At 42.0% G+C, this 144,179-nt stretch overlaps 6 protein-coding genes across 9 annotated transcripts in view; 3 read left to right on the top strand and 3 right to left on the bottom strand.

Moving 5' to 3' along the window:
* Window positions 1–7,048: 7,048 nt before the first annotated feature.
* On the top strand, window positions 7,049–38,962 carry LOC106649411 (neuromodulin). Its single transcript, XM_023460494.1, has 3 exons — window positions 7,049–7,475; window positions 7,570–7,694; window positions 37,352–38,962. Exons 1-3 carry the CDS (start codon window positions 7,049–7,051, stop codon window positions 37,490–37,492), a joined length of 693 nt encoding a protein of 230 aa, XP_023316262.1. The 3' UTR covers window positions 37,493–38,962.
* On the bottom strand, window positions 8,940–11,437 carry LOC106649408 (zinc finger protein OZF-like). 2 transcript variants are annotated; one of them, XM_014366794.2, is made up of 5 exons: window positions 11,194–11,437; window positions 10,798–10,947; window positions 10,417–10,730; window positions 10,229–10,346; window positions 8,940–10,158 (listed from the first exon to the last, which is right to left on the bottom strand). In XM_014366794.2, the coding sequence occupies exons 3-5, from the start codon at window positions 10,440–10,442 to the stop codon at window positions 9,061–9,063; spliced, it is 1,242 nt and encodes a 413-aa protein (XP_014222280.1). In that variant the 5' UTR covers window positions 10,443–10,730; window positions 10,798–10,947; window positions 11,194–11,437; the 3' UTR covers window positions 8,940–9,060. The 2 variants fall into 2 exon arrangements, with proteins under 2 accessions (XP_014222280.1, XP_014222279.1); XM_014366793.2 differs by having other exon boundaries at window positions 10,417–10,947.
* A 2,934-nt stretch (window positions 38,963–41,896) lies between the features above and the next one.
* LOC106649413 (zinc finger matrin-type protein 5) lies at window positions 41,897–43,308 on the top strand. Of its 2 annotated transcripts, none has more exons than XM_014366802.2 (4): window positions 41,897–42,051; window positions 42,488–42,643; window positions 42,712–42,849; window positions 42,930–43,308. In XM_014366802.2, the coding sequence occupies exons 2-4, from the start codon at window positions 42,514–42,516 to the stop codon at window positions 43,193–43,195; spliced, it is 534 nt and encodes a 177-aa protein (XP_014222288.1). In that variant the 5' UTR covers window positions 41,897–42,051; window positions 42,488–42,513; the 3' UTR covers window positions 43,196–43,308. The 2 variants fall into 2 exon arrangements, with proteins under 2 accessions (XP_014222288.1, XP_014222289.1); XM_014366803.2 differs by lacking the exon at window positions 41,897–42,051 and adding an exon at window positions 42,116–42,139.
* Window positions 43,309–44,420: 1,112 nt separating this feature from the next.
* Window positions 44,421–90,223, top strand: LOC106649361 (pleckstrin homology-like domain family B member 1). The gene is made up of 15 exons (XM_014366725.2): window positions 44,421–45,471; window positions 71,667–71,825; window positions 79,269–79,442; window positions 79,762–80,234; window positions 80,906–81,504; window positions 81,581–82,000; window positions 82,734–83,224; window positions 83,315–83,997; window positions 84,078–84,608; window positions 84,806–85,040; window positions 85,116–85,281; window positions 88,200–88,335; window positions 88,504–88,668; window positions 88,771–89,028; window positions 89,124–90,223. The coding sequence occupies exons 2-15, from the start codon at window positions 71,678–71,680 to the stop codon at window positions 89,310–89,312; spliced, it is 4,668 nt and encodes a 1,555-aa protein (XP_014222211.1). The 5' UTR covers window positions 44,421–45,471; window positions 71,667–71,677; the 3' UTR covers window positions 89,313–90,223.
* Window positions 90,224–91,651: 1,428 nt separating this feature from the next.
* LOC106649419 (DNA polymerase delta small subunit-like) lies at window positions 91,652–93,464 on the bottom strand. Its single transcript, XM_014366814.2, has 5 exons — window positions 93,183–93,464; window positions 92,816–93,120; window positions 92,309–92,751; window positions 91,939–92,231; window positions 91,652–91,870 (listed from the first exon to the last, which is right to left on the bottom strand). The coding sequence occupies exons 1-5, from the start codon at window positions 93,367–93,369 to the stop codon at window positions 91,746–91,748; spliced, it is 1,353 nt and encodes a 450-aa protein (XP_014222300.1). The 5' UTR covers window positions 93,370–93,464; the 3' UTR covers window positions 91,652–91,745.
* Window positions 93,465–98,164: 4,700 nt separating this feature from the next.
* LOC106649420 (protein couch potato-like) overlaps window positions 98,165–144,179 on the bottom strand; it is a 78,039-nt gene continuing 32,024 nt past the window's right edge. The window contains exons 2-9 of one of the 2 annotated variants that reach the window (XM_023460396.1): window positions 125,752–125,829; window positions 124,684–124,737; window positions 122,798–122,860; window positions 120,828–120,969; window positions 115,799–115,932; window positions 113,057–113,271; window positions 106,890–107,094; window positions 98,165–105,600 (exon numbers count right to left, since the gene is read on the bottom strand). In XM_023460396.1, the coding sequence (XP_023316164.1) occupies window positions 105,568–105,600; window positions 106,890–107,094; window positions 113,057–113,271; window positions 115,799–115,932; window positions 120,828–120,969; window positions 122,798–122,860; window positions 124,684–124,737; window positions 125,752–125,829 (924 nt within the window). In that variant the 3' untranslated portion in view covers window positions 98,165–105,567. The remainder of the gene's footprint in view (window positions 105,601–106,889; window positions 107,095–113,056; window positions 113,272–115,798; window positions 115,933–120,827; window positions 120,970–122,797; window positions 122,861–124,683; window positions 124,738–125,751; window positions 125,830–144,179) is intronic. The other variant, XM_023460394.1, reaches the window with a different exon arrangement.

Below are 144,179 nucleotides of genomic sequence, written 5' to 3' on the forward strand. Positions count from 1 at the left end.
AAAAATCCTCGCGGATATTAGACCGTACATAGCGTTTTGACGTTATTTCCCGCTGCAAACGTACGGATTTATCGTATATTATTCATGCAATTAGTCGCGGATTTTCGCTCTGTAACTTGTTTTACTCTAGTTTGTGTATCTACTTTTACAGCCAATATGTGTACTCGTAGTAGTTGGCTTTATTTTGCATGCGCCGAGCTTACACTGCACACACATATATACGCAGCAGCATCTCGAGTAATTTGACTGCACCTCTCGCAGCTAGGCAACAATATCAAATTAGATGGGCTCGAAAAAAAGCTCTCTCGAGCCGAAAAACAAGCCTGCGCGTCTATTCAATTATTTATTTACGGAACGTTAATTCGAGCATCGCTTCTCGTTCGCGCTGGCAGTGGCAGCGGCGGCGGCGGTGGTGAAGCAAAAAGGTTCATTTCAGTATGTTTTTCATACTCTATCCCGCGCGCAGCCGAAGTTTTAGCTGCCCCGATCCGTATGATAATGGCATCGATCGCGGCAGTTTTTGCGAGCTGCTCTATAGCTTCTGTTACACGTATAAACGCGCGCGGCAGCGCAGGAGCGAGCGACTTACGAGCCGAGATGTTTCACACGCGTCTTATCGCGCTCGCCTCGTTATAATATGCAGCCCCCCTCTACCCCCCTACCCCCCCTACTCCCCCTTTTTCTATCCACCTTTAGTGGAACGGCTTAAATAAGTGGAGAGAGTATTATGCAAAGGCTGCGGGTTAATGGCTTTTCGGCTTTACCCTCCCTCTCCGCGCCTCGCGTCCGATTGATTTAATTTTTCGCTCTGATTTTTTTTTTTCGCAGCTGCACTCCCACTTTTTTTTCGCGCGCCGATGAAACGATGCATATTCAAGATCTTCGGATGCAGATATGTATATATGTACGTGTATGCTGCTGTAGTTTGGAAACTCGTTGAGAAGAGAGGGAGGAAAAGAGAGCGAGAGGAAGAGAAAGATAGAGTAACGAGGAGTGTGTGGTACATGCTATATAACGCGCAAAAATGCATGCATATGTTTTTGGCTGACCTATATATTCTGGAGCATATTGCACTCGTAGACAGCAAAGATAAAACTGAACATTTCTTCAGCTACTCCTTTTTTTTAAGAAAGCGTACACCATACATACATCCGAGTAATTTTTCAAATTTAAAATTGAGATCCTTCGCTGTATCAGCGAAAAAAGAAGAAAAATATTAAAAGTCTCGAGGAAAATGAAGCCGAGGAGCCGAATAATGTGCGCCGGGAGTAAAAAATTCAATAATATATCTGCCCCGGCAAACCGGTTACGAATTAATTTCTTTTCTACGTAACTTTACACACTGCATCTTCTTCCGCGATCTCGGGATGTTGTTATATAATATATTCTCATAACTTTCGCTCGAACGACGTAAAAGATAATTAGAGCTTGTAAATTTTAGTGATTAAATTTAACTAATTTACGCGAAGCCAAGAAGACTAATTTTAAGTCATTAAAAAACACTTGAACCTGCGTTAGTTCTATGTATACAGCCATATCACTTTGCGATTGACACAAGATACAGAAAAATAATGGACGGAAAATCTGATACGAACATGTCAAGAACGAAAAGCAACGCGCATCTCTTACGTTAAAAAAAGCACAAACATGCATAGTTGAGCGCTTTGATTCGCAAAGGATATTATTTTTTCCATTTATCTTTCCTTTGTCCTCGCTTCTTTCCATCTCTCTCTCTACGATAGCTTAGCAGCTGATAAATTTTCAATCGTCTCTTTGATCTTTTATAATCGTAAATATAATAGAGCGATCCACCTCGTGAGCCCAAAAATATTCAAAGAGATCAGCAAAATTCTAAACAACAATCAATGTTTATAGATATGCTAAAATATTTATTTAAGCTAATAATATAAAATTTATAGGATATCACTCGCATAGATACATGATAAATATAAAAATGAAAGCTTGTATTGTTTTTTATAAACTAAATCATATCAGTTTACCTATACTATCGTGTGTATTGTGTGTATTTGTACCATTATCTTAAATTTACCACTTTCAGATTTACAAATTGAGGTACTCGCCATCTAGCGGCGAATACTGGCATTAACTTCGATTAAATTTTCATACATTTTAAAACAACCAATCTTTATCTCCCCGGTGTCGTATCTAACCGTGTCAATACAAAAATTAATTTGACTTATTGTTGAAAAAATTTTTCCAACAATTTAATCCGTGGGCTAACCGTCTACATTTTTATTTTTAAAAACCTTTATATTCATCCTAGACAATAATTCTGATTGCCTAAACGGCCACACCGACTTATCTAGGGCAAATATAACCCTTAAACGGTTCTCTTTTCTCCTCTGCATCGCATCCCAGCGCTTATGTTCTTGCACATTATATCGGGAGCAAATCTCCGACTATCGTGCGAGGGACGAGGATAATTGGGTTTCGGGCCCACCTACGGTGATCGTAATGCGATACAATACGAGCTCATTAACGTCGACGCGAATCAGATTTTCATTATACGCCTTCTCGTCCGTTAGGATGCCTGGCGGTGGTATAAATATCGAGAGGACCGAGCGAGCGAAAGAATCTAATAATAATATATATTCTCTCGTCGGGGCTCGATCTCTACTGAGCGCGCGCGAGCAGACGCGTCGCGGCAGCTTCAACAAGAACGATTCATAATGAAAGTCAACTCGATCATTATAATATAATTTGCGGATGGGGGAGTGAAAATTATTCGCCCGAACAAAGCTTGAGTTTGAGCTTCGCGTTGGATCATATACACGGCACGCGAGAGATGCGCAATTTTTAGTCGTCCAAATTGAATTACATGAGCGGCCCACGGGTCACTCGCATACTGTTTGATTTTCAACTTTGCTTGAGCACACATAGCTTGGGTATACCTGGCAACGTTTAAGGCAGCTTCATCAGTCTGCATTCATTATGACGTGAAAATTTTTGAACAAACTGTCGAGGGAATTTCGTAGAAAACTATCCGTTCTGTCGGAGTAAACACACGGTAAAATTCACAAAATTAAAAGATCCAAATTGAATCGTTTGTTAACTATTTTGTATTCGAAAAACAAGAGTAAAACAAATTAAAAGCTCTCAGCCATCATCTTTCCAAATCTCATTCTCCCTAACTTTCGTAAAATATAAATTCATACACTTTTCGATCGTTGATCATCAACTAAACTATTATTCGCGTCAATCAGAATATTACACGGTAATTCACTCTCCTCTTCGACGTCAGCTCACCCACGCCCTCACCCTCACTCTCTCTCTCTCTCTCTTTATGCAACTTCTCCCTCCGAACTACTCGCCATTTCCATTTAAATTCAAACTTTCGTCGCGATAAAGCATATGTCCGATTCGACGAGAGTCAACTTTTCAGTGCGACTCGGCTTTTTTCACCCGTCTCTCTCTCTTTCACTCTTTTCGCAAACCAGTGGCTCCCACTCTTGGAAAACTCGATCTCTCTCTCTCTCTCCTTTTACCCCAGAGCCCCCAACCTTACTCTCGCGCAGCTCTAAGCTTGTACGCCATGCTACGTATAAAATTTGAAACCCATTCGAAATGAGCGCTCGATTCAGCCATCTAGGCAAATGCACAAAGTCCGCTTATATCTACGTCTACCTGTGTGTACGTGTGCTTGTGTGTGCGGGTGGCACACGCGTGGGATATACGTACACATATATACGAGTAATATTTCCCAGGTGGCTGGGAAAAGCTTCGGGTGCTGTACGGTCGCGCGCGAGCGCTCGATTGCACACGGAAGACACCCACACACGTATACACGATGTACGTACAAACGAGAGAGTGTGAGAGAGAGAGAGAGACTTTGCATATAAGCGTCGAAGCCTCCTGCGCTGTACACATTATACGTATAGCAACTATATAGCGGACGTTCCATTATTTCCGTTAATCCTCTTGTGTAGCTCGCTCAAACGTCCTCTCTCCTCTTGCGACTCTGTCTTCCTCTCGTTTTACTTATACATACGTTATATATCTCTCTGTGTATGTATACGTGCGCTATATACGTAGTTTATATGCAATATATATACGACGCATAGACCACATCAAGAGGACGCGTCTTAAACCTCCTTCTCTTTCTCCTGCCCCCTCGTACGTCCTCTTGTATTATATACCGCATCCAGCTAATGGTACGTGTTGGTCCTCGGGGATTTCGCATCCAGTCCGAGACGCGCACGAAGAACAGAGAGTGAGAGAGGGACGCGTATTAGTCCGTCTTCTCTCTGGCAGGTGTGCGCGCATTTCTCGTCGCAAGTGTCACCGCGTCCGCTGTTATATACGTATCATCGTATATATCGTGTGAGTTGCAACGAGAAGCCGCACGCGCGCGCGCACAGTCGTCTTATTTAATATAAAAAATGACTCGCGTCGTCGTCGTCGCGCGCAATTGTCCCGAGCTATATAGCAGCTGCTGCTGCGAAAGGCAATGAAAATACGCAATTGAATATCTCGCGCGAGCTTTATGCGTACGAGTATATCGTGAAAAGCGAAAGATGAAAAAATAGAATTTTCAGCTCCGCGATTCATGATGTTGGAAACATTATTTTGTTTTTGCTTTTTCGCAACGGTAATTGTATATTTTATGCGCGCGAAGATGCAATTAACGCGCTAGCAGCTGCTGCTGCTGCTGCTAGCTGCGCCTCATGAAATTCAAATGTGACGTGCTCTCGAAATGTATATTATGTATCTTGGATTACGTCATCTACGCGTCAAGGCCCGGCCGGGCGCAACGTTATGTTATCGTTCGCAACGATGACGATCGCGTGGTTATGCAAAAATGAAAAATATTTCAGACGCTACGGAGAGAGAGGCAATATAGAGGCTTTTCTTCTTGGCGCACGGCTCGTTGAATTATCAATCGCGATCATCCCTTTGGGCCTCGGAGCTGCGTCGGCTTTGGCGGCGCGTTAAAACTTTAATACGACGCTCAAGCAGTCTGCGCTTTGCGCGGCACCCACTAAGTAGCGCGTGGATCCGCCTGCGTATAAAAGTAAAATTCGCGAACGCGCGAACAGCTCGAGTGAGGAACGTACGCATATATGCACCACATTTAACGCGCACTGCAGGCACGGAGAATTAAAATATTGACATTATTTCACGGGGCGTAATATTAGTCGTAGGTAATTAAAAATTCAACGCAGAGAAGCGCATACTGAGAGAATAACGAATTCTCGGTTAAATGTAAAATCTAATTATATACCAAGGTAAACGCACACAGAGAATATGGAATACATTGTATAAATTGTACATAGCGTACAATGCGTGCATACATAATCTGAAATTTCATCAATATTTTCTCAAACATCGTGGCTTTCGAGGAGTTAATTCATTTCCGACACAATGCGTTTCTGTACGAGTTGCTCGGTCAGTACGCGGTATAACGATTAGAAAGCGAAATAGTGGCGTTGACTATTTGTAGCCATGTGCTATTGTCATTACCGCACACGTGTTATACATGCGAGAGTTCCCAAATACTCTATTCATATCTAGAACTATTTCTTTTCTCGTTTCATTCAAAGCTCGTGATTTCGATTTTCATGTTTGCAGTATTTTTCAAAGTCAAAATTGAAATAAAAAAATTTGTCAAAATTTAATGAAATAAATTCAAAAATGAGTTTCAATCGTTTATTTAATTCAAATAATCGAAAAACTTGAGTATTCCAAAATTAGATTCCGAGTTCTTTTCTCAATGTATATACTCTCTGGAAAAAATGTTGCAAGTTATATTTCACCTCGATACCCATAACCAAAACTTTCGTGAAAAAGAATAACTAATTACAAGTACGTTAATGTGAGCCACTCAATTCGCGCGTGTACACAAGCTGAGACGCACACGCAATAAACTCGAGCTTTAACAAAAAAAACCCCCCCGAAGAACAATCATACACGATTCGAAACGCGTTGAAACAAAAAGATTCTTATAGCTGCAGTTGTTTTCGTTTTCTTTGTACGCGCGATAAAGTAACACGAGACAGAGTGTCTCTAGGCGTTGGACGCAAGAAAAAATCTGGAAAGCTAATTACACGGTTAATGATAAAAAATGCTTTGCTTCTCGGGAGAGAGAAAAAATTTTTCAACACCCTCTTTGCAAGGGCAGCAGCTGCAGCAGCAGTGAGAAAGAGGGAAAGAAATCTCATAAGAGAAATGTCGTATTAAGCTGGTGTCTTGATTAAAGCCTCCTTTTCTCCCGCTTCTGCTTCTTTCTTTCTCATTTAAAGAGCGGTAGAAAAAAAATTTTCCTCGCACCCCGTCTTCGGTTGTTTCATTCGTTTTCTACGTATTTATGCGTACGCGCGTGTTTACACACTGCGAATGCGTTTCTTTTACTTTCTCCTACTTCTTTTTTCTATTTAACGGAAACGTACGTTGAGAATTGAAAGGCAAATCGCGGAGATATTTTTTTTTCTCGTTGTTGCGCAAGACTAGCTACTGTACCAGAAGCGCCAAAAGGAAAACGAAGCTTTTTGCTCGAGAGCTTTTAAAATTCACTCACCCTATGCTGCTACTACTGCAGCTGCTCGTTCTCTCTCTCTCTCTCTCTCCCTCTCTATATATCTCTTTCTCTTTTCCTGCAACTGTGCACAGTGTCTTTTATTGTTTCGAAATATCTACGTGTGTATGTGTGTGTGTGTGTGTGTGTGTATGTACGCGTATAGGTAGTGGTAACAAGCCCAATCAAGCGTTGACAATAGGCGAACAAACGCGCCGACAGAGGTACAAAAAGACACAGCAAAAAAAAAAGGAGAAAAAAAAAAGAATCGGAAACCTTTGCTCTTTCGGAGCAGCGAGTTAAACTGCGGAATTAAACGTAAAAATGAAGCCGTCGATCCGAGGCTTGTGATTAGATCACGCGGTTGGAGTGAACGACAAAAAAATTGAACGGAAACAACGTGACGTCTCGTAGCTATTTTTATACCCAACGTATAACTAATAATGCAATGCATATAACTCTATATGTATAAAAACAGCTGCAACTCGAGGACAGCATCATAACGCATACTCGGCCATGAGAAACGTGTATACATTTTCGTTCTTCTTCGTTAACGTTGCAGAAGTTCCAAAGTCCGCGGAAACCGCGACAGTCGGTGGCGACAGCAGCACTCAGCATTCGGCCGCCAGTACGACCGAGGCAGCCGAGGCAGAAGAAGGGAGCCACGATCGCACGGCCAAGGATCGCGCCGAGCAGAACGCAGCCGAGCGCGACGAGGAAGACGACGACGAGGAGGACGAGGACGATAAGGGCAAAGCGGAGGAAGCCGCGATAAGGATACAGGCGGCCTTTCGCGGTCATCAGACGCGCAAGACCATCCAGGTTCAGAAACGCGACGACGACTGCAATAATTTGCAGCATATCACGAGAGACGTGGAGTCGTCAAGCAACACGGAACCGACGAGAGAAGAGCTCGAGGCCGAGTTCCGCGAGGACGACAAGGGTAAGATCGAAGCCGCGCAGCAACGAAATTAATTGCTACTATAATTGTAAAATATTCGTTAATTTTTTTTCCTCCCCTGTCGCTCGTATTCTAGATCTGCTGAAAGCAGCGACTAAGATCCAAGCGACTTTCCGCGGACAGATGTCGAGAAAAATCGATCAGGCGGCCGGCGCGGCCAAGGAGCTCGTCGGCAGCGCGGCTAGCAAAGTCGAGGAAAAGGTAAGACGCGAAAAATAATTATTACGGTATCGTTACGTAACGACGAAAAATTTATGATAGGCGATCAGCCAAAAGTTAACGATCTCGTCCGCGTGGAATCGTGAATTATAATAATAATAACCGTATATAATGGATAAGGCAGTGACATTAGCCAGATGATGCTCGCCCCCCTTCTCCATACCCAACCACCAGCCGAGTAAAGAGTCGGGTTTTATAACGCTAGATAAGAACTGATGCTGCTGCCGCTGCGCTACTCAAGAGCGCTGTCAGCACGAGAGCGAGGGTTGAGCGGCGACGATCGGGGTATTTTAAAGCCTTGTCGCAGGCGGATGGCACGCGGAGATTCGTAAGGCACGTTCATTTTCTGAGTTTTTTTCCCTCCTTTTTCTCCTGCATATCGTACGAGGGAGATGACTGCAATTATTCAACGAGTATCTTTCGTCGTGTAACTTGATAATCCGGAAAAAAATTTAGGATCGCGAAGAGTCGAGCTTGCGAGCTTCCTAAAAACCAGACATATTTTTCAATTACAAACGAAAAATGTACGCGATATAGCGAATCGTACTGTATCCGAAAGAGAAATTAGGTCGAACGAGCATTAGAAAACGGACCCTATCTCTTTCTCTCTCACATGTAGGATCATCGTACGCACGTAAAGCATTTCTATTCGCATCGGGCGTACTCCCGCACGGACGATAATCGGAGTTAAATTCTGACCGAATATTAGTGCCCCGTGGTGTTTGTGTGTGTATGTGCGTGTGTACGGCGCGTACATTACGCGCGCGAATGCGCCTCGACTGCAGCAGCAACAGCACATAACTTCGTTATAGGGAGCCGTTGCCATTAACGAAGCGGATTGACGCGCGCTTGGCTGGGCCTTAACGCGCATTGATCGTATTGCTTTTGTTTATCGTTTATCCTTATTCACTCTCTTAAAAAAATGTATGGCCTGATCGAGTCATCGAAATAAACCTGTTGTGATTCGTCGACATGCACGATACATTAGGTGTGAGTTTTTAAATTTGTAATAACTTGATGATCTTTGTGCGCACGAATTTCGTCCAGTGGTTGCTATGTTATAGATACGTCCAATTCGTAAAATTTTTATTTTGTTTATTATTAAAAGAAAGTTTCAATCACGCAATGCGTATTCAACAGCTAAATTTCGATATATTTGAATTTTGTAAAAAAGGTGAGTAAAGGATTTTTGAGTGACGAAAAAATTAATAACAGTTTCAAATAATTTATTGTTTTTCACATAATTGAGGGATATTTATAAGAATGATTTTCTACAACTTCGTAGAGTACTCGTGTGATTGCAAATGTCTTCTTTGCTTTCAAATATCTACCAAAAAATCTTACACTTCTAGCGATCATGTACTGTATTTACATGGCTTTTAAGGATACATTTTCGCCCAAATGACTTGTGACAAATATCACATTCGAAGGGTTTGCTGCGATTGTGTACTGCACTTATGTGTCTTATGAGGTCACTCTTGTTTCCAAATGATTTTTGACAATTTTCACATTCAAAGGGTTTGCTCCGATTATGTATGGCGTTTATGTGTTTCGTGAGGTAATTGCTATATCCAAATGATTTATGACAAATATCACATTCAAAGAGTTTAAGTCGGTCGTGTACTGCAATTAGGTGTTTTTTGAGGTTTCCTTTTTCTCCAAACGATTTCTTGCAAATTTCACACTCGAAGGGTTTGCTTCGATCATGTACTTTATTCACGTGATATTTGAGGTTATATTTTCGTCCAAATAATTTGTGACAAATCTCACACTCAAAGGGTTTCATATGATCATGTACTAGATTCACGTGAGATTTAAGGTAACTTTGGCATCCAAATGACTTGTGACAGATCTCACATTCGAAGGATTTGCTGTGATTATGTATTGCTTCTATGTGTTTATTGAGATTACTTTTTTGTCCAAATGATTTGTGACAAATTTCACATTCGAAGGGTTTGCTACGAACATGTATTGTAGTTATGTGAGATTTGAGATTACTATTTTTTCCAAATGATTTATGACAAATTTCACACTCGAAGGTTTGGCTAGGATCACATATTGTGTTTTGAGCTTTGAGGCTACGTTTGTATGTACGTATCTTATGGCCAATATCAGATTTATATGATCCAATGTCCTTATGAGTCGAGTTAATATGCGCATTTAAATTCGCTTTTTTTGTATACGTTTTTGGACGTATTTTGTTCTCGTATGATAATTTGCTTCGAGTATTTTTTCTAAATATTTCAACCTCCTCACATCGATTCATATAATTGGTCTGAATTTGGTTTTCTACTTTCACATTAAATGGATAATCTTGATACTCAGTTTTGCAGATGTTTGGTGATAACGACTTCAGTTCAAGTTTAACATTTTTGCACTCAAATTCAATGAGTATTTTTACATCTAATTTTTCCTGTACTTCTATAACCTCATTCATATGATTGGTCTGAAATTAAAATCGTATAATAGTTTTTGGTGGTGAAAAATTAGAAGATAATTCAAATCATTAAACTTACTGATGATTTACAAAGCGGGAATGCTTCAAAGTTTTTGACTTCACAAGAATCCACCGAATCTAATATATAATCTACGCCTGAATGATGTGGGTTAGCATCTTTCGGTTCTTCCTTCACCCTAAAAATGATCAAATTTGATGAAGCGATTGCTCCAAAAATTACTATGTCATGCACAAACCAAGTTATACCTAATTATATCTCCGCTGCTTTCCATCTTTCGCTTAATTATACGTAATCACTGTGAATTTTCACGATACATACTCAAAAAATATTGGAGGTTATATGCCTCGAGTAGTCAACACTGGGCTCGATATTCGATACTCTATTACGGATATTATTTGTAAACACTAGCTTACCGAGGAATTTCGTTCCAAGTTAGCGACTGAACGTAGTACTTGTATATTAGCGAGAAGACGCGGCTATTGTGATATCTTCTTGGCGATACTTTCCCCCTCTACAGTCGACTAGCTCTAAGCAGAAATATCTACGCGATACGTACACACTACACAGAGAAAATGAAATCTCTTTACCAAGGTAATTGCATTAATCCAGGCGTACGATTTACATACATAGACATATTTTTGATGCAATACATGCCAATATTATATAATTGATTATACGATAAATTAGAAATGAAGTTCCATTAGTCATCGTCAGTTGACAGGAAAATAAGTGTGTCAGTCACATCGATAATTTCACATCTCTTTTCTATAAATACTCTGAAAAAATGATGGTTTAAAATTAACTTTTACTAATTCTTGAAAAATTTAGAAAAAAATTTTTGGTTAAAATTAAGTTACTAAATGATTTCCACGTTGGTTTTTTTAGATATAAAATATTGATATTACCGATCAATTCTATCGTAACAGACATAATCAGTCCGTCAGAAAATTTAGATTTGATCAATTTGGGGTTACGTATTTCGTAAGGTTTATCAAAAATCCAGTAGCGAACTAAATGCTCACCTCGTTCACAGCTCCAAACGAGGTGAAAAAATTCTTGTCTCCGTGGTTGCATTATCGAAAAAATAAGCGTAGTAATTGGCAGTCACCTGATTAAAATATAAAGCCTAAACCGCGACAGTGAACAAAAGCCGAAATGGTGGTTGAACGTCCGAGGCTCAAGTAATACACAATCATTTCAGCACAATTTATATTGAAATTTTAGAAAAACTATGAGTATCTATACATATTTACAATTGTCAATCATCATTTTATTTTTTCTCGTATTTATCTCAAGCAAAATCTTTGCGACTTTGGTGTACTGTTTTTTGGTGGTAGAATAAACTCGCTTTTCGTGCAAATTTCTTTTCGCACTTATCGCATGCGTAATCTTTGCGACCCTCGTGAACTGTTTTTAAATGGATGAGCAAAGTCTTTTTTTGTCCAAATTTGTTTTCACACTTTTCGCATGCGAAATCTTTGCGACCTTCGTGGACTGTTTTAAGGTGTTTTATCAAATTGCTTTGAATCCCAAATTTCTTTTCGCATTGGTCACATGCGTAATCTCTCTGACCATCGTGTACTGTCTTTTGATGGACGAGCAATTTCTGTTTATGTCCAAATTTTTTTTCGCACTTGTCACAAGCGTAATCTTTCCGACCTTCGTGTACTGTCCTTTGATGGACAAGCATTTGCTGTTTAAGCCCAAATTTCTTGTCACACTGGTCGCATGTGTAATCTTTCTGACCTTCATGGACTGTCTTTTGGTGTCGAAATAATTTTGATTTTTGTCCAAATTTCTTCATGCACTCGTCGCATGTGAAATCTTTACGGCCTTCGTGTACTATTCTTTGGTGCTTCAACAAATCCGATTTTTGTCCAAACTTCTTCTTGCAATTGTCACACAAGTAATCTTTGAAGACTTTGGAAGTGACATTTTTCTGACCCTCGTGGACTGTTTTTATGTGCAAATGCAAGCTCTGTTTATTTCCGAATCTCTTGGCACACTTTTCACATAAGTAATCTTTGATAAATTCGTGGAATATCTTATTGTGTTTGAGTAAAGTTGATTTATTCTCAAATTTCCTGTTGCACTTGTTACATGTGAAATTTTCTCGATCCTTGTGTGCTAATTTCTGGTGCGTAAACAAACTCGATTTTTTCACAAATTTCTTCTCGCACTTATCTCGCACTTTGTGTAGTGATAATTTGTGTCTACTCAAATGACTTCGAAACTCGAATTTCTCTTCACATTTGTCGGACGCGTAATCCTTTTGTTTATTGTGAATTGTATTTTGGTGTGTTATCATGCTTGATTCGAGTGTAAATGCCTCCTGGCAAATATCGCAAACGTAGTTTTTGTCGCCTGAAATAACAACATCGTGTTCACTCAAATTATTTTCCTTATCAACTTCTTCCAATTTCTTTTCACTTTTATCCATTTTAGGGTCTGAATTAAACGACTACTGTTTCAATTTTGTGCCACGGAAATTGAATGAGTAAAATTTATCTCTTGGTATTTGCCTTGTTTCATTGAAGAAGACAATATTGTGACTAATTTCTTTCTACTATAAACATGATCAGTGCTTCAAGGAACAACGTCAGAATCGTTAATTATCTTATTGTTTACAATTAAGGTGCCGACTTATCTGTTTGTACATTATTCTAATAATATTTGAAATAATTTAAAATTCTAACTTGACGACGGTTCTTTCCAAGATTTTTCTGGTCAACTAAAAGTAAGCGTTAAAAAAAAATCCTGACAGATCGCCTCGAGTTCAAGCAAAAAAAATCGAGTAAATAGTCTCATAACCATTTTTACTAAAAAATTTTTGGTATCCATTCAAAAATTTGCCGTCCTCACTCGATGGTATGATTGGCGTGCTCCATAATCCGCCACTCCACCCCGCGCAGTGTGCTGAAGGATGCTAGTATATTATAATATACGCTTTTGGAAATGAAACAGTAATTCCTCCGTATTTTATCCGGTTTTTCAACTCGCTATAAGACTATACGTCGGCGTTACGTATTTCTTAAGGTTTATCAAAAATCCAGTAGCAAACTAAATGCTCACCTCGTTCACAGCTCCAAACGAGGTGAAAAAATTCTTGTCTCCGTGGTTGCATTATCGAAAAAATAAGCGTAGTAATTGGCAGTCACCTGATTAAAATATAAAGCCTAAACCGCGACAGTGAACAAAAGCCGAAATGGTGGTTGAACGTCCGTGGCTCAAGTAATACACAATCAATTTCAGCACAATTTATATTGAAATTTTAGAAAAACTATGAGTATCTATACATATTTACAATTGTCAATCATCATTTTATTTTTCTCGTATTTATCTCAAGCAAAATCTTTGCGACTTTGGTGTACTGTTTTTTGGTGGACGATCAATTTATGTTTATGTCCAAATTTTTTTTCGCACTTGTCACAAGCGTAATCTTTCTGACCTTCGTGAACTGTCTTTTGGTGCATATGCAAATTCGATATGCGTCCGAATATCTTATCACAACTGTCGCATGTGAAATCTTTCCGACCTTCGTGAACTGTTCTTAGGTGTTTCAACAAATGCGCTTTTTGTCCAAATTTTTTTTCGCACTTGTCACAAGCGTAATCTTTCCGACCTTCGTGAACTGTCTTTTGGTGCATATGCAAATTCGATATGCGTCCGAATTTCTTATCACAACTGTCGCATGTGAAATCTTTCCGACCTTCGTGAACTGTTCTTTGGTGTTTCAACAAATGCGCTTTTTGTCCAAATTTTTTTTTGCATTTGGCACATGCGAAATTTTTACAACCTTCATGAGTTATTTTTTGGTGAACGAGCAAATTCGATATTCGTCCAAATTTCTTGTCGCATTTGTCGCAAGCGAACTCTTTTCGACCTTCATGGACTGTCTTTTGGTGCAAAAGCAAATGCTGTTTATGTCCAAATTTCTTCATGCACTCGTCGCATGTGAAATCTTTACGGCCTTCGTGTACTATTCTTTGGTGCTTCAACAAATCCGATTTTTGTCCAAACTTCTTCTTGCAATTGTCACACAAGTAATCTTTGAAGACTTTGAAAGTGAAACCGTTCTGACCGTCGTGGACTGTTTTTATGTGCAAATACAAACTTTGTTTATTTCCAAATCTCTTCGCACACTTTTCACATAAGTAATCTTTTAACAATTGGTGAAATATTTTTTTGTGTTTGAGTAAAGTTGATTTATTTTCAAATTTTTTCTCGCACTTATTGCATGTAAATTCTTCGTGATTTTTGTGTACTAATTTTTGGGGCACAAACAAACTTGATTTTTTCACAAATTTCTTCTCGCACTTATCTCGCACTTTGTGTAGTGATAATTTGTGTCTACTCAAATGACTTCGGAACTCGAATTTCTCTTCACATTTGTCGCACGCGTAATTTTTTTGTTTATTGTGAATTGTATTTTGGTGCGTTATCATGCTTGATTCGAGTGTAAATGCCTCCTGGCAAATATCACAAACGTAGTTTTTGTCGCCTGAAATAACAACGTCGTGTTCACTCAAATTATTTTCTTTAACAACTTCTTCCAATTTCTTTTCACTTTTATCCATTTTAGGGTCTGAATTAAACGACTAGTGTTTCAATTTTGGGCCACGGAAATTGAATGAGTAAAATTTATCTCTTGGTATTGGCCTTGTTTCATCGCAGAAGACAATATTGTAACTAATTTCTTTCTACTATAAACATGATCAGTGCTTCAAGGAACAATATCAAAATCTTTAATTATCTTATTGTTTACAATTAAGGTGCCGACTTATCTGTTTATACATTATCCTAACAATATTTGAAATAATTTAAAATTCTAACTTGATGATGATTCTTTCGAGGATTTTTCTGGTCAATTAAAAATTAGCTTTAAAAAAAACTCCCGACAGACCGCATCGAGTTCGCGCAAAAAAAATCGAGTAAATAGAGTCTCATACTCATTTATACTAAAAAAATTTTGATATTCATTCAAAAATTTGCCGTCCTCGCGCCATGGTGTGATTGGTGTGCTCCACAATCCACCACTGCACCGCGCGCAGCGTGCCGAAAGATGCTAGTATATTATAATATACGCTTTTGGAAATGAAACTGTAATTCCTCCGTATTTTTTCCGGTTTTTCAACTCGCTATAAGACTATACGTCGGCGAACAGCGAGTTACGGATTTATTGCAGTACTTGCAGTTAACTCAAGGAAAGGGGTATAAATATACGTCTTGTTCGAAGTTGGAGAAAGACGAAGGGAAAAGGGGGACAAGGGAGAGAGACAAGTGAGCGTTAATCAAGCCGATGCTGCTGCTGCTGCTGCTGCTGCTGCTACGGAGCTCGTGCCGTCGCGAGCCCGCGCGCGCGAGTGTACTCTATCCCGGTGTAGAGCTTTTTACAATTTATATACGCAGCGTCCATTAATACTTTTAATTTCAATCCTCGAAAGAGCTATATACGATGCATGAGCGCGCCGCTTTTGAGAGCGCATCCTACAGCAGTATAATATATAAAAGCCCGACATCGCGAGCTGCTCTGTAACTAAATAAAAACGAACGGGTATTATACGTATACGTACACGTGTATTATGCAAAAGCTCGGAGCTGTTTTCCTTTTTTTGAGAAAATGCTCGTTCGTCCGTGTACGCGAATATCGGGAGGGCAGAAGAAGAAGAAGAAAAAAAAAGAGAGAAAAATCCGATGCCCGCCTGCCACGCGCGGCCGCTCGGATAAAATAATTCATACAACTCGAATTATCCGTAGATAGTAGTAGCTAGCTAACATATAGAGAGAGAGAGCTGCAGACAGCTTCGGAGAGGCAATCTTATATCCATTCGGCCTCGGGTGGTTGTTGCCGCATACTATACGTAAACGAGCCTCGGTCGCGCGCCCCCTATATCCCGGCAACCTGATTCTCTTTCTGTTATTTCGCGAGCTTTAGCGAAGAAAAGAAGAACTCGACTTTCAACTTGAAAATTTCAAAGGTTGGCGTACACTTTGTGTGCGAGTGTGTCTCTGTGTCTTCGTGCTCACTTCTATACTCATGTATATATAGGTTCGTCTTGCCAAAGCTCGGCATACAAGCACGAGGCGTACATGCATATACCAGTAAAACTTGAATGACTGACTGATGCTTTTTATGCTCATGGCAACTGCTTCTGCTGCTGTTGCAATTGCATGACTGTGTGTATGCGGCACGTATAGATCAGTGCTGGGCTAAAATTTACGAGTGCTTTTATTCCCCATCTTATGCAACACGCGCTTACATACACAGACGCGTTCGCGAGTGGCCTCGCCCCTTCTATCCTCTGTAGCTGTGCCATGCGTCTATATGCGATATACAATTGTCGGTCCGCACTCGAGTTCGTCCGCAATACGTATATACGTTGGCGGACTTCTTTTTCCATATTTGATGTTATGAGATTTTCGTGAACGCAGCTACGGCCGTGCCTTATTCGACGTTTCATTTTTTCCTTCACTTTTTTTTAATCTCTGCGAGCCATTTCGTTTTTTGTACTATCTCGTATCGCGAAATTTAATGGCTCTGAATTTTCATACACACACACACCGGATCGTCGCAACGCACATAGATATATGCAGTATATGTAGGACTTATGATTGATGAATTGCTTATCGCGTCACACGCGACTAATCTCCCGTAAATCACTCGTTATATTATACATATATGTGTGTCATATAAGCTCGCGAGCTTTCAGCCTTATAGCGGCATCGATCGACGCTAATAATAATCATCGTAATTCGTGATTACGAATGGCTCGAAAAAATATCAAAGTATATTTTCCATTCCGATGGAAAGCGAGAGATAAAAAGCTGAATGTCGATCCGCTCGCAGCAGTGATTATCATCATCTGCGCGCTCTCTGTCGCGCGGAGCGTTCGAGCGCGTTTATAAAATCGAATAATTTTTTTATATCAGTTTCGTAAAGACTTTTCTCTCAATCTGTACGCCCCGCGCCCGTTTATATATCCCATGGATAACCGATATTATCCCCCCGATATAATAATGCGAGCTCATGATCCCTGGGTCAAAAAAAAAATAAAGAAGAAAAAGCTCGATTTAGATCGTATTGTGCGCCTATAAAACATGTATCATAATATCTCTCTGCGTTTTGTCGAACGTACGAAAAATCCGAGTCACGAAAATCCCGATGCATCGTGTTTTTTTTCTCTCGTCTATAAATATGTACGCGCGAAGCGAGACACGTATACGGCACATAGTCGCACACACATTATATAATATCGATCGACGGCTTCTCTCGTGTATTATATATGTATGCATTCGAGTTGACTTATAATTAGGATCTCAAGCTCCAACGACCCCTCATCGGCGCATACACATACACAAGCAAGACAACGCGTGCACACAAACACGTATACACGGACACGAGCTCACCTAAATCGATCGATGCGATAGAAGCGAGAGAGACGCTAATTTCGATTTACGCGAGTTGCACTGCACGTGTATGCACGTATACACACGAGTGTATACAGTCGATGTATTATAATAGCGCTGACTCGGCATCGCAGGCCGCTTCGCTCGATACATACGTATACGTACGTACGTCGTTGACTTCGCGTCGCTGTATCCTATATATATTTATTGTCAGGGCTATATACGCGCGATGGTGCGGCTGCGGCGGATAGTAGAGCAGTAGTGCGCGCACACCACCTGCAGACATTTCGCTCAAACGAGCAGATGCCGCTGTTGCTGTGCGCTACATATATATACCTCTATATACGTAGGTGTGTATACGCAGAGTGGATTGCAAGAGCTTTTCGGTATTGCTTTTTCGATGGGAGAGGCAGAGACTTCCACTCGACGCGAGACACTTCTTATTCTTCTTCTTCTTCTTCTTCTTTTTCTGCTCTAGCCTCGTTGTCTTAGAAAAATCCGTAGAATACGTTTGACATCCGTTCGATGGGAGGGATTTTTTTTCTTCGTCTTGTTGGGTCGCGCGCCGTCGAGCGATATATGTATATTGGGTGTGGGTACGTACCGTACTGCCATTGTATACAGGGGAACTAAGGCAATTTCATTGGATATTTTGTCGCTGCATCCCGAAAACCCATTAAAAGTTCAATATCTATGAGTACACTCGGTTTATCGAGAATAACCGAGGTGTACGTAATGCGCGGGTCACGACAGCCGGAAACTAGAGTAATGGTTAATTTTTGAAAGAAAAATAATGATAAAAGAAACGCTGAAAACACAATTTTTGTTTTGCTTTTATTTTAATCTTCGCCGTTCACCTTTCACCTCGAAAACTCGAGCGACCTTTCGTCGAGAGCGACGAGATACGTTTTGCACTTCGATCGAAAGTTTCTTTCGGGAAACACGAACGTCGGGTAGCAACGTTGCATGCTGCAGTCGATCGTTGTTTGTTTAATAACACACCGGAGAGAGTTACGTTATGATTCTCGACTCGCACTCCAAAGTCGTCTTTTTTTCTCAACCCACACTTGTTGGAGCTTAATAGATTTACACGAGTTTGTTATTGTTTACGAGAAATGCACACTTTCGAGCGCGCGCGGCTTTCGAGAGGAGAGAAAAAACCCAGCAGTGATGTGGAAAAAATCGAGTCAGACGTCCCGCGTGAATTTAAATTATCGACGAATAAAGCTAAAATCTCGGTGGACGGAAAACACGAGTTGCTCAATTTTTCAATGCAAAATACATTTTTGAGGATGAAAAAAAAAAAGAAGAAAAATCTATGCCACGCGCATCGCTGGATCGTGGAAGTCTGAAATTTACTGTGACGGTGATTCGAATGCATCGCATTGAATTTATCCCTTATATATCTCCGTCGATGCATCATCGGATTTTTTTCAATATATATCCGGTTTTTTTACACACACGCGCGCGCGCGCACGCATACGCAATCGTATTTTACCTCAACCTAAATTTTGCATTCAGCGAACCGATATGCGCGTAATTTGAATAAAATGACAGATATATCGGAGAAAAAAAAATTAAAATAAATTAGTGAAACTTCGCTCGATTCCTTGACATTTAAATGAATAGAAGTAAAAAATACTCTACTTTTTCAACCCTTATACAAAGCAACACTCGCGAAAACGAATATAATTTTAGTCCGAAAGTAGTCTTGAAATTTTAAAAGCTCGAAAGCTTTAAACGACGAACGTTTATGCAGCCTATATCTCTCTCTCGCACTTCGTCGTTTTTCCGCATGCAAAACGACGCGGAGCGAGCGCCCGTATAATCGTAATGACCGATGAACGTCGGCAGCGGGGGCCATATTCGTTCAAAATTGTTTACGGCGATTGCTCATTTGCTCTCTTTGTTGCGCGTAACGTGAATTTTCCATGCGATACATTTCGAGTTATTTTAAGCAGGTATACTCGTTATTCCAAAAATTTTCCATTCTCTCTCTCTCGGCGCATACATACGTAATCGCGTATACCTTACGTAGTCGTGTGCCACAAACGTAACTATCGCTCGAATCGATCAAGCACGTCCTTTTTTTACAGCCTTGACGTGGAAAAAAACAGAAGAAATGTTAACGTAACGCATTCTACATCCAGGATAATGACATACGCGAGTTGTAAAAAATAAAAATAAAAAAAAATAAATAAAACGGAACAACAAGTAAAAGAACATTAGCGTTGTCGCGGCGGAGCGCGCGTAGCGAGAAAAGTTCGCGAGCTGCCGATGAATAATGAAAAACAAAATGAAAATAAAACTGCAACCGCTGCCGCACTCGCGGTTGCTCTCTCTCTCTCTATCTCTCTCTCTCTCTCTTTCTCATACATACAATAATACGCAAAAAGCGATTGCGAGAAGATTTTTATCGCGCTCGACCTTAACCGCTCGCGCGCTCCACGCGTCAAAAAGTGCAAAATAATAATACATCGAGTCTGCCGACGCGAGCGACGAGCAAATATAATTTTTTTGCGCTCGAGTACGATTTTTTTTTCGTAGCACTTATACGAGGTAAATTCGAAATTGCCTTGCACACGGGATTTGTTATGTACATTTAAGTCGGGCATTCATTCAGAGAGGAGAAAAAAAGAGACCCTCGCTCATTACGAGCAATTTGCGATCGCTGCTGCTCTGCTTCTGCTACTGGAAAATGCAAAGATTTTTATATTCTCTCGCAATCTATTTTAACACGAGCTCGTGCGACGATCGATGAATCCTCCCTGTTCTCTCTCAAGAGAGAGAGAGAGAGAGAGAGAGAGAGAGAGAGAGAGAGCTAGGCAGCGCGTAAAATAACAAATCAACGCAATCTACACGACAATGGCTTATCTCTCTCTCTCTCTTACTCTCATAGTCCAAGAATTTAACGTTGCATTCGCACGAGCTTAACAGCTCACGAAATGCGACGCGGCGCGATTTTCCCTCTGCGTGTGCGCTTGCGCGTGGGGTGCAATTACACGCGGGGAAATTCTGAGCATTAATTAGTGATAATTTGTCTCGCGCGCACTGCGCAGCGACCTATCGTAACTTCCACCCTCAATTCACTCCGGAGGTATCTCCTTGGCGTATAACCATTTAATTATACCGCTATATACGGCGAGATAATTGTACACGAGCCTCACGCGCGAGGCATATACGTTGTTTCGTGTGACAGTCCCTTTGTACAAGTATCATCGTCATCCGCGAATAATGAAAATAATGAAAAAAACGCGATTACTCGAAATTAATATTCGCAAAACGTCGTGCATGAGACAAAAAATAATAAAAATAAATAGTGACACTAGAAGAAAATTAATAAACGGTATAAGGGGGCGCGCGCGCGCGAGCGTCAATCTCAGCGCATGTAATAATATTCAAAAGGCTATGAGGAGGCGACACATTCATTTCGTTCGAGCGCGCATATACACCGCTACTGCAGCGCTGCAGGGAGAGAAATCAAATAAAGCGAGAGGAAAGCCTGGAGAGACCTCGAAGAGAGAGATCGCGTTTATGTATATACGAAACGCACGTTATATAACGAGTATATCCCGCGCGCGAGAGAGTCAGGAGCTTTCAAATTATATTTCGGTATACAAATTAGAATCGTCATCGTGGAGAGCTCGCGACTCTCGAGCCTTCCATTCGCCTCTGCTGCTGCGACGTATAGTAATAAATATATTATATATAGATCCCGTATCGCCACGCGCGATATACATAGAGTATATAGAGTTGAATATGCATTGGCCATTATCCGCCCGAGCCGATGATTCATTACTGACGTGGCATTTGTGCATGCGTCGCGTCGGGGCGCGCGCGCGCGTGCATGCATTAACCGGAAACTCAAACACGAAAAGTAATTAATAAAATAATTAAGCCCGGCGTATTGCCCTGTGCCAGTTACATGCGCGAATAATATATGTAGAAACTAATTAAATATCGGGTTGCAGTGGCATGAATCGAGTCATTGTTATGTTGTGCCAATTTTCGATGCCTTCGCAAATGGATGTATACGCTGTTAGAAATATTTTACATTAAAATTAATGTTAAAACAGGAGGGAGTTTTTTTCCACTATATACGTGGGTTTAAAACAATTTCGTGTTTAATCAATAAAATTAATATGATTTCAATTAAATTCAAATATTTTTCATGAATAGTGGAAATTTTTACATCAAATTTTACAACAAATCAAATTCAATGCGTACGTATTTAAAACTTTTCGGATCAGCTAGCTTATATTCATCAAAACGGTGCTTTGACTTATACTATTATTTTAGCTTTACTACTTGAAGATTTTTCATATAAAGTACTCGCCATCTAGTGGTGGAAGCTGGCTTTAATTACATAATTTCAGGAATTTTTAGAGCAATTTCAATGTTTTATATTTGAATCATGAAATTGAATCCCTGTCATGCATTTTTGCTTTAATAATATTTCATGTGACTGTATTTCATGCATTTATTGTACAGTTTATAGATAAAAAAATCTTATTTTACATAAAATTTGCATTAAATTTGAGGTTTTTTTTTTAAATCTACGTATAACAACATACGAACAGTTTTATTCGCAAAAAAAATAATATGATTCTTTTGTACCTTTGATTCAATAAAAAAAATAATAAATAAGAATAAATAAATTTCGATAAATACAGTTTTCTTCGCACTCGCAGCGCAGCACTCCTTGCGTAATTCTTTTGTGCTCGACTGCAGCGCGCGCTGTATCTTTCGCAAAGTTTGAACGATCATCTTATAAATACGAAACGAATGAACGGGATAGAAGAGAGAGAGAAAGGGGAGGGGATAGAAAGGTAAAAAAAACTTTTAATTGGTAATTAAAAGCTTTGACGCTTTTGTACAATTTGCGCGAGAGCAGCGCCCAACAAACAACAGACGCCAGCTTTTTTCCCCCGCTAAATATATAAGTTATTTTTCTTCCTACTTGTTGTATATACAGCGTAGATGCAGCGAAACTCTAGCTAAACGAGAGATCGAGTCGTTCGGTAATTTTTCAAGAAAATTCATTGGCTAAATTAATGGTTTTTTTTCTTTCCCTGCACTCTCTTTCGCGGCTCATGTTTTCATGGTAAAGTTTCACAAGAACTCGCGATTTTTGCCGCTATATATACACAAATACCCGAGAGGCGTGTATATATACTGAAAAAGGTATATAATCCAATAAGGCACACGAGTGCGGGTCAGAAGCGCACTCAAGCAACGAGCCGCAAGCTTTTGGAATTAACGCTCGCCTCTTGCAATCTCAAAGCCTGCCTGCCTGCTATATTTGCTGCTACGAGCTATCTTCTCGCTCTGAGCAGGCAGTGCTCACTGCCGCGCCGATATATATACCAGCAGTATAGTACGGCATATTTCCGGCCTGCCTGGATGACGCTGTATCATGCGGGGTTGAGCCGAGCGGTCATCGGTTCATTAGAGCGAGCACATAGCTCTGTCTGTGCAGTACGTCGACATTCGACGTGTACAAACGTATATATATATACCGGTGAGACGAAAGACCGAAAGCCACTTACGGGCAGGGCGTGTAATTACATTCGTCAGTTGCCGCGCGCCACCAAGTTTACGGATCGCCCTGTAAATCTTCGTTAAAGTAGCGAGAAATTATAATTTAACTTTATCTCGGGCCCGTTGGTCCTTTATCTATATATATATACGCGCTAGAGCGGCCGGTACAAATGAAATACGATTGGTTTAATCTGGCTGACCAAAGCCACACCTATACTACTTATCTTGCGAATAAATGCGTCGGCGAGCGTATATATATATACGAGCCCCGGCTTGTGTCAGCTCGGCCGATTCGCTTGGCTTTCAGAAAATTACTTCCCTCTCTTTCTCGTTTGCTATTTCTCTTAGATTTGAAAAGCTGCAGGAAAAGAGAAAGAGAGAGAGCGAAGGAAATACGTACATCGAAAGCGGTTAAAAATTGAAAAAGTTTCACGAGACGCGAGCGCGTATACTTTTGCTCCGAGTTTGTTTCTGAATTTTATAATAGCTTATGACTCGAGTATAAGTGCACTTCGAAGCTCGACACTTATTATATATTTTTCAGAATCTTTGAACGATTTTTTTTTTTTTAATTTTATTTTCACACAGCTTGTACCTCCAGTAGACGTTATATACCGGGTGCTGCTGCTACCCAGCTGCAGCAGTCGCGCCAATAAAAAAAGAGCCACCAAAGCACAAAGTCTACGGACCACCACCAGCACCACGCCTAAGAGAGAAACTGCTTTTCCCATTAGAGGTCCGTTGCAGGGAGAAATGGCTGTGGTTAATTTTGCCGAGTTATACACTTTCGGTACGCCCCCGTCCCCGCCATACCGCGCGCGCGCGTCTCGTTTCATTTATCAAATGATCCTGCGAGCGCGCGTGAAAAATAATCTTTTATTCGTGGGGATTGTTAAAACTGATTTGATTGGTTTCCTTTTTTCTTGACTCCCTCTGACAAAATCATTAGGAGCAAATTAAAGATATATAATTTCTACGTTTGTCGTGCGGTTGAGGATATAAAAACACCAATAAAACTTTTGCCAGAGAGAAGCGTTAAAGCTCGAGAGTAAAACTGTACTTAAGATTAGTTATATAAACCGAGTAAAAATCCTGTTTGTAAATGGAATTGCTAATTGAACTTTCAGAAGAGATAAACGTAAATTCTTTAGCGAGATGGAAAAAATCCAAGTTTCAAAAAAAGAAAAAAACAACTATCGGAGAGAGATGTATACGAGAAAATTGGCGATCGCATTTCATTGCATTATTAAAACTCGATTAATCGTCTCTGCGTTCGGCACAATAACGAACAGCAGCGCAGCGTCGAAGTCCCTTCGAATCTATAATATGGCTCTCGCGACGCAAAAAATAGTAATAAAATAAAAGTGGAGTCGTCGAAAGAAATAAAGATCACGGTATATAATAGCGAACTCGGCGGATTGGAAGCAATCGCGAAAAATTAATTTTTCAACCTCTCGGGCGCGCGCAAGCTCGAGCAGTGGCTGCAGCAACGCGATTATTGGAAGCGTACCAAAACTGTGCGCGACTCGCTCGATTTCATCCTTCCGCGTACGCCCTTTAACGATAATATACATTCGTGCGTGTGGGAGTGTGTGTACGTATATAGCCTCCATTAATCGTTTTCTAGTCTTCTGCAAAGATTACAATCATTTTCCATGCATATGTACGCGCGAGGGCCGTATCTACTCGTTCAGCGAGGAAATCACGCACACACACGTACTCGTATATATTGTACGTATATGTACGCTCGAGCGGCCTATATCGAGGACTCGTCGTCGTCGTCGTCATAACGTAGAAAGATAATATAACCGATAATGACAGGATTTGGCTTACGGAGTGGACTATTCGTGCCAGATTTTCTCTTTGTGTGTATGTGTCTAGTGTACGTATACGCGTTACAGTGTAGAAGTCCTCGGGTCAAGGAAAAGCCATTCGCTATATATTTTCTCCGTTAGCTGCTTGCTGTTTTCTTCCTCGGCGACGAGAAAAGCCGATTTTTTTTGCCGGATTTTAAATCAAAGTATATATAGAGCCCAGATAGAGACGTGTTGAAATTTTTACTCAGACTGGGAATTTTCCCTCCACTCGTTTTCTTTTTTTTCTTCTTCTTTTTTTTTGAAATTTCATCTCTCTGCAGCCGCGAGTTAATGAACTCCGAGGTTGACGAATGCACGTACGTGTACGAACGCGCGCACGAGTCAAATGAAGCGTTAATTGCAGGAAATTAGTATGACCGCCAGATATTAAGAGATTATATTATGCAACGCCAATGGGATTATGCTTTTTTAGGTCGGCTAATTTCTCTTTTATTAATAGATTTTCGTAGTAATCTCCGCGACCTTTAATCGTCGAGCCGCATCCATACTTCTTTTATCCCTGCGCGCAATTTGGTCAAGCGTTGGCGCATGGACGAACATTAATATTACTTTATTCGTGAAAAAGGCTCCGTTTTCTAAAAAAAAGGGGATGGATGGAAAATAAGAAAAGGATACCTTCTTCGATGATAAATTAGCTTCGAGACGCTCAGAGACGCCTCATAAAGACGCCGCACGCGCGAGCTGCGCAGGCAAGCCATAACAAACGTAAATGGCAAAAATAGACAACAGAACGCGCCGCCGCCGCCACCCCCGCCTCGCGACGTTGATCTAATATTTTCAAGTCGAAATAGCAGCGATAAATAAGAGCTGCACAAGAGAGAGAAATAGAGATCCATTCGTTCACGTCGCCGATGAAAGAAATCGATTTTTCCACGCCAACACGTGCCAGCGAGGCGGCCCGCGCCCCAAAGCCGTCATCGTTATTTATCCGCGCGGCTTTTGCGCTCAGCGTCGCGACTCTACACATAATGATATCCTCCAGTAGGGTTACACAGTGCGGTGCGGCACGCGCTCGCGACCGAGACTGAAGTTTCTTCTTCATCTCTGGTAACTGGTTATAAGGCAGGCGGGAAGTTTATATATATCCTAAAAACACCGACTGAATTCATTAACCAAGTTTATAATTCAACAAAACGTTATACTACGGAGTGCACAAAATTCCTTTAACCCCTCTCTCTCTTCGTGGCTCCTTTGTTCGCGCATTTTAGTGTACGTTATGCGCTGTAACAGGGCACACACATAGATACACACGCTGAGCCGTAAGCACGCGTATAACTCGTTGAATAGACCTCCTAATGTATTACGAGCGAGATTTTACAATTCTCGGCGCACAAAGTTCCGTAATTTACCTCTCGGATTGAAACGTCGTGGCGCGTGCGGAGGCGCAGTGGGACTATACGATGGTAATATGCAAGATGCGTCGCGCTCCAAAAATGTGCTTTTTGCACTCGCGTCGATCGTAAAAAAGAAAGACGTCGTGGTGGAGGATAAGAGAGAGAGAAAAACAAGAGAGTTGAAAAAAAAGGAAATAAGAAAAAGGGAAAAGTTTTGCCACTCAGCCTTTGGTCATTAACGCGGGTCTGGACAAACTTCGTCGCGTATTATATGTACAGGCCTACGGGCGTTCGAGACTTTTGTTCGCGAGGCATGCAGCGCGCGAGTGATGTCTGACGTTAAATAGCCACCGACGTTCCCTCGACTTTTCCGGCTTAAAGCACAAAGCGAGTTTTAATGCTTTCTCATTCTTATTTTTTAGTGCAGTCGGGTTTTATCTTCGAATTATTAACGAAACGTGAAAAATAAAGGTTAAAAAGTTTATCCACGCTACCTCGACGTAAAAAATATGTATGCCATGAGGTATGTATAGGTGTATTGTGTTTATAGCGAGCGCGCGCGCGCCTGTGCATATACTATATCCACGTGCTCTCTGCGGAGGTCAGACTTTTCACGTATACACGTCATGTATAGCAACGGCGGCAGCAGCACAAGACTCAACCTTCCGCAAAAATAATGAGACGTCGTTGTCGAGACGGGGCAACTCGAAATTTTGCAACGCGCGCGAGTTTAAGTCAAAATGTATACACACACACACACAATACCCCCGGCATCTCACGTCGCGGTGTATACACGTTGTTGTTATGTGCGGCGTATAATGCATATATATACACGTATACAGCGGGTAAAGTAAAAGTTGTTCTCAATAGCGTTCCCGAGGGCAGAGAGAGAGAGAGAGAATTCCAAATTTCATACATACCGTGCGAAACTGCAGCACACGCATACGTTGGCTGCGCAGCAGCAGCCAACGCAGCACGGCAGCCGTTAATACCTGCTGCTTCTGCTTCTGCCGCTGGACACTGGCGAAAAAAGGGCTGAATAAATTCTAAAAAAGTTTTTACATTCCGCCGGGCGAGGATACGGGTGAAAAAAAGGAAGGAAAAAAACGGGGCGTGGAGAAAAAATTTCTCGAGCCCTATATAGCCTGTGCTGCACACGCTCGGCACCGCTGCAGCTTGATTTGATTTCGAAATTAACGCGCGCAAGCTTCGAGCTTGCAAAGCTGCTGCTTGCGGGAACCAAAATTCCAGTGCAGCTCGCTCGCTTCGAGTTCGAGACGAGCTAACAAGTTTTATTGTTGTATGGTGTTTCGCTTGCCGCGCGCGCGCGCGTGTAATAACATTACATCTCCGCGAACTATTTCGTGTCGTTCGTAATACGCGTTCGGCGCGCGCCAAAGCGGAGAAACTATGCCGCGATTCCGTAGTAATGCAGTTCAACTTCGGCAACAATAGCCGCATATCTTTATTATTACAAGAAACCAGCCAATTAAACTTTACATATCAATTTTGCTCGGCTATATTACTATACCACGTAAAATACTGGCCGCGTTCGCGCAGTTGTACGAGAACTGCGAACCGAGAAGTTGTACCATGCATACGCACGGGGCGTTTGCCGAGCGCTGCAAGAAGAGAAAGAGAGAGAAATCCTCGAGTTCGCGAGGCCTTGCGGGATCGACTTCAAAGAATTTCCCGAGCGCTAAACTCGACTTTTTTATCTCATAAATTTCAAAGGGCGCCCCAACTGTGTATATAGCTATACACACACAAACGCACATACATACATTTATTCCGTAAAATCATTCGTCTACGTAAGAGCGAAGAGAGCAAGAGGTAGGAAGGCAAAAAAATTCTCCCTCAAGATCCCACGAGTCCTATACGTATATAGCATACCAGCAACGTACACATACGTGCAAGAACACACGCGCGCGCGGTACTTCGCTACTTATCTCTATCTTTCTTTCTTTTTCTCTCTCTCACTCTCTCTTGAGTATTTAACTTGATATGCTAAGCGTTTCGCTTTTCGACTCGAAGATTGGTAGTGTCAGCCTGTGCTCGGTATATATATAGCCGCAAGCTCGTCGACGATATATATAACACGTATAAAAGGTTAAACTTGCAAGCTCGCATGACAATTGCTTAAAAGTTTTACCGCCAAGACTGTAGTTTCTTTTAATTCGACGTTTCACTTTTTTGCGGTCTCTTCGCTTTACAGCTAGATTAAAAGTGTGTTAAAAATTCAAGAGTGCACTAGAAAATTCATTATAAATGTTGAAATTTCGACGAGCCAATAACTCTCCTCGATCGAGTACTACAGCACACGCGCAATATCTGCTCGACTTATGAATTCCGCGTCCACGAATCAAATCCGAGCTATCGCCGATGGGACATTTATGCGTGCGTACATATTTGCATGTATACGTGTTGCACGTGTGTGCGTACGAGATTATACAAGCGCCTGTTTTCTGCATTGTACGTTGCGGCGTAAAACGCGGCCGTGTTAAGCTCGGCCGCAAGCTAACCGAGAGCGAGCCATGCGCGCTCGCTCGGGTCATGTACGCGCGAGCACAAAGCTATAAATTTAATCTATTCCTTTTGTATCATACAAAGCGTATACGTGCAGGTAATTTCTTGTTTGTTTTTTTTTTGTTCTTTTTTATTTCATTATTATTATTACTCTTTAATCCCGGATATATTGTGTTATACGCTGCGGGTAATAACGACGAACACGACTGGACGTGCGCCTTTATAGTTTCATTTATTTATATTTATTTTGTTTCTAAAAGAGTGAAATCAGCCGAATAAAGCCGTATACTCTTTTTTTTTTTGCGTCAAACGAGAGAGAAAACAGAGGAAAGATAGCGAACAATGAATCGGGGATGCCAGGTATACGCGCCAAGGTATACGCCGTATTCATCGGCGCATCGTCCGTTCTAGCCTTGTTCTTATCTTTTGTCGTCGCTCGAGCGATACGATTCAGAAAAGTTTCGCAAGCTCTGGCGCACCCCGTGGCAATAATGATGTACTTGTATCGGTGATGAGCGAAGTGTGACGCGCATCGCACTGATTTTCACGTATTTATACAATGACGCGCGTAGAAAATATACCCAAAGCACGACGATGATGAATAATTGCGACGAAGGGAGAGAGAAAATCTCAGTTTTGTGTGTGATTCGGATTGTCTGATTAGACTCCGTCGCTGTCACCGCCGCTGCTACCGCTGCTGCTGCTGCTGCTGGGGCTCGGGTGATCTTTCACTCGAGTGCAATTTTCTTTTGTCAACTTCTTGCTCTGTCTCTCTGTCTCTTTCTACTAGTCTCCCGTGGCGAGATTGACTAATTTTTTTTTTTTACCTCTCGCTGAAATCATAACATCCATCTTACTTTTTTTATACCAAAATTAAGAGCTGAAATTGAAGAGCCTCGATTGTTCAACTATGGTATAAAAGCTGATACGTATGTGAAAAACAATGAGCTTGCACATTATGAGAACCAACAATGCATCGGTGCACGTGAGCGGTACAATAATACGATGAACGCGTCAGAGATGATGACACGTTTTGATGAAAATATACACACGCGTATTTGTATACAAATCCTTCTGCAGACTGTATAAGAATACATCATACACACCCACACGCAAATTTTATATACGCGAGCCTCGTGACGTATATTACGGCGTATGGAGAGAGAATTTTACATAAAGCTTTTTGGCATATGCTTTCGACCTACATTCGAGCACGCTCTCTCTCTCACACACTTTCGGGGCGATACTTGAACGAGTTTTCGCGCTTGGCGCTTGGATTTTCCCTGATTGTGATAGTTTGTTTCATTTTTGTCGCGAACAGATGCACACACACGCGCACTCACCAATCGCGTGTGTTATATATAGCTCATTCCGCGCGGGCAATATCTTTTCAGCTTTATAAATTTCATTGTTGATGCGTTTTGCGCACCCACTACTCTCGTTCTCTCGCCGCGCGCGCGCACTCGGTTATTTGCGAGTTTGCGTATATATGAACGGAAGTTTATATACACACTGCCGAGAGAGAGAGAGAAACTCGTATATATATGCGCGCGAGCTGCGAATTCATTTCATCGATGATTGAAAACGCCTCGAATATCTTTTACGTTAATATTAAATGAAAACGCGAGGGAGAAAGACAGAGATAGATAATTCGATTATGCAGACGTATACGCAGGAATTATACCGCGACACCCATACCTACCCCGACATAACGCGAGTCATACATAAATGCCGAGAGCGAAACGAGCGAGCCAAGATATTTCCAAGAGTGTTTGCGTGTTTGTGTGTGCGTATACGTACGAAATAATATATATAACTTGAAGCGCGCGCGAGAGAAACTTTCACGGCATGATACTTCCCCGCCAACGTCGTCGTCGTCGTCGGAATGCCAAAGTGCCTTCGCACGCGAGCGCCGAGAGGAGCAAAACTTTTGGCGCGACACACAGGCGCGTGAGCCGTTGCGCCCGCGCTCGAGCTTATATATATATTTTCTCGAGTACGTGTACCATTATGGGCCATTCTGCCGTCGAAAATATCTCGTGGGTGGGTGTGTACGAGCGCGTTGCGTGTTTTCCTTTATGTATGTAAACACCAAAAAACAACGGCCCGGGCGAATGAACGATAATATGCAGCAAGATCGTGTTTACACATGGCGCGATTTTTCTTCCCTCTCTTCTCTTCTCTCTTTTTTTTGTCAAGTCGTATACACCCCGCGTATCCACATTGAACGAGAAAAATATGTATGCATCATTTATGTATACATACGCGCTCGAGCTGCGATCGATCGGTCCACGCCGCCGCTCTGTGTGGGGCGCGCAAGTACACCAGCACTACATTGTGTTCATATAAACTTGAAGCACATGGAGCAGCAGCACGAAGACTACGACGACGTCAATGAGCGCGCCGAGATTTTGCCTGTTATAGCGGTAGTACTTCATCCGCTCGAACGCAGCGCGCGGCCCGAGATTGATTATAACTTTCTCGGGGCACCTTAGCGCGAAGTTTATATATCCTTACGCTCACCGCACGATCGCGTGTATAGTGTATGTGTACGTGTTTGTGTGTGTGTACGTGGAAACCAACTTTTATGGGCTATCTTACTCCGGTCTCGTGCTCCATCGTACACACTTTGCGAAGTTATAGTTTCTTCGCGAGTAGTTTTTTCTGCGGTTTGTGGCGCGCGCGCGCGGCTGTAATGAAATTGATTTTTCTTTTTCGCGCCTCGTCCCTTCCTGTAATCGCGACGGCTCTATACCGACGCTACTTTTTGCTACATCCAATCGCTCAGATGAATAATATATGATATCGTTACTGCCACTTAGAGGTATACAATACAAATCGTGCGCGGCAACAACCATGCCTCTCTAAACGCGAATCGTTTCAGTCATCTGGGTCAACATTTTAATTTTCGCGCATCCACGCAGCAGGTGGGGTATTTGCCGTACGCGATTCTCCGACTCGAATTGCTTTATCACGTATACGTGCGTGTAGTTTGCTGCTGTTGCTGTGGTTCAAAAACGATTCCGAGAGGTATAGCTCGGTTATTGTGTGTGTGTGTATGCGTCCGTGTGTGTGTGCGCGCATCACGGCGAATCCCGGCTGGACAATGCTCGCAAATCATTGCCACGCGCTACTACGTGTATGAACAGACGCATCGTATAGCCTCTGGGCTCTCAAGTGCAATTTTCCCTTACGGAAAGTTTCCCGAAAATATATGCAATGTGTGCGTGTGTGTATGCGTACCTTGCAGATGAGCACCTGTATCAAACTTCCGGTATCCAGGCTATTTCTGTATAGCGAAATAGCTCCCTATTTCGAAATAATCCAGTCGAGAATTATAAGCTCGAGAACGAAATTACTGGCCGAATCGTTGCTTGCATGATAGCAGCGTATTAGTACTGCTAAAAATATTTACATCAAAGTTAACCTAAAAGTTAAGGAAGTTTTTTTCCTCTACGAAGATGAATTCAATTTCATTTATATTTTCACTTTCGCCCTTATAAAAGACTTTATTTGGGAATACTTGATTTTTAAATTCCAGTAATCGTGCAATAACTTGGAAAAATTCAGTCATAATTAAAATCAATCTCCACCGCTAGATGGCGAGTATCTTTATTTGAAAATCTGCAAGTGGTAAAGCTAAAATAATAGTATAAGCCAAAGCGCGGTCAAACACTTAAACTACATTTTTATTTGGAGCGAGTTTTATTTCACCCACATTTACACACACGAAATGGAGATCGATTCGCACGCGATGAAATTAGATCTAGTACGAGCTAAGCATAGTACTTGGCGATCAGTGGCAATGAAAAATGACTACGGTACAAATTTGGACCAGTCACGGCGGCCCCATGTGGTACACGAGCTCACAAACGAGCCCAAACACCTGTATATAATACGCTACATATAACGCCACCTCCTCCCCCCCCCCCCCCCCCCCCCCCNCCCCCCCCCCCCCCCCTGCACAACCGAATGAAAAATGAGCGATGATCATTATTATTTATGATATATATCTCGGAGGATAAGAAAAAGAGAGAGAGACGGAGGGAAGAAAATATGTACGCGCCGCGGCGCCCACGCACGCAAACGAGCTTCGCTATATATACCCGTGTTATACTCCGCGCGGTGGATGGATGGCACGGCATTATTATAAGCGCGCGGCATTCACCCGCCCGCCCGCGCCGAAGTACACAGAAGAGAAAAGTAAGACGTGTTGTTTCGTGGCGGAGCGAAGGAAAGAAGCACAAAAAAAAGCACCAGGGAGAAAAGAGAAGAAAAACAACAACAACAACAACAACGAGGAGAGAGATGCGCCCTGTGTGCAATATGCTCTCTCTCGAGCTGTGCTACTGCTTCTACCGAATGTATATATAACGCGGGCGCGCGCGCGCGCAAAGTGAAGAGGAAAAAATTGCCTCGGAGTTCGCTCGCAGATGCATAATACGCGCGCGCGAGGGAATGAGACATGATAATTGAGGACGCGCGTGTATGTGTGTTGTACGTAGAGAGCTATATTACATGCATTTTTAACAAAGATGACCCAGAAGCGCAAAAATAGGGTGTAAAAAAGGAAACACACACACACACACTTGTGTACACGCGGGTGAGCTCTTACAATGTAAACGGGCATTGGTACGTATATAATTTGTACACGTCGTGTTGCATTAAAGCGCGAGATTTTTCCGATGAGCGAGAACGAGGAGCGGCGGAAAAAAACTACACAGCCCCGCCGTACCCCCCCGCGCGGTGCGTGACAATCAATTTGTTTCGCGAAAATTGAGTGCGAACGAGGAATTCCGGCACGCGCGGGTGCGCACACATACACACACTTACGCGCATATCCCGGAGAGAAAGTGTTAAATGGACATATTGATTGATTGTCCCTTCCGAGCTCGACGCGCGTGTACATCACCCTTGAAAAGCCCCCGTCCTTCCGTAGTAATACTGCTGCTAGAGCTACTGCTGCTGCTGCGTTACCGACAGTTTTGACAAATTTCCCAGTAATATCGCAGACGCCCGGGCGTGTGTGTACCGATTATATCCGTTTTACGAACAACTTGCCTCTTTCTCTCTTATAACCCAACTCGAGTCCAGGGATAAAAATGAAGCTTACTTTACTTTATGGGCAGGCATTAAACTACATCGTATCCGCTTCTCCCGCGAGCAGGTTAAAAGTACGTAAGGAGGAGCAAAAAAAAGCCTGAAAATTCGCCCATACGCTCGTCGTTGGATTCGCTCGCTCGCTTTCTCATTCTTGATTTTACTTTTTGGCTCACTTCCAAGTGAATATACTTTATTTCAACCGTCTACGTGTGCGTGAATGTGTGCGTTGGTGGCAAACGGACTCCTTTTTCTTCCGTCGTTGTTGTTGTTGTCATTGTTTTTTTTTTGTAGGATACTTTTGCGCGCTCGACGATTCAAAAAAGTGTCAAAAATATGCGCGAGGGGCTTGGACGAGCCAACAACAAAGATCGGTCGCGTCTAACAGCGAAATACGGTCGGCGTCGTCTCTTTCGATTTCGCGAGATTTTTCACAAGGTCTCCGCCGCTACACGCGGATGATGTGCATCAAGCCATCTTTCTCTCTCATCTTTTTTTTTTTTTTGCTTCTTTTCAAACATATCGCTTGGCTGAGTTTGCTACGAGCTTGCGCGCGCCCCATACTCTTGGAACCCTTTGTTTCTTATATATTCGTTTCCGTCGTTTTCTGCAAAAACTTGCTTTTGTTCGTTTCGTATTCTTTGCTACTCTTTTTTTTCACACTTTTCTTTTGCTCTCGCTGTACTTTCGTTTTTCTTCTTTTTTTTTAATCATTATATGAATAGTCAAGTATTAAAAATGAATTCCGAGCCGAGGCTTTTGCTCGCGTTTATACTTGTTAATATATATGTCGAGGCGCGGGACGAGAAAAAAAAAGAGAAGTAAAACGGGAATCCGACCGACATATTTATTCGACCTCTCGTCCATATTTATAAAGTTCAATTCGATTTTTCGAGGCTCCTTTGTGTCTTGGTCTGGCTCAAAGCGCAACAACAGACGCGACGCTGTGCACCTATACGTATACAACTGCTCGGTCAGCGCAAATAAAAATGTCCTCCCGAAAAAATAAGGAGTAAAACGTCAACCTAGTTCTAGTTCCGCGCGCGCACACACACACACACGATTTCTGCGACTGTTGCAGGTGCGAGCACACCGTAAAAATCTCTCCAAACGAAAACGAATGAAAAAACAAAACAAAATAATTCATGTCCCCGTCGCGATAAACGCGATAAATCATCAAGAAGCCGCTATATAACAAACACACGCATAGAGAAACGAAACGAGAAAAAATCACGAGTGCGAGTGCACACATACGTACGGCGCGTTATGTGCATACGATCGTTCCTCTGCTCGCATATACGGGGCAATTTATAAACGCGTGTGCGATTTCTAAAACTCGCTGTACACTGTATGTGTACGGTAACGAAGATAAAAAAAAAGATTTTCTGTCGATATTTCACAATTGCTACACAGACGCTCGCACACATACACCTATGTGTATGCATATAATATACGCGCAGAGAGCTCGAAGCGTCCATATTACAGCTTGTAAGCTTTATGCGTGTATATATGTATGTCTGTATTCGCACGCGCGCGAGCGAGGCGGTTATTATTATAATCCCTTGACACATGCAGCAGTCGCACCAGCAGCGGTAGTACCAGGTACCTAGTCGGGGCGATGCAGCGATCGATTTGACACTTTTCGTATATAAAGCTCAACCTCTCTCTCTCTCGCTCTCCTCGAGTGCTGCTGCTGCTACTGGCAAATGTTCTTCGGAAGCATTTGTCATTGTCAATTTCCGCGCTTTATAGGTGAAAAATTCACGGAGAAAATCTTCCGATCCAAGCAGCAGCAGCTCTCTCTCTTGACACTCTTGTAGTGGTATATATAGTACATCTGCACACGCTTCGCTCGCGTCTGTATATCTATGTGTTCGCGTGTACGTGAGTGAGTGTGTATACTCAGCCGATGGCTTTCTCGCTGCTGCTGCTGCTGCTGCTGCTGCCACTGGCAGCATTATAAGCTTCGGCGTACGACTTGAGCTTGCAGGTGCAAAAGAGGATAGATGTATAATACGAGCTTTACTCTGTACATATAGACGCACTACTTAGCTCATGTATATATGTATAGATACCGTGGACGTATAACGCAGCTTTCTATGGCGTGGCTTCCATATATATTTATAATAGCCCCAAAGAGCCCCTCGAGGGAAAGCAGCAGCAGCAGTAACAGCAGAAGCGAGACGGACAGGCGTATATCAGCTGAGCTGAGCACCTAGAGCTTTTACGCTAATAATGATTTTTGAGCTCTTTCGAGCGCGAGGAGTGCGAACGACACACGGGGTCGCGTGTATTATGCGCGCCTGTAATATAGCAGCTATGTTTAAAGCAATCATTGCGTAGCACCTCGTCGTAATATTACGCATTGAAAAAGTCAGACGGCGCTCTCCATAATAATCGCGAGGCATCGATTTTACTCGCACTTTTGTACCGATGCATTAGGACGAAGTAAAAAAAGAAATACACGATGGAAAAAGAGAGTGAGAGAGAGAGAAAGAGAAAGAGTCAGGCAAAGGTGAAAAGGGCAAACGAGTTCGATCGCGCGTGCACAGCAGCGGTGTGCCGTTCAGCCCCGAGAGTTAAACAGCGCGACGTTTAATCAATTTTGGCTGGGGCATCGATAATACATACACACTGCGCGTCTATCGTCGGGGCGCAGCAACGATCCCCCGAAAGTTTATTCAGCGTATAGGTATGCAGTCGACAGAAAAAAAGAAGGAAAATAAAAAAGAACACGACGATCGGAGAAAAATTTTTGGATCTCCGCGTATATCGTCGCATCGGCGCTGTTGTTTGCTTTGTCAATGTGCTGCGGGTCCGGCACGGGAATTGGACAGGTATAAAAAAAAAAAAAAAACAAATATTAAGTCGAGAGCGGTACGTTGAACTTTTGGGCAGGAAGCGAAATAGCGAACGACGGGAGAGTGAATAAAATATATTTTGTTATATAAATTATTCCTCGGCTTTACCAGCGCGCAAAGGTCTTTCGGCCGTGCGTAGAATGTGTGTGTGCTCGTCAGTCCCCACAGGCTCGAAAAGTTCCAAGCCCCTAAGTATATTCTCCGAAGATTTGAATTCGTCCATGGATATAGTACCGAATGACTTCGATATGCGTAGATAGGGTTTTTTTTGTCGTATACATATAGCGATTCTGCACATACGTTAAGCGGACGCGGGAAAAATAACAAAGTTCGCGAAAATATCGTGAAATAACTTTCCGAGCGCGCCGAATAATATTGCCCGCGTCACAGGATTATATTTTTCTTCTGTCTGGCAAAAAAAAAAAAAATGGAAAAAATTGTTCTTTCTCTCTCTTGTGAAATATGCAGCCTTTTTTTGATCGAGTAATGCCGATTGTTCATTTTTGTTCTTTTTTTCTTGTTTGTCGCACACAGGTCACGGATACGGTGAACGAGCTCGAGGGCATAGATCTGTCGGATCCGGATCTTCACAAAGCCGCGACGAAGATCCAGGCGAGTTTCCGGGGTCACAAGGTACGCCAGGAGGTCGTACCAAATCCGGATGAAAAAAAATAAAGGAACGATGCCCGACAACAACAGCAACAGCAGCAACAACAGCAACAGCAACTACAACAACAACAACAACAGTAACCAGCAGCAACAATAAAAAAAAAATAAGCAGAGGCAGGCAGTGAATATGTAATACAAAGAATTTGATCATTGAGACGGGATGCTGGCAATATATATATGTCCGCGTAATACTTTATGTGTCCACTCCCTTTTTTTCATTTCTCTCGACGCGTTGACGGTATTCGATCAAATAAAAGCAAAAAGAAACGAGACAATGTTGTCGACAAATATTTTATGCGGCGAGTGTATCACCTTTCAGGCAAATGGAAACATTAATTTTAGATTTTTTGATTTTAAATAACTTATAATCACGAAGAAAAAAAACATGCAAAATTGTCGATACCTCTGTACGTTATCAATTTTTTTTCAAAGAAAAAAATCCATTTGCTCGTATATATATCGCGTGACATCACAGTTACTCGTCTCGCAAAACAACCTCAAATGCAAAAAAAATAATAAAAGCTCTTATTACTACACACGATGCAAATATCTTATATGATTATACATAAAAAAAATATACGATAATAAATTTAACAAAAATCGAAAAAAAAATGAATAAAAAAATAACTATAATGGCGATGTGTCTCGCTTCGATTCCATATACGCCAAATGGGAACAAACTATCCTCCTGCATCTCTCCTGATATTTTTCACGTCGTTGTATGTTCCCTAAATAATATACATTCCACTCGCTGTAGCTCCATTCCTCAAAATATATATTATATGTATGTGTAACTGCGTATTATATACATGGGTCCTTGCTAGGAGAGGTAAAGTCGACAAGAAGAGTGAAATAAGAAAAACGATGAGAAAGTATGCGAGAGAACCAGCGAAACGACAGAGGCATCTTCGCTCTCGCGTCGCGGGGGCGAGGGTCGTGAAACAAAAAATTTGCGAAATGCTTTTATTATGCATATTATACACTCCGAAGTTAGATATCGAATGTGTATACGACACACAACTGTATTTTCGGTTTTAAATGTTACACCCTGTTTATTGAATACATAAGATATACATTTAGATTCAAGATAAATTGTCATGATTTATCACTCGTTCCTATATTACCATTGTGAAACTTATACAAATATTAAATTCTAGTTCGAAATAAACGATGTGAAATTTGCGATATATTATACAAAGTACCGGTAATTGACGCGAGCAGACGTTAAAAATTGAGGCGAAAGTGTAGGAGAAGAACTCAACTGAATTAGATGACGAGGTGAAAAAAATTGTAATGAATCGGCAAATTTTTCAATCAACCATCACGCGTGCGTGGCATCCTCAATTTTTGCATCTGCTCGCGCCAATGGCTTACAATTGTGTGTGAAATTGTCATTGATTTTATAAAATGATTCTACCAATAGTTAATTAAAATCTATTGTTATTTGTCATATATTTTAGGTGATGTATAAAAAAACGAATACTTATTCTTACGTTGCTCGTTTTTGCGATTACTATTATTGTATACATTGCAGAAATGACTAATTTCTATGACGTAAACTTATAGAAATTTGTAATCGCAAGATGATCACAGAAAAACAAACAGAACTCTAACCCTCTATGAGGAATATAAACTTGCGAACGATATTATACATAATAACTTTAGTCAATACATGGCGTTCAGTTTGTGTCTCCTTATTAGTCTCGAATAAAATAATTTTGTGATTCAAATATCCGTTCATTTGACAAATCTCCGAGAACAAAAAAGTAAAACCATAAAATCATACATAAATTGCGCGATCATTTCGACTATTTTTTCTTACAAAACGAAGTGTGTACGAAACGACAAACGAAAAAAGTTGTAAGTAAATGATAAAGCTATATTAGGATAGTCCGACAACGATGGCAAATTTAAACCTTATACATATTATATATTACATGCGAATATAGAGAACAACAAAACAAAAGAAATTTTCAATCGAAAGCAATCTTGCAATTACTTTTTATTCTTATATAAGTATATTGATGACGATAAAAAAAAAGGATGGAAAAATAAACGAAAAATCATAAACTATAGAGTAATAAGTAGGGTATCGAAGCACCAGATAAAATCACGAGAGCAACACCCACAAGAACCGTCTTTCCTTACTTCCTTTTTTCTGTCCTATTTTCCAACTTGTCCGATCCCGGCATTTCACTGTGTCTTTACCCAAAATTCAAATTATTCGAAAGCTTCTTACATGAATTACCGAGTGTACTCCACGCCAGAAATTATGAAAAAGAAAAAAACAAAATTAACCAAACCCTCGGCCGGTTGCCGAAGCGACTGGCACGAAAAAAAATTGGATAAAGTTTCAATCAGCACAAAGCACTCTGCTAAATTAAAAAAAGTAAAAAAATAAAATCCGCACGAGTATTTCATCCCGCAAGCTCACGAGGAGCAAGATAATTTTCAGCTCAGTTCGGAGTCCCTTCTAAAATACGTGTCGGATTCGCTGCTTATCAGGCTTAGCGTTTACGGTTTGTTTTTAGCAGGCCTAAAAACTCGCTCGCGAAATAAGAAATAATAATGATAATGATAATGATAATGATAATGATAATAATAAAAAGGGCAAGAATTCGTTTTTTCTTTCTTATCTCCGACCCCGAAACTTTCATCGCGATTATTTTTCCATTGTTGGCATTTATTACATACTCCAAGCGCTGTAACGCGAGAGGAGAGAGATTGCGGCAAACGAGCTTTGGAGGAATACGACGAGAGCAGAAAAAAATCTTTCTTGCGCGCGAGTATCGGGAGTAATGGAAAAAAAGATATAATGTTAAATTGAAAAGTATGAAATTCGCGCGTCGAGCACGTAAAAAAAGGGGGGAAAATAAATAAAGTAGAAAAGAAAAGGGGCGAAATAAGAAAGTGCAATATAAGCCCCTCCTCGTGCCGTTGCAGCGGTGACGTTACAACGGAAGAGAGTGTAGAGAGAGAGAGAGGGACTAGCCTCGCGGAAGTGCGCGCGAACTTCGACCTTTTGTTATATATATAGAGAGAGAACAGGCTTAGAGTGCAAAGACGGAGAACAACTGCGACGACCAAAGAAAGTGTTTCAACGCGAACTCGACGAGGTACATCTTTTCCCTCCGCTATATATACTCCGCAATCTCTTCCATCTCGTCGTCGTACTCGGACTCTGTGCTGCGTACACGTGTGCGTGTATATATGCGACGGTGTAAAGTCCGTTATTATACGCGCAATTTTTTTTATAGGTGCATCTAGGCCAAATTGATATTGATTTTTTTCTCTCTCGACAGCTCTCGAGAACACCTCCCGTGTGTGTAAGCTCTCTCGACATTTTTTTTTTTTTTTCATTATCCGTACACTTATTGCATTACTGGCGCTTGTGTGTACATACTTGCATTTTTTATTTAAATAACCAAGGATCGAAAGTCAAGTTTTACATATAAATATAATGTATACATCGACCCATCCACGTACACATAGCGGCACGGAAAATTTTGATGTGAAAATTCTTACTTTTAGCTTCGAACAAAAGATAAGGCATCGAACCATGCCCATTATTGAAACGTAATATTACTGTATTATCTGTGTAACCTATTTACGGGGATGTATCAATTTTCATTGCAAAAAAAGCTTAGAGATTACTGTATCGAACGGATGAACGAGATATTCCAGAAATTAGTCAATGCACGTTTTCGCGCGTGGCCCCGTTGGTGCCTAATCGTACATAAATGTAACAAAAATGTATATGATTGTACTATCGATGCAACAGAAAATTACCCAAACGCTGACGAAGCGCCTGTGATTCATTTGAACTTGTAATAATAATCATTATGATATGTATAACAACAAACGATAATAAAAAAATCAGACAAAACTCGCGGCTTACTAACTCCGGGCGGTATACATTGTATTTTTGTGCGTTCGTGCGATCTTTGATTTATTTTGTTAATTATCCTCCTCCGCCTTCTCCTTACGGATCGATTCGCGATACTATCCTGTCAGTGTAACGAACGAAGAAAAGAAATTATGAATTTCGGTGATAATATCGATGCACTAATGCGATACAAAGAGAAAAAAAAAACAAAAAAAAATTAACGATGGATATTATATAATGAAATAAAACAAAAAAATGTATAACCTGTTTGTTTAAAATAAACTAATCACCTACCATTAAAGCAGTCTTGTACTTTAATTATACACCCAATCGATCGATTCATTTACTTATTAGAGAATAAAAAAACGATGATTCGAGCTTGCTCATTTCGCAGCACGATCAGCCACATGAGTGTATCATGTCAAACTGAAATTATAGATGGCGTGAGCATGTTCGATCCGGAGCGGAGTCAACTTAACCTGAGGCCGAGAGTTGTCAGATCAGAGAGAAGAGAGCCACCACGCCGCACGCCGTACAACATAACACAAGCAGTGTACACACAAAAGCTGTCTGCTAGACACAGGCACGAGTTTTGGTAAACAAAATTATAAACACGCAGTGTGTGTGTGCTGCACATCGAAAATTCACCGCTGTCAGGATACATAATTATTATTTCAAGGTAAAGCGCAGTGATATAAGACAGTCGTTTTAGAATTAATCAAGAGTTTTTTGACACGCCGACGCAGGATAGATAATTATTATTTCAGGTCGAGCGAGGAAAATAGCGCTTGTTTGTTGCATCTAATGCTTGCCATGCACTCGCATGTGAAATGTATGATATAAGTGAATTAACGTGTACACAACGCGAGAAGTAGTTGGAAAAGTTTGTTTACGGGACGTTGTTTGTACGCGTTGTGCTCTTATACATGCGCATACACACCATAAGCATAAGCACTGGTGGCGTTTATATATGCTTCAAATTTTCATTGTTATCTCAAGGTTTATGACTGAGAGATGCCTGACATAATTTTCGTAGATAACTAAAATTATTAGGAGCAACGAACGAGTTAGAGCGTAGATGAAAATATTACAAGTTATTTTGATTATTTTTTCAGTTCTTGCCTGACAACTAGGAATAGCCATGGGTGGTAAAAAGTATTATTGCGACTACTGTAAGCGAACCTTCAAGGATGCTCAGAATGCTCGACAGAAGCATCTTACAAGTATTGCTCATGCAAAAAATTACACAGATTATTACAAACCTTTCAAAGGTAAGGTGTATAAACTTCATTTCTTAAATCTTTTATGATTCTTGTTCTAACTGATATACTTATTTCAGCACCTGAAGAAGTTTTGCAAGAAGAAAGCTCTAAAATACCATGCCGTAGATTGGCCACAGAAGGACAATGTCCATTTGGAGCAACTTGCAGATTTTCTCATTACACTAGGGATCAGTTAGAATACTTGCAATACATAGGTAATAAAAATACCATTTGTACCATTTCCTTAACACCTTTATGTAAGAGCCAATACTTAATAATTTCTTGTTGCATTCAGTGGCTTCAAAAAATGCAGATCCAGTTTTCTATTTCCCTGACAAAGAGTGGATAACAAAGGAGTACTTTGAAGATACAGTAGCTCCAGAAGAAATTGAAATAAAAGATTACAATCCGTGGCCCTTACCCAATGGATTACACAACAGTGCAGATCTACCACCTTCGATGAGACCAATGACTTACAAAGACTTCAAAGATTGCACTTTTCCTGAATGGGGACAGTACAATAAAGAGAACGAAAGTACAACGCAAGCTGGCCAAATGTAAAAAGTAAATTTCTTGTTAAACTTTAAATAAGCAGACCTGTGATATAGATTAAAAATAAAGTAGCTATGATTGACACCGTACTACTTTTCGTTATTCAAACTGAAAGTAATTATATCGAGCCTAAGTCATCAAAAAGGTGTAATAAAGATCGAAATAAGTGTTATTGATTCTCATCTGTCGAGGTGAAAAGAAAAGCTGCGAAGACGGTCTCGATTTCAAAAATAAATTAAAACAGATGCCGAAATGATTCGATTTTTCCGCTTTTTACAAATAAACCCGCGACTCAAGTACCCTGAGCAGCGGCAGCAGCTGACGACGGTCGCGTGCGCGGCGGCAGCCTGTCCACGCGAGCACCGCGAGTCGCCTCTTATACATTTTACAAGTCACGGTTTACATGTGCAGATAAATATATCTGTATATAAAGCTGCTGCTGCTGTTACTGCAGCTTTTATCCGAACTTGTGCCGCGCGTTCGGTTTGGATCGACCGGTCTCGGTTTCTCTATGCTGTTCAGTGTACCACGATGCAAAGTACATGTATTATTGTCATGATTATTATAACGTTGGAGCCATAACAGTAAGCACGCGAGACTCTCCCGGAGTCGTGCCATCTGCCTTCTCTCTCTCTCTCGATTCATTTCACCCCACTTCGTGTATAGTGTATAGGCTTCGTGCAGCATCATCGTCCGCGCGAGCAGCATCTGGTCCGCGCCGCGCTCTTCGGCCGCGGCTTACCGCCACCACGACATTCGCATTTTATATATGTGTGTGTGCATACTGTCGGTATATATATATATATGTAACATGGCAATGCAGCCGTCGTGTATGCCTACCCACAAAGAGTCTTTCTCGTTCTCTCTCGCGCGGCAGCGGCGGCACTGCCGTTTCGTACGTTACATATATATTTTGCACACACACTCTCGCTCTCGTCCGCGCGCGCCGGCCGCTGCTCGGCTCGTAGCCGCCGCCACCACCACTGCCGTCCGCCGTTGCCGCCGCGCCGATACACACACTCACGAATACATACTCGTTTACATGTACGCGAATGTGTGTGTGTGTGTGTGTGTGTGTGTGTGCGCGCGTGTGTATCAGGTTTTAGCGTGCGTTGCTGCCTCGACAGAAAGAGAATATTGTATACATAATATATACCTATATACATGTATGTGCAAACACATATACGGATGATGCTTGGAGCTGTGTGGCGCGGCGGGAGAAAAGGCGCATGAAGCAGCAGCAAGCAGACTGTGACTGCCCCGTGGAGGACTGTTTTAGTATCGCATTAACTCGCGTCGTCTGTGCTTCTCTCGTCGATTACAAGTCCGCGTGTGTGTGTATTTATCCATTATATACGATAAGGTATATATAGCAGCATATATATACGCGCACAAAGGTCGCTGCTCGCTGCATTATTTTACTTCTTTTATTTTATTTTTTATCGTTTTCATTTTTCGCGCTTGCGTCCGCTCACGCGTGTGCAGTGTATGTGTGTGTGTGTGTATCAAATACACGAGACGCGTGCAGTGGGATAAGAGAAAAAGATCTTCTGTCTTTTGCAAAAAAAATTATAACATGGTCTATATAGATGCCGCACGACTTATGCGGGCCGACGAACACGATGATGCCGCCAGACGATGATGCAGCCGAGGATTACGCGACGACAACAATGACGAAAATCCGCAATCACTGCTATCGCTCTCGTTACAGCTATGCGTCATCGCGGAGCTTCAATCGAATGAAACTGCGCTAAATAAGCCGCGCAACCTTTGAGAGTCTATGAGATAGCTGTCAAAAAGCTATATACCAATCCGGTTTGTTGTTGTCTTGCAAATCGGCGGCAATACACGCGATGCATCGTTCTTGAGAATTCGAACGTAACTCGCATCGTTGTATAGTTTTGGGCTTGATTCTCTTTATCATCGTCGTCATCGTGTGCAAGTGTGCAAGTGTGCAAGTGCCTCGCATTAAAAGTGTTGTATACGTGTGCGGGCGAGATTCTCCTGCTACACACGCCTTCGTTGTATTTATACCGTGCCTTAATAATATTGTAACCCTACGCGTGTGCGTGCGGAATCGTAAAAACGCCGACTGTACCGCGGAGGAAGCGATAGAGACAGAGACTGTCCTTATATTGTACTGCACACGCCTCGGCACATACGCAACAGGCCGCCCTGTGCAGAGCACCGCCGACGAATATATATAGCCGCGCTGCTACTACTACTACTACTACTACTGTAACGCTGCGCTTCGTATCCGGAGCTGCATCTTCGACACACTTTTGGTAAATATGAAAACTTTTTTATTTTAACGAGAACATCGTTTCTTGGATTCGTTCTTTTTTCGTGTGTTTACTTTGTAAAAAGACGAAGCTGACTTTTGTATGTCAATTTGGCAAAACCCCGCTGGCACGTTTGTTTATATATTAAGTCACTGCTGTATACTATTACTAACTATACACGGTAAACTCCGATTGTATGTTTGCCTGTACATCAGTGTGTGTGCGCGCGCGCGACGATGCCGGTTATTTTAGCGCCGCCGAACCCATCGCTGCAATCCAACCCTTTTCCCTCTTGTAACGACGACGAGCGTGTGCGCGCGCGCGTCACATCCTCGATGGCTTATACGAGCGCGTGAAAGACAAAAAGAGACGCAGAGAGCTTCGAATTTACGGCATCTTTTTCGTCCTCGTCAGATTCTGCAGTGTACATAAGCATACGTACTACTTGTCACGTGTTCGTTTTTTTTATTTTTTATTTTTTTGTTTCTGCGCTTATCTTTTTTTTATGTACCTATTATAACCCGTGAGCAGCGGGATATTTTTGGAGTTGAGGTTTCTTTTTCTTATTTTCTTCTGAAACTGGATATAAATACGGAGACAGTGAGGCGAGCCTCAGCACAGCACACACACGGCGCGCACACGCACATTAAAACGAGATTTATGCCGGCTGTATATTTTTTGACATCGCCGAAATATATGTATATTAAATACAAGGTGCACAAGCAGTATACTATGAGAAACTCGCACGCACGCGATTTGACATCTCGGTTCTTGTTTTGGATTCATTCAGAGAAAGAGATTCCATTCACGACTTTTATCTTATAATTAGACCTATAAGAACGAAGAGCGTCGAGGGCTCGATGTATGAATGTATAGGAGGAAGCGAGAAAGAAGGCCAACTTTTAGCGAAACGTATACGCTATAATGATGATAATAACACGACCTAAAGGGATTCGCTCGAAAAGTTAGGTTAGGTCGCGTCGAATAAAGTACCTTACGGTACTACGCTCGCGATGTGCACGAAAAGTTGTAACGTCCGCATGCGTATAGTATTTTTATTTAAAAATCCGTCATGTGCTCTCGACTTTTACGCGCGCGCGTGTGCGTGTCATTCAGCTCGCGAATGCGTATATGCGAGGCGTCATCGGTAATAAAATAATACGAGAGACGTTATCGTACGGTTCGTAACGTGAACTCTTTTTCTCTTCCTCTCTTTCTTTTTACTTCTTCTTTTTTTTACGAGTTTATAAACAAGCGAGTCGGATTTACGGAGGGCGAGGCCGCGGACGAATAAATAAATACTCGGTCGTCGCGGGCGTACATAATATAACGTAAACATTTTGCATCGCCAATGCTTCCGTGCGAATCTGCTAATGTGCGTACGTGTGCGTATACGCGTGTATCCGTGCCTGCAAAAGTCTAAGATCAAAAGACCCGGTTTATTAAAGACTGAAAATATCTCGTGTGCGGTTTTAGGGCCTAGAAAGAGAGAGAGATAAGATATAAATATAGAAGAAGTTCCACTGCGATGGTCATTATGATTATACACGCACCGACGTTATGCATATTATACGGCATCTTCTTGGCAGATTCGCTTTCGTGCAACTGTGCCTCTCCCTGTTGCTGCTGCTTCTTCTGCGTGTGTGTAAATGCGTATGTGTGTATGTGTGCAGCAGCAGCCGCCTCTGCCTCGCGCGAGCTCGCACGCACACGCACAAACCAACGCAACGCAGCAACAGTAAGACAGAGTATATACCAGCAGAAGTTCGTGTGCTGTTTATGAAAATCAACGCGTCGTTACGAAAATCGTTAAATTTTCCAGTCTGCGCGCCGCTATACGCGTATGTGTGTCGCTCGTGTACATGTGCACGTTTATATATAGTTAAACATCATATACATACATACACACGACTTTATGTACTGCAAATTATGCAATCTTCGTATACGAGCGCGCGTTATGCAGCTCTCGGTAGGCGGATTATTCTCTCTTTTTCTCTCGCTCGCTCTCTATACTCTGTATGAGTGTTTATATTAATTGCGATAACACCACGCACACACGACAAATAAAATGTAAACGTGGTATACGCGCGAGCTTGTTATTGCTACCAATGTACCGGGTTTGATCGATCGATGGACTTGCAACAAAAAAATTATCACACCGTCGGTACGTGATTTGTAAAAAGAAGAACGGTAGCAAAAAAAAAGTAACAACAAACAACTAGTTTTTCGACCGAAGGTCTTGAGGAAAAAAAAAATTAGATATTTTTAGAGACGGACCGAATTAGCGAAGACTCGAACGCGTTCGCTGTATACCTATATACAGCCAGCAGCTCTCACACGTGTGCGTGTATTCGTGTCTCTGTATCTGTATGCGCGCGTACATAACGATGCTAACGATCGCTCACGCACCACCTCTCGTCGGCAATATTTACTTTTTGCCCGTTCGTCGTCGTCGCATCGCAATAGACGACTTGACTGCGACGATGCCGCGTATATATACTGCACAGAGAGAGAGAGAGATATATAGAAACCGATAAAAAAAGTCGCGGCTGCTTAGTAGCTCCGTTTTTTCTCTCTCTGTCTCTGCTCGTTTCAAGGTCCTCCGGCTATAGCTGCCGGTAATAGCGTTAGCAGGATGATAAAAAATGCGATCTGCCAAAGCGCGAAAAAGTATTACAGTCGAGAGAGAGAAAAAAAAAAATTATCGTAGACGAAAAGCTCGTATAAAGATGCTTGTAAGATATACACAAGCGCGTACAAGGATAACGATGCTACTGCTGCTGCTGCTGCTGCTTCTGCTGCGTTACCGTTGATAATGACGATAAGACCTATATATACAACTTTTTTTTATCACTTCAGTCATGTGCTAGTGCGCATGCCGCTTGTGTAAATAATATATATATAGGTACGCGTATATACCGGTGTGTATGTAAGCGCGTTCGTGACATAAATCTCGCTCGCTATGATGTCGATTTTCAAGAGAGCCGTATGCACACATATATGAACAAGCTAATACATAGAAAGAGCAAGAAAAAGAATCGTAAAAAGTCGATCAAGCGCCTGGATTTATGCTCGCAAAATTCCTTGCTCGACTCCTTTTTTTCTCCATTTTTAAAGCTCGCGCGCATATACTTGCGATAAGTTCATAAATTCGTAGAAGTTGAAATATTGTTTTAGACGTATGTAAATTACGAACACAAAAAGAGTGATAGAGACGTAAAAATTTACGTACGTTATGCGCGTGCACAATGAATGAATTACCCCCGTATATACAATTTATATCGGCGAGGACATAATGAGTTCGTAGAATTCGTCTTTCTCAACGAATAATATAATGTATTATGTATTATATCGAGTTTTACTCGTATACGTACGACAAAACTCGGTAGACGTTTGGCACGCCGGGCACGTATGGCACGTATGAATTGATATAATACGCGAAGTAAAATATAAGGATGAAAAAAAAAGGAGCAAGCGCGCGCGTACGTGAAACACAGTTTCGCGAGCCGAGGCCCTCAGGTAAAAAGGCTGCTGCGCAGAGCCGGCGACCGAGTTGCATACGTCGACTGCACGTAAATCGTACTTTTTGAATCTCTCGACTAATTAAATGCGCGTAATATATATTTCAACGCTGCAATGCGAAATCGCTTCGTATTATATACACACGTTAATGCACGAGGGCGGCAGAGAGATAGAGAGACAGAAAAAAAAAAAAATTAAACGTTGCGACACGAAATTCAATTTCAGAAAGAAGCCAGACGAAAATTACTCAACGCGATTCCTCTCTCTTTCTGTCAGCGATGCAGCTCTGCTAAATGCTGCAGTATCATGAGTTTATACGGATGACCGGCGCGCAACAGAGTTTCGCGGATTATTATTACGCGCGTCGCCCGATCGCTGCTCTCGTTATTATTACGTTATATACCATGTGGAATATATAAATATAATGTAATGCGCCCGCGCGCTCGACGCCCACGAAAGAGACAGAAAATTATCCAGCGCGATCGCCCCCGATTTATGTTGTGTATGTATACGGCGTTGCGGCTTTCGAAAAATTTCCTTCGCGAGGCCGTACAACATAATATGCATATGTGGAGGACCGGCTGACGAAGGTCGTTGTTTTTTTTTTTTTTTTTTTGTATTTTTTCGTTGGCGAATCTAAGAGTGAAAGATATGGAGAAAAAAAAGGTTTTATACGAGTTTGAGGAACGAGAAATTCAGCTAAATTTGATGCTCGAGTGAATAAACACGAACTTTGGAGTAAACGTTCGGGTATATAGCTGAAGAGAGTCTTGAGCGGGCAAAAAAAAATTTAAGGTAAAAAAGGAGTCGAAAGAGCAGTCTTTCGAACCAAAAATTAATCCGCCAAACCACTTAATATCAAAAGCGTAATGGGAAAATAGAGTAGGAAATGCAAGTTCATTCGCGTTTCGTATCTACAGAGTCGTAAAAAGGTCCGTCTTTCGTCGAGGAAAAAATGTGATTGCATTGGCTTGCGTTATACTCGTTCCCTTCCCCCCTTTCTCCACTCTCTTTCTCTCTCTCTCTCTCTCCTCTTCCTCACGCACGCATTCTCCTCTCCAACTTCTTTCAATCAATTGAAAAGAACGAACGAAAGGATGGAGAGCGGCATAGCACGATCGTTTTTTTTCTTTCTCCTCTTTCTTTCACTTTTTCACGAGTGTACGAAGCAAAATACGAACACCATCGCGTGTGTGTGTACGGGTTTCTCTCGCTCCCGCGCGAATTTGGTACGCTCTTTGTGCGCGAAACGAAAAAAAAATGCGCGATTAATCAGTTGTCAGGACGCCGTTGTGTATTTGCGCCGATCCGTCTCTCACGGTCAACCGAGACAAATTAATTTTTTATCGCCTAGCTCGAAGAGATAATTACACTTTTCATAAGTTGCACAATCAATGCCTAGTGTACGCTATAAATAGAGAACCAAAAAAATGCAGGTTGTTCAAATAAATATCGATCGCTCGAATTCGGTTAAAATAACATTGAAAATAGATCGAGTCGGCGCGCGCGCAACAACACGCTTTGCTTACGGCAAGGGAAATTTTTGCCGGAACCAAAACAGATACACGTATATAATACGTATATAAAGACACGGTTGCGCGTGTCTGCGGTAGCAAACGGAAAAAGTTTCGTTCGAGATACATATAGCTACAACGTCTGTCGATAGTGATATATAAATACATTATGTACCGCGTGCGCATATACGAGCAACATGCGATTGAGAAATGCAGGAAATGCACTTATATTGAAGCGAAAGATAAGTTCAAAGAATGAATTCGAAGATATTGAGTTGTTACGCGATTTTATGTACGGGTAAAAAGATGCCAGGACACAAAAGCACGCGACAGTAGAGCAGTGAAAGCAGGAATAAAAGCAGGCTGACTATGTAGCTTTTGCGCGAGCATTACCTTTTGTTTTTACCGAGAATAATAAATCCACATGAACAAAAGTAATTCGGCACATATTCGCTGCAAATTTTCGAAATTCGGGTATAACATGAAAAAGGTACATTTAAAAAACGACCTGTCATTACAGGACTATTGTATACGCCAGTCGAGTCTAATTCTCGATGTTTTCTATTCTTTTTTATTGGCAAATCTATAATAATTTGTCATCGCGAGTACGAACTTGTCGAGTTATTTATTACACCTCCAGTCGAGAGAAGTTATAAATATTTATGCGATTCATAAAGTCAGTTCGACGATTAGTAACAAATACCAGGAAACGTGCGCGCCTCCGTATTATACTACAATATACCGTATGTATATGTATCGAAGTTACACGAATCGCGATCGCCTGGATTGAATTCAATACGCGCACAAGATAATCGAAGTTGGCATATTGTACACAAGCCGCCGAACGATCGATCGGAAACGTCAGATAAGCTCGGCGCGCAAAGACAAAAATCGAGCTGTTAATAATCGTCTCCTCGCGGCGTGCGGTGGATTTAAATGCCGCGAAAAATCGAGCAGCCTCGATAATGTACGTGAGTCAATTGTGACGAGAGAGATATGGGTGCGCGAGGAATGCGATAGACGAGGTTAGTTTCGCGGGATTCGTTTGGCAATTGGGAAAAGGCGCAATTATAAATCGATTATGCCATTTTACGATCCGCGCGCGGTACACGCCGTTTCAAGATCTCGAAGTAGATCCGGAATAATCTATGTAATCGAGATTTCGGTTACCGAGCAAATTGTCCGTTCTCAAAAATCTTCGGTTTCATAATGAAAAAAAAAAGAGAAGAAGAATTATAAACTTTCACTTTTCACCGAATCTCTCGCAATCTGGAAAAAAAAATCCAATTACTAATTGTAAAAACCCCTCGCGTACAGCATTTGAACGAACGAACGAATAAATTCGCTTTCTTTCGCGATGAAGATCGAAAGTATATCGTAAAATTGGGTACAATGAAAGAATCCGAACGACGATGATTTGAGTGACTCTGCGGCGAGCAGCAGCAGCAGCAGCAGCAGCAGCAGCAGCGAGCAAACGGCGCGAGTCCCATAATGTGACGTAATTCAAGCGCGCTCACCCCGTTACACATATAAAGGCAATCAAAATAAATGATTCTAAATTACCGAAGTGAAGCGAAGTACATGCACACGATACATGTGATACAGCACGAACCTTATGTTCAAATGTGTGCGTGTGTGTGTGAGTGCGAGCGCGCAGCAAGAAGAGAGCCCGGGCATCATTGGAGCGCGACAAAAAGCCTCGCTCTGCGCTGCCGTCGTCACACTGCAACGAGCATAAAAGGCCAACTGCAAAACTGACTGTGTGCGTGATCACACACACGCGTACAAACACACAGGCTGACTGGAAATATTCCTCCTATATACACGCGCTTTATTCCTGTGTTTTTTAATATTCACAAATACAAATGCCCCGAACAGATTCTCTCGGTCTCTCACTGTCTCTTCTCGTCGTCGTTGGTCGTCTACAACAAAAAAATATCTATATATACGCTCGAGCGCGAACAGAGAGAGAGAGATCATTGCACCAAGATTAAACGAAACTCGTTTAAATTTACGAAGTACCCTCGACTTACAATTCATATGCATATAGCAGCGACGAGCTCGAGAGCGTCTGGTTCGTTTTTTTTCTCTTCAATTTTATCATCATCATTATTATTTTTTTTTTTTTCAACCGCCGCGCGTATACTGCTACAAAAGAGCGTCCCTCGTCGCGTATAACATTTGCGCCAAACGAGACTTTTCCAATTTGATTTTTGTCGGACTGATGATGCTCGCGAGAGACCCCGAGTGAGCGAACACCAGACGCGTTTTAGGTGAATTCGGAATTTTCGGTATAGTGCTATGACGACTTTGAGCGCAGAAAGTTTTCGCTACAAAAGATATGTGCGCGCGGGATTTTCTCTATACTCCCGCTCGCTCGCTCGCAAAGCTTGCTCCATATATCTCGTTTTATATTTTGATAATCGACTTACGTTTGAAATACTGAAAATTAAGTTTTCGAAACTTAACTTCTCGTCTCTGTGTTATAATATTCCGAGGCGAACTCTGAGCGCAGGGAAAATTACACGTTACAAACTCCGCGAGCCGTGTACACGCAGAGCTATAGATGGTCCCGCGTGGTTTTCTTCCCTGTGCGGCACGCGCGCCCGCGCCAGAGAGAGAGAGAGAGAGACTTTCAAAATACCTTTAAAACCATTACATTAAAACGTTACAAGCCGTTTCAGCAAGTTCATCCGTATCATCTTCGCTTTAAAAGGCAGCTATGCGGTATAGAAATCATAATATCACGTAGGAGACTATAAACGCGATTACGTAACTTTGACTTTTTTATTTGGCCAACGGAATTGGCGTGTACAACTTGATGCCTCGATAACGAGCTTTTCATGAGTCATCGAGGAGTTCAGCTCATTAACATGTTATTAACTCGAGAGGGAGAGAGAGAGAGACAACAACAAAAATAGGCATACCTGCCGACTGACCGCACGTATAAATCATACCTTCTTCGAGCACATACCATATAACACCTTAAAGCCGTAAGTATTTTCTACGCGAGTAAGAGATGCCATAGAAAGTCGAAATATTCAATAGGTGCGTACATGTGTGTGTGTGTGTGTAACGTCGCGACGTGCGCAGCCTGTGCATAATAACACACACTGGTTTTGCCCCCGAGACTATACTCGCATGTGTGTACAGAGTCTCAGGCGCCCTTTTATTATGTTATATTCTGTTTCTTCTTCGACCTCGTGCTTAGTGCGAGATATTTCCAAAGTAAACTGGCCAGAGCAAAACGAGTACACGCATACACCGGTGTTATGGGCATGTGTGCGTGCGTCTATGCCTCATACGTAATACACACTTGGGTCAACGCGTATTATGTAGCGGGTATACGGTACAACGAGTACATAGGTATATAGAGGACCCTCGACGACGACGACGACGACGCGAAGTTTTATGAAGAAAAGCAAATATTTGGTACGGCGCGAGCATTGAACGATGTGTGTGTACGCGTGGAGCGTCGAAATTTCACATCGACGGCGCAAACGTGTGGGTTGTGTCTGTGTATTCGTTACGTGTACGCGAATTGTCCGGCGCCGAATCGTAATTTATTATTATCGCTCGCCCCGACACTTCAACGCTGCCGTACATGGGATACGTAGCGCGTACATAAGAGCAGTGCGTGGGCGTGTATCGACGACAGAAATTCGATTTTAAAAAGCTCGCTCTCGTTGACTTTTGTCGCTGTTGTTGTTTTTGTTGTTCCGTGGGATTATATCCTCCTGTCTTAAAAAAAAGTATAACACTTGAAGCATCGCATAGTAAAATATCAATCGATATCGTGAATATTGAAAGATCGGTTCAACAGCAATGATTTAAAAATCGAATTTAAAAGAAAATTGTATTTATATTTAAGTTTATGTGGGAAGGCAAGTAAATTATTTATCACAATCAGGAACTACGGACATATTGAATAAGAGTTTGCAATGTTTTATTTTTCTTTAAAAAATTAAGGCTTATTCGTGTGGATGAATTTTCGAAATTACAAAGGTTTGCGACGATAATGTACTGCATTTATGTGTTTTTTGAGGTTACTTTTTAGCCCAAATGATTTCAGACAAATGTTACATTCAAAGGGTTTGTTTCGATCATGGATTGACATAATATGAAGTTTGACGTAAGTCTTGGTTGAAAATGATTTGTGACAAATTTCACATTCAAAGGGTTTGCTTCGATCATGTACTGCACTTATATGACGTTTGAGGATTTGTTTTTGTCCAAACGATTTATGACAAATCTTACACTCGAAGGGTTTGCTAAGATCATGTATTGTATTTACGTGGCATTTAAGATGACATTTTTGTCCAAATGATTTGTGACACATCCTACACTGGAAGGGTTTGCTCCGATCATGCACCACTGTTATGTGAGCTCTGAGGTTACCTTTAAGTCCAAATGATCTTTGACAAATGTCACATTCGAAGGGTTTACTACGATTATGTACTGCATTTATGTGATATTTGAGGCTAGATTTTTGTCCAAATGATTTGTGACAAATCTCACATTCGAAGGGTTTGATACAATCATGTACTACATTTATATGAATTTGGAGGCTATCTTTTCGCCCAAATGATTTGTGACAAATCTTACACTCGAGGGGTTTTTCAGGATCACGTATTGCGTTCTGAGCTTTCAGGCTACGTTTGTATGCAAATGTCTTGTGGCCAATATCAGATTCATGCAGTCTAACGCTGCCATGTGTCATATTCATAAGTCTCGTTAGAGCTACTTCTTGTTTATTAGTATTTCGACTGTTTTTACTTCCATAAGATAATTTAGTTTGAGATGTTTTTCTTAATATTTTCTCGTTCTTATGTTCTCCCAAATTTAATCGGTACTTCTCTTGAAAATAACAGTTTTCATCATAATTGAATTCTCTTTCAATTAAAATTATCAGCCTTTTTTCATTCATGAAATTTTTCTGAATTTTGTTTTCCGTTTTCACAATAAATTGATAACTTTTATGCTCATTTTTGCAGATATTGGCTGTTACGGACTTAGGCTCAGGCTTCATATATTTACATTCAAGATCAATAAATACTTTATTATTTATGTCATTTGTCGGATTTTCGTATTCTATTTTCACAGTAGAAGGGTAGCTTTGATACTCATATTTTCCTATGATTTTCGGTTGAAGCATCAATTCTGGTTTCATATCTTTGCACTTAATATCGATTAATTTTTTTCCATCCAACTTTTCCGCCATAACCTCATCAACTTGATTCGCCTAAAATTAAAATTGCATGATAGTTTTGGATAGTAGAAACATAATGCAAATCATTATGATAACAGAAGATAATGCAAATCATTGAACTCACATTTAATGTTGTAAAATTTTTGGCTTCGCAAAATTCCACCGAATCGAGTACATAATCATCATCTGCATTCGTCCAGATATCATTTGGTTCTTCCTTGACTCTGATAAATAGTAAAACTTGATGGGACGATTGTTTAAAAAAATATCAAGGCATGCACAAAAATGTTATACCTGACAGTATTCTCTTCGTTTTCCATCACTCTCTTGATTACGTGTAATCGCTGTGAATTTTCACCATATACACCGATATTTGAGGTTATACACCTTGAGCAGCTAACAATACCTAGAATTCACCAATTTGTTAACACTTGCTCACTACTGGAACGTAACTCTTTGCCAGCGACTCAACGCACTACTGCGTATATTAGCGAAGAAACGCTACGATTGTGATAGCTCCTTGGCGTTATTTTCCCCCTCTACCGTCACCTGCCCAATCGCAGTTACGTACTGCGACACATAGAGGCACTCGCATGCCATTAAAATTATTCCAAAATTGCAGTGAAAATGACAATCGTTAATTCTGTCACACATCGTTTCATTGATGCGGAAAAATATACATGCAAATGAGAAACAAATATCTGAACACACACGTATGCAGTACAAAAAGGTATTACGCACGTAATATTAGAAATCAAGTTCAATTAGTCATCAGAGTTTCAGTTAGTGGTAAAATAACTACGACTGTCGTGTCAATAATTTTATGTCTCATTACATATTATACTCTTAAAAATGAATGGCTTGATCGTTCCTTGCAATAAACGTACTATTCGTTTGGCCGTTGGATTCGGATAGATGGCGCGCGATGCATCGAGTTTGAGTTTTTAAATTCCTGACAACACGATCGAGTACTTGTACGATTTTTGCGCGTACAGCGAACTGAAAGGCGTTAGTAAAATATATGCAAAGAGTGTGAGCGCGGCGATGGTTTTCGAAATGCGACAAAAAAGCGAGTGAAAAGAGGCACTCTCCGCGAGTCCAAGTGCATTTATACACGGACACGCGACGGGCATTCGCGTCGATGCATTCGCTCGAGCGCGACCGTAAAATTTGTAAGAGTCGCGGCGACGAACTTTCACGTTGACAGGTACAGCAACCTCGTCGTGTCATCTTCGCATCGTCGCGGGTGACAATCGTCGTCGCGGATTCATCGGGAATATACACGCGTAATTATTATTCATCGATTATACAGCAGGCTCGAGGGACACAGCAGCTTCTTTGCATCACAATAAGCGCACCTTATTACCGGCAGGCATATTATGTACACTCACGCACTATAAGGCGCATCTAGTATAGGGGAGACCGGGGTGTGTTGGCGCTACTTTTAAACAACGGTTATTTTTTAATCGATATTAAGATTTTATCGATGAATTTTTTTCACAGATAAATAGAGCTTGTACAGACCTAACTGTATGTATGTACTTTTATCCCAATCAAAAAATATTTCTTCCCTGTTTAGGCTTTTTTATGTATTGAAGACACAAGTGTCAATTTGCCCCTGCGGGGGGTAAGTTGGCAAAGCTTTGGGGCAAGTTAGCACAATAAAAATGGCGTTTTATTTGGAGTTCATTTTACTCTGAATTATTTTTTATTTAACATTTAATGAATTTTAACGTCATGACCAATAAATTCGAAGCAACTACATTCGATATTGCTAATTTTCGATGTTTTACTCTAACTGCGATAACTCATGCAGGCATAAACAAATCGATCTGAAAATTTTACATAGCATTGTTTGGGTGCTGATGGAGTGCTGTATACTTTTTTAGCAACATCCGTGTATCCTAATATATAATAGAGGCACGCGAATTACGAAAACCTGTGTTCATATATACCTATACTAGTGTACGTGTAGTATCAGACATTAAACGCTAAACATACTCCCTATTTTTGTGTGCTACTGCCGATTATCCCAATAATAATTTAGACGACTCCACAAAAAACTCATTGAAATATAGTTTTATTGCGATACTCATTGAAGCTACTATTATTAATATCATAAGGCTGAAACAAATATTACACTGATGTCATATGTAATTTTGTTATATAAAATTCAGTCCCTCAGCATTTACAAATGTAGAAGCTCGAAACTGCACATATTTTAGCTTTTTCATATCGTATACTTTTTATCGCATGAAGTATGTCTTCTTTTGTCGCACTAGCTCTGTTTGTTTTTCTAATATAATTGCGAACGATTTTGAAAAAAAAATTTTTTCGACAAAAAATATGTGCCAATGTCCCCCAGAATTTTAGTGTCAATATGCCCCGATCACTCCGACATTATAAAAAAACACTTAATAACAAAGGGCATTATTCGAACACTAATTTAACACTTCGGTACATTACTCAAGAGGTATTTTAATATAATAGAAACAAAATTATCACGATTACTTTATTCGATGGAAAAATAATCGAAGTTTTCGTAGAATTTAATATTTTCCTCGGTCTGTGGAAATATTTCGATCGCCCCTGCTTCGGTGCTCAACACTGATTCGAAACTGATTTTCTGTACAAACATCCATCATCATAGATTGTTTAAATTAATGGTAGCGCCATCTCCTTTCAAGTAGCTGATAAGGAGAAATATGCGGTGTGCCAACTTACCTCGTATGCCAACACACCCCGGTCTCCCCTACGGCGTTACAACGTTTTCCCGCATCCTCGCCGAAGTGCTTTATATATTGTTATTATAATACCCTGGAGAGGTTCGAACGCGCGCTGCTGCTGCTGCTGCTGCACCTTTTACGATCTCGGAAGTGCGCATAAATATAATCACGAGAGGAAATTTCGAGTGCGTGTGCGTGTGTGTATGCGCATTATGTATGCCAGTGATGATTCTCGAATGCCCGTCTTTATACGAGTGCAAGAGAGAAACGATAATTATGCAAGTAAATAGTAAACACTACGACTACGGGCGACGATGTGCCGACTTGTGTATGTATGGGAGTACCATATCGTAAAACGCAATTGCCAAGACAGGTACTCGTGTCGTACAGTGGTCGTCGACGTCGTTCTTACGGTAAAATTAACTCATCCTCTTGTTGCCCAGTGTGTGTTCGATATGATCGACGCGCGCGTAAACTCGTTGAATCTCTCGTTGAAAAGCAAGCGGAAAAACAAGCGACACAAAAAACAAGTAGGTGTAAGACCACTCGAACTCAATTAAATCCGCCGATAAACACGGACGCGTCGGTGTGTGTGTGTGTGTATGATTCTGGTTTTTGTGACATCTTCTGCGCGCGCACACACACACACACACACCTCGGAGTGTCGTCGAGAGGAGTATTACGACGACATCGTGGGAGGATTAGAGGAGGATGCCCATTTTAAGTACGCTACACACAACAATGCCCGTTGGCGGTTTTCGAACTTTTAAGAGAGAGAGAGAGAGAAACTTCGATGAGGAGGCGAGAGATCGAACGAGAGATCGTATATAATAATATTGTGTACGTCTCCTGGCGGATTTTCTCAAGGCCGTTTCGCGCGACTTCCCATTCACGTTTTCGCGTCGATCGTACACAGCACACTCACAGCAGTCGCCTTCCATAAGACCTTATAAGAGATTATGTGTCTTATAAGCTGCGTGAAACGCGTCTCTCTCTCTCGCTCCGGCTTTTGCATAAGTTTCACCTACATATAATGTAATAGAGAGACTACTCGCCGCGTGCGATGGCGACGATGACGGCATTCGCACACGCGACGGCGACATTTTATGCTGCATATACATACATATATTGGCATGGACACGCGAGAGCAGCAGCAACAACAACATCCGCACCTTGCGCACCTCCGCGCTCGGAATGCAGTCGACGAGTTTTACATCCAGTTGGATGTGTGTATATGATGTACATGATCGTGATAATGCTGCTGCTGCTGCTGCGAGCTGCTGTGGAGTTTGCCATCAGAGTCTCTCTCTTTCGCGCGTGCGAGATATGTATGTATGTATAATGTAACCGAGGGAAGCCGAGCAGTCGCGGATTCGTTATTATGTGCTCGGCAGCGAAAATGCCCCGAAGTGAAAGTTGGCTTGTGAATTTTGAATTTAATGCGTGTAACCCGCCAGTGGCGGGTGAGGCGGCTGTATAGTGGTCAACTTCGGGCGAGTGAGTTGCTTTATATTGTTATGCACTATATACGCGCGGAAGGGATGCAGTAAGTGAAATTTTGAAGCTATTTATGCATTGAAATACGTGCTCTTTTGATGCAAAAATATGCTCGTTATATATTGTTGCTTCCGAGCACGTATACACACACACTCACACTTACATGGCACAGCATCAAGTTGGATTATAATATAATGAATTAATACGGTAATTTGCCTTGTCCACGGGGCAAGCAACGCAACTCCACTCTACTACGTGCGCAGAGCAAGCTGCCGCAGCGGCGCTCGTTTCTTTTGCTGACGGGCACGCATTATAACGTGAATACACGTGTATATATTTATCATATACGCTCTTCATTACGCGCGCGCGCGCACTTACGGCAGACCTTGCGAGGCGCACAAAATTACCACGAAGGAATTTCGATACTTATACGTATGTATACGCGTGCACGCCGAGTTCTTTGATTACTTTTTACCTCGAATCGAGTGCACGCCGTGTATACAATATTATATATTTTCTGCGCACGAGTGCAGTTGCACGATGCGCGTTTCGTATACTTATCGCGACAATGGCCTGCTCATCGTACGATGCACGCACAGTACATTATATCTCGTCGTCGAGAGTATCGTAGCGAGAAGAGAGACGTCTGTTCAACGTCAGCGTATGTAGGCGCGAGCGGGCGAAATTCGTTGAACTTTAATTCTATAAACGGCGCCCCGTAAACATACGTGCCGGGGCGTCGAGGAAAGCAGGAAACGCAACGCAGCAGCAGCAGAGGTTTCGCGCGCGAGAATATAAGCCGCTTTTCTTCTCTCGGCTGATGCGTGATGCGTACCACGAGCATCGCACAGGCAGGCGTCGTTTTTTGCTGCGCGCTGCGCTTTGAACGCGGCGACGACCATGACGACGATGATGATGGTGTCGCTGACGCGAGGAGAGAAGTGGCCAAAGTCGATATGAGCGACGAGAAGAATTTATTCGTGCATTGTAAAAGAAAGTTGTGAACTTATAAAATTATTTTTACTTATTCACTTGCAGATTTACAGAAATAAAGGTACTCGCCATCTATCGGCGAAGACTTAAACTATTATTATCGTATTGATAGTGGTTGAAAACTAGTCTAAATTTTTTGGAACAATTATATTGTTATTTTCAGATTATTTATAATGTGCCCAATAATTTTAAAATTATTGTGAAAAAAATCGCCAAAAACAAGCCCATTTATTTCTACCAGGGGGTAAAGAAAATCAAAATGGTTCATGTAACGAATATAACGTAAACAACTATATTTAGTGAGATAGTTTTAATGGTAGAATTGAATAAAAACTCATTTCTTAAGCACCGTTTATTTCAGGCGTTATTTAGGCGTTTTTTTTTCTGTTATTCAGATGATCAAAACCTTTGTTTATCTATCAAAGTTGTCCAATTATTCTGGAATCGATAGAATGTCAAGATGCACTTCACATCGAGACATTAGCAGCTTTCATTTTATTTTCTGTTTTCTCTGTCAGGTTCATTATCAACGCAAAACATGCACAAAGCACCCAACACTTGGCGAATGAGGCAGCAGCTGAAAAGCTCTATACGGCTCAAATCCTCCTCGTGCTTTGTGGCTTCGATTTTCGATTGTCCAATATAATGCGCGCGCTAGTCATAAACGTACGAGCCTTTGAGCAATTTATAGTTATTACGAGAATATGCACTGCGGCGGCAGTCGGAAATTACGCTTATACAAACATCCGTTTGTTTTGCGTGCAAGACACGAAATATTACAGCATGTGTGGTATGCGTTTGGGTTCATAGACTTGCGAGATCCAAAAGCTCGCGCTCGGCTCGATGTCTGCTTGTTACATGTATTATTACACATTTCAAACGCGAGAAACAGAAGTTTATCGTTTCTCTCTCTCTCTCTCTCTCTCTCACACACTCGCTCTCTATGGTCTCTGGAGCTTGTTGCGATAAGTTGAGTTAATTTTGATATTTTCCCTTTGGTTTTAAATGAAGTTCTAATTGAATTGGATCCTTTTTCATTTGTACAAGATACATTTTTCTTTTCTATTCATTTTTCTACTGATCTGAATTTTATATCTTTTTGATATATTTCTTTGATTTTGTTTGACAGTTAGTTATTAAATTCTATTCGTTCGTTTGCCTGTGCGTATTTGTTTTAATTTGACTTTCGCTCCACTCGTTTATTGTCAACCGTCTATTTTTTGTTTCTACGATCCATTGGCATTTTTTGTACTCGGATTTCAATTGAAGGAAAAACTTTTAAATTTCACCTTTCGAGATACTTTGATCAAATCGTTATACAATATTGAACAGTATAGACTTGACAATATATTTACTTTTTAGTTTATTTTAATTTCTAATTTATTTTGTTCCGAACAAAATTACTACGCTAACTATCAACTTAAATTTTGATAAAATTTACTTTCAATGAACTGAGCATTTTGATAAAATTTCACCTGTTTCGAAAAATTTTTCTCAAATCAATCGTTCATAGATCAGAAGTAGAAAAAAACGAAACAACACAATGCCAAGTAAGATTGCCACCGACTTGTGACTATTTAAAACAGCTAAAAAAACTCTTCTATCTCAACTTCAGTAGATATACACGTGCAGCAGCAGCAGCTCGAGCTCGCGCGTTAAGAATGAGCTATTTATACGAATGCTTTATGCCGCTCGGCTAATGAATAAACCCGCAAGTACAATGGCCTTAACAGAAGACAGAAGAAATAAATTTGAAATTTGTCGCGCTGGGCATGTATCGGTGTAATGCAGAGTAGCGGAGAGTCCGAACGCGCGACCATACTCTCGGTGTTAAATTTATCGCGCGTCAAAATAATAACTATATACACTACCGAAAGTGAAAGGACGTATAATATACAGCGTAATCGTGCGCGTTAATCGATCGGAACGAAAGTAATTCAATACTTTCCAGATGATTCTTGATTTGTATTTATATTATTAACTGTATCTAGCGGAGATGGGCCGATGAATGAGTTCGATGTATCTCGCAATGACGACGGCGAAATGAAAAAAAAAAAAAAGAAGAAGAAGAAGAAGAGAAGCAACAATAACAAAACAGCAACAATAGAGTCACTGCGCTGCGTTTCTATTTTCGTCGACGATACGTGTGCTGTACAGACAACGCGCAAAACCACTCCCCTTTTTGTGCGTTCGCTTTTGCACAAGTGCGCGCGCGCGCGTTTATAAATATGTTGTACAAAATAATCCTTACACATTGTAATGCATAAATTAGCGCGAGTCTTTCGTCGATCCCCGCCGTCGAGAGGTTAAGAAACTTATTAATTGCCGCTGTGTGGCCGACTTCATCCGCTCTTATACGGTTGTTGTTTTTTTTCCTTTCCTTATATACTCTCTTCTCTGCGTTCTATGTATCTCCATCTCTCTTTCTCTCCGCGTTAGTTGCCAAATGGAGCACCCACGCACTCGTGCATACGTGCGCGCGCTTGTCTTTGTATCGCGCGAAACTATACATATACGACCGACCTACGCCCTTCTTTTTACAATAGAGCGTCGAAAGCAAAAAATTAAATAAAAAAAAAATGGAAAAAAAAAGAACAGCGAAGAGAAGTCGACGTCTCGCGTAGGAGAGCTCGATCGGCAGCATCGACGACTCGCAAGATCGATGCTTCATTTCAGTTGACGTCTCGATCGCGAACGACTACGGCCACGGAATAACCGAGTGTGCGCAAGAGTGCATGTGTGTGTGCATGCGCGGGTGTGAATGTGCGTGTAAATGCGGTACACAGACGAGACCCGAGATAATATTAAAAAACGTGCCAAGAATGAAATTCATTCGCCTGCTCATCTGCCCGATCGGACGAAAAAGTAAGTATACATGAGGGAGAAAAAAGCTTCCGATAGAGAGGAAGAGAGAGGAAGAGAGCGCGGGGGAATTTAGAGCGATGTTTTGTGACACGCGACTTGCGGAAAAGTCCGATTGTCGATTCGATGTATAATACGCCCCCGCACTGGTGCGCGCATCATCATCGACGGGAAGCGGGCATTATATATAACGCATTCGCGTAACGACGCGTCGAGAATCTCGAGTGCCTCAATTCGCGGGAATAAAAATTACAAATCGAACGGAAATAGCCGCGGTATATAGAAAATAACATCGGGACTTGGGTCAAAACTGTCACCTTATGTACATGGAGTTGGCGACAAAATGAATCTCGTTACAATCGATCCGGGCTCTACATAGACTTTTGAGCTTAATTTCATACTCTATACTTCTATACGGAGCTTGACTGGACGCGCAATAAAATCATCGATCGAGCATGAAGAGCGATAAGAGCTCTGCGTCGCATTCATAACAAACGTATAATAACGTCGCTCGTACGTGTACGTATGTATGCGCGCGAGCCAATCCCATCGGGAGGGAATAAAATGACGTACAAACATATATAAACATTATTCGCTCGATCGAAATCGCTTATTGATTCACTCGGCGTTATTATCTTGCAGTGAAAATCTTCGTTCGGAGCTGCGTTTGGGCAGTACAGTGCAGCACATGCGCGGCAGTGGAATTATGCAGCCGCAGTGCACGTATACTCGTCATTTCGACGATCGTAATAATTCTATTCCAAGATTCCGCATTATGTACTCGGTACACTCGGCGTTTAAACTTATGTATACTCGGCTGTATGTGCCGACGGCCAGATACGAGGGCGGGGTGTCGTCTTTCCTCTTTCTCTCTCCTGCTCTCGATGCGCGTTGTATACTCGGAAATGCGCGCGATGCGTGTCGAAATTCCACGAGAGTCACCACGGCTTGCGCTATACGTTGCGGCCTCCTCCCACTGTCCCATAGATGTATATTATATACGCGACTCTTTGCACGCCGTATAGTTGTCTCCTTGTATATCGGCCATTATAATATACCCAACGTCGTGCCTCGTTTATAATGTATACCTGCGTTTAGCTCGCTGCGTGCAAAATGTCTGCGAAGCGTGTACGTAGGCACTCCGGGTGCCTGCACGTCTGCATTTATACACATAACACACATTTAAAGGCACACACACACACACACATACGACAGCGTGGCGTAAAATTGAATTTACCCGTACAGAAAATGGTCTCGAATGCGCGCATAGCGAAGTGGTAGAATAAAGAAGACGAAGAATAAGCGAAAGAAAAGGAAAGTGGAGCGATTCAGCCGCGTGAGCAGCATGAATTACTACTACTATATGGTATTACGCACATTTGCGCGAGCTAACGCGTGAATTCGAGAGTGTCAAATTGTTCACTTGCGCGCACGTACGTGTGCGAATACGAAACGAAAAGAGCGAAAAATTCAACAATGTGAAACTATTAGCCAATCGTACGATACTATAGCTGCGAACAGTCCAAACGCGCTGACACCTGCGAAATTGTAGAAGGCGACAGATAACACCGGAGCTGCAGTTGAAACAGAGAGAATGTACGGTCATAATTCAACACTGCCCTCGCTGCACGTATATTCCCGTGAAAAATGAAAAAAAAATCGAGGGGAGGGAGAGAGGAGACGAGCGAAAAATGCTGCAATCGCAAAGTCGCAGCGAGATTAACGCATACGGAGATAGAGCAAAAAAAAAAGTACCACGTTGGACTACTGAGAAATGGGAAGTTTTATCGATAGTTATAAAAGTACTCATACAATTACGATCGGCGCTACGTCGCGCTGCTTTATTCATTCGCGATCGCCGCGCTTATATATATCCTGCATCACTCTACTACTATGCACGAGAAGAAAAAAAAAGAATGAAAAATACGCTCGGAGCGCGAGTTATTAATAAACTGCACTTTTCATTCGATTATTGCGCATGTTTATTGATGTATAGCGGCGGCGTTAATCAAATTGACCGATGCCATCAATTAGCGCGGCAGCGGCAGCAGCAGCCTTTCAAAGTGGAGCGGAATATAACCTAATTAAATCCAGCGGCGAATCGTACAGTATATATGTTGCTACGTACATGCCGCGCGCGCGCGAAAACAAAATGTCCATTGTATCGGCTGCACATTTATCGATAAATAATAATTGCCGCGATGCATAATTAATGTAATATCATAAAGTTGGCATTAAGCGTGTAGCGATTGCGAGTGAATAATTGTAGACTGGAATCAATTCGGTTCTTTCAGTCGAGCAAAAAAAAACAAAAAACGAAAGACACATCCTCGTCATAATATATCACTTTGAATCGCAGAGAGCAACGAATTTTGGCTTCCAAAGCTCGCGCGATTCCTTCAAACGATATTAGCTGAAAAGCGAGTCAATACCAGAGGTGTACCTTAATTTTGCCTCTTGCGGTGTATATTTATAATATATGTTACATAGCACGCAGAATTTCAACGTACTCAGACAGACGCGTGCACACAGGGAGGGACGTATACCAACGTACACGTACACACATTGTCGTGTGCGCTGCAGTGCGTCGACGACAATCAACGCGCACCTACGGCGTGACAAATATTTACACCCGCTGTACGTCGTCGACATACGACGACTGATATATACTCGGCTCTCTGTCCTCCTCTCCCTCTCTCTATATATCTATGCCGCATTCGGTATATAATCTTCACGGAGTGTGCAGTGCAGCGTGCATACAAGAAGTTTATGTTATACGAAAAAAAGCTCGTCTCGTATCTGCGTTACATCGATAAGGAAACATTTTTTTACGAGAGGTTGAGATAATGAAAATTTGTTGCGCTAATTGCTACGCGGTAAAAGCAAATTTTGACGAATCAGAGTTAAACGTCATTTTAATTATACTTTCGATCGAGCGAAGCAGAAAGTTAAGTAGACAAAGAGTAGTCCGAGTATCTAACGTCTGAAATCTCGCAGTATGCCGGTGCATCGCTGTATACCTGCCACTGCTCGCACATAGTATATATATACCATTCCATGAATTTCTCCTTTATCCGAGCGCGAGACTTTGCCCGAACACGTTCCGGCCCGCCACTCCGTGTTATATAACGATCACGTGTGTATGAACAACGCGGATAATCCTCCGCTGCGCTGCTCGTGCCTTTATAGTTTCTCAACTGCAGCTCGTCTACGAGGGGAGGGTGGTGTATTTATGAACTTCCAAATATTTTAGAAACGCGCCTCTGTAGCAGCAGCTAACTTCGTGCGCGCCCCCGACGAAACTTTGTTCAAACGAAATTTCGCAGACTCTTTCTCTTTATCGCTCGATCCTCTGTCTTGGGCTCGCGAGCGGGCGGGCAGCGGGTAAAAATTACTCGCCATCGTATATGGAGGTAGTAGTCGCACGTTTTCGAGCAACTGGGCGAAATTGAAAATGCAAGCGAGAACGAAGTCGCTGAAAAAGAAGAGAAAGAAATAAACGAGCGAACGAATGAATTTTGATTTCGAACGAGGGTCGATTATCATTGTTCTTGCCTTCTGTTTTCTCTTTCTCCTCCCCTACCGTCAAATTGATATCAAAAAGTTAATGGATCACGTCGTTTATGACAGTCGTTAATGTTTCAATGGCAAATGAGGATGCTGCCACCGTTGTGTACACTTCACTATATACATACGCGAGGAGTTGCGCACAAACTGCATCGGTTCGGGCTCGCATGTATATATGCACGTAAGCTCGCTCGAAACGGAAATGCATATTATATACGATCACGATGTTGCGGCCTGGCAATGACGAGGACGACAACGATGATGATGCATGGTCGTAACTTGTCGGGTAACACAAACACATGTGTACACGTATAATAATAATAATAATAATGCATCCACACATTCACTCACACGTACATACGTATAATTGGGATCACAAAAGCTTGACTCCTTCCTTTCGGGGGGCCCCCGGAACTTTCCCTCAAACATTCGCGCGTGTCTGTGTGTGTGTGTGTGTGCAAGAACGTATAACGGCCGCTTGCTCGCACGTGTGCGCCGCTACATATATATAATACACATATATAATATATGTGCATGACTCCGTGCGTTCTATATGACTTTGATGCATCGCGCCGAGATCATCATCCCCCTCCTTTCTATCTATATATGTGCACGGTGGCTTCGGGCAGTTTAGAAACTATGAGAGTCGATTACATGTACATGCGCGAGAGAGAGAGAGAGAGCCGGTCGTGTGCCTGTAATATCCATGCAGCTCGCCAACTTGTATAATTGCGATGCGACATGTCCCAAAGAGATAACAGTACACGCGGCTGCAGTACGACAAACTCGAGCTCTTGAGCTATATATTCAAATTTTGTCTTCTTCATTGATCGACAGATGAGTCTGGATTCGAGAGCTATTTGTCGAGCCGGTAATTGAAACATTAGTTTTTGAAAATAAACTACGATCGGAAAGTTAGTAGGATACAAACTTACTTACTCATTTTTTATTCGAATTCGTTCATGGGGTGAAGTAACGACGAAAGATTTTTGGTTTTAATTTTTAAAAAATCGTGCTTCATTTATACAATTCTTTTCTCTTTGTCACTTGTGGATTTACCGGTACAGGTACTCGCCATCTAGCGGTTGAGGTTGGCTTCAATTTTCGACAAATATTTCATGTAAAAGTATTTAGAATGAGATTCAATATCAATAACATTCATTTTATTGTTTGATTTTACGTAAAATCTGCAATAAATTTAAGGATCTTTATTTTTTACAGTGATATAAGTAAGTTCAAAAGTTCACGAGGAGTTGAAAAAAAGTAATAAATAAAATAAACAGTTCAAGCCGCTTTGTTCAAGAGCTTTAACGAGTTCGAATGACTTTAACGAGGCTTCGATTCAATGAACTGTAAAGACAATCACAACGAAGAAGAAGCTGCTGCTGCTGCTGCTGCTTCTGTGCGCAGACGAGAGGAGAATCGCGATCCCGGGCGAAACGAAGAATTACTCGCGTCCTCGGAGTGCTCGGGTTTATACAGACAGTACGCGGCTCTGTGTTAATTCTTGCAAATTGCCCGAGTCCCGAAGAGGCCGAGCTGCTGCTGCTGCTGCTGCTGCACCGAACGAGCTTGTTTCAATATCAATGCTCATATAATATTTCGCAAGCCTGGGAGAAATTTACATTTTATGGTCGCTCGGCGCCGAAGCATTAAAAAATATAGATATAATGTATAACTTCGCAGCTCGCTCTATATTATGTTATACTATTAATATGTACGCGTGAGCTCGCAAGCGCTCGTACAGCAGCTCCTATTCCTAAAACTGCATATATTTAATGAGCACGCGCGGCAGAAATTTACATGTTAAATTATTGAATCGGATTTATGCGTGCCCGCGCGACTGCCTCGGCGTTGACGAGAACGTGTGTGACAAATTTTTCGCTCGCTCGAGTTCCGCGAAAAAGTTTCAATTGTTTCGACGGTCGAATCCTCCACGAGTAAAAAATAAAGAAGGACCTGATATTTTTGGAGAGAATTCAGCGTCGTGACGCGAGAGGAGAAAGGAGGGGAGGAAAAAAATTAACGCTTGTCAATGATGCTGCAGGGCTCGAGTAGATGCGCACGAGTCATAAGGGCACATGATCTTTCGCACGCCTTTCAGTTTCTCGAAAGCACTGCAGATAATACAGACGAGAATAGAAATTCGCGTAAATATCGCTTGACGATTCTTTCGGATATATTCGACCTTCATAATCGAGTTAACCGGAACAAGCCACAGGAATCATTACTTTTTAAACTCTGTAGTGTAGTTAAAGTCCAAAAAATGTTTTGCCGCTTGCAAGTTTACAATGCCCCATCTGTTGATGGAATACGAAGCTCACAATCAAATATTTCACCTCATTTTTGCTATGTAGCAATTTTCAGAATCGTTTGTACTGATTTTTGAAATGCAAGGTCATACAAATAAGTAGTGTCATAGGATTATGAAAATAAACATATTAAACTAGGAAAATCCAAATCCTTGAAATTTGTCGAACACGACACTCATCTTTTTTTCAAACAGTTGGATTGTGCAGTTGCACTTTAAGCGCCTGAAGAAGTTTCACTTCGCAAAAAAGACATATTATACTCTATCGAGACCTCCCTCGACCGATGTTTCTTTTGCCTCCTGATATATCGGTGCCTGCACTATGAAACAAAGCTCACCCAGAGCGGCGAATAAGTTCCGCGCAGAGAGAATATATATACAGTATACGCTGCAGCCGCGAGCATACCAAGTCGAGGCATTGTCAGAAGCTCATTCTTCATTCACTTCACGAAAAGCCTCGCACACCCATACGTATACACTTGAGCAATGCGCTCGTCGACGCTGGCGATATACGTACACAAGTAAATCCGTTCGTCGCTTAGAGAGCTCGCGCAGCTACATCACCTGTGAGCCCGGAATCGCCTCGCGCATACGTATGACGATACGCGCCGTCTTTATACGATACCGCGCAGCGACGAAGGTGGAGTCGAAAAATCGTCCTTTGGCGCGAGAGGCTGCAATGGCCGATGTACGCGAGAGAAGATTTCAAATTAAAACAAAATAAATAAAGAGTTGACATTGTAATTGCGATCGCAAGATCGTGGTATGTACCAACGTGTGCGTACGTGCTCGCGTGCACGAGGAAGGGAGTGACGACCGGTTTCCTTCGCTCTCCCTCGTGACACACACGCGCGACGATCCCCACCCATCCTGTATACACACACACATACACCCACACGAGCGCACCACAAAATTTCCATAATATCTCATTGTGCATATCGGAGAGTCGAGACGGGGCTGAAGTAAGAGAGAGAGTATACTATATATTGTAATAAGCATCTTCCATCGAGAGATTTGCTGCAGCTCGAGACGGGCTCGAGAGAGCTCGAGGTCACGGACGCACAAGAGGCTCGCGCGCGACCTTGGCTGCAAAATATAATTTATATAAATATACACGCATTTTTCGATTCGAGCCCACCGACCAATAACGCGTACGCCGCGCGATCAATAACATTGGTTGAGCGAGATTATAAAGGTAAAGACGTGGATAAAAAAGGAGTTTATGCACATGCACCGCATCCCCCTCGGGCAAAGTTGTTGATACGAGCAGCTTCTCTGCGATCTGCGCTTGCTAATTTACAGTCGTACGTACTTCGCGTTTGAATTTTCGTTTGTATTTACCGAGAGATAGAGACGCGGGACCGTATCGCGTTGGACAGCGCGCAAAAAATTTCACCGATTTCAATTAAGATTAGGTGGGGTACAGCGTAGGGACTTTGACGCACGGAAACTATATCGCACACCGGGTCGCCGAAACGATTGGAAATGATATTTCAGCGAGCCGACGCTATCCAGAAATAGAGATAGAGCGCGCAGAGACGCGAGAAAGTTCTCCGGCTCCGATGCGAGGGGGGCGCGCGCAATATATAATGAACATTGGAAAATATTCATCGCCGAGTCATTGTCGCGCGCGCGATTACGCAAAATTCCTCCGAAACGGAGATTAGAGCACTGGTTATGCATCGTGAAAGTGCAGCAGCAGCAGCGCATACATACATTTGGCACGGCCCGAAACCATAATGATCTCGCGGGGCGAAATTTGTTAATTGCGTCTGCGAGCAAAAGCGCGAGCAAAAATTAGCGTAGCGCTGGTAATTGTACCTTTCACTTTTTTTTTTCTTTCTACCCATAAATATTCGAGCTCAAATTGTTTTAATATACTTTTATCTTAATATATACGCGCGCTGACTTGCATACACGATTAAGAATAAAAAAAACACGTTGAAATAAAAAATGTCATCGCTCGATCTCATTGTCGAAATTTTCTCTTGTTGCAGAAGGAAGAAAAATGGCCGTAAGTAGCGCGGCGGCGGCGACCGGCATCGAGGTGCGCGAGTCCGGGCGCGCTCTGAGTTTCCACACGGAAATGCCTCATCTTGTCTCGACCGGAAGTGGAAGGCTGTCTACCACTGTCACGCTTCATCCGCTACCCGAAGGTAATACAATGATCCAATATTCTCTCGTACATATATACGTACGGCGCACATATAAGAGCGCTCGATCGGTCTATATAATGGCACGACACGAACGTCGTCGTCGTCGTCGTCGCATCGACGCATATTATACAGTACACGAACGCGTTACTCATATATATCGTATACGTACGCCAGAGCAGACGTGCACTCATTATACGCCTTGCATTTATGCATATTGGCGTGACGCAAGTAGATAAAAGGCCAATGTTCGTTTATTTTTATTTATTTTTCATTTCATCCCATTTTGTTTTTCTCCTCTCTTATCTTCCTCGTGATTTTTTTTCTGCGGATTCTTCGTCTCGCATAGATTTAACTGCAAATGAAGTCGGCGTTAAACATTTTCATTTTTATTACCTTGTTTTTCTCATTTTTCGATTAGGAAATTAGCATCGAGAAACGAGACGCGTAGCTGCCTGCATCGAAGTTGACTAATTGCAAATGTATAGGCAATTGTTCGCGCGGACGCACAAAAAACTAGAAACTTTTCGAGCTACAAACGCGAAGCCTTATCTGTGCGCGATCTGCATTAATCCGCAAAAAAAAAACAACAACAACGCGATTGTAGATGGAAAAAACAAGAAAACAAAAGAATCAAGGACTCGCGCGACGCGCTCGTATTTTATTTATTCGAATATTACACGCGCGCCGCACGTATCTATACGAAACGGAATCGTACGTTTCCATATGACAATTTAATACCCTTCGTGCCTCGTGCGTGTGCGTATGTCATACATACACGGGTGCGGGACGTGCAAAATGTGAAGCAGCACAAACACGCACACGTGTGCGCGACTGTATGATATGCAGCTACTACCCGTAGACGACGACGACGGCGACGACGACGGAGTAACGCAAAACGCGTATTTACAAGACAACCATAAATTCCGCGCGTACGAGTATTATATACGCACAATATACAGTAGTAGGCGAGGGCCGCCCATACGTATACCCATCGTCGTGTATACGATGGTTTATAATACGACACATATTGCATAGAAGGCAAAAGCAATATGTAAGAATATAAATACATAAATCCGTGTGACGAAGCCTATTCAGTGATACATACACACACGTGTGTGTGCATGTGTACCAGTGCAAGCTCGTAAATGTATAATATTGTATCAGGTAGTATACGTTTTTGTCCTGCGAGTGTAAAATCGATGCGCGCGATTGGAAAATTTGATGCTCCTATACGTATGTACGTAGCTGGCGGTATTACTGTGCAAACACACACACACACACACACCTGACGTCTGCTGCGTACGTATACAAAAGCTGCGAGAGGAGGGAAATCGATCGACGCGCGTATAGAAGCGCACATACCTTCGGCAGTGTGTGTGCGCGTCTCTATACGCGCCGAGGCAAGCTGCAAAGATCGTAATCTACATCGCGTACAGTAGTAGTCCGGTAGCAGCAGCTTGCGATGCACACATACACACGATTTCGCTGTGTAAGTGCTGGGGGATATGTACAGGTATATCGCAACACACGGCACGCAGACAGACAAGATGATACTCTTGGAAAGATATGTAGGTCAGCCGCTAATTATTTGCCTTGATGCGTGTACTGCTGCTGCTGCTGCTGCCAGTGGTGCAGCTATATACAGTATAAGTGACGCGTCGCGTATACGCTCGCACCCCGACGTGCGCACGTATGCACCCGACTACTTGAATATTTATGCGATGTAATATACATTTATTATTATGCAGTGGCAGAAGCTCGTCGATGTTACACTATACGCGACATATATACAATATATAAGAACTCTTAAGCTGCTCGCCTCATTACTTTTATTTAATAAATAATGCCGGGAAGAAGTAAGGGAGAAAAGTAACCGAAACGGGGATGTAAGTAGGGGGCGCGTGAGAGAGACATACGGAGGGACCGAAATAGTAGTAACGGCCATATAGGTATCCCACGCGCACGAATTTTCCCCAACTCGACGAATTATTCACCGCTGCGCGTCACGTTGATGTGTGTGTGTAAAAGCGACGCCGCTGCGTGCGCGCGAGAGCTATACACTCTCGAGCGATTCGGGCCAAGCGCAAATTTCTAAATCGCTCCTCGCGCGCCAAAGCGAGTTTGACGGATAGATGTATATATGTACCTACATCGTGGCACGAGAGCTATATAGGAGGAGGAGAAAAAAAAAGCCAAGCAGTACAAACGACGCGATCCGGCGCTCGGATCGAATTAATTTCTCGCGGCGTATGCTCGGGATCGAGTTTTTGCATGTGCTGCACGCGCGCGGCTGTGCAGCGGCGATCGTCGTCGTCGTCGTGTGCCTCGCATATAATATATATATGGTGGGTCGTGTGCGGCTCGTAGCTCGCGAGTCGCGATCGTGAACTTCCGCGTCTCGCGGAACGTGATCATCGCACGCGAGCCGAGAAAGAGAGAGAGAGAGAGAGAAGAGCCCAGGCCATTATATATCTACTTGACATATGCATATTTATACGTTATAAGACGTATCACGGATGGGCCTAAAGTGAAAACACGACATCGTAACCCATCGATTAGCCATTAAATGCCGGCGGTACGTCTCTCGAGCTTGTACTACACGAGTGCGCACGTATACGTATACACACTTACTTATACGCGGATAAATGTACCGCACGTACCACTGCAAGTACGTGAGCGCACACCGAGTCCACCGGCAAAGTCTACTTCGTGCGTAATATAGTACACGACGTCGACGACGACGACAACACTTGGCGTTTCGAAACCTTGCGGGCCGAAAATATCGTATTATGCACGCGTATGTGTTCGTGTGTGTGTATATTTGTATAAGTGTGTGTGTGCGTGTGTGCCCGTCGTCGTCGAGAAATAGAATAGGACAGTTTTCTCGGGCGCGAGAGGCGTACTCCATATAATAGAGACGGAAAGCTCGGCAGCGCGCCTAGCCTCCGATATATGAGCGAATCCACATAATTTACCGAGCAGATTTTCGACTGAAAAGGGGGTTTGATTTTTTTGCGATAACTCAGAGACAAATTCGATGATTTTTTTTTGTGGGGACGCAAAAATCCGATAGTATCGGATAGCTACGTACTTTCTTTTCCATTATCAACATTTTTAGAATTATACAGCATTATTCATGTATAAAATGTCAAAACATAAACAAATAGACATGTGCCCTAATAGTAATCAATACACACACATACACAAACTTGGCATCGTCTGTGGAAAATGTTTATAGCGGAACGAATGAAACGAATTAGTGTGAATGTTGTCTTTACCAAAGATACAAGGCATAATACCAAAAGATAACTTTACTTATTAATTTCCTGTGGCTCTAAATAGTAGAATCAATCGTTTGATTTAGGCGAGAAAATGAATAATAGTGATAAGTCCGATCCAGTTATCTTGCAAGATAACCTAAGTGAACACAACTTAAGGGTTTCGAGTAGTAAAACACACGTTTGTGATATTTGTCAGAAAGATTTTACGCGTAAATCAAACTTGCTAAGACATCAAAACACAATACACAATAAAAAAAAAGATTACGAGTACAACGCTTGCGAGCAGAAATTCGGACGCGAACATTATTTGCCTTTACACCAAAAGACAGTTGACGAACGTCACAAAGATTTCGCATGCGACAAGTGTGAGAAAAAATATGGACGTAAACATCATTTGCTGGAGCACAAAAAAATAGTACACGAAGGTCAGAAAAATTACGCTTGTGACAAGTGCGAGAAGGAATTTGGTCTAAAATCAACCTTACTTAGGCACCAAAGAATAGTTCACGAAGGTCGTAAGGATTACGCATGCGACAATTGCAAGCAGAAATTTGGACAAAAATCCCATTTGCTCATTCACCAAAAAACTGTTCACGAAGATCGCAGAGATTACCCATGCAAAAACTGTGAGAAGAAATTTGGACATAAATATCATTTGCTGGAGCACAACAAAAAAGTACACGAAGGTCAGAAAGATTACGCTTGCGACAAGTGCAAGTTGAAATTTGGTCGAAAAATCAGCTTACTTAGGCACCAAAGATTAGTTCACGAAGGTTGTAAGGATTACGCATGCGACAAATGCGAGAAGAAATTTGGTCAAAAAATTGGCTTACTTAGGCACCAAAGAACAGTTCACGATGGTCAGAAAAATTACGCTTGCGATAAGTGCGAGAAAAAATTTGGACAAAAACCGACTTTGCTCATCCATTTAAAAACAGTTCACGAGGGTCGCAAAGATTTCGCATGCGATAAGTGCAAGAAAAAATTTGGACATAAACAGCATATGCTCTCACACCAAAGGACAGTACACGAAAAGTTCAACGATTACGCTCGCAAAAATTGCGAGCAGACATTTGGAGAAAAATCGACATTGATTCGACATCAAAAGGTAGTACACGACAGTAGAAAAGATTACGCAAGTGACAAAAATGTTACTCTGTCAAGATTGAGTATATTCCATGAAACAAGCGAGAAAGTTCTCAGTAACAATCTATCGAACATGTGTAATGAGTGGTACACCCAAGTGCCTAATTTCATTCATCTTCCAAAAAATATTTTTGCAGATGAAGACCTATGAAAATGAAGTGTGTGATATATGATGATGATTAAATATGCGATGATAAAATGTTTGCATTCGAGCGCAATTTGATCAATCACGCACTAAACTTTCTCAAGAATGCAAAGTCTTTAATTATGACATGTGCAATAGATGTACAAAAAAAGAATCAGTTTGACCAATTATAAGCGAGTCAGTATAAGTCTCAAACTTACCATTTTAATTGCTTGATTAATTAAAAAAATAAATTACAATTACCACAAATTTGTTATGATTTTTTAAAAATATTTTTTATACTTACCAATTTCAAGTAAACATTAATATCATATAATTACCCATTAACTTTCAAATGAAAGTGTTAAGATTTTTTTTCCTAAAGTTTTATGTAAACTTTTTAAATCGAAACGTAATTATGAACATTTTCAAATAAGTCACGTTATGTACTGTTGAACGTATTAACTTTTATTTTCTTAAACTAATAATTGAAGAAAATATCAAGTGCTTTTTATGTATGAAATAAAAAAACAACAACAAACTGAAAAAAATCATTATTTTTGATATGCGGTACCATTTTAATATTATTTATGCTTGTGCACAAGTAGAGGAGATAGTAAGGACAGTAATTACCAAGCCACGTCGAACACTCAAACATCAAAAAATTCATTTTTCGCTAAAAACGTGATTAAAAAAAAAAAAGAATCATAACAAAAATATACCTATTAAAATGTTGATTATGGATACATTTTTAAAGCTTGCTAGGACCTCCAAGAACAATAACTAATGTTAACGATTAGCGTTTAATGAAAAAAAAAATCAGACCCTTTTGCAGGCAAAAATTTGGCAGGTTAATTGTGGAATTGTTCATATATACAACTGCTGCCGCTGCCGTTGCTTCGGAAATAATTACCCAGAGCTCTGCAAGTATATATGTTAAAGCACGTCGAGCTCGCACGCGTCAGTGTACAGAAAATAAAAGTGACCAGATCTCTGTTTCATTTTCTTGAAATAAAAAAGAAGCAGAAAAATATTCTTAGCGTTCATTTGAACAACATATAGGTACAATATTATGTGACCGAAAGACGAGTAGAATACAGTACAGTAGAGTTACGAGGTGGCCGACTTTTTCTTCATTTTTATTTTTCTACCGAGATTTTCACTGAGGTTTTCATCGTACATAAATATGTATAATAATAAACGACGGTCAACGTGTTCGTGTTTGTATTTGCCAGCGCAGATCGGCTTAAATAATGTTGTTGACGCGTCGATGATCATAATCATCACGAATATTACACACCAGCCGCGACGATGAAGGAAAAAGGGAATCGTTCCGTCTCGCGTCTACTTAAGTGTCAGCATGCGTATCAAGAGAAAGAGAGAACGTTGTGGGGGAGGAGTGACGGCAGACCTGCAGGCGTTTATATATTAGAGAACCAACCGGAGATAGCTCGTATAAGCACTTTTTGATGGAAGATAATGCGAGCTAATTTGTATGTAATCCAACCACACACACACACACACGCACACATATATGAGACTCGAGCGTGCGAGCTTTCCCACTGGCGAAACTCGAGTACAACGTGTCGCCCGCCCTCATAGCTCTCTCGCTCACTGGTTGATTTTCGCGCGCTCTTGATACATCAAGCAAGATAAGATAAGAGAGACGCGCGTTGGATCGGTGGTTCAGCGTAATTAAAAACGTGTCCTTTGATTCACGTATCAATCCGCGTGTTTACACGAAGATTATCTGCGACGAAATTCTCTCGGGTGAAGCGTAAATGCACCGTGCCCGCAGATGCGCGTCATCGATCGAGACCGTGTACATCGTATCGGACGTTCGCATACGCAAATACGAGCCCCGAGCTTGCGAACGAAAATGCAAAACTTCAAAAGCTCGCTGGCAGAAAAACGACGTGCGTGGCGTGAAAGCTCGCGCGGTACGCTCCGATTTGCCTTACGCGAGAAAACAAACGTAAGTTACGAGGGCGATCGCGACCTACATTACGCATATGTGCAAGTTCAAGCTTGTCCGAGCTCTTTCGGTCGTTGTAATGCGTGGTTAACCGAGTCTGCTCTCGGTACCTTTCGAAAAAAATGATATATTTGGACTCGAAGCGAGATTAAAGAACAAAAAAAAAACGCAAACGAAACGTCGCGATGCTCGGGAACAGAGACAAAAAAGTTCGAGAGCTCGTTCGTGAAGATGATTTGTATCAATCGTCGACAGCGAGTGACACCCGTCGCGCACATACATAAAGAAGCGTAAAAAGTACAAAATGTATTATCATTGCCATCGTCGTCGTTATTATTATCATTATGAGACGAGAAATGTCATTCCAGTAAACACGAGCTAACAACGGTAATGCGAAATGCGAGGCGGACGAGGAGGAAGAGGCAGCGAGCGAGAGAGGAAAATAACGAAAAATAATGAAGAATGCCGAGTATGAATACCGCAGGAAACGCGCGAGTATCAAGCGCGTATAGCGACCGCGTTCGTTTCTTCTCGTTCCGTGTGTTTTTTTTTTGTGTCCCGAACCCTCGGAACTCCGATGCATTTGTTTTCCTCTCGCTTTTATAATTCATGCGGCCTGGCCTGGCACGGCAAGCGCGAGAAATCGAACGCAAACAAATGTTGCGAGCGAGCGGCGCTCTATATATATGTACGTACTTGAGAAAGAAAAAAGAGTTATTTATTCGCGCGACGATTGCTCGATTCGAACTTATGATTGCGAGCCGAGGAATATTGTATTTTTTTTTCTTCACCGAGAGAAGATGTACTTTTCATCTCTCGAAATTATGTATTTCATGCAATCGAGTGCGCACTCGATATAATATATAACACGTCTCACTCATTTTTTTCCTCTTTTTTTTGTTTTTGTCGTCGCGCAGGACGCACACTCGTCGGCCAGGCGCGAGGCAGCGACCTACAAATCAGCGGCCAAGGCATCGATCCGAGCCACTGCGTGATCGAGAACGTCGCCGGCAGCGTGACCCTTCATCCGCTCAAAGGCAGCACTTGCGTCGACGGCCGAGCCATCCACGATGCGCACAGACTCAAACAAGGTATATATATTCGGATATAAAGACTACGACGAAAAAACGAATAAAAGAAAAAGATCGCGGTTCTTCTTTTTGTTCGATAATAATGCAACGAATCGCGACGTTTTAACGATCGCGAGACTCGATCGCGCGCCGGAAGTAGTATAGCAGTGTAGTATACACACGGGGGAGGGAAGGATTAACGACTTGCACGATGCGCATAAGCAGTGTCTCCGCTGCAGATGCGACGCGCATCTTTATTTACACGGTCTTATATATTCATACACGAGCGCTGCATTAAACCTCCGAGCTTACGCACTTATTTTTTTTTTTTTTACTACAGGCAGCGTACTGACGCTCGGCAGATCGACCCAATTTCGCTTCAACAATCCAGTCGAGGCGCAGCACTTGAAGTGTCAGCAGCAGCAGCAAGCGAAGGGCAAACCACCCGTGGCACCGCGTAAATCTCCGCGCAGCTCGAGCGCCTCCTGCTCGTCCGACACGGACGAGCCCGTCAATTTTCTCGGCAAGCTCAGCAAGTTCGAGATGCTGGCCCGACAGACCCGTCAGCAGGTCAACAACGTCGTCTCGCCCAAGGTCTTTCCCCCGGGCAGTCTGACGACCAGTGTGCCGGCGGACCAGATACTGCCTACGTCGGTACAACAGCAGCAGCAGCAGCAGCAGCAGCAACAGTATCAGCCTTATTATCATAATAATCACGCGAAATCGGCGAGTTTTTCCACGATGGGTAGGAGCAGTCCACTGCAGAATGTCACGAATTTCGAGAGATGTCGCAACGAAGACGACGCGAGACAGGTAAACATTTTTTTAACGTCCCTGGTAGAAATGCTCAACATTTATTATGCCCTATAAATGACTGAAATACTACTGTATAAAATGCTTTAAGATACAATTGGTATCAATTGGCTTGTTTAAATATTATGAAGCGTGCTTTAACAACGAAAAAAACCATTTAATTAAAAAAATTTAGACCGGTATTAAGTACGACAGTACTAATTCAATTTTCCACCGCCAGATGGCAAGTACCTTTATTTCTGTAAATCTGAAAGTGTCAAAGTAGATATAGTTGTATAAGTGAAGCACCAAAATCGTGACTATTATGATGTTCTGTCAATTTTAACGAAACAGTCAAAAAGTAGACGTCGAACGGTAACAGAGAAAAGTAAATATGTGGAGCATAAAATAGCCTGGAAATGTTGGAAAAAATCTTAAACTTTTTGTCTGTCCATGTTCAGTTCTCATGGCCCTTCCAAGCTCAAAAAATTTTTCATTGACTAAAAATTATAAAATGTTGAGCGTTTATACCAAGAAGGGTTATAATCCTTCAACCCGCGGTGAGAAGATTATCAAAAAGTATCAGATAATATAGTACAGTAAGATCTACGAGAGCTCGTACCTTGTGCAATGAGCTCGTGCACAATTAAAAACGTTTACTCACTCGCTCTCTCTTGTACTCGCATTTTCAGTGCAAACTAACGAACCAATACAATACGAATCACAACAACTCGATATACCAGAACGTCGACGACAGCAACGCGGATCTCATGACTCGGAGCTTGGGTCGCCGATGGCAGGAGCAAATCCAACCGTATCGACCCCAGCAGCAACAGCAACAATACAACAATCATCATCATCATAATCATCATCATCAAAATCATCACCAACGGCGCGCGGCTTCCAGCCAGGAGCTGGAATCGACTTACAACGACGAGAATCACAACGGCAACGGCTACGAGAACGTCGACAACGGTTACGAGAACGGCTACGAGAACGTCTTCACGGGCGGCGGCGGCATGTCCACGGACGACATCATGAGCCGCAGCTTTCACTGTCAAAGGGACGAGGATCTGAATCAGTTCAGTCGGGACTTCGACATGAGTCAGAGCTTGATCGTCGCCAAGACCACGACGCACACGGAATTTCTCAAGTTGGAGCAGTACGGCAGCAATAACGGCTCGAGGTATAATTTACAGTCGCAGCAGCAGCAGCAGCAGCAACCACAGGGTCAGGTGGTTGTGGGTCATCGTAGGGCTGGATCGTGCGATTCTTACAACAATTCTGCACAGTGAGTACTTTGAAGAAATCAATAAACCTCGGCAGAACTGATTCGAAAATTGGCCCTCGACTTCTTTTTCTTACAGAAATATCGGAATACCTCGTCAAAAGTCACCGAAACAGCCATCGCCCGCCTACAATCGCGAGGTCCGCGTGCCCAAACAACAGTCGAAGCATCAGCAGCAGCAGCAGCATCACTATCAGAACTTCTTCACGCTGCCTTCGAACAAACCGAGCGAGCCCCTGTACGGCCGCATAATGCGCCCGCTGAGCCCGGAAAGCGAGCGAGACGCCCAGGAGCGCATGCGACGCGCCTACGAGCAGAGGATGCGCGAGCACGGCGAGAAGGTGAGGCGCGAGAAGGCCCACCTCGAGGAGATGCTGGCCACCTGCACGGATTACGAGCGACAGACGAGCAGTAACGGTAGCAGCAACGGCAGCAATGGCAAACACGTTGAGCAGCAGCAGCAGCAGCCGAGACGCAAACACGAAGAGGAGACGATTTTGTAAGAGCGACGAATTACGAATGCACTTTGACATATACGCCTATATGTGACCATCGTCGTCATTACGTCAACCCCCGCGTGGATTACGCGTTATATTATTCTCCGATTTGGAGCGAGAGTAACGAGCGTAAACTTTTGGTCGCGCTTAGCTATTATTGACCTTATACGCACACGCATTGTATATGGCCGCGTTTGTAACTCAGCTGCGAGCGATCGTAATGTACGTACACGGAGACAATGGGCACAATTATCTCCCGCGTGTCTTATCTTTGCATCGACTGCATCCAGCTGCAGCGGCGGAGCGATGATCCCATTATTATTGTTATTATAATTCTTTTTTTCTTCGTACGTGTGTATATATTTGTAACGTGAATTATATATAATATATACTCGCCCCAAGGCTTTTGTTCCAAATGCGGTCAAATAAAGCCTAGAGTAAAGCCTATGTATGTGTATTATTAACTCGCTCTAAAGTTTGCGTTTTGTCTCGTCATCGTGGCTTTAAAGCGCGTAATTTTTTATTTTCTCTCTCTCTCTTTCTGTGGTTGCGCGACTAGACCGCTAATAATACACACGCAGAAAGAGAGATTTTCCGCGCGACCCGCGCATAGTACAGCAACGATCAATCCGCATTCGCGCATGAATTTATCATCGTCCTTTTTTTATTTCGTTCTTTGCTATCGTATATTCCTCTACATTTTTTTCATTTTTCATTCTTTCCTCTTTGCCACAGGCTCTCGGCGGTGGGATACCAATCGCCGCACCTACCGTACAAAAAGCCCACGGTCGGCTGTCGCAACGGTCCTAGATACAGCGGTCGACCGAAGACACCTCCACCGAGCGAAGAGGAACAGCACCACCAGCACCACCATCAACCACCGCTGCCACCGCCACCGCCACCATTACCAGCGACACCGGAAAGCAGCGACAACTGCGACGATAATAAGTTGTTGGCAGCGACGCCGAACAATAATCGAGCACCTCAATGGCCCGAACAAGAGAACGGCTACGCCGTGGTGATGAAGCCCAGCAAACAGCAGAACAAAGTGGCCGCGTGCTATCCCGCAGATAGCGACAACTACAATCACTTGAATGACGTATCGCCGTCGTCGTCGCAGAAGTTTGCTCCGACGACGAATGAAACGACGACGCACGAGAGAATCATGTATGCCGAGCCTCAGATACCGCAGCAGCAGCAGTCGCAGAAAAAGCAAGAGCGCAACGGTAAGCTTGTATAGATATATGCTATTGTCAATTTATCGATCGAGTATCCAAAGTTTTCAAAATATAACGATCGCGACGATTCGTTCGCAGAAGTAGCAGCTGCTCCGCCTCTTCCGGAAAAAACGATCAAGCTCACCTACCACAACTACGAGAACTTCATGCCCGTGATCAACGGCAACCTGAGCATCTACGAGAACATCGGAGCGTCGCAGCACAGCGTCAACGGCGACGCTACCACAGCTGGTAATAATAACGTCAACAACAACATCAACGAAGCGGTCCAAAGCTCGCAACAACAACTCGTTAGCAACAATAACGGCGGCAAAAGGAGCTTACCGAGGCCACCGAAGAAGCCGGCCAGAACGGCGCCCGAGCGTCACAATAATCTGCTCGAGAGTACGAAGCTCGACGTGTCGAACGACGATCTGCTCGAGGCCATTGAGCAGCTTTCGCAATTGTCCAAGCCGAGAAATTCGTCGGGTTCGACGACGACGCCGATAGCCGACCACTACCAGACGCCGGTAAAGCGGCTTAACGGTGATAATTCCAAGAGGCTGAACGACGAGTACGGCGATCGAGCGGACAACAACAAGGACGACGGCAAAGCCGATGAGTCGGAGAAAGAGCAGCAGCGCGCACAGCTCGAGGATCAGGATCGCGGCAAGTACATGGACTTTCTCGAGAACGAGAAGCAGCACATACTCGCCAACATGGACTCGTTCAAGCGCAGCGTCGCCGAGATCGAGACCCAAGAGGAAGAGATCAGTCGCGAGGTAAGTTCGACTGCGCTATGAACAAATTTTTTTTTTTTTAATTGCAAATGCTAATTATACTTTTTTTCACTCGCACGCAGTTGGAGCTGGAGAAAGCCCTTCTGTCGGCCGAGCACGAGTCCGAGAGCCTGAAGCTTGAGCAGGACGAGGCCGAGCTGAATCGCGTGCAGGAGAAGCTGCGCGAGCTCGAGGCCGAGATGGCCGAGGACAAGGCCGGCCAGACGCAGATCCAGGCGGAGGCGCGTCAGCGCGTGCTGGTGGCCCAGCAGGCCTGCGCCAGCCTCGAGGAGCAACTCGCCGAGGCCGAGGGCAGGGACGACGAGCGCGACAGCGACCTGGCCAATCGACTGGCCGCCCAGACCGACCAGCTCGAGACCGAGCGCAAGGCCTTCGAGGACCTCGAGTTCCATCATCTCGAGGAGGAGGCCAGCAAGCTCGCCAATCGCGAGGAGCTGCAGCGCTACGCCGAGGAGCTGAGGGCCAAGGTGGACGCGAGGAGGCTGCAGCTGGAGCAGCTCGAGAGCCAGCGCAGCGACATCAAGACGACCGTGCTGAAGGAGGCCAAGAGCTTGGAGAGGCAGAAGCTCGCGCATCTACGCAGATTAGAGGAGGTAATAATTTTAATGGCGATTTACGAGCTCTCTCCGGAGAGAGAGGCTCGGCGTCCTTTTTTTCTCTCCCTCTTTTATTCATCCCATCGTAAATCCGATACGCAGGGAGAGTATTGGAAAACCCATTCGGCCTCGAGTGTTCGTAAATATTTAACGTGTGTGCGCATGTGTGTGTGTTTTTTTTTGCCCGTTCACAGGGTCGCAATCGATTACGCACCATCGACGACGAGCTGGAGAGCCTGGTAAAAAACGTCAACGACAATCTCGTGGCCGAGAAGCGCTCGCCGAGCCGCGAGGATTTCGACAGAATATCGAGGGTCACGAGCGAGTCGCCGATCGTCAATAATAACGAGGGCAGCGGCTTGGCCAGAAAAACCATCGAGTCCTTGAAAGAAATCGAACGAAATAGGCAGCTGCACTTAGCGAAACAAGGTACGAAGTCAATGATGATGATGATGATAAACTGGAATATGAAAAAATTGTTTCTCTTTTTTGTACCTCGCGCAGGTAGTCAAGTTATATCGGAAGAGAGACGACGAGTCGAGGAGCTGAAGCGACGGGTCCAGGAAGAGGTGCGCAGCCAGTGGGAGGAGAGAAAGATGAACTGCACGTCGCTGAACAGCGTCGAGTCGGGCGAGGAATCCTCCAGTTATTCGACCGGTCCAACCGAGAGGTAATGATATGTCACGCTCTGTACGCATCGTGAGTGATGTAGAGAGAGAAAGAGAGAGAGAAAAAAAAACAAGAACGCACTACGTCGCTCTCATCCTTAACTGGGAGATTTATTAATTCCTTCCGGCATCGTCGAGTCTTCGCTCGTACCGTGCGCAGGCTACGCATCTAGTCAATCCAGTGGGTCATCGACTGCGGCTGCGAATACGACGAAATTGAAAGCAGCGTTTCTTTTATATGCACAGTGTACACAAGAGAGACACGAATAAACGTAACGAGAAAGTCGCGTTTTGACGAAATTGAAGTAACTCGATCGCCCACGCACGAGCAGTGGTAGTGTCCTCTCGAGGAATTACGCCATGGTTTCTCTCTCTCTCTCTCGATGTGTGTGCGCGCGCGAATAAACACGCGTGCGTGACAGATACAGAAAGTAAAAGGCTGATTGGATCGAGTTAGAAAAAGAGAGAGAGAGATAGACACAGAGAGTGGGGGAATATACGCACGCACACACATGTTTAACATGTAGACAGGTTTTTCTTGCGGCTGGTCACGAGGACGTCGTTGTCGTCGTACCTATATACCAGTCGTGTTCGGAGCTCACGGGCTGTATATACACATCATGGATAAACGCGAGCGGCAATAGTAGTATAGTTGTGTAGTGCGAGGTCCGATAAGTTTCTATGGGAGTGTCGCAACTGACTACACGTACATATATACGCAATATACATATATACCTATCGCGACGCAACCGATAAGATTACGAAGGAAGCGGCGTGTGCGGCACTCATTATATGTATACGCATACAGCAGTGCTGTACAGTCAACGCACATGTGTGCATGCGTTGCCGTACAATAATATATACCTATATAGATACACATCGTTGTATCCAGAGAGGCACAACCTACGCGAGTGGTGCAGTGCTGCAAGCACGGGGATCTCGGGCGCGGTGCAGTCGAGCGTGACACGGGCACGCACACACGAGCGAGCATCGGCACGTATATAATAATATAGAGGTAGTCGTGTGCGAATCGTGCGACGCTGCTGCAGTTTTTTGTTCTTTATTTTCGGAGAGAGAGAAGTGAATTATAATCAGTGTACAGTTTTCGTTGGAATAATTGAGTACCTTCCAGTGCCCGAGTATATGTATACAGCAAGAGCGAGTAGTGCGAAAAGTGCGCGAAACTTTGTATTGGCGCGCGCGCGCGCGAGTTGCAGGGACGAGTATATAGAGTAAAAAAGAACTTCAAAGAAAATGTGTGTACATCAACTTTGCGAGTTTCGTTGCCGCTGCCTCGTTGTTGTTCTTACTCTTCTTCTTTTTTTTTGTATCAAACGCGTGTACACGGTATGAGAAAGTTCGAGAGTAAGTGAGGAAGAGAGAGAGAGAGGGACACAGAGAGTAACAACGAAATTTCGGAAAGTTTGCCGAAAGCGCGAATAAACAAACCAACGTAATAGTAGCATAGTTCTTTTTTTTTGCTTGGGTATACATAACTCGTGGATGTTTTTCTAGAGGTGATCGAGCGACTCGTATTTATGTAAAAATTCACCGATCCGATCGATGACAGCGTTTGCGATTGTATTGAAAAATTTTCGTTTGACACGATCGGCACGGGATGCAACGATACTCGCGAATTCCAACGCGCCCATTTACGCGAGTACTTGTATATCGTTCAACGTGTATAAAAGTAATTCAATCGAGCTTAATAACGCAAAAAAAATTTCACTTTGCGTAAAAACAGACAAAGTCGACGCGTCTCTCGACTTACTTATATTCCTCGAGTGACTCACGTGTATTACATTCCGATTTGCCTGTACAACGATACATGTACGCGGTAGCTGCTGCAGCACAATGAAGATGTATGCGCAAGCGAATCCACTGCAACATAAGCGTGCTATACAGCACGTCGCGCTCGCGTATCGAATCGTTTTACCGAATCGAGAAACGCTCGCGGAAAAAGCTTTGAAAACATCCGACGCGCGAGGACGGAGCTTTAAACGTTGCGAGAGAGAGGAAGAAAAAATCTAGCACCTTTTCCATCTTTATTTTAATTTTCTCTTTTTTTTTGCTCAAATTCGAGCAAATACCAGATTGCACACATGTCTCTCTTTTTTTTTTTTACGGTTTTACGCGGGTGAAAATTCAAGAGAGGTTTTTTTCCTGCGCAAACAGACACGCGAAAATCGTGAAAAACTTTTTCCAAAGGTGCAAGGTTGTACAACTATGCGCGCACGTTTTATTTGCCGGTTTTCCGCGAGTTATTCCCGCGTGCTCGAAATTCATTTGGGCTTTTGCCCTCGTGCACGCGCGAGTACGTAGTTTTTTTTCCTCGTCGACTCGTCTTTTTTTCTCTCTCGTTATAAGCTGGCGGGGGAGAGTCGCTCGATAATCCAACGAAGACTGTACAATGTAGATCGTAATCATTTCTCAAAAAATGTAGAAGAATCACTCGACTCTAAACGATTGATATTCTATTTTCCCCTTCTTCGACATGTAGGCACGCGCGCGTGTGTCGTATACAATATACAGGACAGATAAAGATCAATATAGAGTAGACTCCTATATCAGTGACAGTCCGGACGACGCTGAAAAATAATCACCGGAACTCGGCGTACACGTAAGGATATATAATCCTCGATACGGGAAAATAAAAAGGAAGGAAGGAAAATATGAGCGGTTTACGGGCGAATTGCTGCGGTCTGATAACCCTTATCACGAGCAGTAAATGCTACGTGTCCATGAAGGACTGTCTGTGTTGTTGTTGTTGCTGTTGCGGTAGAAAGCGCAGCAGGCGAAAGAAGTAAGTTTTTGGAGCGACACGTGAAGAAAAAGTCAAAAAATCATCCACACATTTCATTGTCCCCCATCGATTCGTATGATTAATTAATTTTTTCCCCTTTTTTCTGTATTTTCTCAGTGGCAGTGGCAGCAGCGACGGCGCCGACACGGGGGCCACGGAAAAATTATCGCCCGGCAGCAAACTTTCCGAGTTCACCTCGTCAGCCAGTCCCGGATCTTCCGGCGACTCTTACACGCTGCTGCAGACCGACCGAGTAAGCGCCAACTTTTTCGTTTGTATATATATATAACGCGTGAAAGAGCTTTACTCTGTTTACTTTCCTCATTTTCCGGGCCAGTGAAATTAACAATGGGTTGAGATAGAGAGAGTTTGCGATGATAAATCGAGCTTTATTTACGTTTTTTTTTTTTTTTTTGCACAGTCGAGAGAGGAGCGAGCCGCGTTCACCGAGCAGGAGACCTACGACGGAAACAGCAGCAGTATCATCGACGAGGGCGGAAATCGACCGCTGTCGCAGACCTCCAGCGAGATGGACTCGCTGGGCAACGTTCACATCAAGCTGCGAGATAACAAGACCAAGTCACAGGTACTTATACTTACTTCTTTGAGAAAATACAATCGAAAGTCGTCGTTTTTTTGTCTACTATTCGATTTCTTATCGTCGTGCTATTTTTTTTCATCTCCGCAGCGACCGTTGACGAGATACCTGCCGATAAAGTCCGAGAGCCTGGATCTGCGGCATCACATCGAGACGGCGGGCCACCCGCTGCCGCTCATACACGACATCGGCGTGGACGAGACGAGCTGCAGCGGCTACCTGTCCAAGATGAGCAAGCGATTTCATCACTGGAACAAGAGATGGTTCGTTTTCGATCGGAAACGAAAGACTCTCTCTTATTACAGCGACAATCATTCGAGAAAGCCGCGCGGCGTTATCTATTTTCAGGTATGTCGCGTGTCCTATATTACATTATTAATTTTGAGAGAAAATCGTAATAAGCGATGATTGACGTAATTGTGTGCATTCGTTGTTTTTTGCAGTCGATCGAGGAGGTGTACATCGATCACATGAACACGGTGAAATCGCCGCACGCGGAACTGACGTTCGTCGTGAAGAGCTCGTCGAGGGTCTATCACCTGATGGCACCCAGCTCGGAAGCCATGAGAGTCTGGGTCGATGTCATCTTCACCGGGGCCGAGGGCTATCACGAATTCGATCCCAATTCATGAGAGACACCTCGAGAGCCTTCTGCTCACAATTTGTAAATAATAAAATTTCAAATTCATCGTAAGCCCGTCGTTATCGAGCGAGGAAAAAGAAGAGAAGAGTGTTTGAAATTATCGAATGGCCATCGCAAAGGGATGGCTTTCGACTCGCTGTTTTTCGTATCTCCATGTATCGTAATCATGTAAAAGCAAGCAACCATTTGCTTATTATTCATTTTACAAAAGTTAACTTTTGTAAAAGCAGGTGCCAATTAAACGTATTTTTCTAATTCTAAGGGGCATTAAATCGTTCAAGTTTATCGAATTTGGGAATGTATCTCAAAGAGTGCATAGTTTTACATAGATGTCAATCTAGTCTTCCAACACAATATAATTGTAACGATTGCCAAACAAATTTGTTGAGACGTTGTGTAGAGCATCGCTTGCTGAATCATTGAAAGACCCATTGTATATATGAGAATAATTTGATTTTGTTTTTATTTTAATAACGCAAGACCCAAAGCTCTCAAGCTTCGAGACGTGAAAGTATGAAACTGAGACTGACGCTGTGGTTAATATTGCAAAAATTATGAAATTATGTCTGTGGAAAAGTGGGTGCATAAGTGCCAGAAAACACACCAAAGTGCATTTACTTGTAGGTAGACATTTCGTTGTTACCTCATAAAAATATGTACAATCATGAATTGAAACGCAAATCAAAATAATGTAATTTTAAAATACAGCTAAACTGCTCGCTTGCAGCCGCTGCAATATTGTACTACTTATCGAAATATTATTATAAAAGACTATCTTGCCTCTTTCGCTTAAGAAAAAGGATCAGAGAAACTAAAATATTGAATTAATAATTGTTAAACGAACTTATAACGTTTTTATAAGTTTTACATACGTATTATCCTATCTGGTTTAGATTGAACCAAGACAGCATTTTTCGAATAAATCTTGTATTTGCATTTAATATACGTCAATGTATAATTTAATTAAATTCCTTCCCACATAATCATTTTGTTGAATTGAGTATGATGTCATGTTCGGTACTTACTCACGGCCGTAACACGGTGAATGCTTCATCAGGTACGGCGACGCACGAATCTTGATTTTGCCTCGTTCCTTGATTTTGCTACCGAATTTGATTCCGAAGCAACTTGAGAAAGTTGAGAATTTAAAAAGGGGTGGCATTGTTGCTTCTTACGTTAACAATTTAAAGATAACTTAATCAATCACGACACACAAAACACAGGTAAAAAAAAATTTTAAACTGCCGTTGCACAAATCGTTCGATTAACTCACGAATTAATTTTCGATTGCTTCAATCACTCCACGCACAAAAGTAGTAAATAACTACTGTTGCACTTGATAAGATTAACTATAAGTGAATTGAATCGATCGCCACACACAGAACGCAAGTAAAAAATAGTTCTAAATCAAAATTGCCGTTACACAAATCTTTCAATGCACTTGCGAATTAATTTTCGGTTGCTTCGATCACTTAACGCACAGAAATAATGAATAACTATTTTTTAAACTCTATAAGAACAAAAAACTATTTCAACTTTGTTAACCCTCGATTGAAAAATCAACGAACTCTATCGACGACTCGTGATGCTTGAAATGATCGGCACTCGTTTCGCGACATTCAACAGTTGCGACGCGGCCTGCAGGCAGTTGGGGTTGCGAGTCGACCTTCGATCGTCCTTTCGCCGAATAAACGCGGATTTGATTGACGCGTTCGTAAGTAACTGTTGATATTTACAAAAAAGTAAGAAAAACGGGAACGAACGGGTGACGGGTAGTCTTCGTGTGTTTTGAAAAAACGCGAGTAAATGTATCGATTATCTTCATAATACGAGTTCAGTGGTGTTAACGGAAAATCAGATTTTTTGAATTTTTTCGAATTCGACGGTTGATTCGACGATTGTTAAAAACTAACCAAAATCAACAATTACGAGTATTAACGACTAACGAATCATTAGAAATTAGTTTCAAATTGAAAAAATCGTTACAATTAACACCGAAATCATTTATATTATTCAAATACTTCGTTCTACTAGTGGTGAGTTGAATTTAAGTTTACATTCCGTATCATCATTATGAACTGATTATTGCATTCCGATTGAATTATTTTCGTTGGTTCAAAACTTGAAACTCATTAACTATATTTTCAAAGCATAATTCGTTATAAATTGTTTTAAAAAACTTATAAAATGGGTAAAATATGAGTAAAACTGAAGAACAAAGCTCGATGAAAGCCAGATTGGAACTAAATAGTACTAGTATACCGTAATTGTATCTAAATCAGTTATATTTATTGATTTTGGTAATTAAGATGTATTACAACTTCACTGATCAAAAAAGAATTTATTGTTCATTGTTTCAAAAAAAAATTATTAAAAATATAAAAAATATATAACACTAAAGAGTACAGCTTTATTATAAGATTTAATCTAAATTGGAACCGAATGATACTGGTGTGGCGTCAAGAGTATCTAAATCAACTAAAACAACTGTTTTGGTATGGGCAAACTTTGGTATGCAAACCAGACGTACTCTCTGTCCATCTTTACCTGAAATTTAATACCAAAAAATGAGTGATTTTCAAATTTTCAAATATTAACTTCAAAGTCCCACAAACCTTTGTATAATTTTGTTTCAAATTTGTCCATGTTGCCCACAAAATAAATGTGAGGACATTCCTTCAAAATGAATGGATCATTTTTATAGAATGGCATACATGGTATTGTATCAGGCGCTGTGGGACACATATGTCTCCATTCTAATGTTTTTTCCAACCATTCCAGAGGTTGTTTGGTATCAAGACCACATACTTTAATAATGTCTTGGATAGGTTGACCACTTGTGCCAACAATTACCTTATCAGCTACTTTTCCTATCCAAGGATTTGATACACCTTTAATACTTTTATATCTAAAATCAAAATTACCAAGTTTTTAAAAATTCAATTGAAACATTATTTACATTAGCATAAATTGAAATGTAAAAACCTTCTGGCTCTTGGAAATGATCCAGGGTGCATTGATTTTTGAGGCATCATAAGAGTTGTGACATCAAACTGACCAGGCATAAGAGTGACGCAACAGTTACTTCCCAAAGACTCTAACAGTGCATCCAATCGTTTGGTACCTGTTGTCATTTCTAGGGCAGCTGCAGCATCTTCTTTTCTTCCACTAACTAAACCTCGACTTACATGTACATCTTTAGAACCCTTTATGCTATTACCTGCTATAACAACTCTTACTACAGAAGCCATCTCTTCTTGCATTTCTGGATTTCCAGCCAAGCCACAGACCCATTGTTCAAATAAGCTTACAGGTAAGTCTGGTGGATTTGTTGCAAGTTCTAAACCAGAAACAAATACTATCTTTCCTGAATTTTTGGATTTAATCGTTGATTGCATTGGACAATCACAAAAACACCATTCTTCAACCTTGATAAGAAATAAAGTTGAGTTTTTACTTTGTGATTTTATCAGAAATCGAGACAAAAATTACCTCAAATGTACTTTTACTATTCTCTGCTCCAAGTACTGCACAAACCACTCCAGTGACAGACATTTTAACATTGACATTATCGCCAGTCAGTCTTACTCGTGATGTTTGATCTTCTAAAAACAATTGGTCTTCATCTGAACAATAATCGACTAAAGGAGCTGGCATTGACATTTGATGCTCTTCGCTGAGTTCCTTTAAAATAGAAGGTTTATTTGGTTGATGTTTAAACAGAGTACCAATAATGGCACATTTTCTTCCTTCCTGCTCTTCTAGGTCGGATAATGGAATCAAGTTCACGTCTGAGCCTGAGTAACAAGATAAAAACATGAAATCATGTGTAAAAGACAAGTTTATTTTTTCAACTCACCCCATTTGACTTTTAGTTTAACTTTCAAAACAGACGCGAGCTCTTCCAATCGTTTGACGTACAGACTGGCGTACTGTTTGGTGTATTCATCACCTTCTTTGGCAAATCTACCGGAGTTGTCATCGTAATTGACTGTCTTTCTCTCGATCGAACATTTTTCAAATTTATCACCATCAAGTTTGACCATTTTTCCAAATACTTTTTTATCAAAATTGACGTTCGAGCAGCAGAAAGCAGTGGGTGTTATTTACGAACTTTCGATCCAATAACCTTACGGCAGTAGTTTCCCGCGATTTTACGAATGTGTCGACTGTCGCCGATCTATGAGATCAGAGACATCTGTAGTAAGACTCCGTAAGCTCAACTATAAGTTTCACAGGATTCAATTGCGACGTTACAGCTTGTAAATGAACTTTTTAGATAATCATACATTTTTCATATATTTTTGACCGATTGATTCAAAAATTATTTTGAAACTTTAAGTGTTATAATGGTCATCGTATATTGTTGCACAGATTGTATTTTTTTTGAAATTATTACGTCCCCTTTGTATGTAGCAGAGGAAAACCAGTAATGAAGCTGCAGATTCATTGTCAGGTCATACCCACTTTTGATATCGTTAGCTGTTTTCTGTAATTCTTCTGATACGTAAAAAAATCAAAGGAATAAAAAAGGAAATGACAAATTTTCGAAGATACTTGTATTTTTAAATTTATTTTTTATTACTGCCAAATTGTCACTTATAACCCCATAGAGATTATCTTACAATGGTAAATTCACTTAACAACGAGTATAATCGCCCTGCAATGATAAATAATTAATCTACAATCATATTAATAACGAATAATAAAGATTAATATTATTTATATAAAAAAAGGACAGTAATTAATAATCGTGTCCTTAAAAAGATCATAAAAAATTCACAAGACTCGCTGACAAATACTAATAATTTTTATATCGAAATATAGCTACGATCGTAAAAAATAATAATCCTTTGACATTTTTAAAATAATACGTTTTTTTTCCTTTAGATAGAAAGCCTCTAACTAACGATAAAAATTATAATACTAATATTGATGAATGACGAATAATCACCGTTGCAATATGATGCGACGTAAGCATCAACGAAACATGTCTAAGTTTTTTTTTTTTAATACCTTAAAATTAATATAATATCTGAGTAAGTTTTCATATAGCAAAAAAGATCTCGGCGATGACGGATAATAAACATATAAATATTTTATAAATATTATTTGATGTAATGAGAATAGAAATGAGAGTAATCAATTATAATAGTTAGGATAATTATAATAATTAATTTATTTTAATTAATTAAACATTATAGTAAGCTAATCCTTGCCCAGACACTCATGTTATTACTTAATATGCATGTTTTACAATGAATTCATCGCGATTTTTTTTATAATCTTACTTGTTGTTGTCTTTTTCTTGTTTGCTTTAAATATATAATATATATAATATATGTACTTTGCAATTATGCACTCGAGTCGACGCTTATTACACGGGGCGTTCAATTATAAATAGAATATTATCTTATTGCTTAGGTGATTTTTTTTCTCTATGATCCTCGCATGCGCCTTTTTCATACCCTCGATCTCTCTATCTTCTCTTGTCTGCGGGGTACGTGAAAATGTTCATACCCGTTTACAATTACAAGCCAGCATGATACTCGCGGCTGTTCACTTTTTTCCCCCTAATTAGAACACATGTTGTTTTACATATCGTACCATTTTTTTTACTGTTTTATTTTTATTTTACTGCTTTATTTTTCTTTAATCGTCAACTACAATTAATAATTGTTGAACACTTTCGCACTGTTCGCTGGCACTCGCGTCACTCTCAATTAAACGTATAATAACTCTTGCATTCTGTCGCCGCATTCGCCCACCACGTAGTAAATAATTCGTAATATATTATATATAATATATATATCGGTCATATAGTCGTAAGAAGTTTATAATAATATAATAATCATATATTTATACTTTTCTGTAATCGTTTTTTTTCTCTAAATTACTATATATAATATATATATTTATACTTTTTTTTTATTTATTTATAATCATGTATCATATATAATTAATCGTAGGTTTTTTTTACTTCATTACAGCTGTACGACATGATATGTATTTTGTAGTCCCAATGATTAATATGCACATCGCTTGTGCGGCGTACTGCTCGTGCCGAGCGTGTATACATTATATATATATATATTTTTTCTTTTCTTATCGCAATATCGAAGAGATCCATTGCAATTGAAGTACGAAGGAAAAGAAAAATATTGACATAAATGAAAAGAAATACTAGTAAACAGAAAAACAAATACGCACACGTATACACGCGCGAGCCCGAGCCGCACTTATGGACGGATTTATGTATTTTATCATTTATTTATAATATTTTTATATTCTTTTTTTTTTGTTTTTTTTCGTCTTTTAATCCTTTTTTTTGTTGCATTACTGTTTACTTCGTTATCGGCTCTTTCGCAAACTTTAATAACGGATTTTTCCTTTTTTCTCTCATTGCCGACGCTTCGCCGCGTCCGCCGCGATGCTTTTTATACATGCACGTCGAGAGATATTATCGCAGTGTGTATTTATATACGCAACGAATCGAGAATTTTCCTTTTTTTCTTTTTCATCGCTTTTTCATGTCAAAAAAAAAGCGTTTACAGAAGGGCTCGTAATATACACGCACACACATACGTACACGCACACACACACACACACACACACAGCCACCCACGACCAAGTCTAGGATTGTCTTTTCAATGTATAATTTTTTTTTTTATCCTCATTTTGTCTCCAACAAATGAATTTTCCATCTCGAGACGTGCGCGTCGACCCGTACCAGCGATCGTCCTCTCGTTTTCTCTCGGCTGGCGTTTAAAAATCGTTTAAAAAAAATTCCTCGGGTCTTCCTCGCACTCGCACGGAGGGAGAGAGACTCCAAAGATTGTCTGGAATGTCTGCGTATAGATTATATGATAATTCACACGTCAGAATCGGAGAAAACAAGGCGACGACCTCTTTATACGACTCGATCGCGATCGTGATCTCTCGGTGATATGCGGCTTATGCTCTTGAAACATTAGTCGTTTCAAGTATTACAGAAGTTCATAGTTTACACTGTTGCTGTTGTTGTTGTCTTTTTTTTTTATCAATCACAACGTTTTCTAATGTAGAATATTTATCATGTGTCCTATTGATTGGGCAGCGGCGCGTCCGAATAATAACACCAAAACATCATCGTTGCCTATATATCGTAATGCACACTCACACGCACACAGTATTAAGCTATTGCAGAACTGCTTCTCGTACGCTTACATTTTTTATTTTTCTTTTAACTCTTAAGTATCACAATAAACTCACACGAAAAGCTGCAACTATACTTGATTATTTATGTAGTATTTATATTTAAAATTTTTTTCATACTTTTCTTCTCGCATTCCTAATGTGTGTATACCCTTTATTTATTTATTTAATTTTTTTCCATCGTAATTCCGCGCCTTCTGCACGATAATACACCGTCACGGATGCAGCAGGTTCTTTTGCTTTCCGCACGCGCGACTCCGCCATATCGATTTTTTGTTGTTACAGTATATTGACCATTGCTTATATATTCTATTTCTCTCTCTCTCTCTTTCTCTCGTATTGACATTATTATTTTGTTGTTTAAAAGCTCGCGAAGAATAAAGCATTGTTGTGTGCCGCTGCTGCCGCTGCTACGAGGAGTGGCGAACTCGAGCGCACACACGGCGCACGAAGCAGGTATACACGTGTGTGTGTGCACCAGTGTAAGTGTGTAACATAACACAGTCCACAGCTGCAGCAGCAGCAGTGCACTGCGCGCACAGACACACACACACACATACCCGATCAAAACTCTAATATGACTTTGTTATACAAACCAAACCCATCTGCGGAAGCGTCGCTTCCGGTGAATTGTCTGCGCGCGAGCGGCGCGATGGGAAAAAAGAATAGATACATTTACTCGGGTATAGAGCCTGGCGCAGCGTATATATATTGTAGTATATACGTATATATGTATATGAGAAAAATCGGCAGAGTCGCGATGCAGAGAAGGTGGCGGAAGGTGAGGTTGAAAAATTGTCGAATCGGATGCAGTTTGAGCTTGTATTTTGTTTTCCTTTCTTCCTTTTTTTTTCGTTTTCATTTATATAAATAATGAAATATATGTCCAGAGAGAGATAGGCACGTTGTATACACACGAGCGGAACGCACCGATATTTCGTCGTTGCTGTCATTTATTTATTCTTTGTTGTTTTTTTTTGTTTTTTTTTTCGAGTACAGACAATTACATCGAATACTAATAAGCACAACACGCGTCAAATTGCTCTAATACACGAGAATCCTTAATTGTTTTTACGTTTTTTTTCTTTATTATAATATCGGATATAAATTACGGATCATTCGCACGCATGCATGCAGACACACGACAAAAGCGAAAATTATAAACACGATGTGTGATGTATAAAGTATAGGTACTCACTAACAACAGTCGCGTATATTATTAATATAATTATATATGACATTAATTTAATAATTAAAAAACTATAATAGTTTACAATAAGCTTTCAGCGAACGAGATTTTTAAAACTTTTGTTAACCCCCCCGTTACGATCGTTTAAAAAATTTCTTTGTATAAGTAATTAAATATATCATTTTATATATATCATATACTTTTTTTTTCGAAAAAGGTGCGCGACTCGACATTTTTGAACGCCGATTTTTAACATGTTGCAAGTATTTTTTTTTAAAAAGAGATCTCATAATAACAGTCCCTGATTAACGTGACGACTCATTAATTGTTTTTTTTTTGTTTTGTTTCACAAAATCAATATTAAAATTAGCTATATCACTAATGTAAAGATTGGGCACTGCGCGAGGCGGTCGTAGTAGTATACAACCGCTAAAACTACGATTCATTATCTTTCCTTGTTTTTTTTTTTTTACTTTTTTAACCTTTGTTTTCTTGTTTTATAAATCATATTACTACTTCATATCAATTAGTTTGCACATTTTCGTAGCAAAGTACAATATATAATACAACGAATAGAAATCTTTGGATTTCTCGTTAATTTTCGAGGCTCTTGCATACTTTCATAAAAGTTTACAGTAAATTTTCGAGAATTGACGCTTTAAAAATTACACGAAAAAGAAGCGCTCACAAGTAGAAGTGTAAACGCCTTTTTTCTTTACTTTCATTGGTTTAAGTCACCTAGGTTTTTATGTTTTAATTAAAAATTTAATTAATCCATTTCACTTTGTCAGTTCGACAAGAGAATGCTCATTTTTTTATCGTTTCTTACAGGTTACAATAACAATCATATTTCACTAGGATTTAAGGTACGATCATACTTTCAACCGTTTTCATGTATAATGTTTTTTTTTGTTTGTTTGTTACTTATTTTGCGTATTCGTAATAAAAGCACTTAAAAAACGCATTACAAAAGTCGCACATCATGGGGGAATAGGGCGTCCTCTCGGTCCGCTTTTTTCTTCCTCATATACAAATATAAAGTTGATTACAAGATTAAAAGCTAACGATATACAATCATAATAAGCGCCTCGGAAATTTTCGCGAATCACCAGGAGTTATTCCTCTTTTTCCTGCCTTTACTCTGTTTTTTCATCCTCTCTTAACTTCGGATTTTAATTACTTTAATTCATTATACTCTCGTCCGCAAATATTGACTTTATCACATCGCTTAATTAATAATATACTTTCATGCGTTTCGTCTATTACAATGCCATTGACTTAATAACTAACTGTTTTTTAATTATTTTCCTGTTTTGTAAATACCGCATAATTCAAAGGAAAAAATCTTAAATTATAATAGCTCTTTTACTCATCGTTATTTTATTTTTTTTTCTGTTTGTCACATCTTACCGATGGTGATACTTTCATTGCTTAATAAATGTCACTCTCTGTCTGTCTTTACTTTCATTACGTTTTTTTATACTTTTGTTGACGTTCACTAAGTGTTAGTACTCGTGTTTTTCCATCTTGTTTAAGCTTTTTTCCTTTTTTTTCTCGTTCATACGTCTTTGGGTCGACATCTTTGGTGAGTCCCGTATCAAAATTTTCTCTCTCTCTCTCTCACATCGTCATTACTTATATACTAACTCGTAAGTTTATACTTTCATCGGTTAATTTTTCATCAGGTTAAATTACACTTATTTTTTTTAAATCTAATTAATACGCACCTGCCTAATGTCTCTCGCTTTAAAACGACGCCTCGTTACACACAACACCCACAACATTATACATAATACACGGACAAAAAAAATTACAAAAAACCGAAAATTTACGTTATATTCTCACACCTTCAAGATCATTATCGAGCCTCGCTAAAAGTAATTTTTCTTTAAATATTACGGACCGTAAATGACGATACTTTATTTGTTGTATTTATCTTTCGTTAAAATTTTTTTAACACTTAAGCTCGTAACTTGGACACGCGTATGATTAAAAAGGACAGTCCACAGCTTGTTTGAAGTATTAGTTTTTTTAGGAGGAATAGTTAGTAGTATATTAAGAGTATCGTTGCGCTCGCGTTCGTGTACATGAGGTTGGCGAATTTTGCTCTTGTCGAGTAGTTTTAATTGGTCGCGTTCCCCTCGCACGTAACAATTTTTTTTTCTTATTTTTGTTTCTCTTTCTCTCTCTTTTTTAAGAGCGTTTGGAAATTCGAAACTCGCCTGCTCGAAAGATCATTTTAATCGTCGTCGGATAATTGCGGGTTTCCTTTAAATTTTCGTCAAGGTCTTTGTATATTTTTTTGTTTATATATTTAGAGGCGGGGTTCTAATGAGGAACAAACTCGCGTACGCGCTGGAAAATCGTTTAATCTAGATTGACACGGTACAAAATAGCTGATTGACATTATTAACGCGCGCGCCCGTTTGTGTACGGTAGCGCGCGATGAGATATTTTTTTTTTTTACCTTTTTACAATCCTTCATTTATAGCTTAAGATCTACGGCCTTCGATTGAGATTTACGTTTACATTGCTTTGGAAATAATTGATTTTTCACGTTTTTTCGTTTTTTAAGTGTAAAAAAACTTTTACGTCGTTCGCAGAGGAGGAGTACGAAGTTGGACAAGTCGGATACAATCTTTATCCGCTACTTTTTTGTTTCTGTTTAATTCTATAAATATTTTCATGTACTATGTATGCTGCGTACGATTAGTATTTGCTTTTCTATAATGTTGCTCTTCCAAACATTTATTTACCACACACGTTTACACATTAGTTCTAGTACAATTAAAGGTTGGTTTTATTTTTAAAAGTACGATTACGTTAAGCGTCAGGTTATATCGAGTCGATTAAAAACGCGTCGTGTTTCATTATAATGTAAAATTTTGGTAAAAAAGATTTTTCAAGTAAAAAATACCATTAAATTAGGGATATACACCTAGTATCATATATTTGAACCCTTTGCGCACGTATCAAAAGTTTCAACGCGATCAGGTACGAAAAGAAAAATTATTCCGAGAGAACGTTGTCTTTTATTATTTTATTAAAAATACGAACGTCACAGTATGTCGTGCGTTGTATACACCTCCACTAGAAATCGGTCGTTACTCTTTTACACACCCGCGTTTAGTTCGTTCGTTTTCTCGATACCTTGCCTGCTCTCTTTCGCTCTCTCTTTTTCAAATTAAATTTTACAATCGGTCACAGCGTCTCGTCTAATCCTACTGATATGAATTAGTTCACTTTTTTTTTTGTTTTCTTTAAAGCACTTTGAAAAATTCAATCTACACACGCACGTACTCATCGCGTAAAAGTTAATTTTTTTTTTAATACGTTTATCGATATACACTACTGATGCGTCGTCCAAAAGTTTCTTACTACTTTGCGTGCGTTTTATGCATACACGCGTCAACGGGGAAATTTCAATTTTCGCGCAATTAAGCCACCCGCCGAATCTCGCGATACAGAAGTAGAGCTCGCGCACGAGAGAAAAAAAATGTAATAAAACCAAAGACGAGGAAAAAAAAAAACAGGGAAAGAAAGAAAGAATGAAAGATGAAAAAGATGAAGAACGACGAAGCCGCGCGTCGTTGACCCCTTGTTTCTCACGATTTAGTTTTGCGATATATATATATGTGCGATGATGAAATTGTCGAGTGTGTATACGTCTCGTGCCCCCGACGGTGGTGCACATAATACTCTCTCCTCGTTTCCCTAGTCTCGCACGTGCCTTCTCGTCGCCACTTTATTAATGCGAGAAGACGCTGTTGTTGCTGTTGTTTGTTGGCCAGTAGCATCAAATGCATTCGCGAGTTCGTATGTATGTGTGTATATATGGCCATCGTCAGCGACTCTCGTCGGCATGACTCGCGACGACGACGACTCGTGGACAAGATTACGTGCCCGAGTCGTGGCCCTTTTTTTTCTCTCTCTCTCTTCATCTTCTTTCTCTCATTTTGTATCTCTTTCTCTTTCTCTTTCTCCGCGCACATTGTGCTGAAGCTCGAGCTCTCTTTTGTCCCCTGTGAGAATGATTCCCGCGACTGTCACCTTCTTCTTTTCTCTCTTTTTTTTCCCCCACGTCCCTCTCTCTCTCTCTCACTCTTTTTCTTGTCCGTGTATATAGCAGTAACAGCACGCGTTAATTGGCTCGTTCGTCGGCTACCGCACCGCAGCGCTCGTCGTCGGCACAGAAAAATTCCAAAAGTATGCGCCGTACACTTCTCGCGAGCGCGAGCTGTAATAATATAAATCGCGCGACACACACACGTGCGATGCACCGATGCATCGATGAAGATACACGCGTTGCATGTATAAATTTCCCTCTCGCGATCTCCGTACGTGTACACAACGAAAAGATCTCCGGTCGTTTTTCCAACGAGAGTTCGAGAGATCCCATTCGGTGGGCCCCTCCGTACATACATACACAAAAGTGCAAAAGATAGGGTATGAAAAAAAAGAAGGCAAAAGAAGGCTTGAATAATCCATCTATTGCCCGGTTTTCTCAAACTCTCTTTTCTTCGACTATACTGCATGTATACCGTATGTGTACGTAGAGCCGCTGCAGCGAGAGCGAGATAGAGCCGAGAGAGAGAGAGCGAGTAGGGGCAGTGCACCAGCAGCAGCAGCAGCAGCGAGTCTCTGCGCCTCGGCGCGCGCTGTGGTCATGTTTGAATTCGACCGGTCGTTGAACCTCCTCGAGCCGCGTGTACTCTTTCTCTCTCTCTCTCTCTCGGCTCTCTTCGAAACAAAAAAGGAAAGGGCTCTCTCTCTCTCTCTCTCTCTCTCTCTCTTCTCTCCACTTCGCGGTTCTTGCCCGTTCTCTCGAGCCTCGGCGCGCAACTGCAACGGCCACAACTGCATCCATAAGACCTCGAGAGAGAGAGTCTATATAGCAGTCCCTTTTTACTCTCGTAATGTAAAGCTGTGTGTGTGTATGTGTACGTGTGCCCTGGCAAGATGATTCCATGCCGCGATTAGAGACAGATATCACGCAGGCCTCGTCTCTCTCTCTCTCTCGTCCGTTTTTTCTTCCTCTTTTTGTCTCTAATGCACGTGTAAAGATGCGTTCGCTCTCTTTCTCTCTTTGCTGCACTTCGCGGAAAGTTCGCGAAGGAAATGACGCGCGAGAAGGAGATGGAGAAAATAAAAAAAAATAAAAAAATAAAGGTCAATTGGGATGTATATGCATAAAACGCTTCGATTCGCGGATAAGAGAGTGAACGAGCGAGGGAACATTCGCAGTAGCCGAAACAACTGTGTACTCTGTATTCCTCTACATGTAATACAGAGGGAGAAGAAACCCGCGAGGGCACTCGAGCAAAAAATCAATTATTCCCGCGACTTTCCCGTGCAGTTTGAAGTTTTGCTCCGTTGTATGATAATTTCGTTGGAGCACGAGAGAAGCGATCGCGTTTAAATCCGGAAAAATTACCGACTGCTGGCGGCTTTGAGAATATTCCCTCGATTCGTTGTGTGTATGTATCCGTAAAACGGCGCGCGGCGCGAGATCACGATTTGTCATGTTTCTCATCCAGTTGTGTCCTCGTTACTCGTTTCTCTCCGAGTTTCGCGCGCACACCCCCTCCTTCTTGTTGCCTCGTCGCTTTGTCTCGATGCAATAAAATCCGATTCTATGACAAATATATTTATATATAGTTTATATATGTACAGTATACAGTACGGTAAGATAAATATATATGATGTATATATTTGTAAGAGATTGTATAATATCCAGTTGTTTCGTGTATATAGAAGATAAAATACGCACTTGCGAGATACAACGCACTCTCGGCTGTTGTCCAACTTTTTTTTTTGTTTGTTGCTAAAAAGGTCTTAGATCCTAATGATATGTTCGCGTTCGTCTTACGTCGTTTATAATATCGATAATTTAATTTTTTTTATTTATATATTAATCGTCGTTAATTGTATCAGATCTCCCTTTCGAGATTGTTTGTTTTTTTTTTGTATGTTTACTTTCGTTTTTCAACCGATTCGAAAAGACTCGGCCCCTCGGCTAATTATAATTAATTGTATATTAATAATTACTAAAAACCCACTGACCCCACATAGGACATTTTTTTTCGTACTTCGTCACGCTCCTTTTCGTCGTGCTTTTTTTTTTTTTACTTTCATCAACAAGACACGCAGTTAAACGTTTTAAATTACTCGCTTTAAACTTTTTTTTTCTTCTTATCTCTCCTTCAATTTTTTTTTATTTTCTTAGGGCACCTTTGGTATTAAGCTTGGATGTTAGTGTCATATATCCTCGTTCCTTCAATCATCATCGACGCGCACTCTCGACCTTTTATCCGACTCTTGGATCGCCTCGAATACGACGCGACACTCGCACACATTCATTCCTGGCAAAAATTCGAATTTATCTACGACGAAATGTTAAAGGTTAAATTTTTAAAATCTAATACTTCTCCCCCTTTTCTATCATCTCTTTCTCTCTCTCTTGCACACATTTTTCTACTATCGCTTCGACGCGACCTCGTGTCGCCATAAAAGGTTACGTTTAATTTCTTCTCTTTAAACATTCGTTTATTTCTTTAATTCTTTTTTTTTCTTAATTGCGTGTGTAATAAATTGTATTGTGATAGTGTGTGTGATGAGTCGTCGTGACCTCTTAACAGTGCCTTTTTACAATCAATATTTAAAATCGACCGTAACGAAAATTTTTGTCGTTCATCGCCGGTCTTTTTTATTTAATTTTTTTTTACGAAGTGACCCGCGCGTCTCGATCCCAACTTCTCTTTCTGCTGCCTCTTCTTCTTCGTTTTTTTTTCTTATGTCTCTATTTAATATTATGTACCGGTGGATTCGGAGACGCGCGCTCACGACTCGAAGGCCCCGTTTTAAACATTATACTTTCATCGGTTTCGCTTTTTTTTATTTATCTTTATTTCTTACTTAGTACTTTCTTTCGGTTACTGTGTTTACTTTCATTTAGTTACTTGTAGCTGCACCCTGATTTACGCTATATACTTTCGCTTGATATGTCGTTATTCTTTCCTTCAAATAGTTTACTATAATAATTCTTTTTTTTTTTTTTTTTTTTAATTTTCTAACTTCTTCGTTTTCTTTTTTTTGGTCAAAGGAGCGCGCCCAACGCGGCCGACGCTCTGTTATATACGAAAAAATCAACATATACTGCGCGCTTGAGCGCATTTTTATCGATTTTAAGTTAACGAATGTTTAAACTATACAGAACAATGCAAGTAGTTAATTACAAAGGAAAGTCTTACACAAGTCATACAATTATATAATACAAAGTCGACGTAAAAGACATAATCGAACGTATATGTTAATATAAAAAAAAACTGTACGTAAACTTGTTCCCTGGCCCGCGAACGAGAGAACTTGATTATTGAAAAATTATAAGCCTGGAGACCCCCTCGCGAAGGGTTGCGTCTCGCTTCTTTCGCCCTAATGCAAACACACAACACACAGTTAATTTCTTGTACGTTTTTCCCTCTTCGTGTATACGATAATAGTTTTTGTGTGTATTTGAGTGTCATCTTTTTACTTCGCATTAAAAATTTTTCTTAATTTTTTTTTTCATACTTTCTGTCGTCCCAAAGACTCTCCGTCGAATTTCATTAGTAATAATTTTGTTCTACGTCACGCGCTCGATGCAGTAACGCTGATGATGATATCGCTTATACACGCTTTGCTGTCGCTGCTGATCCTGCTGCTGCTGCTGTTGTTTCGTTTCGTCGTCGCGAGGACGTGATAATACGTGCGTCGACCGAGGACCGCCGCTCGTAGTAGTTGCTTCTCGTTGCGGCGGTAATGGTCGTCGTCGTCGTCGACGTGGTGATCAATCCTCGTGCCTCACATGCCGTTCAGATCGATTTTAAGGTTGCCCATTTTCTTCTCCCTTTGATCCCTGCAAACAGTTTTGTCGAGAATTCGATTTACTTCCTTGAGTAGTAGGCTCTACATTCGAAAAAAATCATAAAGAATGAAAAAATTGACGCATGCTTCATTTGTATTAACGTTCGAGGCATTTTTTTTTTGTTTTTTTTTTCAAGCACATATTATCTCTTAACGGACATTAAAAAAAAAAAAGTTATGTTATAGATTGTATGAACATTCATGTACACTAATGATATATTTATATGTAGAAATATCTACGAGGAAAAACGCAGGAAAATAAAAGCTCGCGATATATTAGTCGTTGTTGTCGGACCGCGAAAATGCGAATTTCATATCCGAATGGTGGATATAATGAATAATACCGCGTTCTGTCACTGTCGCAAGCATTAACGCGTCTCGCGCCCGTTCGATCTTTATTATCAAATTTCTTCTCGATGCATACAATCAATCTTCATTCCATCTATGCCATTCATAAAAGGCTGCTATCGCTCATTTCGAGAGAAAAATAATGAAAAAAATAAATAAATAAATCAACGCAGTGCAAAGCAAGTTCGGTAGGCAAAGCTCGGCAATAAAGCACAGCTACATCATAAGCATAAGCGTATATATAATGATGGAAAAGTACGCAAACTCGTCTGGATGCTTCGGCCCAACGATCGGAACCAACTTACATATACGCTCAGTTTGAAGAATACAAGGATAGAAAGAGAGAGAGAGAGAGAGAGAGAGAAAGACATAAGTATATGTTATAAATTAAACATCCGATTGTTTTAGGAGCATCCAAGCGAGCAGAGCGTAACGCACCCACTGCTCGTTGTTCCGCGATGCGGAACGTAAAAGGAAAAAAAAAAAAAAATAAGCCACAAGCTCGCGTTTAAAGGCCAAAGATCTGGTCTGCATTTATTAACGGGGAACGTATACGTATATACGGCAATATACATAATAAGCTCGAGTCGTTGAACATACGATACCCGATATTAAGTCTATACTTGTGCCGCGCACTCGATGAGCGGCGAAAATTAAGTAAAATGAACAGCAATATACATCGATAAAATACATCATCTACGATCATGCAAACATTTCTTTTTTTCTCTTATAAAAATGAGTCGCAAAGTGCGAACGAATAGAGGTTAATCGTCATTACGATGCAGCACATTTAGAGGAAACAATTAAAAAATTTCAAATATATATATAGATCGACCATCAAAATATATATCATAAATGATTGTAACAATATAAATCTATATAGTAATATACGAAATATATAATATATCAATATATTATGTATGGTAGGCGTACTTCGATCCAGAGGCTGGTCAAGCCGACCTCGGCCATTTTCGACTTAGCGTACTCGATTCTTATGGCGCCACGATCGGATGAGACCAGCAGCGAGCCCTGGAGTGCGCCCATCGCTTGGGCGGCGCAGCGCACGTCCTGGTACTCGACGAAGGCCACCGGCGAGCCGCCTTTCGTGTGCATGCGCAGCCGACAGAAACCAGGAAAGCTGGTTTTCGCGCGTGGTTCGTTAGTTCGTTTTCACGTTCGTTTTTGTTTTTTTACGATTTTTTTTGGCCGGTTGGGTGATTATTTTTTTGTTAAGAAGTGATGGTGGTGATGGTGATGGTGGTGATGGTGGTTGGAGGTGCATGAAAAACAAAGAAAAGACGACCAAACACTCTAGTATGCAAGGATTTGCTGTTGTTGATAAGTTGCCTAACATAGTAATATTCGAGGAATATAATAATGATCCAAAGCTTTTTTTCTTGCATTCATTCTTGCGCACTATTACGCATCTATACAGGCTAATGTTTTTTTTTTTTTTTTTTAATACATCGTTTTCCAGTCGCAACAATGACGATAAACGAACGATCGCCTCGTTTGGCCCGAGTACATATCTGCGCGTTACGAGGTGCAGCTAATGAACGATTCCGAACAGTACACCCGGTAATAAATAATTGCCAACTCGATCGCCTCGGCTCGTCGTTCCGCTCTGAAAGCTCAACGGAGAGCCTCCACGTCCGTAACCGAGCGCATTTATAAAAGACAAAAGAATCTATCCCAAACGGCAGCGACGATCGCATTACCTTTCGCGGCTCGCGGCATTAAACTCGTGCATAAGGCCGCGCTCGATCTATGTATACGCGTGTGTGTGTGTATTTATTGCGGCGTGCGCCACGTCGTGTATACAACAAGTATATAACGTATCGTGTAGCGCGTGACGTATATGTGTATATTATACGCGTGCAGCGTGGAACGAAAGTATAAGGAGAGGTTATTGCGATGCAAAAAAAAAAAAAAAACGTGACTCGTACGTCGATGCTCCACATTGATCTGTGCAATTTTAGTTATCTATCATCTGCGAGCAGTTGATGACGGACAGCGAGAGCTTGAGCGAGAAAAAACAATAAAAGCTCCGGTAGAAATGCTCAGCGTTAACTATGGCCCAATGATTTTGGCGATTTTCCCGTTAAAATTATGTTACAAATATCAAAAATTTAACCAAATTTTCAAGTACTTCGAGCCTCTACCGCTAGATGGCGAGTACCTTTAATTCTACAAATCTGCAAGTGATAAAGTTAACTTATTTGTATGAGTCGAAGCGATAAGCAAACAATATTACAGTGTTTGTTTCCTATAGTGGTTTTTAAGTGGAAAATAAAAAATAATCATGGAAAAAATGCTTTCGCATGGTAATTTGAATTTGATGTTGGCCGTAAAATGGTCAAAAAAGTAGAACAATATATGGCCATAGTATGCTGAGCATCTCTATCAGGGAGAAAACTCGTGGCGATCCGATTTTCTTTCGTCTCCGCGCGACACGCAGAAAATCAATCCCGTAATTTCGCGCGCTGCGTTCGATAGCATACGTACGCAGCTGCAGCAGCTGTCCCTGAGTAAATTTAAACGTTCGCAAATCCGAAGCATGGCTTCGATCGAATTTTTCCTATATTCACGCGTACGAGGATATAATTGAAAAATTTATACAGAATCGCTCGCCGATCGTCGACGTCTCTGCGTCGAGTGTCTCTTGTCGTTGGACACGTGGGAAATGGAAAATAATACAGACGGAAAAGAAGATGAAAAAAATAACGGAATAACAAAAAATATAAAAAGAAGAAAAAGGAAAAAGAGATTCGATATGTGTAACACAAAGCGCGCGCGCGGCGCAACACACGAGCCATATAGTTGCATCGAAACGCGCCGAGAAAACTTGGGATCGATTTCCCGTCTCTCTCGAGTATAGAACGCGCTGTCTATACAGCTGGTGCTGCACATACATATAGGAGGCGTACTGCCCGGCGCTCACGGTGTACACGATATATTCGCAAACGGTATATTTTCAATCTTGTATCAAACGCGTTTATATGTGTATGTGTATTTCGCTATATGCATTGCTTTTGTGCTATTGATTTTGCGCGCTCGACACACTCGAGCGTCCGAAGCTTTTATATAAATATATAGGTACTCGACGACGACGACGACGACGGCTTTTCTCGATCTTCGATTTGTTTCCCCCGATTTCTCTATATATCTGCGATATGTACGTATCGAGTCGATAATTGAGTTGGGAGATTATTTTTTGTTTCTTCCGAGCTATATAGTGTAACCATCGAGATCTGTGTGTTATACTCATTAGCGGAATCAGTGAGTGCGAGAGGGGCGAATGAAATACGATGGCTCGGTGCAGATCTATATACGGATATAATCAAACTACAATACATTTTTCGCTATCAACGTTACGTGATGTGAGAGCAAGAGAAAATATATGTATATAACGAGATTGCGTGCTTTATGCTTAGATATACAGGTGCAATCGTAATATCATTAGATGAAACCAAAAAAAGAACGAAAAAGTAAAAATGAAACAAAAAACGTCGCGTACGTACAAATAGACTCTGCTTAAACATTCGACGTTTACCGACTCGAGAAAAAGGCAGACGAGAAGGAAAGAGACGATAACCCGTCCTTCTTTTTTTTCGCCTCGTTCCCAAAGCAATTCGAAGCTTGTGCACTGCTACTAGAGTATTCCTATGTATTATATTCGCATCGAGGTATCGAAGCAAACGCAAGAGCGAGCTAGCTCGCACAAAACCTTATAGCAGAGCAGCCTTAAAGCGCAGCAGTGGCGGCGATGGCGGCGACCGACCGTAAGAAATATTTCGCCGAATGATAAATTTTTACCTCGTTCGAGCTCGACGGTATACATCATCTCTCTCTCTCTCTCTCTCTCTTTTCTCACCTTTCGCGCGCGCTCTATACCTACGTATATTCCGAAACAATGAAGGGGAAAATTTCCCGTGCCCTCGTAAAAGTATAAAATAATACAATATATCGCTACGGATTGCAGCCGATTTTTCTCTCTCTCCTGCCGTGTGTCTACGTCTCTCTCTCGCTTTTCTTAGACAGAAACAAAAGAAAATCCACAGGCTGCAGCGGCAGCGATGTACCGCACTGGAGCAGCTAGCTCTCTACGTGGAAAATCTCGCATAATTTTCTCCTCTTCCGCGGGCTTATACGTCGTATTATGCGCGCTGCGCCGTTGGAAAATCAGCATAATGCAGCGCGCGTATTGCACATATGCGAACGGGCGTGAGAAAGGTCGTATTATATTCGTATATATGTGCCATTTGTAAGTGCGCGAGTACGTATGGAGGGCAGGTGTGCACGCATACACGTACACACACGTATCCACCCACGTATTCGTGTCGTCGTGCAAGTTAGTACGCGCGTGTGTGTGTGTGTGTGTTATATTGCGCACGCTCGAGCTTCTGCGCGCCCGATTAGCCTTATCGCTTATAACTTATGCGCGCGCGAAACGTCTTATCCGCGCGCCACTGTTACTATACTACTACTACTAAGCTGCTGCTGCTATCCACTATTCGCTCTCGGTCTTCGCGAACATTACTTCCATTGTACTTGTGTGCGTTACACGTTCGGACAAAATATCGCGCGTGTATAGTACAAGTGTGTTTGCGTAAGCTCTCGCGTCGTCGTGGAAAAATATTTTTCCCGAACGAAAAATCATCGACCTTTATTTTTTTTTTCTTCCACATAAATATATATCGTTGGAGCTACGATTTTGAATCACGTTCGCGTCTCTGGTCTGTGTATATGTTTGTGTGTGTGCATTTAGCTGTAGTGACTATATGCACAGACACACACACACACACACAAACACGCATACCGCGTGTATCGTCGTTGCTACTGTGCAATTATGATAATGATACGTGTATAATACCGCACGACGACTACGACGACAACAACGAGTCGAGTCGAGTACAGTACGATATACGTAAATTTTGCTTCGTCGTTTTTTTTCTTCTTTTTTTTACTAGAAAATACGTGTGTGTGTGTACGCGCGCGAGACGTTATTAACACAATTTCTGCCTTCTTGTAGAGTAGGCTGCCTGCGCCGGCTCCGTGTCTATATGCATTCTAGATATATCTCTACGCGCGCGCGCGCACCGATTTCTTCGCCGAGCTTTCGCATTCGCAAAAGTCAAACTAATTTTGTAATTATGTTAAAATCCATTTCGTTCTCCGAGCCGCGCGCGCTTTAAATGACATGGAAGCGAGTAGGTATAGTCTCTTTCTCTCTCTCTATATAATGCAGCGCGGCTTGGAAAATATCAATCCTGCGCGCACACCGAGCAAAAGTAGAGCGCTTTCGAGCGAGAGCCGCTGCTCGAGGAGGTGAAATTTGTCATAGTTTTCCATGCGGAGCGCGCAAAATTAGGTTGGGCTCATAATTCTTTACAACCTCCGCCGCCGCCGCGCGCGCTCGGAGGCCTCAGGAAGCGTAATCCTTTTCTTCTTTTTTTCTTTCTCTCTTTCTTTACTTTCCGCGCTAACGAAAATAACTCGAAAAACGTCGATGGAATTTATATGTATATACGTGCAGAGAGCTATTTACAGATAGGCAACTCGACGTACATGTATTATAGGCCGAGTGCATCGCTTGCAGTTGTCTTCGAGGTTTACAATCATCGAGCGCCATTAACGCGCGGCATCGATTTATTTATATTCTCTCTTTCGCGCGCGCGCAAGAGCTTTAATTATTACGTACGCTACACGGCGCAGAGAATAGAGAAAGTATAGAATCATGCGCAGCGTAGTAAATGTTTCGAGCCTTTTCTTTCTTCCTCTTTTTCTTTGTGCTATAGTCGACTGTGCAGGGTAAAAACGAAAAGAGCTATCTCGGCGCTCTAATGGCTCGGAGGAGCTCTAATCGCTTAATGAAGATTTTACCAGAGTTTGCCGTGTACCGTGAGTTGTACGAACGTGCATATAGAAAAACGTCTCTCTCTCTCTCGGCTTTAGAACGCGCGCGACTACATATTTTTATATAACGAGGCGTGTAGACACATAAATATATATAAATACATCTTTTTGTGCGTCCCTCGCGCGCAACAAAAGCCGATGATTTGTCGGCTTGCATAATCTTTGATGAAAATGTACATAACTACATTTGAGAACACGCGCGTGCCACCGAGATTGTCTTCGGCAGGTTTTTTTTTCTTCGTTATTCGTTTTTTTTTTTTCAGTTGTTTCTCGCGTATAATACGTGCATCTCTGCTGTTGTACCTCGACTCGCGCGGTTATTCAATCGGCGCGTGTAACTATATAATATATACTCGCGCGCGCGCGGCTATGCGTGTGTATAACGCGCGAGAGATCGCCGTATTATTGCATGTGTCGTTCGTTAAGTTACGTAAAAAAAAAAAGAAGAAGAAGAGTAAGGAAAAAAACGTCGAAATTTGTATGCGAATCGAAAATCGAAGAAAATCGGTAAGAGAGCGAAATTTGAAAGAGAAAAACTGCGCGTGTATTGATACGTAGCATCGAGTATAATAAATAAATTAAACCAAACGCGTGTTGCTGTACAACTACTGCTGCAGCTGCACGCGATAATGTGGGTCAAAAATATCGTAAATCCATTGTGTTGCGCTCGTGCAGCATTTACGCGCGCGATATCGCCCAAGCTCGAAGAATGTAAAGCTTTTGTATGTATCGTATTAAATACGTTATGGGGAGGCAAATGTGTGTGTGTGTGTGTGATTGTGAACGTTACGTATTAGGCGAGAATAATTGAAGATACTCGAGAGCGCGTCACTGCAAAATTATTGCCTTTGGAATATATCGCGGAAAATCGATGCGGCCGCGCGTATATACGCGCGCCTCGCAGTCGAGTCGTGCGATTTACTCGTACGTGTGCGCATACATACGAAACCATGAATTTTCCCGATAACCGTCGGGTAAATCGCCGCGTTTATACACATAAGTCGTTATTTCATCATTATTGTTATTATTATAAATAAAACACACAGCTGTCAAAAGTCTACGAGAAAAACCACACTCTCACACGCACACTCCACTCGTTTTATGATTATGTAAAAAAAAAAAAAATTCATTACGCACGAAAGCAATATAGAAATGAAAAACCAAACGGTTTGTCTCTCTCTTACCTGTTGAAAATCTCCTTGAGCTCGTGCTCGGAGACGAACTGGCCGAGATTGGCGACGAAGAGGGTCGAGCAGGGCGCGTTGCTGACCGCTGCGAGGCTAGGCTGCGACGACGACGAGCCCACGGGCGACGCCAGGGCCGGCGACGGCAAGAAGTGCGGCAGCGAGGCGTGTATCGACGTCAGGGCCGTCGGGTGAGGCAGCGACATTTGCTGTTGCTGTTGGTTGTCGTCGTTGGAAGCAAAAAATAATAATTTTTTTTTTTGGTTTCGTTAACATCGAAATGTGGTGATAATTGCTCTTTAACTGTCTACGAAGCTCTCTTGAAATCGTGCAAAGCCTACATCTTGAATTTTCCGAATTTTGACCCCGTTTTTCGTTGTGCTTTCTTTCGGTTCAAACGAGTGCAAAAGAAAGTCAGACAAACGTACTCGTGCTGGGGTTATTTTTGCCCGTGGAACTGTTAATGCCACTACGTCATAAGAAAAGCTAGATCCGATAAATCGATCTCGTGTCTCGACTCCGTGGCACCGTGTCAGGTGTACGCGTGTGTGTGTGGGTGCCGTAATGTGCATGCCGTAAAATTCAAGGAAACAGAACTCGGACACACTACCATTACATTAAAAAAAAAAAAAAAAAAAAACAGCCCATCTCGTGCATAAAAAAGTGATGAAAAAAAAAAACATCTCTCTGAACTTGTGCTCTCTTGTTACTAACGCGGGCAAACGCGCGCGCGGCAAATCTTTTACGCGCATTGTTGAGCCAGATTTTTCGACTGTAAAATAGAGCCCCGGCTGCTGCTACACGCCGCTGCGCGCGCCCCATTTAAATGCAAAGCATATCTATACACGTATATATCCCTCCCCGTGGCTTTCCATGAGCCGGGGAATTTTCTTGCACTACATAAAGACATTCAGTTATGTAAGGGTAATTGAAAAAAAAAGAAAAAAGGAACGAAAAAGTTTCTTTCGAGCAAATTAAGAATATCTTCTCTGCTCGCCGTAGTACTACAAAGTGCAGCTGATGCCCTTCCACCCAACGCGGCCGCTCTCTGCAAATGCTATCATTTCGGCATAAGGAAATCTTTTCTTTCGCTGGAGAAATATATCGCGCCCACTCCCTCCTTTTCTTGTTTTCATTCTTTCCTCTCTACCCTTCTTTTTTTTTTGCTGCTGCTGCTGCCTTATCTCTCCACCTTCTCGTCGTCGTCGTCTGTGCCGTGTCTTGGAAAGTGCTCTTTTTTTAACTTCTTCTTTTTTATTTTTAAACCCTAGCCCCGCGCGCGCGCTTAACTCCGACTACGACGACGACGACGACGACATTATACAAGGAACACAAGTTCATATTTAATCCTTGGCTCTCTTTGACGTGCAGCGCATACATTTATACTATATAGAGTCAGAAAGAGAGAGAGCCAAAAGAGTCCACGCGGCGAGTAGTAGACGAGTCGCTGCGCCGTGCACTGCAACGCGCGCCCGTTTGTTTGATGAATACAAGAAATGGGCACTATGGCAACGCACACACACACACACACACACACAGACACACACTAACATTATCTACGTCTGGTGCAAAGTATACATGCTATTATACGTCTATATCTATAGAAAAGCACGACCTGGACGACGACGACGACGGTTCTACGCGAGGGGGCTAATACAATTTTCACGACGTTTATATTGCACAAGCTCCAGTTCTGTGTGCGCCGCGTGCAGTATATGTATACACACACGTATATACTTTATGTATATGTGTGGCACGTGCAACGCGTCAGTCAAAAAAAGAAAGGAGTGAGTCGCGCGGCGTAGTGCAGCAGCACGCGGTCGGGGTCGCGCCATTATTATACATCCGCGGAAGTCTCTCTCCGTTGCTGCTGCTGCTGCTGCTGCTGCTGCTGCTGTGACAGCATGCAGCAAACTTTTGAAATCGTAAAATTATAATCCGTATAAAAAATGATCGATTCGGCCGTCGATTGTTTAATAAAATTTATACGGCATAAAATTAGCTCGCAGCGCGAATCGATTCGATGCGATAATAATAATGACGACGATGATCAACGTCCCGTAATTCGGCTTGTTTCCAAGAATATATACGTAACGTCCTACGGCCGTTCGATAAGAGGCAAAAGCGCAAAACGGAAGCTTTATATATAGACGAATGTATAATTTAACTATGCCGATCTCCGAGCGTATATATATATATCTCCGCGCCGTGAGCAGAAAGAATACGTCGATATACATTCATCGAATTGAATTTTGATTCGGCTCTCTCGCCCGAGAAATGAGTTAATTACAAATGTGTAGAGAGCGTTGGGAGATAAATTCTGCGATATAAAAAGATTATCGATTACCCGTGTAGTACCCGTAATTACAATAAACGCGTCGACCGTTGGTTGGGGGGAAAAAAGAAATTATTACGTGAATATGAACTCGTCGAGTCTAGTTTTCCGTATTCTTACGATACATTATCGCCGATTAATGCAAAGCAACTTTGATACAACGAAAAAATCAATCGATCAACCAACGCACACACACACAAGTGTTCAAAAAGCTCCGAGATAAAAACAAAAATATCTACGCTTTTACTTGTTATTGAAAAAAATTGGTATCGTGTTCGAAAGGGTCAGGGGGGAGTAAAGAATTGAAGAATTTGAAAGAGAGAGAGAGTTTCATCACTAACGTGCATCGGGGCGCTCGTCGGCGGCTCCAGAGCTTTGTCCGCAGATAGTCAAAGATAGGAACGTACGGGGACCTGTGGATGCAGGGCCGGATGCACGATGGTGGCGTGCTGCAGGCCGCCCGGCAGCTCGCCCGCCGTCGAGTAAGCCAGTGGATGATGCCAGAGTTCGGGCCCGCCCGGGAAGAACGGCGAGCCTAGCGCTGCGAACAGAACAAAAAGCAAAAACACACAGAGGAAGGAGAAAATTAGTCATTATTCTTTAGGTAAATCGAGCGTATAATTTTATCCCATTTAGTTAATTGTTCAAAGTATATATGTTATTATATTGTATATAAGTCGAGAAAGAGGTAGAGAGAAGGCTGCGGAAAAAATAGATTAATATGTATGTACATCGATCATTTGTATATAAAATTTTCTCGATCTTTCATTCGTTTTCGTTGTTTTCGTTGTTTTTGCTATTGTTGTTGTTGTATATTTTCATATTAAGTTTATTCACATTGTGTCGTGTGTCAAATATGCATGTGTATAAGATGTGTGTACTCGTTTATATACATGGTTATTTACGTGCACTCTGAGCTTTCAAGCATAATACAAGCTTCATCGGGTTAATACAAATGTTTGATGTTCATCGCACAAGTACTCTGACACATTCTCGCTCTCTTTCGCCAAAAAGCCGATGAATTTGTACCTTTTCTCTTTTTTCCACATACACACACACTCGCTCACGCGTCGTACATACATACATCCCTCCGCGCGTGCAACGTCAAAAAGAAGCATCGGGCGCGTACGTATATACTACTCGGCCAATACACTTTGGTCGAGGTATAAAGACGCTCGCGCGCTTGATTCTTTGCAAAAAAAAAAACAGAGGAAGAAGAAGAGAAGCAAGAAGTAAAGTATATAGAGAAGAAAAAAAAGGGGCAAAGCAAGGCTCATCCACCCACCTAGTGGGCAAAGAAAGAGAGAAAGTAAAAAAAAAAATGAAAGAAAGAAAAAAGAAAGCCAGTCGCGCGCGGGGGTGTTTCAAAGAACCGCGCTTACGCTCGTACCCACACACTCACACACAGATACGGACACGCTATCCCCCCTGGCTTATATAGATACCGAAAGCGAGTCGATATACAGCTTTACACAACGACGTTATAAACTCGAATCTCGCGCGCGGCCGAGAGTGAGATATATACACCTGCGCCCTATATGGATTATTATTGCCAGTACATTACAAGCTCCGATCAGAGAGCAGTTGCCTATATACACTATACTCCGTGTGCTCTGCACTTTTGCTGCCCTCCCTCTCCTATATAACTTGTCTTTTCTATAATGTACATCTGCGCGCGCCCAAGAGAGAGAGAGAGAGAGAGAGTTCGAAAAGACGGAGAGAAGCTTTCCCAGTCCACCGCAGACGGACTGACGTATATTTGTGTGTATGTGTGTGTGTGTGTGCGCCGGCAGCAGACGGACGCGGCGCAAGCTCGCGTGACCAAGCGATGCATCATGCTTTATTAACGCGCGCGCAAACCGACGTATATATATGTGTACGCGAGACACAGACGTACACACGGCGAGGCATTAAATTACTCACCGAGCTAGTAGACTGTATACCTTCGGACTCGCGCTGCTTTTTCACTTCGATCGAGCAATACCGCTATAACCTCTCAGTCTCGATTCGCTTCTCTCTCTCTGTATTAAAGTATACCCCCTTTTCTTTGCACACGTGGGGCATACTTTATTTTTGCCCCTTTTTTTCTTCCTCTCTCTCTCTCTATCCGTGCTTTCCTTCTTATCGGCGAGGTAAGAATTTATGTAAACGTTTTATTATAATTTCAGAGCTTTTTCTCTCGCTCTCTTTTTATGCCTCGTCAGAGAACGAGCTGCACCTTGCGTATATATATGTACGCCGTGCAGCGATCAACTTTTTTCCCGGAGTTTTTTCCTTCCTTCCTTTCTTCTTTCCTTTCCTTGCCTTTGCCTCGCGTACGCGCTGGCCACGTTATACGTGCGTTGCGAAAGCTTTCGAGAATCGATGGCGAATTAGTTTTTATTGTTCCCTCCCGCGCGCGCGCGTGTGCAAAAGAAATACGACCCCGAGGCGCATGACATATTCATAAACAAATGCGCGCGCCCGAGTATAATACGACGCATTTCTTCTTCGGCATTCTTTTTTCTTACTTTCGTAATGCAGCCGGTATAAAGTCGCGAGCCTTTCCGAAGAAATTCGATACAAAAGACTTCTTTTGAAGCGCGTATATCTCTCTCTATCTCTTCATCGTGGCCTCGTGCATTTCTCGAAACGCTGACGCTTACGCGGCTCTGCGCAGCTTGCCCGAAGTTCTTCGACGATATGTTTTTTTATATATAGCGCGCGGCGCAAGCTTCTTCTCCCTGGTATACCGATCTGACGTTCATTGGCATCGACTATCGTCGATACGTATATCGATGTACGTACTGCAAGCTCGCTGTGCTTTTTCTCGCGTATCTGCTCTCTATTTTTATAAATGCAATCTATACGTAGCATCGTCTCGAGCTTGATGTGATTACGGACGAAAAATGAAAAGTACGCACGCACGCGAAGTAGCACATCGGAGATATATACGGATACGCGTATATCGATATAAAACGTGAAAGCTTCGCATCCGCACGAGAGCTTGCGCGCGAGTACAGCTACCCTGTGCGATGTACATTGAAAAATATGCTGCTGCTCTCCGGTGGTACGCTTAAATCCAATTTAACCCTAATACTTCGTACTTATACATGCGTGTGTGTGTTTGTACGACAAGCAAAGCTCGTTGTAATCCTATAATATAATTCGCCGCAGCCACCGGTGGCTATCGCACTCTCTCTCTGATGCGGGTAATATACGCCATCCGATATATCTATGTAGACACCTTTTTTTCTTTTTTTTTTCTCTCTCCTCTGCCTCTCGAACTTAATTACTTTCTAATAATCCAGTTTAGCCGCGTGTTTCTCGCCTCTATCCGCTCGAAGATAGATACAACGCTATATATAAATGTGTTTTATATTATGTGCCGCGCACGCGATCATAAATCGATCGAGCTCGCGAGCTTGGCATAATGTAAATCACACTCCCACCCCACCTTTTTTTGCACCGAAAAAAGTTCGGAATTTTCGCCCGAAAGTTCGTACCTCGAGCACCGCCGTCGTATACTCGATTTTCAATGTACCCGCGTATATATATAGGCGCAACTTTGCCCCCGCGCGAAAACTGGTTTGTGAACTTCTTTTTTTCCGACGCGTGAGCCATTGATAAACTTTTGCGCCGATATTACGAATCATTCACAGTCGCGCATAACGTACATTACGTTATGTATGTGTTAGGCAGTCACACACTCGAGCGGCGCGCAAAGTGTCACACGTTTTTGCGCTCGCGACAAGTAATCGCGCGTGTAATATAGCTAGTCCGTGTGTATGTAATTGTAGCTTCGAGCATTATCCTCTACGCACACACAAGCATTATATGCACTCGGGGCATTGATTTATTTAACCGCGCGGGCCCCAACGAGTCGGCACTGCCGAGAGAGAGAGAGAGGTTGAGCTCCAGTATGACTTCTTTCCGCCTTACTTATACACACGTATTTTGTGCTCACATACGTACGCGTCTATATACATTCAATAAATGATAGATCGAAATGCATATCGCTGTGGCTCGTTTAAATTTAGCTTATATATATACAGGCCATGACTCGTATCGGCGTATATTTAATTGCACTTTAGCCGATACATATATGGGATACGTATCGTACGTATCGAGCGGCCGAGCTAAATCGAATAATTGATCAATGCTCGACTGCGGATCGATCATGCTGTGTGGTACGGCCGCCACATATCGACTCTTAATCAGCGTATATACGTACAGACGTACACGTGAGTTTTCATTTATATTACATATAAATGAAGTACTAGTGGAAAAACAGCATCGGAAGTTGATTAAATCGCGTGTAAAAATCGACGCCTATTAGAATTGCTAAAGACGACTCTTCGTCGTTAAACTTGCACGAGAAGAATTCCAACGTGAAAAATGAAAACGAAGATTTTTTAAAGCAATTGAAAAACCGCACGGGGTTGTCTCCGTCTCGTTGTTTTTCAAAGAGTCCACGCAGCAATACGTTCCATGACGCTTGAAAAAAGAAACGTTTCATTTCCCACTCTTACTCTTCGGCACGTGTATCATCCATCCAGTCCTAATCGCAACAAAACAACAACAAAAAAACACGAAGATGCGCTCGTGAGAAAGTTGGCGCGCTTCAACTCTCTTTCGTACATACGCGATCCAATTAAAAAACAATTCAATTATACAGATGTACTCCTTTCACTGTTTTGAGGGTTGCGGTTGGCGCTTCTGCAGTTGCTGCTACAACTACAACTACCACTACTACTATTATTACTACTACAACCACTACTACCATTGCTAGGCTGCCTACGAGTGTGTCGGCATAATTTCAAGCGGATCTTCTTCAACTCGGGCGGTGCACGTACAGCAGTCAGGCATCCACCCGCACACACACACACACACACACACACACACACACGTACACTCGCACACGCGCGCATCGCATACACTGCAATGTGTATTCATATACAAAGTCAAGGAATGTAGAACAAAGGCGAGTTTCTGAGCGAGTTGCAGTTGTAAAAGACATAGCAGACGCAGAAAGAGCTAGGAGAAACGGCAAAAATGGAGCATACGGCAGTCGTGATGCGGAAACAAAACTCATATACTTTATACATCATGTATGTGGTAGAAGTCACAAATGTATTTATAATGTAATCAAAGAGTCAAAGGTGTGCTGACGAAAACGAGTGTCATACAGTTGATTACGTGATACGTCGTACAATGATAATGATGATAATATTTATAAAGTATAATTATGTATATTACGCGAGATATCGATAATTAGCGTGTGACATTTTGGACGTGTAATCGAGTGAATGGAGAGTAAAAATTATATAGACAATAGATGCATACAATATGTAGTAGAAAGTAAAAGTTAAGAAAGCGATAGAAAGAGAGAGAGAGAGAGAAATGGCATGGTAGTTTGTTTTTTTTTCTGTTGGTGCGCTTTAGCAAAATACTTACGTCCTGTTAGAGGGTGCATCAGAGCGGGGTGTGAGGTTGCTGCTGCAGCGGCTGGTTGCTTGGGTTTGCTAACCTTTGTGTTACTTTTTGCAAATTCCAAACGTATGGTTTGTGGCATATCAGGATCAAATCTAACCCCCTGCTGCAAAATATAATATGAAAAAAGAGAAGAAAAAACCCTACATTAGTTCAAATAATGCACCGAGCAAGAGGAGGAATTGAGGAGCGTGTGTTTCTTTTTTTTTCAATAATAATGAGGAGCGGGGTGGTGGTGGTGGTGGTGGCAGTGGTGATACAATGGTGGTGATGGTTGTGATATATATAGTGGTGGCAGCTGGGAGTGAAAAAGTTAAGTGATTGACTTGATTTTCACGTACTATATAGCGATCAGATTTTTCGTAATCAAAGGGTTGTTGACAATAATAAAAAAGAGTAAAAAAGAGAATGTATAGAGAGAGGCGCAAACAATTCGAGTGAATATAGTTAAAGAATTTCACAATAAAATACTTTTGTCTCAAATACGTGTGTAATTTTTGGTTAAATTTAATATTTACTGCTCTGCGTGAGTAGAGAATATATTTATAGGGGGTGGAGGGTCGCATGGAAAACATGTGAGTGTTCTTGTTAAATTTGTTTTTCTCTCAAAAAATCATGTTATTACTTTATGTAGCAGCAGAATGAATAAAAAAAAAATACAGGAAAAAAAAAGAAGAGAATTCGTGCGTGTTCGTTTAAAACAAAACGGTATAATTTACTCTTTCTCAAACTATCATAATGGCCGATCGAGTCCCATGTCCATTTGCTTGGCACGTTATATACTGGAGAAATTGCACTGTTATTATTGTTTATGCATACACAAATGCACTTGCTAAAGGGCAATTGTACCATAATATCGACTTTTGTGTGTGTGTATATGTGTGTTGCGTATTACAAATGACAAGCTTTTTTCAGGTCGTGAGTGTATATAATAAATATTTCAGATATATAAATGCGAGTGTGTTTTCATATATATGTGTGTGTGTCTGTGTGTGAGGGCTAAAGTCAAGATAATACTTCGACGTGCGCACTACGTTTATGTATAAATGTCGGTTAGATATTCTATGCATTATATAGAGATAGGATGGAAAATTTATGTATAGAGTATATAGCAGTGTGTGTGTGTGTGTGTGCACTCGTGACTATATATGAGCCTGCGCGCGTGTGTGTGTGTTTGTGTCTGTCTGTCTGTGTGTCAGATATATGGTGTAGCTTCGCGGAAGATGTATAGACGACGATGGTAGGGAGAGGGTTAAGTTTAAGCTCGATTCAGGCGAATATCTCGCGAGCACAGAGACACGTATATACGGTTGAGCTTTAGCGCGTAATTCTGCGAACCGAGTGCGCGAAGCCGTGTCCGACGACGACGGCGATGTGTAACGGATAAAATAAAAAGCTTAATCATTTCTTTTTTTTTTTTTGCTCTCTGTTCTTTCAATTAATTTTTTTTTTTCTTCTGTTTCGATTTTTCGCTGGATTTATAATGAAAGATTCTAGGAAAACCGTTGGCTATAGTTGTGAATTGACGCGCTGTTCGGGTTAAGCTTTTGATCATGGGAGCAATGAAACGACGGCAAAAGTTGGCGAAATGTTTCTTCGACTTAGCGAATGGCGTCACAAGTATTCACGGGATTTGATCATTTTCATCGCCAATGGGAAGAAACCGATTGAAATGTAAATGGATTTTCTTTCAGTATAATAAAAAAAAATTTGAGGAAGAAAAAAGTTAAGACGTGTATAATGTATAGTACTCGCGTCTCTCAAAAATTCTTTGCTAATAAATCCGTCGTCCCGTGGGTATTAAAAAAAAAAAAAAAAAGAATATCAAGAGGGCGTCGGGGAAAAACTTTTCTTTTTTTTCACAAAGTTTGAAAAAATGTTTGAAAGAGAAGGAAGATCTGGTGCAGTAATTAAACTAAAAAGGAAACGTTTACCTGTAAGTCCTGTTTCGCAGCCTCGGCGCCGGCCCTCGTGTGGAACGTCACGAAGCCCACCGGCTGCAAAAAGAAAACACACAAAAGAAATTCGTACGGTTTATATTTTTAATGGCTCATCCTCTTGCTTTCGCATATATATATACGCGGTATACGGTATATAAGCCTTATATTATTCACTTTAAAATCCAATATTTTCCAAAGGTCTGCCGTTGAATTTTTCATGCGACGCGCGCGCGCGCGAGCACGAATTTTTTTTTCTACCTTTCCTTTTTCATTTTATTTTTCCTCGACTCGCTCGACTGTCTCTCCGGGTAGAGAAAAAGAAGCAAAGGCGCTTCTGTTTGTTATAATAATTCATATGAAAAAAAAAGCCAGAGTCGGAAAATTTCTCTGTATATCCCCACGAACGTCGAGCTCGCGACGTAGAGCACGTAAAGTCCCTTCGTGCTCGCGCGCGTTGTACGAGACAACGAGAATAGAATCGATCGCAATTTAACCATTTGCCATAACATCTCTTTTTTAAATTCTATGAATATTTCAAATGTTTTGCCTGGAAACGGGTATCTAGACGTATAGACACACACACATACACTCATGTATAAATGCCGTATTAGTATGGGTTGGACACGCACGCGGGGGTACAAACCAAATCGATTTTTCATTCTATTATTATCAACGAGCGTGTGGTTAACGGCTTATAAACCGAGTTCCCTTTGGCTCTATGGCGGTGTAAGTATACGCGCGCGTTTGTCGCAATTTTTTCTCCCTCTCTTTGCTCTCTCTCTTTCCCTCGCAATCGCGTCGTCCTCGCCATTGCCGATGTAAATGTTGTCGTGTGTATACCTTACTCTATCGCGGCAATTTGCGAAAATTGAATGACAAAAAAGGAAAAGGGAAAATTTTTTTTTCAACGCGTAAAAGCACCACGCAAAAGCTGTGATTTGGGATTTTCGTTTGAGAGGCCGAAAAAGGAACTATTCAAGCGGTCGATTGCTCGTTTTCGAGATTTAATTGATCTGACGAATGAAATAAAAAAGGGAGAGAGAGAGAGAAATGAACGCGGCAAAACTATTATTACTCCAGATCGGCGGCGCGCGTTGAGCGAATATTACAAAAAGAAAAAAAAATGACTTACAGCAACAACAGCGATGCGAAAATAAAAAAAAAACGCGAGTTGATTTACGCTCTAGACGAGCGTGACGAAAAATTGCATTTTCGCGATTCATCTCCTCTGAGCTGCTGCCGCTGCTCCAGCTGCAGCTGCGAGTGTACACTGCGCTCCTCTATATACCTTTCGTTAACAAAGAGAGACGTGTATAATTGCTGTCTCTCTCTCTCTCTCTCTCTCTCGGAAAGTGATTCCGGAAAATCCGATCGAAACTCGCGGTCGCGCCGGGGCTGTATATATAGCTTATATATACCTGCACACACACATACACACACCGATCTTTACAAACGAGTGTATGTGTGTGTGTGTGTGTGTATACCTGCGACGTTATCGATTTTCTATACCTGTATACCCGAGCTTCGCCGCCGCCGCCACCACCACCGACGAACGAACTGCTGCACGATGCTCTACTTGACTCTGTCTCTCTTTCTGCTGCAGAGAGAGAGAGAGAGAAAGAAAGAAAAAGCGAGCGAGGGGGGAAAAAACGAGTTGAACGTTCCCATACTGTAACTGCATATATACATCTATACGTCTGTGTGTGTGTGTGTGTGTGTGTCTATACGTGGGAATGAGTACCCACTAAGCGTTTGTTTTGCTGATCTTCGACGTGAATTTTGCGCGAGGATTCGCGAATTTGCACGAAGGCTTTCTCGCACACGTTTTTAGGAAAATATAATCATTGAAAATTGCGCGCTCGAGTGGCGTGTTTACTTACCGAGGCTGTCTTTCCATTTTTGTTTGTGACTTTTAACAGCGAGCCCTCGTAGCCCTGCAAGAAGAAAAATAAAACAAGATATTAATCCATGTAATCTCGTCGTTTGACCTGGTTACGACATTTTTTTTTTTAATTTTTATTTCGTGTGGCATTGGCTAAATATGTACATAACTAAAAAATTCGTATCATTTTCGCGTACGCGCTCCGAGTTAATGATGTTTTTCCGAGTGGCGCACTAGCCGCGCGAAAAACATCCAGTCGAGATTTCGGGCGTAGATGTGCGCGTTTTCATTTTGAAACTCGTTAACTGCCACCAAGCTCCGCGTAACCACTTCGTCGAGCACATTACCATTATTTAGAGCGCCAGCTCACGCGCGCGCACGACCGGATCACCTCTCGAGTAAGTGGGAAATTTTCGAAAAAAAAGTGAATTTTTTTTTTTTTTCATTATTAACCGCGTACCGGTTATAAATTTTGGCTTGTAAATTCGTTGCCGTTTTTTTTCTGTTTCAACGAGTTCGAGCGAAGTGCCCCGTGTTTCAATTTTCTCCCGAACGAATACTTGTACACGCGTTGACGAATTTTCATTATTCATCCGTGTCGGGCGCGGATATTTTTCGTTACACAAAAACAGTGCAGAGAGAGAGAGAGAACAAATTTTTGTAGGTATACACAAAAACGTGCTAGATAGCTTATAGCATGTATACAGCCGCGACAAATTAAAAAAATCGGCATCGCAGTTACGAAAAAAACTCCTCGCGCGCGCCCATTAACCTATCCTAGTATTCCCATCAGTGCGAGTAGTCAGTCCTATCCACCCCGAAAAAAGCTCCGCACTCGTAAACATCTGCCCTCGTCTAATTGCGAGGATACGTATATATGTATGTACGTTCGCGTGCATAAAAAGGAAACAAGCCCGCGTTTATACGCGTATACATTTTTAATGGCATATATACCGAGTTACATATACCGTAACTATAGCCCTCGGCCTCGTCTCTCTCTCTCTGTGCCTGTGCGTGTGCGTTGCAAGTTATACATATATACGTAATGTCTATGAGTTTTACGTACCTCGTACGCTCTGAAGAGAAGATACAGCTCCCTCGGCTTGGCATCCATTGGCAAGCCACTGACGAATAGAGTGCGCACCTGCAACACGGAAGGAGCAGAAAATAAATTTAAGCATCGAGCATGAAGAGATCATTAAATTTTGTTTTCTTTTTCTTTCTTTTTTTTTTTCGTTAATTAAGGTAATTGCTTTTCGACTATTTTCACGGTACACACTGTGTATCGGGTAGACATGCCGAATGTATACTCTTATATTTATTTGTTACAATCAAGGGGGGAGGGTTATTCGGCAACTTGTGCGCTGGCCCCGAGTGGGGTGGTTGGATGGAATTCACTCGAGATACATCAGACGTAGAGTCGTCGTCTTTTAAATTAGCTCATTTCAACTTTTTCCATTCAATTACTTTCCAAGTAGCGGAATGTAAAAACTCGACGATCTCTATCGAGGAGCATAATTTATGAATAACGACCTGTTTTTCCAAATATAAAGTATCGCTCACGACATTAAAGATGTTATTTTCAAGCTTCGTAGATCGGCACTTGTACGATAAATCAATTACGTCCTCGATTTTTCAAGCTTCGATCGTTGATCCACTTAATTTTCTATCGTTTTCTCTGTTCTCCCTATACGTTTACCTGCGACTGCATCTATAGCTCGCTCGACTCCGCATACATATTTTCCTTCGATTCATTGCACTCGTTTACGTGCATACATTACGAAACGTTCACTCGGCTATAAAATGTATCGTACAAGTGCGATTTATACAACGTATTACGAAGTAAAGTAAGACGATCCCGTTGTTCCTGTTGAAATTTTTCGTTCGGATTCCACGATCGCGAGTCGTCCTGTGAGCTTCCTGCTTCGTACAGATTCGTATATATGTGTGCACCAATCCTCCGAGGACGATGCGTCTTTTTTTTTATCTTTTTTTTTTCAATTTTTTTTCATACGTAATATTTTTTTTTTTTTATTCAAGCCGGACGACATGGAGGGTATCGAAGCTCAGCTCCGCTTTTCGCGTATATGCGGTATATACGTACGAGCGTGTACATTTTTCAAGCCAATGGCGTGGTTTGAAACTGTAGCAACGAACCCGCAGAAGAGAGAGAGAATGAGAGAGAGAGAAGGTGGCAGGCCGCGCGCAACATATACACATAAACGAAAAAACGGAAGCACGCTCGAGGCGTCACACACCGGAAGTCGACGCGCACGCGCCTCGCTCCGTATATATACCGACCCACCTGTGCTCTCTATACACACACACATACACACGCACTTGCATGCATCGTGTGCTTAAGGTGGTACGCGAATATATATGTGTGTGTAATGCTCGTTGCGAGATTCTTCGTGTAATATACGGTCGACTTTTGAATTTTTGATCCGACGACGATGACGACGATGAGGACGATACGCGATATAATGAGGCTTTTGTGCTGCTGTATATTATATATATGCGTGTGTGTGTGTGTGTATGTGTGTCTGCATGCACGAGGAGATGTTGCGCGCTACTATACATGTTATATATCGTACACAGTACGACACGGTATGATTCGCTCGAGATTATCGTCAGCGCGGGGCCCCGCAAAGCGTGAATAAAACAAAGAAAAAGAAAGAGGGAAAAATCTGCCCCGAGAGCCTTACTGAGCTAATCGCGCTGCTACCGCTCGCGCGTCGGTATTATATCTATAATCTGCGTCTGCGTGTAAATTAAAAAAGGTAAAATAAAAAATTTGCCCATCGCCTTTTGTGGACGATAATTGCGACGATGCGCCGCGAGGCGCGGTAATGTAACACGCGCCGACAAGTGTTTCTTTCTCCTTCTGTCTTGGTGTTGTAGCTGTGTATGTGTGCGTAGCGTAGTGATTTTTTTTGCAATATCACGAGTACTCAAATCGCGTGCCCGCGTGCATCGAACGAGCGAGCCAATTGTAATCGCGGTGCGGCGGCAGCGATGATCGTTTCAGCAAAAAATTTCAAAACACACGTATAAGGAGAAAACGAAACGAAAAAAAAAAATCGCTTGGACAATCTCTTGTGCCGATGAAAAGCGTCGGCTTACATTGTACGCGTCTTTTATTACATTACAATTTTACCTATAAACACTATATACCGACTGTGCGCGAAAGTTCGTTGCCCTCCCCCACGCCATAGGCGCGATCGTCTTTCCATTTCGCCGCGAGCGATTCCTCGTATAAATAACGTTAACGAAGAAAAATATATTATTACGATATACCTAATATAATAATAAGCCTGCAGTGTAACGTCGCGCGAAACAAAAATGAATAAAGAGCCTCGTCAAACTCGCCGTTGCCCGTGATGGTGGTGGTATTGGTGCTAGTAGTATACGTACAAGTAGTAGGCGCATCTCTCTAACTTTATTATAACGCAGGAGGGAATTCCGCGTCGTCTTTGTTGACTTTTTAGCTTAGCTTGCAGGTTTGCCGCTGCCCCCGTATATATTTACTAGCGAGGGGTCGAGGTACATTATATATCTATACACGCGCCGAACGATGTCGGTCTTACGATATGTTGTGTTGGCCGACAATATAAGCTATGTAGATGTACACACGTATACACCGTGAAGCTTGATTATGAAGTACGTTGTCTTCTGTTGTACGTACTTCAAGTTTACTCTTCGTTTCTGTGTGTGTGTGTGTGTGTCTAACAACAAAACTGAAGGAGCTTGTTATAATACACTGAACCGTTCTATTGTTTAAGTATACACATGCGCGCAGCTGTGACTCTGTGTACACATCGGGGGTAATTATCGTCGCGACACCTTATCCAAAATCAAGCCTCGATACACGCTGTCTCGTGATATCATTTTTCAAACGTCGGCTAGCGCACAGAGGAAAATCCAGCGAATAAGAACAAAACAAAAATGAGAAGAAGAAATTTACGCAACGAAAGCTCGTCTCGTTGCGCAAGCTCGACACAGACCACAAAAAAAAGGAATTAGAAAATGACGATGTACACACGGCGACGAAAAAGAAAAAAGAAGAGAAGACGGAGAAGAAGTTGCGAGAAAGAGAGGGAAAAGAGCCACTTGCGCAATTATAGAGAGAGAGAGAGAGAGAGAGAGTAAGCCCCCAGCGGCTATATCTCTGTGATCATCGAACTGCAACGCGCGCGCCGGCTAAAAACTCGTCCCTTTTCTCTCTCTCGTTCTGCATCGTATATGTATATCTATAGGTGCACACATGTGTGTATTAAGCACGTGCCAAGACGGCACACACGTATTACACACACACGAGCGTGCACTACATACACATACATACGCAGAGCTCGTGCTGTACACACCATTTATAAGCGGCTACAAAGACTTGCGGATCGGCTCGTTTAATGCCACGTAAAAGCTCGCGCGCTCGATCGGTCTCGAAGCTGCTTACAGGCGTGCGGTACATTAGCTTGTCTCGCGCGCACATATACACACGCGCGAAAGCGCTCTAGACACACGACAGGTTTAATAGAAAAATCTCTCGCGAGCACACTTGTGTAATGGTATGTGTGTGTGTATATGGCAGAGCTTGCGTCTCAATTTTTGCGCGTTTTACGGCCGCCATATAACACACAGACCGCGCTATATATACGTATATATATATTAAAGCTCCGCAGGGAGCTTTGCCTTTCTCGGGTCAAGCTTTCGCCGCGCGCGTATAATTTAGCGTCGCACGCGCGTCCCTCATTAAAAGCTTCTCTATGTAGCCGTATATATACACGCGCTTTCTCTCTATGCGTCTTATATATGTTTCGCGGTGGTGGCGCGCACGAAACGGTGAAAAATTCAACGCGAGTCCCGCGCGCCAGACTCGTGAAACCGAGAGGAAAGGGAGAGAGATCGTTTCTCGAGAGGCTGCTTCCGTTGAATAAGTTATAATGCCGTTACCGAGAGCCCGCAACGCAGTACCATAGGTTCGTACACATAGCGAAGGGCACATTACCTCGACGTCTTTTCTTTCGGATGTTTACCCCTCCACGTTGTGTGTAGTCTATATACCCAGTCGGCCTCGAAGCAGGCGATAGTAAAACAAAAAATAAATAAATAAAGAGCGAGAGAGAGAGAGAGAGGAAGAGAGAAGGTGCTGTCTATTTTCTTTCGACTTTTGGTATAGATCGACGCGCGTCGTGCACGCGATCGGTTAACGCCTTTTCTTCTCGAGGCGATTGATACCAGCGATAGATTTTTTCCTCGAGAAAAAGAAAGAGGGAGAGATTACAAAATCCCTTGGTTATAGTTTCCTTTCTTTCTTTCTTTCTTTCTTTTTTTTTTTTTGTTTCGTCGAGTTTATCTTGCACAAGAGCGAGAATCGTTCGAGGAAGTCGACAATCCAAGGCCTCGCTAACGCATTTTACGCTCTTCTCTCATTTCCTTTATAGTCCTTCTCGAACACAGATATATATTTTTTTCATCGTGTAAAATATAATCCAAACCGCATGGGATGTGGTGGCTTCTCGACTGCGAGCTGCTGCTGCTGCTGCTCCATGCCCCACGTTTGAAGCCATTGCATAATGTGTGAGGCAGTGTGTGCGTGTGTGTGTGTGCCAGGCACGACGACAAGGGCGGAAAAAAGAAAGGGAGAAGGGTTGTCGCTCTTTTTTTCGCGATACACGCGTGCACGCATATAATAGATGCTAAAAAAAGAGAGAAATTAGAGAGCTCGTGAACGAGTGCACGATTGCGGGGGTGGCAGTGCCAAGTGAAGAGACTGGAGGGGGTAGGGGGAGAAAACATGCGTGTGCCTCTGTGCATATTATACACGTTTCGTCGTAGTAGAGACCGACACGAGGAAAGAAAAGAGAGAGAGAGAGAGAGAGACCCCAGCGCCTAAGCGTATAATTGTTGAACGCGCCACGTATATGTATAGTACATGCGTGTGCGCAGCGTTAATTAGCGAGTGAGAGAGAGAACACACGCGCACCTCATATATATCCACATGTACTCGGCATATACGTTTCTGTGTCTTTACGTACGTGTGTGTATTTGTACACGATGCATATTGCGGAACGATCGAGCAAATTGTGCGATAATCCATGCTCTCTTTCTTCAGGCAGTATACACACTCTTTTCTTTTTTTTCCTTTTCCTCTTCCTTTATTCGTTTCGCGTGTACAACCTATGAGCTTATATACACATACGTATGTATCGGAGCTCGCACACACACGATTGTGCGTCGTCGTGCCGCGAACGTGGATGTAGCGTGAATTTTGCGCGCGAGTTAATTAGTGCGAAGCCGACTCTGTACTCTACGATATAGGCTACCTACATGCATAGGTATATAGGTATATATCTCTCTGTGTGAGTGCGTAGATGTGTGTGTGAACCGCGTATACATATGCAGAGTTCGCTATATTGTACTTCTCAAAAGTCTATGCGTGTGGTGAACTGTACTCGGTGTATAATATATACGTGTTAATCGTTCGTATACGAGATTAATTTACGATCCATTCTTAAACGCGCGCAGAGTTATCATTAAAATCGCCAGTGGCAATCGTGTATATCGTCGATACGAGAACCGAGCTTGCGAGGATCCGAGGACGAGCTTTTCGCCTATCCCAAAATCAGCGAATCGCTAAATACCTTCGCGTATAGAAATCTGCTTGTCTCAAAAATTAACAAAAAATATAAATGTATAAATTACGCAACCTACGGGCTCGTGCTTTCAAGTCGGTCTGCAGTCTCCCCTCGTGCGGATTCGACTCTCGGGTTAGAAATAAAAAGAAGGAGCGAGAGACGCAAAAAAGGATGAAAAAATAAAGATTCGGTCTTTCTCTTTGCGACCACGCGCGTAGCGCAATCTAGACTCCGTGAAACGTTTACGGCTCTTTTATTTCTATAGAAAAGCTTCCGCGCGTGTACGTACATTCTTACACACCGCAGCAGCAGTAGCAGGAGCAGCAGCAGCAGCACAAACACCGACACTACATAGTATATATGGTTTAAAGCAGTGGGCATTCAGTGAAGCGTAGCACACACACACACACACATAGAGGTACAAAGGCCATCTCTCTCTCTCTTTCTCTTGTGCTGGAGCGTGCAGCGCGGCGATCCAGTGCAGTATAACGTACTATATGTACGTGCGCACACTGTGCACACAAGCGCAACGACGCATAAAGCCTCGGCCGCATGCATTGCATATACATAGCCGCAGCCAACAGCAGCAGACCGGCCAGCAGCAAAACGCATATTATAGTATATAGCGTGCATATGATGTGCGTACACACGTATATATACGTACGCACTTATCCATCTGTCTGTATATATGCATGTGTACGAGAGAGGGAGAGAGATAGATAGAGACGAAGAGAACGAGGAGCGATGCAGGCAAGCGTGCATACTGCGCACCGCGACGAGAGGCAACGATAGATACGTACGTAGGTACTAACTCGAGCTGCTGCTTCGACTGTACTGCTTGTATGCAATGTGCTGCGAGCAACGTTAAATAAGCTCGTGCTCAAAGCGACGCGCGACCGACTACGATACATCCATGCAAACACGCAGGCATATACACTAGTGCAGATGCAACTTATTTCCCTCTCTTTCTCTCACTTTTACCAGTATACATGTATATCGGTGAGCATAGGAGAGAAGCTCGAGGTATCAATGATATGAAACTGCGCGAAGCTAGCAAAGCAAGCGCGAGGTCGAATCAATTGTAACGTGCAGCGTACACATCGCAAATGCGCTGCGTAAGCTCGGTTAGTATAGTATGGCTTTTTTTTTTTAAATTATCATTTTAATATACTCGACGCTGCGGTCGTTTGAGATCGACGACGAAGAAAAAGCTCTTTTCTCTCGAAATCTCGTCAACGACTCTCGTCGCGAGTCGTCGCTTAATCGCCGCCGTTCGCACTGCGAACACTATATGTGACACAAGCACGTAGTAGTACATATAACGAATGGCAATATATTAACGCTAAATTAGCGGTGAACGAGAAATCTCGTCTGACACTTAACGAGATCTATTAATAAATATATATCTAGACTAGATATAGTTGCAACTATGCATGTCCAAATTGTCGCGCGCTCGCGCGAGCTATGTACTTGCGGCAGTTCGCGCGGATACTTGTAAAATTTATTAAACGCGAAATTAATCCTGGCAATCATAATAAAAAAAAAATTGGTACACGTCGCGGACACGCCATTAGATCCTTACTTTTTTTTCTTCTTCTTCTCTCCTCTCGAGGGCGCTACATCGTATAATGTATAGTGGGTGGTGTGAGCACTTTTTGCGCACGTGTACACGGCATCGGCAGCAGCTCTCTTTATAATATATATGCAGGCGCGCTGAAATGTATATGTACCTGATATTTTCTCTCGATTGGCCATTAGAAAGTGCCATTACATGCCTCTACACACACACACGCATACACATGGGCGCAAAGTTGCCCCCGATCGCTACCGTATGCTACTTTATATACGTTCATGCTGCTATGGCGACAAAATTCGAACGCAGTATATACGAGATAGATATATTATATTATGTGCATATCTATAATATATATAGAGCATGTCCGCGAGCTTATAATTTATCGTAACAGCCTGCGTAGAGCAGCAGCAGCACTAGCCGGTCGCTTAAAATTCATAGATACACGTTTCAAAATTATTGCCGCGGCCTGATTATTGCGCCCCCTCCCTAAACGCGACTGTTCACATGTGTTACACGCGCATTTATCATACTTTATACACATATGTGTTCTGAAAACTCGTTAAAAAACGAAAAACTTTCGAGCGCACGCGATAAAATTATGCGTAATTGAATCTCCATTAACTCGTTTTGCGTATAAAGCGTGTGCAATGAGTATAAACGCGGAGCTCGACGTCTAGAATCTCGTTGCTTTACAAAAAGCTGCTGCTGCAGCCCATCTAAATTTCTCTCTCAGCATATATACGCGGAAAATAGTCAGACGCGCGCAAACAAACTCGAGTTATGCTCCCTCCCCCTTGTATACACGTACCACTGCAATATGTGTTTAGGGAAAATCCTCCGTTAGCGATATACACGTATACGTTATTCGGAAAATAGGATAAAAAAAGGAGGAAGCGAGAGAGGTCGGGCTGAGCGAGTCCAAACGTATATCGTTATATTCCTTCGAGGCATTTGCCGCAGACACGCATTACTGTGTGTGTGTGTGTGTGTATGTAGGTAGCCTTATATATAAATCCTTATCCTTTTCTCTCGCCTTGCGGTCTTATCTATGCTCTCTCTCGCTCTTTCTCGGTGTGGTAAGCGTGACCGTAAGGGTCCAGCGTCGCTATATAGGTATATATAATGTAAGCAGCATCTCGGCCGCATATATATATACGCCATGGAAGCAGCACACGCTTAAGGACGATACGGCGCGCAAGGACGCGCGCGCGCGAGTGTGTGTGCGAGGAGGAGCGAGAGAGAGAAGTCAAAGAGCCCCCGAGAGCTGGTTACAAATGAGAGAGAAACGTGTCGGCTATATACATTCGCGTGTGCCCTACTTCCTATCTCTCTCTCTCTCTCCCTCCGGCTTTAAGAAGTATTTTTCGATGGTGCTATTGATTGGGAGGGAGGAATATAGGTGGCAAAGGACCATGCCGCTGCCGTTCGGCAGAAAGAGAGAGAAAGAGAAAAGTAAGGGGGGAAAAACTTTTTTTTCTTCCTCCCCCGTTTCTTAACTCGCAAAAGGTTACTTGGTATGCGGATCTTATGCAGGGCGTGCGCGCGCGCTTGCCTTCTATATGGTACAGCGAGAGAGAGAGAGAGAAAAAAAATGAAGTTTGCAAGTATGCATGAGCCGTGGCGCGCGGCGCTTTGGAACGCTTAGAACGGTCGAGTGAACTCGTGTTGACGAGCTATATGCTGCTGCTGGCACTATACACGGGGTAAAAATGAAGGGCCAAGCGGGTGTAAGGTTTAGGTATAGGTGTGATCGGCTACCGCGCTACTATATATCTCGCATACGTGCGGCGTACGTCTAGTCGTCGTCGTCGATCGTTCGACTTTGAATTCATGTATAATAGAAAGAGGAAGAGGGCGAAAAAATGTGTGTTATACGCCCCGTGGCCCGCTATCGAGAGAGAGAGCCCGATCGATTCGACGTGCAAGAGATTCCACGCGCGCATTTATTAAACGATCGGTGCGCGCTCGACGTTAGCCTGAATTTTTTTTTCTTCCTCGTCGTTTCGATGTTCGATCTAATGATCGACTACTCGTACACGATGCGATATCGTGTGTATTTTTTATACCGTTATAATGTAGGCCAATTACGGACGCGATGTATAAACATACGAAATTTCGAGCGTATCTCAATAGAAGAGAGAGAGAGATCGCGATAATAAATGTATGTGTGTGTGTGTGTGTGTGTGTGTGTGTGTGTGTGCACCCTAAAATTGAATCAACTGGGTTAAGCACATATTAGAGAAACGACGAAAGGTATACACACACACACACACACACGTACCTTCACATTATATTATATAGTGCACACGATCAGACGGAAAAGCCGACTCTTCACTCCGCGCGCATGCACGAATATCGCTAAGCGCGCGGAAAACTCGAACTCCGCGCTGCTGCAGTTACCTTATGTGTGCGGTATAATTAAATAATTTCTCTCCTCCTCCTCCTCCTCCTCCTCGCTTGCGAGTCAAAGTTCGCGAGCTCGTATAATCGAATGAAGCTCGTGTGCCAAAGAAGCAGCAGCAGCCCGTGCTCCGCTTAACGTATACGCGTATAGCTCTGTGTATTTATTGTAAAGGTGCCAAAAGGACAATTAAAGTTCCGTGTAATACCGTGCATTAGCGTCTTCGAGGGCGTCGTAGAGTAGAGTATCGTATATGGAACGAAGAGCAAACAAAATGAATCATTCATATACGTAAGAGCGCGTGGGTGGTGGAATCGAGATGACAAAAAAAAGTATATGAAAAACAAAAAAACAACGTTGGATGTACAGCGAATTCGCAGCGGAGAAGGCGTATAATAATAATAATATTATAATAAATATGACGTATCCTCGGTGCGCTCCACCGAGAGAAAGAGTTTAAGAGCCCCCGACGAGAAGTTAGAAAACTATATACACGAAGCGAGAAAAGGGAGTGAGAGAGAGAGAACGAAGAGCAGCAGAACTCGCGCTGGAATGTAATATTCCTGCCGCAGCTGCATAAGCTATATAACAAAACTCTGCTCCTCTTCTTCGTTTGCGCGCGGCGCTGTCTTTTATATGCTCGTATATAAGTACGACGACGTCGGTGGCGGCGGTGACGGCGAATATTATAATGGCGCGCAAAATGCAAAATTATAATTTTAAACTCGCGGCACATAACGCGCATAATGTGCATTCTCTGCCATGCTCTCTCTCTCTCTCTCTTGGGCTAATTATAAACTTGAAAATATCGTATACGATATATACTACTTATTATCGTTGTCATTGTCAGGAGCACCCGCGTAATGTACCTTTTCTGGGCGAGAGATGCCATGTGTATACCGTGTGCCAGATATACTTTTTTCTGGCGCCTCCTTCGGGTTTTTCGCACCTTCGAGAGTCGAAGTTTGCAAAAAAAAAACGAAAAAAAATCAAATAAAAAATAAAAAAAGAGGAGTGACAGCCAGTGTATTGGCATGTAGCCCAAAGTCTCACTCTCTCTCTCTTTCTCTCGGCATTGCTCTGGCTCCGGCTTAAACTGAATATCAACGGTGGCGCGATAACGGATCGTTCGTGTGGTGCATGTGTGTGTGTGTGTGTGTGTGTCGGTGGGTAAGTGTGATAGGTGTAACGTACGCGCGGGGGGGCCTTCTTCTTTTCGTTGAAGTGCGGAGCAGCAGCGGCGGCGGAGCTTCACCCACGCGACGACGTTTTGCAGTACGAACGAGTAGAAGAAGAGGAAGAAGAAGAATAAAAAAAAAAATCAATATTACATAGACGAAGAAGAATCGGAGCTCTGTGCTTGCTGTCTATCTCTCGATCCCTCGGGGGGACAGCTATATACTTTTATATGTATATCTGCGATACATATACAGCAACGATCTCTTATATGCTCTTCCCTACATATATATAAGACTCGTGTGTGGGGGTGTAAGCACGTTTTCGTGTTATTTTTTCGAGAGCGCCACTTAAAGACGTCGTCGTCGTCTATGCACGCCCTTATTTTACGCTACACAAGCTCGTACTGTCTCGTCTATGTGCTCTGCTCGCGCGAGCTTTCGAGCTTTTCGAAATTTTTGCATCGCGCGGCAGCTTTCGCAAGCTATCTATTTGTACGCTCGGTGCAATATAAGTCATCGTTCGAGCGCGTCTCGGCTCGTGACACTTGCTTTCTCGACTCGTTCTTCTTGTTTTTTTCTCTTTTTTTTTTTCTTTTTTCTTCGGTGTATTTTTTAACGTCGGAGTAATCCGTACCGTATGTATTGCATATACGATATTTGCTATATTATACGCTCAAAAATTGTTATATATGTTACAGGTATGTAGTATTGAAATTTCACGCGAGTCTACTGCGTCCTTCGAGCCGTCCAACCAATACGACGTGAGTAAGGAACAAAGTATCGCGTAACTGAAAAAATCACTCTCGTCACTGCTGCGCTAGATCGCGCACCATCGCTTTACTCGACGTTCGAAATAGTCAATTTTGTCCTTATATACATACAACGTGTCTATCGAGTCTAGTCCCGAACAACGACGACGAGCCCAAAAGCTCACAGAAACACGCGCGGCTTTGAAGCGTCGTATATAGTATAATATATAATATGTATGCAGATGACGGGCCCCCTCACGCCGCTGAAGCCACCGCTGCATTCATGCAAATAGATACAGATGATGATGGATGGCGAGCACATATCCATTTGTCTGCGAGCGATAACGTTCACCCACACCCACACACACACACATAGCAGATCTGTATATAAGCGCGTGGATGTGCGTCCGTGTGTATGTGTGTTATATACGCTGTACGTGGCCCACAGCGCCGAGAGGAAGATCATCGACACAGTTATATTATATAGGATATATACACGGGGCCGAGCAGCTCACGCCGCTGTACACCTAAACGCGATAATCTCTCTCTTGCGAATATAGCTGCTGCGGCTGCTGCGGAACACAGCACAGCAACTCGAGAGTTGCAATAGCGCAACACACAGAGCGACACGACTGCAGCAGCAGCCGAAGCCGCAGCAGAAGCAGAAGCATGGCAACGGAGTAAAAGGTATAACAGGCACACGGCGGTGGTGGTGTACATATATACTCTTACTCTGTTGCCAGGAGAGCCGAGCGAGAGAGTGACGAGGTAGTTCAGGGTCATCGAACCCTTAGCTGTGTTGTGCATGTACCTTATATATACTAGCGCGATATTGCCTCGACTTCGGTCTCTCTCTCTCTCTCGGTGTTTTCTTCTATGTAGCTCGGCACACGCGCGCGCGCCCGCTCGACTGCGCAAATCTTATATACACATAGAGTATATAAGCGCATATAATGCTGCAGCACTGCAGCCTCGCACTTCTTTTTCTTTTTTTTGTATAATACACCCGCGGAAGAAATTCAAGTGCGTCAATTTGCTACCCGCGCCGCGCACTATTACACATAAAGATTTAACTCTTTCGACCGTGTATTATTATACACGTATTATTACGCGTCGCGTGGGTGTGTACGCGTATCGTGTTCGTGCATTATGCACACGGAGCAGCAGCACACGCGACTCACGCGTCAAAGAAATCGCTGCCCTATTAATGACTTATTTCGTGTGTGTATTATACTACGCTTGTATATGTACACGCGATAAAAGGACTCTCGAGCGACTCGAAAGCTCGAAGCTTATATACGTATGAAGAGGAGGAGGCGCGTAAATATCAACGGAGCTTCGCTGTATACTCCTATACGTATAGGTGGTACACGCGTACATAAAGCTCTGCAGTGTAAGGCGGCAGCGAATTGAGCGATGAATTTTTCAATCGGCTCGTTCTGTATCGTACGTATACGTGTATACGCACAGTACAGCAGAGCCAAGTGTATACACGGCCCTGAAGTTATTTATTTACGGCGTCGAGTTGCGTACAATATATACGCACACACACACACTCGCATACGACCTGCAAAGCCGAAACAACCGATCGGTTCGGATCCATGCGTACCTATATAGTTTGTGTGTGTATAATACAGTCATTTTTTTCGGGAGGCGGCCCATTGAGCTTTCCCTGCACACGCCATCGTCGTCGTCGTCGTCGTCGTGCGCGTCTGCACATCGTCACAAGGGCGTATATATAATAAAATAGCGTCCCAATTCCGACACGGTAGTTGTGCGCGTAACTCTTCGCGCGTATCCAATCGAATGCTCCACACTGTATACACACTTCCTCTTACGCGTATAAGCGGACACGCAAACACACCAAGCCAAGCGCCAAGCAATGAATGCTGCAGCCGATTCGATTTTTCGCAGCCGCACGAGCTCTATCTCGGGGTGGGTCCGAATTATTCATGTCTCGTTCGCGTCGTGTGTGTGTGTGTGTGTGTGCGCGCGTTAAAGTGCAGCTTCGTATATATTTATTACACGAAAATGCAACTCGGTGCGAGAGAGACATCTCTTTTTCAGAGCTGCGCACGCGGAAGACAGAGAGAGAGAACGAGTTAATTTTTTTCGTTTACTCGGTATATAGCAACGCGTATGCGCTGCTCTCGACGCACTACTAACACGGCCCGCGTGGATGTGCGCGCGTACGTGTGAGTTAACATCGGAGCTTGAAGCGCAATTAACGCTACACGCTTTGACGAAAAAAAAAAAAAATGAAAACATGAAAAAAAAAGAGGCGCAACCGCGCGCGGTTATATGTTTAGAACATACATGCGCCGTGTGAGGTGCACACGCGTCCGCAGGTATATATGCTCTTTGGCACGCAGACACATACATTTTACACGAAACTCTTCGCACGCGATATTAATATATAATAATTGGAAAATGTATACATGTCAAACGGATGAGCTTGTTTTTAGAGCAAAGATCTCGACACGCGTTGGCAATTGCCTGTGTACGATACAAGTACAAGTGTCACAATTATCATACGTATCGAATTCGACGCGACGAGAGCAAATATGATCGATTCTCCCATGCGTGGATTAAAGAAAGCAAAAGTACGCACCGCATACATTTTAACATATAAAACAATAATAATAATAAGGACGATAATATATAGCCACTCACATAGACGCGTATAAGTATGTACGAATGCACCCAAGAGCTGTCGAGTACGCGTATTATTAAATATAAACGCGCGGGAGGAGGTGGCGATGGCACGGCAATACAACGCCGCGATCCACATACAGGCAATGCCTCGCGATGCGCAGGTCAGACACACGGTATATATACACGTTGCAGCAGTAGCAGCAATTTTCGCCGCGCATTCAAATCCCTAGCGCTATGGATGCGCGCGCTACGTTCGCAGCCGCAGCGGAGCTGAAATATCTGTATATAGGTAGATACAACGCTCCAGATGTATAAAAGGCACGTAGAGATCTTTTCCCAAAGCCATTTTTTCCCTCTTCTTTTTTCGTTTATTTACTTTTTTTTGCGCTCGAAGTTACGTCGAAAGATAGATACTTCGACGCCTCGTATATATATTGTATTTATTCTCCTCGAGATGCTCGAATGAATGTATTCGTAAAATATATCTCAAATACGTACATACGAATATTGTATGACAATGTGTGTGTGTGTGTGCTTACATGCGATATTTAAGCTCTTCTCGGGCGTGACTCTCTGCGAGGCTCACCTGCGCGCACATATAACGGCTCGCAAGCACACACGCATATACGTACACTTACACACGGGTAAAAACTTTCTAATTACGCTTAGGTGCACTCGCGCGCTCAAATATACATACATTCGTATACACGCGTAAAGAGACTCTCAGCAGCTCGTAAAAATCTAATATTTAATGTCAGCCGTATTATACGGGTGGGTGGGCGTGTGTGTGTGTGTGTACTGTCAGTGGTCTCTATTATATATTGCGCGTGGTATGGCTGCCTCGAGCTATATCGCGTTTATGCGCGTATCACCGGCGCCACATTTAATTTAGCGCGTCGCGAAAGTGTCCCTTGCACAAATTTAAATTGCGATAATTAAATCAGCGCGCACGAGAGAGACAGAGAGACGATTACACGGAGACGTGGCGACTTCTTTTGGCGCACCCGCGTGATATTATGCATTATACCTTATACATGACACACGTATAGATGTATATTTTAATGTTAAATAATACGTCGTGATGTAGAAGCCACGCGCTGCACGTCACTTATGTACGCGCACGACTTTATTATATTGTATTTCGCGTACGTACGTACGTACCCCCCGCGGCTTCGGTCAGTACATAGTACGAAAAATATAAAAAAGAGAAGAGGAGAGACGAGAAAAAAATGGCGATAGCTGATCTCTCGGTGTACCAGCGAGCAGCAGCAGCAGCAGCTGCTGCTTACGTACACCCGCGTATGCGCCAACGGAAGAAAACAATGAGCCGAGCTTATCCGCGAGTAATCTACCCGTCTTTTCTTTTTTTCGTAGTTATTTTTTGGTCTTTATTCCTCGCGCTACCGTATATATGTACGCGACTGTAACTGCATAAATCTGCTGCTATACCGTAGCCGTGGCACACGTCCGAGTTACATGCAAATCCTTTGCGCGCAGCTTGCGGCTTTGTACACGGCGCGCTATTATAGAGACGGAGGGCAAAAAAAAAACCGAAGAGAATTCCAATGTCTGGAGAGAATTTCTAAGCTTCTCGGTGAAGCAGCTGCTGCGGCTGCAGTGACGGTCTATGGAGAGCTGCAACCATCGTGGATACCAATCGAGACATGGCGCAGGGTCCGGAAAATTTTTGAATTGACATCAAACTTTTTTAATATACGTTTGTATAAAGATCTATTTACTCGAGTGAACTTAGCAGGTTATCTGCCGGGAGTTGGTATGGAAGTAGATTTAGATGGTCAAGACATTCCTCGAAAAACTCGTTGCCAAGTTAGAGTTTTAAATTCTTTCAAATATTGTATGAATAATGTATAAATATATAAATTGGTGATTTGAGAGTAAACAATACGATCAAAAGCAAATTTGACATCGTTCCTTATACATGACTGATTAAGATTATAGTCAAAACAAATTAGTTTGAATGTTGTCTTTCTCAGTCCAAAACCAGTCATCAAACCAAAAGATAAATTTTATTCGTCCAATTTCCATGACATTAAATAGACTGATCCATCGTTTATTTTAAATACCAAAATGAATAAAAGTGGGAAGAAATCCGAAGAAGTTGTCTCGGAAAATAATTTAAGTGAACATGACATTGTTGTTTCAGACGACAAGCAAAACATTGGTGATATTGATCAGGAGACACTTACACTAGAATCAAGCATGATCACATACCGAAACACAATTCACAATGATCGAAAAGATTACGCTTGTAACAAATGTGAAAAGACATTCGAGTTCCGCAGTCATTTGAGTAGACACCAAATATCGGAACATAAAAGTTGCAAAGATTTTGCATGTGACAGGTGTGAGAAGAAATTTGTGAAAAAATTGAGTTTCTTTACGCATCAAAAATTAGTTCATAAAGATCGCGAAAATTTCACGTGCAACAAGTGCGAGAAGAAATTTGAGAACAAATCAAATTTACTCAAGCACAAAAAAATATTCCATGAAGTTTTCAAAAATTACTTATGTGAAATCTGCGCAAAGAGATTTGATACTAAACATAGTTTGCTCTTACACATAAAAACAGAACACGACGGTTGCAAAGATTACTTATGCAAAAAGTGCGCACAAAGATTTGGAAATAAACATCGTTTGCTCGCGCACATAAAGACAGTACACGATGGTCAGAAAGATTTCGCCCTTAAAGATTACTTATGTAAAAATTGTGGGAAGAAATTTGGAAAAAAATCAAATTTGCTCATACACCTAAAGACAGTACACGAAGGTCGCAAAGATTACCCATGCGACAGGTGTGATAAGAAATTTGGAATTAAAGGGAATTTGCATATGCACCATAAGACAGTTCACAAAGGTCAGAAAGATTACGCGTGTGACAAGTGCGGGAAAAAATTTGGACATAAACAGCATTTGCTTTTGCACCAAAATACAGTCCACGATGGTCGTAAGGACTACGCATGCGACAAATGCGAGAAGAAATTTGGAAGAAAATGGATTTTGGTTCAGCATCAAAAGACAGTCCACGAAGGTCAAAAAGATTACGCGTGTGATATATGCGAGAAGCAATTTGGATGCAAACAGTATTTGCTTCTCCATCAAAAGACAGTACATAAAGGTCAGAGAGATTACGCATGCGACAGGTGTGAGAAGAAATTTGCACGTAAAGAGCATTTGCTTCTCCACCAAAGGACAGTACACGAGGGTCGTAGAGATTACGCGTGCGACAAATGCGAGAAGAAATTTGGACAAAAAGCGCATTTGCTATTACACCAAAAAACAGTACACGAAAAGCGCAAAGATTACGCATGCAACAATTGCGAGCAGACATTTGGAGAAAAATCAAAATTGATTGGACACCAAAAGACAGTACACGAAGGCCGAAAAGATCACGCATGCGATAAGTGCGAGAAGAAGTTTGGGTTTAAACAGAACTTGCGCACTCACCAAAAAACAGTCCATGAGGGTCGCAAGGATTACGTATGCGACAAGTGTATGAAGAAATTTACACAAAAAGGGAATTTTCTCACCCACGTTAAAACAGTCCATGAAGGTCGTAAAGATTACGCATGCGACAAGTGCGAAAAGAAATTTGGGGATAAAAGCAATTTCATAAAGCATCAAAAGATAATACACGAAGATCATAAATAAGAATACTTCTGTGATAAGTACGAATAAAAATTTGGACAAAAATTTGCTTTGATCAGACACTAAAAGACAGTCCACAAAGGATAAAGATCACGTATGGGAATAATACGAGAAGAAATGGTGATTGACAATTGTCAATATGAAATGCTAAAATTTCAATAAAAAATGATCGTGTCATTGAATCTTAGTGGTCCAACTATCATTACACCTTTGTACACTGACCTTGTGGAGTTTTCAGATTTCGCGTACTACTAATTACTATATTCTCTGTTCATTATTTGATACCTACTTCCTAGCTCTTAATGCAACAATCGTACTAGAGTTTTTACATCTTGTTCGAAATTATGAACAAGGCGGTCATTTAGTTGGCTACACGATCTTTAAATAACGTAATAAAAATTCACGCGTCCCCAAATTGATCAAACACGCGTTCGTGGAAGATTTTCGAATTGCGTGAACGGTAAATGAAAGTTTACCCAAGTCGGCCCTTTTTCTAATTCGTCACTGTAGGCTGCTACCGGGCAACTAATTGTAATATCAATCTAAATCTTTTACGAAGTATTGGTGTGAATCGTTGTATCATTTAACATCATACGCAAGTAAAACCGCATGAGTCGATGAAAACTAGGTCTAC

The sequence above is a fragment of the Trichogramma pretiosum genome, unplaced genomic scaffold (genome assembly GCF_000599845.2).
Source record: "Trichogramma pretiosum strain Unisexual culture from Peru unplaced genomic scaffold, Tpre_2.0 scaffold50, whole genome shotgun sequence".
Classification (NCBI taxonomy): domain Eukaryota; kingdom Metazoa; phylum Arthropoda; class Insecta; order Hymenoptera; family Trichogrammatidae; genus Trichogramma; species Trichogramma pretiosum.

Coding starts and splice junctions, on each gene's coding strand:
- LOC106649411 (XM_023460494.1), top strand. CDS start 7,049: ATGAGAAACGTGTATACATTTTCGTTCTTCTTCGTTAACGTTGCAGAA. Junction 7,476..7,569: donor GTTCCGCGAGGACGACAAGG/GTAAGATCGAAG, acceptor CTCGTATTCTAG/ATCTGCTGAAAGCAGCGACT. Junction 7,695..37,351: donor CTAGCAAAGTCGAGGAAAAG/GTAAGACGCGAA, acceptor TGTCGCACACAG/GTCACGGATACGGTGAACGA.
- LOC106649408 (XM_014366794.2), bottom strand. CDS start 10,442: ATGGAAAGCAGCGGAGATATAATTAG. Junction 10,347..10,416: donor AGCAGCGGAGATATAATTAG/GTATAACTTGGT, acceptor GATCATTTTTAG/GGTGAAGGAAGAACCGAAAG. Junction 10,159..10,228: donor TCCCGCTTTGTAAATCATCA/GTAAGTTTAATG, acceptor TTTTAATTTCAG/ACCAATCATATGAATGAGGT.
- LOC106649413 (XM_014366802.2), top strand. CDS start 42,514: ATGGGTGGTAAAAAGTATTATTGCGACTACTGTAAGCGAACCTTCAAG. Junction 42,644..42,711: donor TTATTACAAACCTTTCAAAG/GTAAGGTGTATA, acceptor TACTTATTTCAG/CACCTGAAGAAGTTTTGCAA. Junction 42,850..42,929: donor AGAATACTTGCAATACATAG/GTAATAAAAATA, acceptor TGTTGCATTCAG/TGGCTTCAAAAAATGCAGAT.
- LOC106649361 (XM_014366725.2), top strand. CDS start 71,678: ATGGCCGTAAGTAGCGCGGCGGCGGCGACCGGCATCGAGGTGCGCGAG. Junction 82,001..82,733: donor CACGAAGAGGAGACGATTTT/GTAAGAGCGACG, acceptor TCTTTGCCACAG/GCTCTCGGCGGTGGGATACC. Junction 88,336..88,503: donor CGCTGCTGCAGACCGACCGA/GTAAGCGCCAAC, acceptor TTTTTTGCACAG/TCGAGAGAGGAGCGAGCCGC.
- LOC106649419 (XM_014366814.2), bottom strand. CDS start 93,369: ATGGTCAAACTTGATGGTGATAAATTTGAAAAATGTTCGATCGAGAGA. Junction 93,121..93,182: donor TAAACTAAAAGTCAAATGGG/GTGAGTTGAAAA, acceptor CTTGTTACTCAG/GCTCAGACGTGAACTTGATT. Junction 91,871..91,938: donor TGAAACAAAATTATACAAAG/GTTTGTGGGACT, acceptor ATTAAATTTCAG/GTAAAGATGGACAGAGAGTA.